At 43.3% G+C, this 144,179-nt stretch overlaps 1 protein-coding gene across 4 annotated transcripts; it reads left to right on the forward strand.

Annotated features, from left to right (window-relative positions):
• Nucleotides 1-22,760: 22,760 nt before the first annotated feature.
• Nucleotides 22,761-108,659, forward strand: LOC146821434 (uncharacterized). 4 transcript variants are annotated; one of them, XM_085612376.1, is made up of 10 exons: nt 22,761-22,938; nt 23,215-23,261; nt 24,374-24,503; nt 47,807-47,935; nt 66,465-66,578; nt 72,886-72,974; nt 79,660-79,779; nt 103,685-103,748; nt 106,840-107,017; nt 107,744-108,659. In XM_085612376.1, exons 3-5 carry the CDS (start codon nt 24,378-24,380, stop codon nt 66,564-66,566), a joined length of 357 nt encoding a protein of 118 aa, XP_085468502.1. In that variant the 5' UTR covers nt 22,761-22,938; nt 23,215-23,261; nt 24,374-24,377; the 3' UTR covers nt 66,567-66,578; nt 72,886-72,974; nt 79,660-79,779; nt 103,685-103,748; nt 106,840-107,017; nt 107,744-108,659. The 4 variants fall into 4 exon arrangements, with proteins under 4 accessions (XP_085468502.1, XP_085468501.1, XP_085468504.1 ...); XM_085612375.1 differs by lacking the exon at nt 106,840-107,017 and having other exon boundaries at nt 22,789-22,938; nt 107,744-108,382; XM_085612378.1 differs by lacking the exon at nt 106,840-107,017 and having other exon boundaries at nt 22,813-22,938; nt 79,672-79,779; nt 107,744-107,879.
• Nucleotides 108,660-144,179: the final 35,520 nt, after the last annotated feature.

Raw genomic sequence — 144,179 nt, forward strand, 5'->3', positions numbered from 1 at the left:
GTGAGATGCACAATGCCTTAAATTGTATCCGTTTGCCCATTGGCAACCAATGGAGTTTGGGGAGAACCTGCACTACTGAGCAATGTTTAGGTAATGAGAACAGGATCCGAGCTGCCGCATTCTGAACCCTCTGGAGGCGCTTGATGCTCGCCCTATTAGCTAACAGGTAGAGGGAATTGCCGTAATCCAATCTAGACAAAACAGACGCCTGGACGACAGTCTGGCGCACCGTAGGAGGGAAGAACCCGAGCAAAGGTTTTAGACCCCGCAGTAGCCCGAAACAGACCCCCGCAACAACTTTCGTTTGTTTATCGAAGGTCAGCCCATGATCAAACCACACCCCAAGATTTTTTACAGTTTCCTTCGGAAGTGGGGTGGGTTTGAGGCGGTCCGGCCAGCATTGTTCGGCCCACAGCTCCCGGTCCTTCCCAAATAACAAGATCTCTGATTTGCCAGAATTGAGCTGTAGGCAGTTAGCTGCCATCCAATCAGAGATAGCTAGAAGATCTTCCTTAAATTTGTCTAAGTTGGTGGTGCATTTCTTTGAGAAGGATATCACCAATTGGGTGTCGTCAGCATACGACACCAACGACAACCCCCTACCCTTAGCCAGCTTTGCCAAGGGGCTGACATATAGATTGAACAAGAGAGGGCTCAGTATAGAGCCCTGTGGCACCCCCTGATGTAACGCAAACTCCTGTGAGGAAAAAGGGGGTGCCAGGACCTGAAAAGATCTCTCCGTTAGAAACAATTTAATCCAGGCCAGGGCTGAATCCCTAATCCCAATTTCCTGTAAGCGTTTAAGAAGTATCTTATGGGACACAGTGTCAAAAGCGGCACTTAGGTCCAATAGGACCAAGGCCACTGAGTCTACTACGTCTAAACTGCCCCTAATTGCTTCCGACACGGCCAGAAGAGCGGATTCAGTGCTATGCCTGGGCCGGAAGCCATGTTGTGAAGGATCAAATATGGCATGTTGCTCAACAAAGTTAGCCAATATGGAATTCACATGTGCCTCCACCACTTTGGCCAAGAAAGGCAACTGGGAAATTGGTCGATAATTGCCCGGTTCAGCAGCGTCCAAAGAGGGTTTTTTAACAAAGGGATGACTTTCGCGTGTTTCCACGCCCGTGGTACTGACACAGTCAGCAAAGACAGATTAGCCAGATCTAAACTCACACCCGAGATCAGAGGATAAAACTGGCGGAAGTTAGTGGGGGTCATTGGGTCAGCTGGGGAGCCCGATTTGATATTTAGGCACAACGCCTCAAACTCCAAGGGTGTTAAGAGAGGAAGTGATTCCATGTTGTTACCCCCAAAGCGTCGCCCCCTCTCGGGCCCCCCTCCTCCATCAAGAGAGCTGCCTTTGGGAGGGCCAGATAAATCCGTTCCACCTTGTTGACAAAATACTGAGCTAGTTCATCACACTGATGGTTGGAGGCAATAGGAGAAGCCCTAATGGCTCCTACGCTCTTCATGCCATCCAACAAGGAGAAGATGGTCTTGGCAGGATTAGAACTGACCAGAATTTTACTGGCCACAAACTCCGTCCGTGCTCTCCGAATGCCCTTATGATATTGCTTGAGGGCCATCCGATATTCAAGCTTTGCTGCTGCATCGCAGCAAGGCCCTGCAAGAGGCAAGAGTGGTGTGGGGAAGAGGCAACCAATACCTCACAAAAACTAGTTACTGTGGTGGTAGCGGGGTTGGGTGACTCGATGTATAGTTAACACTGTTAAAAATTGCATGACAAAAATTGATAACTCTTGTAAATGTATTTTGGATTGTTCTGTGATTAGTGTTTTTTTGCCGAATGATGTGTGTAAATAAATATGGGCAGAGATGTTTTCAATCCTTAACCAAAGGAAGTGAGTGCTCAGCCTTGGTCATTTTGGGGGAGTGCCGGGTGGGGGCATGGTGGGCTGGTGTTCATGGAAAAGGCAGGAGGAACTTGACGTGTCCTCTCACATATAGAGTGGCCTAAGATTTGTCCATACAGGCCCACTATACCACAGGAACCTATTTCAATTTTTATTGACCCCGCTTTTTAATTTTAATATCGCGTCTGTATGCTCATTTAGCGAAATATGTGACTCAGTTCAACTAAATGTAAATGAATCGAAGGAAATTGCAAATACTTAATTAAGGTAACAAGGTTCTGAAATAGAATTGTTTCTTATTGCTAAGCAGTTAGTGAATTAAATAATTCAATTAATCAACAGAATTGTATTTTTATTGGTCACTAACCTTTAAAAAAACGCTGCACAAAATGAAAATCATAACTAAAAACTTTCAAATTAATTAACGCTGATATTTTTCATTTTTGCAGACTCACACCATCAAACCCAAAACGCAGTGAGACCACAATCACTCTCTTCTATTTCTAGTACTCTCTCATATTCGCAGATGATGGTGTTGATAGTGCCATGTTAAACACAGATCATGATGATGATTGTGCCATCTTAAACACAGATCATGATGATGATTGTGATTGTGCCATCTTAAACACAGATCGTGATGATGATTGTGCCATCTTAAACACAGATCATGATGATGATTGTAAACACAGATCATGATGATGATTGTGCCATCTTAAACACAGATCATGATGATGATTGTGCCATCTTAAACACAGATCGATTGTGCCATCTTAAACACAGATCATGATGATGATTGTAAACACAGATCATGATGATGATTGTGCCATCTTAAACACAGATCATGATGATGATTGTGCCATCTTAAACACAGATCGATTGTGCCATCTTAAACACAGATCGTGATGATGATTGTGCCATCTTAAACACAGATCATGATGATAGTTCAATCGTAAACACAGATGATGATAATTGGTTAATTCCGCACGCTATACTGTCAGCTTTCTTAACCAACACACTGTCTACATGTATTTTGAAAGACAAGGAAATGTTTTGGATCCTAAGCATATTTAGAAAGATCATTTTTTCAGTACGTAGCAAATTTTCAAATCACATAAGAAAAACTATCCGTATTATAGTTGTGCACGGTACGTTAGCAGAGATCATATGTATGAGAAAGCAGGTTTTAGTGCTGGTGGCGCCCAGTGCAACAATCTTTTTTGGCACTCCCCATAATCTCCTTCTTCACGGATTCCCTCACCACCACCACCCTCCACCAGTCCCCCTCATCTGTCCTCAGCCCCCTCTCTCTCCACGAATTCTTTTGTTTTAAAGCGCTGGTTGGGGTTGTCTTTAGTGGTAAGAATGTATTTCTACATAAAATTAAACCTTTTCAGCAACATTAGGGATAGCTAATGGAAGGACTGAGGAAAAACATAGCTTCCTAACCTACACTACTCAATTTGTATGTAGCTCTTTAATGACAATTCATAAGCCACTATGCTGTATTAAGATTGTAATTTATAAACTGCAAGTAACAAAAGGATCTCTGCAACAAAACCAGTAACCTACTGAGCTATCTACATAAAATAAAGTTCTGGGATCTCCATGTGCACGTTCTTTTTCTGCTACTTTATGATGAGTCAGACTGTCACTATACAAAACTCCGATCTCTCTCCAGCAGGAACATTAATCACCAGAGTACCCGTGATATTTTTTTTTGTTGCCTGAAATCTGCTGGATACACAGAAAACTCTACAGCAGGTGCTTGTAAACCCATAACTTATTTCTAAACACAGCACCACCCCCCAAGATCAGTGTCAAGTGCTGCTGCACGGGTCGCACCGCCTCAAAGCCGACACTGCGGCAAGGATGTCCTCACACTTGGAAAACCTAGAGAACCACCTGGGTCAGTATAGAACAAACTGGTGGATGCCATGCTCATTTTATTGCTGAAATAACAATTGCAGTTCATCAGATCTTATGCGGTACCTGTTACCGAGATAAACCCAACCTCCCACAAGACACAAGCAAAATTTGGGAAAATATTTAAACACAATCTGTGCGTATCATAGCATTTATTTTGCATTTTCTAATATCAAACAAGATAAGTGTGTCTAGCGTTCAGAACTAGGGGGCTTATTTAGAGGTGGAACATCCACCAAGAAGTGGTTGACTTACTGTAATTGACATCACCGCCCTTATAATGGGGCAAAAGGGACTTCTTTCACTTTTTAGCGGATGCCCAGCATATGCCTACTCTAAATAAGGGCCTTAATATCCAATTCTATTCCTGTTATTTTTACCCAAGCTCGTTATATGGACTCAGAAATGTACCGTAGCCATTTTGTAGGAATTTACAAAAGTGAATCCTGAGTATGCCCAGCTATATACTAAAAAAAATAGACGCAGAACATTTTGAAGTTTTGATACTATCGTGTGGAATCCGATCCTCACAACTAATTGTTATTTCCGCTCCCAGGTGATGCTTCAAGTCCACGTTTTACATGTCGCACAGCCCGATAGTGAAATTCAGAAAAGTCAGGGAGAGTCCAGTTTTGGTGATTTGGGTCTGAGATAATTTCCACCTCACTGTAAGAGGGAAAGCAAAATCAAATCATAAGACAAAGATACTCCATGTAAGTATAACATATTAAAACAGTACTAATCACATATCAGATTGCCTTTCTAATTGTATGTTGTTTTATTAAGGCAAATGTGTGGTACATAAAAAATGGTTTTGTGTTTTTTGGCAACAAGGCCGGCTTTAGCGCTGGTGGGGCCCAGTGCGTCAATCACTTTTGGTGCCCCATGACCACCTCCTCGATTTCTCGGATGACCGCTGGGCAAAAATGGCCCTTATCTCTCCAATCATAAAATTGCTAAACACAGCGCCCCCCCCAGAGGTCAGCACCCCGTGTGGCCGCACCAGTCGCACTGCCCTAAATCCGGCCCTGTTTGGCAATGTTACACCACGGCTGGGAAAATAACAGTTCGCTGTTGTTATAGCACACCAGTGGAGAATAAAATAATTCTACAGCCGGGAAATATTGCAATAATGGAGACTGACTTTCAGCTTCGAGATGTCTATGTACCATAGCCTTGGCACCTTTCATACATTTACCCTCGCTGGCCGAGTAGTGCAAAGCTTTTAGTATAGTTTATTTTATTTCGGGATATAAAACACATAAAAGAGATTTAACATCAGTGCAAAAAGAAAATGACAAAAGAAGATTTTTTTAGATTAAAAGACACATAAGACCTAGCAGCAGCACCGCATTGAGGTCGACTCATCAAAATCCCAGGGGTAGCAAAAGAGATATCACATGCCCTTTGATCCCAGTGACATTATACGATCTTTGCAATGTGTCACGGGAAATGGTGTCTCATGTATTTTAATTGAAGACATCACAGGAATTAACCTCACGAAGGTTAAGAACTGAGCTGTAAATGCAAGGTTGCGAACAATGACTCAGCAGTTAGGAAAGCAGATAAACGTCTATTTAGTTACCACCAATATTTTAACTAAAGTGCTGTCAAGATATACTGGGGCACAGCTATCACCTACCCAGGTACAGCCAGCAAATGACAAAGAAGTTCATATGCAATTGCAGTCCCTCTAGTCACACTACACACCGTGTAGGATACACAATCCTACACGGCTGATGAAGGCGAGTAGCTTTGGAGGAGCACCACCCTTGGAGTTAGTGTGACTAGAGGGGGTCTCTCCTTGCCCGCCGCCAGTTCTAACTCGAAATAGGGGTAAACTCATAATTCCACTACTTGCTGGAGGAAATTCCTCGATATGGAACAATTGGTTTTTAAGACACACTTATCTCAACTGGAGGTGAGAGTATCAATACACTGGGACAGGTAGAGTCCTGAGGAAGGCGGGCGTGAGCCTACATGTGGGGCACACACACACGGCCAAAACATGTCGACCACCTGGCAGTAAAGGAGGGGTGATAGGAGCACATAGCATCTCCCAATCACCACAATCCTTCACGTTTTTAACCCTGGCTGGAGGGTCCAGGAATAAAGTCTTAGGCACAGCGACACTTCCGAGCTAGTTTTAACTCACACAACACTGCACTTTCACTACCGTCGTTCCCAGCCACTGTGAAATAATCTGTTTCTGTCTGTGTTGTATTGTCTTCCCCCACCCTATTTCTCTACCACGTGCGTGGCTACGCCGGGGTGTATTGTAAGCAGCCCTATGATGAAGCATGTCACACATTTATGTGAGTGAGGACAGTATTAGCACGGACAGGACGTTCCAACACGATATATAAACATTTTATTACTCCCTACTCCGTCTGGTGTACTGAGTATTGACAGGGGGTTCGGGATAGGTGAGTCCGTACCCTCACCCCTTCTTTTGTGTGAACACCTGTTGTATTCTCAGGCATTTATCAACATTACAGCACTGCTCGTATCAGTATTTTAATGCATTGATGGATTTCATAATATAATATCATATCAAAATGAAGTCCAATGTTGATGCTATATTGAATGTGTTGGTTTTGCATTTCACAAGACTACAATCGATTAATGAACAATTTAAATAAAGGTACTTAATACTGATATGGCACTACAACACAATGCCATTTTAAGAATCTTTGTGGCCCTGTGACAGCAGTGAGAGTGGCCCACTGTTGGTGGGAATGCATCTGACAATGTCATGGATGTCAATTTGGGGTTGCCAATTACATTTTTGAGGACCTCTGTTGGAAACAACTTTCAATGTATTCCCCAGTTTCAAGTTCTTATGGTGCCCAAGTAATACTGAAATAAAGTTAGCGTTTCAATAATGAGGGCACCAGAAAAATCCGCAAACATAGCCGCTTGGCGTCCACCAGTCAAATGGTACCAAAAGAAAGCTTGAAAATCATTGAAGAAGCCACTTCTTCTTGGCATTGAATTTAAAGATTTTGGTCTCGCAGCAGGAATATTTGCCATAGAAATCAGTGTTTAACTTACCTGTTCTTCTCATTGTTGTAAGGACACAATAAGGGTGACTTGCTGGATGTGTTATGGACTAATCCATAATATTAAAATGACATATATCCATATAGCACTTGGAGTGCAGCTTTAATTACCAGATGTTCTTAAAAACAAATAAAACCGCTTCTGAATGTGAAAATCGAAGCACTATTCCGTCAATTTTCACTATTTCTTTGAGTGAAATCTGGAAGTTGTCTTCTTAATTCTCTTCCACTGCCTTGCACTTCATCTCTTCATTCTACTGAAATACTTCTCAGGCTAAACAGTGACTTTGGACTCCCAAATGAGAGGGTGCAGAGACAGAAGGAGAACAGAGCAATAATGAGAATGGTTTATAGAGAGAGTTGAAGTTGAAGGAGAAGCGAGGTACGGACAGAGCCGAGATAAAGGGAATGGGTAAGAAACACATAAGGTAAGAGAGAAAGGTGAAGAAGCCAGAAAGATACTGTTCAAAGATGGACGTTGAGTTAACTTATAGAGTCATAACTTGGTGGTCCAAGGTATGGGCGACTACTTCCTGAAGCCACAATGTAATCACACAAGGGAAACCTGATAAACAGGTGCCCACGAGAAGCTGTCAGAGTCTCAGGTGGAAAAAGCCATGGGCATAAAAAACCTGCCTGGAGGATGAAGAAGTCCAGAAAGCAGAGTAGAGTTCTCTAGGGCACAGGGCAAGAATTTCAGAAGAGTCATCTCCTAGCTCAATAAAAAAGAGCTAACAAGAAGTGTAGCATAGAACTGCCAAAGGTACACAGCTGCTTTGCGGCACACCCTCTAACCAAACTGGGCCCCCCAAATATGAAGTAAACAGGATCAAGAATTTAGGAAACACTCCTTGTGACAATCCCCGTGATTGATTAGGAAACCTAAAAGAAACTAAAGAAGAAACTAAAATATTGGAAAGGGAAGAAAATTAAATATAAAACCCAGAACCGGACTATCTGTGGAGCCCCTTCCAAACCCACCTGCAAGCTTTTGCACTTTTTGAGTCAACCCAACAGTAGGAAGGAGTTGAGAAGCTCCAGTAAAAGTACCCACAGGTAAGTGTTTTTACCTTGACTACAGCTGCCGACTTTAGAAAGCATCCCACAGCTCCGGATACTGTGGTATTGAGGCTCCTGTGGTATTAAGACTCCCGGACACCCCAATACTGCCGCCCTGGAATCCAGGTGAAAAGCCACGCTCACAAAAGATAAAGAGCAGTAGAAAGAAGCAGTGGTAGGCAGAGAAAGAGGGATAATCATAATATAGAGATAAGTATGGTTTATGGGGCCGATTAAGATGCCATAGTAAACGGCTCTGACCCTTGGTCGGAACTGTTCCCACGGCATCTTAATCAGCTGTTCAGATTCATTTCTGACCAACCCATTTGGATGGAGTCGGTTGGAAAGGAATCCAAACTTGTTTTCCGAATGGCTTCCGATGGACTCGGAGACCCCATCTGCCATTCAGAAAGCCTCCAGTAATCCCAAGGGTTGCTCTTCCGTCCGAGAGATTACAATGTTGGATTCCGACAGCCTGTCTGTGCCGGACTTTCTGACACAGAAAGGCTGTCATAAGTCGACTTCGGGGCCCCCAGCAGGACCCCCATGGGTACACGGCCTCGGGTTGCAGTCAGCGGGGGCACCTATGGTGCCCCCCTGTTGATAACTGCACCCCATGGCAGGCATCTTGAAGTGCCTGCCACAGCGTGCAGGGATGAACTGCACCGCTTCTCTTTACAATGAGAGCATGCATTCCGGTCAGAATGCATGCTCCCATTGTAGAGAATAGGAGTACGACCGAACAGTGTTCGGTCGCATTCTAATTGCTGGATTGGAACTGCCGACAGGAGGTCGGTCGGTCCCAGTACCGAATCGATGTCGGACAGACTGAGCTCAGTCCAACATCAAAATCGGGCCAACAGAGTGAAGTAGGGAGGTAGAGATAGGAACAGATAAGGAAAAGGAAATGATAAAACCGAGAGAGGTAGGGTACACTGATGGATGTATGGGAAGGTAGAAAGGTAGGTAGGGCAGGAAAAGAGGCAAGTTACACATAAGTAGATGTAAAGGTAGACAGGCAAAGAGGTGAATCAGTGACAACAGTATTAGGAAATGCATGATAGAGAGAGAGAAAGAGGTGAGCTGGAGATATGGCTAAATGAGAAGAAGTATAGAAACATAGTTCAGGTAAAGAGAGTAGTGAGGCAAAGAGAAAGCTAGATTATGACTGAATAATAGAAAAGGAGATGAGGTGTATAGGGAAAAGAGGTGAAGTAGAGAGACAGAGTTAAGGTTAGAGAAAGAAAGGTGAGATTGATAAAGAGGTTGATAAAGAGAGAGAGGGTGAGGTAGATAGCTGTGAGGTACAGAGTGATAAGCCAGAGATGAAAGGTATATAAATATATAAAGGGACAGCTATATAGAAAGGAGTGTAGTAGAAAGGTTTTTTTATTGGGGGGAGTTATATAGCACAAACTCGACCCAAAGTTATCAGAGCACTTTATATGTGCGCCAGTTGTCTTACAGATGGACACATTTATTTTTGTTAGGCAAAGGGAGATTAATTGATTTGCCCAGAATCACAGGAAGTTGAGCATCCCTGCCGAGACTCGAACTCAGTTCCCCAGGATGAGGGCTACCGCTCTAGCCATTAGGTCACAGTCTCTCCCTAAGGTTGAGTTGAAATAGGGGAGGAGGTGCAAAGAGAGAGAGATAAGAGTGAGAGTCAGAGAAAGTAATGATAGAGAACAAGATGTAGCAAAAGCAGTAGCAAGAAAGGAATAAGGCAGAGATAGAGGCGAGGTAAAGGGAACAGAAGTAGAAAGAGCGGGGGAGATGGAGAGGTGAGGTAGCGAACAAATGGTGAAATAAACTCAGAGGTTTGGTAGCAAGAGAAAGAGAGATTGATGGGTTAGAGAGAGATGAGCTATTAAGAGATGTTAGATAGAGAGAAAAGAGTTAGTGAGGTAGAGCATGGTACGGTTGAGAGAGGGATAAAGGGAAGTGAAGTATAGAGAGAGGTGAAATAGACAGAAGAAAGATGCGGTGGTGAGATGGGTGTGGACAGGTGCAGAGGTAAGAATGAGGAAGGGAGAGAGTTGACATAGAGTGGAGAGAGCGGTGGGAATGTACTGATAGAGTGGAGGAGGACGAAGTAAGGTTGTGAGACAGAGTCGGAGGTGGAGTAGATAAAGGTATATTGGAAGAGAAGTAAGTTAATATTTCACATAAAAATATTTATTTTAATTTTCATGTTATTTTTTCCCTATAATTTCCCATGCGGAGAACACCACCTAGACTGTGGAGTGTAAGTCAAAAGTAAATATAAAAAATATTTTAATGTTAAATACTAATGTATGTTTATTTTAGATATTTACTAGAAATGTAGAACATAAGATGCTACAGCACTATTAAATGAATTTTGAATTACAACTTTAATTAATTAAATTATTTATCTTAAGTTTCAATTAAAAATATATTTTCACCTAATGAATTTTTTTTTTTAATGAGCACTAGTAATTATTGAAAGTGAAGTACAGAATTATGTAAAAATTAATATTTTTAAATCATATTTGTTACATTATTTTTCTAAGTTTTAAATAGGTTATGTTATTAAAATATGTTATAATTAAGTAATAAATATTTATTATTTTAAAATATTTTTTATATATTTATATTTTAAAATAATTGAATTTAATTTATCTTTATTTCCTATGGAATTTTATGTTCAGTATCTTTCTCGGTTATTTTCTATGGAAGGTTATAGAAATATCACTGGTTGGCTAGGTGTAGTGCCGGACTTCCTACTATGATTTTTTTAGTTGTAACTTACACTCAGAGTTTGTGAATTCCAAAAAGTAGTTTCAATAATAAATTATATTGGGATTTGAAGAGCACAGCTAATCATCCTTGAGGGCATCCAGGCGGTGTCCATAGGCACGTGGAAATAAAGTGATTTGCCTAGAATCTCACAGGATGTTTAGCTGATGCCGAGACTCAAACCTGGATTCCAGGCTCCAAAGTCTGCATCTCTGGCTGTTAAGTAAAGGCTGAGATACCTTTGTGAATCATGCCCTGCATTTTTGCAATAGGGTCTTTTTATACGGAAATAAATCAATGAAGATATTATACTGTCTGGCTTACTCTAATAGTGTGATAGTCCAAGCTTTTTTAATTGTTGATGTATATGATTGAACCAGAGTAGTCCATGTGCTTTTCCAAATCTCCACTACAGCAACTTTGTATGGCTCACATGCATCGTTGGACCACAATTTGAACCAATACAATAGTGGTCTAAATTTTGCAATGTAGTCCAAGTTCTTAATTGCCAAGAGACAGATCGGGCACTCATTGACAGCCTTAACAGAGTTTAAAAAAGCAAATTTGTATTACTGTTAGTTTGTTGAAGTTTATGATACCCCATAAGTTAGACTCATGTACGATGTTGATTGAGCTATAAAAACATCCAGTGCAGGGGAAATAACTTCAGAGCCAATTCCTATGGCAAACATAAGGGTAGCATTCTTATGATATCAAATTGAAAACCAATTTCTAATCTGGTGTCTTCTAAGCATAGGGTTCACTGGAGATTTATGTAAGTATTTAACACCATACTGTTGGAAACCGGGCAACCGGGTTAGCAGTCACCAGGTTCCCAGCACAGTGGTAGCTTGGCTCGAGCGGTTGGGGGTCAGGCACCGTGTTAAGCGTACGTCACACCCTCACAATAACCATGCGTTCATCCGTTCCAAAAACGACACTACACCGTAAAAATTATGGAAGTCAAGATGAAAATATATATGTCTTTATCTTATTTTCTCTTAGTTGCAGGCTTCACACGGCTCCGGGTATGACGTCTGCTTTCTGTCAGCGCCGCTTCTCTACCTCAGGCCCCAGGTCTCCAGGCTTCTCGACGTCAGGACTTCAGGAGGACACTGCTGAACAGGTCAGGAGCTTGCTGTTCTTCCTCTTTAAGGCCTGTTCCAAATGTTCAGATCCTTAAGATGGTTCTTCTGGTCTTGGTCCCACACAGGGCTTTAGGCTGGGCTTGGTCAGTAGGGACTAGCATCAAGGGTGGGTTTCTGGACCCCACTCCAAGCACTGGTTTCCACCCCTGCTGCCTTACTCCCACCTCCTTCTATCTCTGTCCTCTCTCCTCTCCAGTCAGATGCCAACTGCCACCCTGAGATGGCCTCCCAACATTCTAAACTGCCTCCCACTATCACAGGATTCTAGAATGTTCCAGGAGGTTCTAGAAACCTCCAGTAAGTTCTGGTTATGTCACAGGTGACACTGGGTGGCCACCATTTTGTGTCTCAGGCCCTCAGACAGAAGTTCCAGGGGTAGGGAAAATGGCTCCCTGACCCTGCATCAACACTAACAAGTCTGGTGGTTCCCAAAAAGGAAAAAATTATATCAGGGTTTGAGGCAAAAGTGGGACAAAATAAATAATGATGAGGAGGGACCACCCAAAGGGCTGACAGGTCTAACACGCGTCCCCCCCAGCTGAAAGTGGGGAGAGCTACCCAACCCCTTGGGAGTTCTCATCACTAAGGCGGAAATACCTTGAGAGACCGTCTGCATTGGCGTGGTCCACTCCAGGCCGATGTTCCACCTGAAAGTCCATTCCCTGTAGGGAGATAGACCACCTTAGCAACTTGGGATTCTCCCCCTTCATCTGCATCAGCCACCGAAGGGGTCTGTGGTCGGTCTGAACTAGGAAGTGCGAGCCAAACAGGTATGGCCGCAACTTCTTCAGAGCCCATACCACTGCAAAGGCTTCACGCTCTATTGCACTCCACTTCTGTTCCCTGGGAAGTAGTCTCCGGGATAGGAAGACCACGGGTTGATCCAGACCCTCTTCATTGAGTTGCGATAACACTGCCCCAATGCCATGTTCCGATGCATCCGTCTGGACAATGAACTCCTGAAGTCTGGGGCCCTTAAGACCGGGGCCTCGCACATGGCTTGCTTCAGTTTCACAAAGGCCCGCTGACAAGCCTCCGTCCAGACTGCCCGTCGAGGTTGCTTCTTGGACGTAAGCTCCGTGAGGGGGGCCACAATGGTACCATACCCCTTCACGAAGCGGCGGTAATATCCGGTGAGGCCCAGAAAAGCTCGGACCTCAGTCTGAGTCTTGGGGGGTTCCCAGGCCATGATGGCCTCGATTTTCACCTGGAGGGGTTGCACCGCCCCCCTACCCACCAAGTGTCCAAGGTACACTACCGACCCCTGCCCGATCTGGCATTTACTGGCCTTAATCGTTAACCCAGCTTGCTTCAGGGCCTGGAGAACAGTTTGCAGGTGACGCAAGTGATCCTCCCAGCTGTTACTGAAGACGGCAATGTCGTCCAGATAAGCAGCAGAGAAACTCTCCATTCCAGCGAGGATCTGGTTCACCAGACGCTGAAACGTGGCAGGTGCGTTCTTGAGCCCAAAGGGCATCACGCAGAACTGGTAGTGGCCCTTGGGCGTGGAGAAGGCTGACCTTTCCTTAGCTCCATCAGTCAGAGAGATCTGCCAGTACGCGGAAGTAAGGTCAAAGGTACTCAGATATTGGGCAGCTCCCAGCCGGTCAATCAGTTCATCCGCCCTTGGAATCGGATGAGCATCAGTCTTGGTTACTGAGTTCAGTCCCCGGTAGTCCACACAGAACCTCAGTTCCGGTTGGGCACCCGGTGGTACAGCTTTTGGTACTAATACCACCGGACTGGACCAGGGGCTGCTGGAAGGTTCAATCACTCCTAGCTCCAGCATCTTAGTGACTTCACTGTGAATGCTGGCCTTCACCTTGTCTGTCATCCGGTAGATCTTTGACTTCACAGGTGGGCTGTCTCCTGTGTCCACATCATGGACGCACAGGTGAGTCCTACCCGGAACAAGGGAGAACAACGAAGAGTACTGCCCAAGACCTGGCGGCAGTCCTCCTGCTGTTCAGGAGTTAGGGACGGGGAGAGAATCTCTCCCTCCACCAACCCATCCTTCTCTTGAGACGCAAATAAGTCGGGGAGAGGCTCGCTTTCCACGTCCTCTGCTCCGTCAGTCACCATCAGCAATATGACTTCGGGCCTCTCATGGTGGGGTTTGAGGCGGTTGGCATGCAGCACCCGTAGGGGCTGGCGAGGGGTCTTCAGATCCACCAAGTAGGTAGCCTTACCCTTCTTCTCCAGCACCTCAAAGGGTCCTGACCAGCGATCCTGGAGGGCGCTAAGCTCTCCTGGTTCGATCACCCACACCTTCTGGCCAGGCTCCAACTCCACCGGATGAGCATTGTGGTCATACCACGCCTTCATCACTGCTTGGCTGGCTTCCAAGTTGTCAGAAGCTTGCTTCCACAACTTAGCCATTTGGCTCCGGAAGGCCAGCATGTAGCTCACCACGTCCTGGGGAAGCTTTCTGGGAGTTCTTTCCCATCCGTCTCTCACCAGGCCGAGAGGTCCACGCACAGGGTGCCCATACAAAAGCTCGAAGGGGCTGAAGCCCACTCCCTTCTGGGGCACTTCCCTGTAAGAAAACAATAGATAGGGTAGGAGGACGTCCCATTTCCTCCGCAGGCTTTCAGGCAGACTTCTAATCATGCCTTTCAAGGTTTTATTGAACCTCTCCACCAGACCATTGGTCTGGGGATGGTAAGGGGTGGTGAACCGGTAGGTCACTCCACACTCCTTCCACATGGCCCGCATGTATGCTGACATGAAGTTGGTCCCCCTGTCAGACACAACTTCCTTGGGAAAACCCACTCGGGTAAAGATTCCCATCAGGGCCCTAGCCACAACAGGTGCAGTAATGGTCCTCAGAGGTATAGCCTCTGGGTACCATGTGGCATGATCCACCAGGATAAACCTGTGACCAGCTGTAGTAGGCGGATCTAACGGACCCACAATGTCGATGCCCACCCTTTCAAAGGGGGTGCTAACGACAGGAAGTGGTTCCAGGGGAGCTTTCAGCTTCACCCCTGTTTTCCCACTGGCTTGACAAGACACACACGTCCGGCAATAGGTGTCGGACGACACTTTCATTTGAGGCCAATAAAAGTGTGGGACAAGCCGGGCAAAGGTCTTGTCTTGCCCCAGGTGTCCTGCCAAGGGGATCTCATGAGCCAATTCCAGGAGAAAGGCTCGATAACGTTGAGGGACAACCAAGGCCCGTGACGATCCGTGCATGGGTGCCTTGGGTTCACTGTAGAGGAGGCCATCCTCCCAGTAAATGTGGTAGTTCCCCTCAACGTTCCCTGCTGCCTGGGCTTCGGCCTGTCACCTCAGTCCCTCAAGGGTAGGACACTCCCTCTGGCCCTTGCAGAATTCCTCCTTGGTCGGCCCTCCCTCCACGTGCCACTCGGCCCGGGATGGGTAGGTTCTCCAGTTCGGTAACATCCCCCTCCGCGGACTCCTGGTCCACCACCTCCGGTGGCCTATCCGTCACACGGGGCGCGGATGCCGAGGCAGGCTCCTCCTGCCCTCGGTTCTTCCCTTGGTCGGCAGCCGGCTGTGCCTTTGTTCCAGGCTTCAGCCTAAACGAACTCCCTCTCCGGGTAGTCGCAGACCCTGTGCTGACACAGGCCCAGTCAGGTGTACCCAGCATCTCAGCATGAGTCCGGTATTCCACCTCCTTCCAAGCATTATGCTCCATGTCATTCCCCAGCAGACAATCGACTGGCATGGCAGGGCTTACGGCAACTCGAAGCAACCCTGCAACCCCTTCCCATTCAAATGGAACCTCGGCCACCGGATAGTGGCCCATTCTGCCGTCAGCCATCGCGGCAGGGTGGAGTACATCGGGAATCACCTGCTCTGGAGACACCAGTTGGCTACGTACCATAGTCATACTGGCTCCTGTGTCTCTCAGAGCCTCCCCTCTTTGGCCGTTGATGGTGACCCACTGCCCATACTTTGTGGTATTTGCGGGCACCTGGATCTTAGGAACCATCTCCCGTTCTCCCAGGGACACTAAAGTGACACCCGCCCACTCCCTTCCCTTATCTAAAGGCATCTCCTCCCCGAGCACTACACTAGCTACTCCGGGGGCCTTTCCTCCGATGGGAGGGGGTGGTCTTTTCGGGCAGTTCACATCTCCCTTATAGTGTCCGACACCACAGCACTCGAAGCAATGGAGAACCCTTGGCTGCTGACTCTGGCCAGGATTAGGGTTTCTGGGTGGGTTAGCCCTAGGGGTGTATCCCGTTCCCTTCCCTTGGAAGCTATTTTGGGGGCCTTTAGAGAACTCCGTTTTCTTTTCCCCTCCCTCTTTCTTCTGGGGGCGCCCTGTCCGGTCTTTTGAGAGTCCCCTCCAGTCCCCCTTGTGGACACCCGGGTACTAGCCCAAATGTCCGCCTCCTCAGCAAGCTTCCGGGGATTGGTCAGCTTGCTATCCACCAGGTGTTGACGCAGGTCAGGGAAACATTTTTCGAGCAGGTGTTCCTTCAACATCAAATCAAACAACCCCTCGTAGTCCCTCACCTCGCTGCCCTGTATCCAACCCTCTAATGCCTTCTTTGCATAGTCCAGGAAATCCACCCAATTCTGTGTGCCCAGTTTGTGGCTACCCCGGAACTTCTGTCTGTACTTCTCGGGTGTTAGTCCAAACTTCCTCATGAGCGCCACTTTCATGGTGGGGTAGTGGGTCTGCTCATCCTGCTCCAGGGCCAATAATGTATCCCTGCCAGCTGGAGGCATGTATTTATACAATCCCCCCCCCAATATTTCTCTGGAACCCCATGGGCTCTTAAAGAGACCTCATAGGCCGCTAGCCACTTGGCGATATCATCTCCCGCACTATAGCTGGCTACTATGTCTTTTGGCAGATAGGGTTTGGGTTCCCTGGTGATTTCTCTCTCTTCGCTGCCACCATTAGGAACAGTGTGTGCCCCGACCCGTAGGATCTGGAGATCTATCTCCCTGAGCCTCAACTCGTGAGCCATCCTCCGTTCCTCCTTTTCTTTCTCCAGCTTCGCCAACTCCCAAGTGAGCTGTCTTTTCTCCCTCCGGTCAGTTAATTCTGCTTCTGATAAGCCGCTGCTAGAGACACTGCTGCCCTTCCTTGAAAGTGTTCTGGGCCCCGCTAATAGGTTCCCCACCTCAGGTTGGTACAAACCAGCCCCCTCGCTGTCAGTCTCTCCATCCCTGTCCTCCTTCTCAACCTTACTTTCTCGTCGTGCCTCCCCCCAAGCCCTCAAGCTGGTCTGGAGCTCACCCTTCTTTGCACCTTGGGGACAAAACACCCCCTCTCGCTGACAAAACTCTCTGAGTTGGGCCACAGTGTAAGTTTCCACATCCTCCAACACAAACTCCATTTTGCCCACTCAGGATAGAAGACAATTGCTTACAGAAGCTATGCAGGGGGGTACCTTTTGTAATACCTCCTCCCACCACCAGAAGTAAATTTGGAAAAAACAAAACTCGAAATTAGGAAGTCCGCTTGGAGAAAACTCCCGGTGTAGGCCTATGGACTACCCAAAGTTATTGTCGAGTAGACGCAAGCACAGCTCTATCCCACCACTGAACACCAATTTTATGTTGGAAACCGGGCAACCGGGTTAGCAGTCACCAGGTTCCCAGCACAGTGGTAGCTTGGCTCGAGCGGTTGGGGGTCAGGCACCGTGTTAAGCGTACGTCACACCCTCACAATAACCATGCGTTCATCCGTTCCAAAAACGACACTACACCGTAAAAATTATGGAAGTCAAGATGAAGATATATATGTCTTTATCTTATTTTCTCTTAGTTGCAGGCTTCACATTATAAATACAATACAATAGGATTTTCCTTCAAAAGAGCAGGTCAAATAAACAATGCTACTTCGGAATTTCAACAAATAGGTTCAGGTCATCATTAAGCAAAGAATAAATAGATGTGCAATAAATACAGACGGCAAATAAATACTGTCAGACAATAAATACAGTGCAAGAATAAATTAGTGGAAGACAATAAATAAAGCACCTTCAATAAATAAGGTAAAGCAATCAATGACAATTACAGATCAGATCACTTTCATGAGGACACTTGGTCTTACTTTGCCCATACACAGCTTGTGGTCATTTGGATGACATGGGGGTGTCCCACCTAGATGGGTCAAGGCTGGGGCTTAAGCTGAGGCAGAATGAGGATAACCTAATGATCTGGCCCTCCAAACTACCCAGCCCCTCACAGATGTCACTGCACCAGTCTCCGTTCACCCCTGGCACTCCCAGGCTGGTTCTAACACCCCTCTAGCCCCTAAAATGGTCTTTTAGGGCTCCACGGGGCCTTAGACGCCCCCTCTACCACTTACTGTCCCTTCCTCGACGATCCGCTCCGCTCGGCGCCGTGTCGACGCCGTGAGGCGGCTCCGGATCGATGTCGCTGGGCGGCCTCGACTTGATGTCGCTGGGCGGTCTCGACTCGATGTCGCTGGGCGGTCTCGACTCGATGTCGCTGGGCGGTCTCGACTCGATGTCGCTGGGTGGTCTCGACTCGATGTCGCTGGGCGGTCTCGACTCGATGTCGCTGGGCGGTCTTGACTCGATGTCGCCTTCCGGCGTCGCAGGGACACGGTCTCCCCGCTTCCGGGTGTCTCCGGAGTGCGATCTCCACTCCCGACCTCCGGCGCGCTTCACCTCAGTTTCCGGTGACTCCGGTGGGAGGACTTCACTCCCCCGTCGACGCCTCACCTCGACCTCAGGTGACTCCCTACTCGACCTCCGGCGCCTCTCCACGACCTCCGTCGGCGCCCTCACTCGACCTCCGGTGACTCCCTACTCGACCTCCGGTGCCTCTCCACGACCTCCGTCGGCGCCCTCACTCGACCTCTGACGGCTCCGGGTACGACGTCTGCTTTCTGTCAGCGCCGCTTCTCTACCTCAGGCCCCAGGTCTCCAGGCTTCTCGACGTCAGGACTTCAGGAGGACACTGCTGAACAGGTCAGGAGCTTGCTGTTCTTCCTCTTTAAGGCCTGTTCCAAATGTTCAGATCCTTAAGATGGTTCTTCTGGTCTTGGTCCCACACAGGGCTTTAGGCTGGGCTTGGTCAGTAGGGACTAGCATCAAGGGTGGGTTTCTGGACCCCACTCCAAGCACTGGTTTCCACCCCTGCTGCCTTACTCCGACCTCCTTCTATCTCTGTCCTCTCTCCTCTCCAGTCAGATGCCAACTGACACCCTGAGATGGCCTCCCAACATTCTAAACTGCCTCCCACTATCACAGGATTCTAGAATGTTCCAGGAGGTTCTAGAAACCTCCAGTAAGTTCTGGTTATGTCACAGGTGACACTGGGTGGCCACCATTTTGTGTCTCAGGCCCTCAGACAGAAGTTCCAGGGGTAGGGAAAATGGCTCCCTGACCCTGCATCAACACTAACAAGTCTGGTGGTTCCCAAAAAGGAAAAAATTATAACAGGGTTTGAGGCAAAAGTGGGACAAAATAAATAATGATGAGGAGGGACCACCCAAAGGGCTGACAGGTCTAACACATACATTTTGTTTTTGAGGCATTAGTTAAAACATCCCATCTTCTGCAAAAATCAGCAAATGTGTTCAACTTGTACCGTACCTAAAATGTTGTTTTAAAAATGAAATAGGATATCATCAGCAAATAGAAATTAAAAGATTCTCATCAGCGAATAGTAGTACAAAGTTCCTTTCTCCGCTGTGTCAGTCGAACAAAACCCCTAAAGTAATGGAGTGTGAGTATTGTTTGGCTTCCTTGTCATCACAGAACCAAGAATAGGGTTGGGTGTCCAACAAGGACCAGGATTTTTTTTTGTTTTTGATAATCTTCTAATTGAGTTTCCCAACAACACACAACAATAAAGCAGTTACAATACGGCACGTAACAATGTCACCATTTGGTAAGTCTCATATCCCTGCATTCACCGCATCTTTGTATGAAAAAGTTCTTATTCAATTCCTGACACTCCCCTTCCCTCCTTCCCATCCTGTTGGGTGCATTATCACTGTCTCTACCCACTTTCTCCCCTCTGTTGTTTCTTCATGGTCTGTGTCATCCTCTGACCCATTCCATGGGCCTAATATGTTTTTGAACTTATGTGGACACCCTCTAGCTCAGTGATCCACCTCCTCTGCTCTCATGCACCAGTTCATTTTTCAGGCTCATTCAGACACAGTGGGTATCTTTAGCCCTCTTCTTGCCACCATTAATGCCATATTGCAAAAAAGTAGTGTATACCTGCCCAGTGCCTGCTACCCCCAGATTCCCACAGTCACCAGTTGTGAAGTGAGGGTTGGAGAGCAGTCCATAAAGGTGTAGTTCCTGCCTCTCCCCTTCTCCTAGTAACCCTGTATTTTCTGTCACTCCCACAATACTAAAAGGTGTAGATCAGGGATCCCTGTTGTCCACATCACCTGAGGCAATGGTCGCTAACTATCTTCCCCAGCCTGTAGAAGCGGGTTCTCATGTGCTATATCCTGTAGGAAATTCTCAGGTGGATAGCCACCTCCTGGGTGTACCTGCAGGCCTCCCCCTGCCATCATCTTCCAGTGTCCCAAAGTCATTCTTCCATTTACTTCATAGGGAGTTCAGGGGTGGCAAGCTTTTTGTGAGCAAAGATGTGTAGAATTGCGAGACTGGGTGCTTACATAGCAGGTCCCCCAGTACACAACACTCTACAGACATTTCTTCCTCAATGTTACAGAGGAGATCCCTGTACCCTAAAAAAGGGCAGAATTTGTGATTAAGGCTACCATTCCTTCTTCTGATATTGTGTATAAGGAGAGGCCTTTTCACTGCCATCATCTTTGCTTTCCTATGCACAAACATTGTCCATGGTAAAGGATCTATAGAGGTGCTCCACTGGTAAAGAAGGAAATTAGAGGGAGCAAATAAAATATAACTTCAGATTTCTAGCATTTCTGAACTGGGGACATTAAACAAAAATTAAAGTTTTCTCTTCTTCTCTATAGCTTTTATACAATCTATATTTCAACACACATTGAAAGATGGCCCTTTGGCATATTGGATGTTGGTCAAAGATTACTGGCATTGGCTCCAGCTGAGACTATGGTATTAGAACCTGGGGCTTTCCCTGACTCTCAACAGGGCGGGGGAACCACAAGTTGATTGAACGAAGTATCCAATGCTTTTTGGAGGATGCCCTGCATATGCACCTCTTAATAAGCCAATAACTTTGAAGCACCTTTGATCACCGTGTCTACCTATCAACAGTATTCTACCACATGCAATGGTCCATATGCCTGATTTGGGCCAACACCTTCAGTAAACTCCACACACTTGGTCATTTTCATATTGATACCTTATTGTCATTGAGTTTCATAATTTATTATACGATCTCATGTTAATGCTTGCTTCTATGTACTTTCACTGGAGTGAATTCGTTTTACTCCTTTCCCATTATAGTTTGTCTTTGAAGTCAGGCCACAGAAATTTTTATTGGAATAACATTGTATGAAAGTAAGGATGAAATAAAGTTCTGAAGCCTTTGCCAGTATATTTTGCTGTACATATTGCAAGCTTTTACAGAAACGCTGGCCATGATGCCTGTGCATCATCACCATCATCATCACCTCCATCAATATTCAAATGTTCATAGCGCTATACACCTTTAGGCATGAAGCGCTAAGAAGAAAAAGACCATGAAACGAAAAAGAAGAAGCTTGGTTTTTCTTTTTACTTCACGGAGGTTTTATTTAGAATTCATATGCTCATCAAGAATCAAACTTGTTTCCATAAATGCCACAGGACATCTAGCACGAAGTAAACCTTTTATTGAGGATATGAATGCTAAACGTCCTAAAGGAACCTTTAGCATTATTATCTGCTTCAAATGCTGCTTGTTGACATATCCGATGGATGTGAATAGCATTTCTGCAATTTAGTGTTATTGCTCTGGGTTTTCCTTCGGCCTGTTTATGGGGTCGTGTATTGTGCCCATGTTCTAACACACAGGGGAAACGGTGGTCCCAGGCCATCATTCAAATGGCACATCAAAATGGCAATTACACTATGAAGTTTGACGTACGGCAGTATGCAAATGAAGGCCAGGCAATTTGGCACAAATAAAATGGCTGACCTTTGAAATGTTCCTTCTGTTTCATGTGTCCGAGGGAATCAATTTCCAGGTCATTTGTGATTTTACACCACTCCTGTTAATGCCAAGAGTGGCACAACTTCTTCATGCAGTGGCAGGGCGACTCAAACCTCTACTCAGTTCTGCATAACGGCATGGGCTGGTCTTTTCTTCTCTGCTAGTGCCAAGAGGCGATGGCTGGTGTATGTGGGCGCTACTACTGCAGCATTCAGCTTAGATCACTGTACTTGACTTGGAATAAGTCAGCAGGGATTCAAGACCATATTCGCAACGTGAAAAGACTTCAGGGACAAAACTGGTAAGATTTTCCATTGCTTTGGTTTTTATTTTCCCATTTTAGTTGACTTTTGATTGTTCAGCAGCGTAGCCAAGGGAAATATTCAGAGATGCTCATTTAAAGCGTGCAGAATCATATTAAACAAATATTTTGAAGTCAATTTGCGGGTCTGATGGACTCATACACATTGAATTGCTTATACGCCAGGAAATAAAACTAATAAAAGACCCCAGAGAAAAGGAACTATGTTGTTTCATTTTTTTTATTTTATACTATTAATTCTTCACAAGTATCATCAATTCTAGTAAAATAGCTTTAGATTTGTAAACTGAAACCTCTGAGTGCTTTTTCTAAGAATATTCTGCTGGGACTATTTCACGTTTCTTTGTGCTGTTAGAGACTTCCAAGTGGAACAACCCTATTTTCTTGCTTTTTTAAAATTTCATTCGCGTTTCACAAAATACTTTTTTTTTAAATTCATTTTGCAAGAATCTGGGAATGCTGTGGGGTTGTGTAACCGGCCCTCAGACAGTCCTAATCATTAATGAATTATACACAAAGGCAATCTGATTTTGGCATCCGCAGCAGTGGCTGTGTTAACCACCGCGGCTACTGCTGTGAAGTGAACATCTGCACATTAGTTAAGCAACTGCCACGCTCCCAGCTTTTCGTGTTCCATTACAAGGCACCAGCGGCTCTCAGGGGGGCCAATTGGCAGGAGCGGGGAGCAGCCAATAACAGCAGGAACAAGGAAGGAACAGGTGCTCCTCTAGTCAGCTCTGCGTGTAAAGATAAGTGCTGTGGATGGGTAGTTTTCTTCGCGAAACACTCAAAAATAGACGCGCTTTGGTGCATGCACAATTGGCTTGCACTGTAAGTCTAAGAATTAAGTGTTTGCTTCAAGAGAACGAGTTTTAATTGAAAAGCTGTGACACCCCCGACTCCCCCACTCCATTTTCAAGTCGAACTATTTAGAAATACCGCTGACAAGATTATGAAAACGCAGAATATTTCAACTTGTTTCGTTTTCCTTGCAGGTACATTGAAGCAGTGGCGGCCATTTTGATGACCACTTGTGACGAGGGTAAGTTGTGGGAGAATTGACATAGTTTGGAATGAGATGCTATCTGTGTTTCTAAATTGATTAAAAAAAATAGCAGAATTCTGATTTGATATGCGCACTAAGTCCTGAAATGCAAGGCTCGTGGTAAATAAGATAGATGTCTGAGTGTTTCTTGTTCAGAGTCTAGTTAGTACGAAATTACTCATGACTACACGCGGTACCCACCCCTTGGCAGAGACGCAACTAGAGCCAAATTTCGGGGGGCGCTGAATCTTTTAAACCATAGGCAGAGTGGAAGCTGCAGGGGCTCTTAGAAGGGGTGAAACAACAGCGAGGCCTCATTAACATGCAAATGGTCTTTTAAAGACCTGTGAAGTGCTCGGATGCGGCTGTGTGTGCGCCGGGAATCTGTCTCATCCCGGGCGCCACACGACGAGGGGGGCTGAAGCCCTGTGAGTCCAATGGGTGTTGCGCGCCTGCCCCTTGGTACTAAGTGATAGTTTTTCGAGCACACTTCAGTGGCTTAGTTAATATGTATCGGTACGGTACTTCAGTGGTACTGATGTGAAAGAACATAATCTTGAGAATGTTGTCAACTTTTAGGAAACTTTTTCATAGATAAAATTACTTTCTGGATTAGATTTTTAAGCAAGTCTTATTTTCTCCCTATAATTGCAAATATTTGTGACCTGCCACATTTTTGGTCTCGAATAAATATGGTGCACTGAAAACTCACTCATTCGGTACAGGCGGGAATGAATGTGTGAGAGTTTGATATGTTGTTACACAGTCCGTGTACAGTTTTCTAAAAACGTCTTACCCGCGTTCTATCTCCATGTCAATACAGGGCACAATTAGTCCCTAATTGTTCAAAGGCCCTGTCTGCTGCTGGCTGGGGCCAGCAGACAGTTTCATTCAAGGCCTCTCCCAGCAGCTTGCAGTAAAGGTGTGGCGACAAACGCACAGCCCTGGCAGATGGCGCTCTGCTTTTGACTCCAGCTGAGCTCAGCGGGGTTGGTGCTCAGAAGGTTAGGGCTTGTCAAAAAGACTCCTGTCTGCTAAATGAATAACAAAGTGAAAGCTGACAGTTTGCCTCGTGGAGAAACTTGGATTTTTTTTGTTTCCAATTTCAGTTATATGGTCGGCGGCCGCGAACACCAAGCAGTCGGATGTTCACGCTCAGCAGAAGCGCTAAGTAATGACACGGTCGGAAGCAACTGGGAGATGAGAAGAAGCCAGCACGCCACCCCAACTGGATATTCGGTAAGCCTACAGGGAGTGCCTGCTATTTTCAAAGTGTGTAGTGCACTGTAGGAAAATCTCTTATTTTGTAATTATATAAATTACTTTTTTTGTATTCGTGTATTTTATTGTATTGGATAAAAAAAGTACAATTTTAAAATCAGCAGCGATACATAAATATCAGAAATTGATGCATAAAAGTAAGCCATGAAAAAGTTAAAAAGAGATACATGACAAACAGTACCTGAACTGGGATGAAACATTTAAAAAGTTATCATATAAAAAATGACCATATATATCATGACAATTAGCAGGTATTTGAAATTCATCGAGTAATAAATGTGATCCCAAAGAAGATGGGTCAAATAAAAGACCACCACATGGCGCAGTAATGTCATGTGTGACAGAATGTGTATCGCTTGGTAAATATGATTTAAAAACGTTTTTGCCATTAACAGCGTTCGACAGCAAAGAGAACAGTGAGAAAAGATGTCAAAACATTACATACAAATAGTAAACTTTTTATGAATAAGTATATGTCTAAGCTCTCTTGATGTGGATACAAAACAACTAAATGGGGTTGAACAGAACTGATAAAAGTCAAATACGTACAGCATATGTGTGCAAATGTAAAGGACTCTGAAAAACGAGCCCTTATGGAACTTTCCTATACATCATTGCAAAGTGTTATGCGTTTGCGAACGTGTTTTTAATTTCCATGTGCCACAGGGTTTTTTTGTCTTTTGTTGTATCCCAGTCCACACAGCTCACACAGAGCTTTTTGTATGAGCAGCTGAGACTCACTTCCGTCTTAGCCCAAAATTTCCCGGAGTAAGACAAAGTTATGTGGATCAGGCCCAGTAAGAATAGGACATGTGAGCTATCTCCTTGCTTGGACCGTGCTGGCTCCAGGTTTGGCATGCTGCTTGAGTGTGCTCTTTCTGCACACGTTAAGCACACCGGGATTTCAAGCCGAGAATTCCTTAGGTTCTTATACAGTTGTTTGTTCAACTTACGAACACATCTTGTTTTGCCCCTATATGTCTTCTATCTATATACCATTTGCAAGGGGGGTGGTAGTTGAATTTCTTGGGTTTAAAAGATTGCAAAGGATCTGCAACTGGTACCAATAGGATCACTGGATCAGTTTGCGTTCCTCACTTTTAGACTAAATGTGCATCGCTGTGTTGTCTTACTAGCAGTGCTTAATTTGAGTCAGTGGTTTCCGGTGCTCAGCACCCGCACTTAATTGTCAGCACCGGCTCAAGTGATAGTCCACCACATGGTGGTGCTATCCGGCACTTAATTTTCAGCACCAACTCTAATGATAGTCCACCACATGGTGGTGCTATCCGGCACTTAATTTTCAGCACCGGCTCTAGTGATAGTCCACCACATGGTGGTGCTATACGGCCAATTTTGAAATGAGCATAACAACATTGTTTAACAAGTCAATATCCATAAAAAAAGAATAATACTTGCTGCTCATGCCATTAGTATAGCTTTGGGCGGCCTGAAATAGCCTGAATTGTCACACTTCTAGGAGTGTGAAGATGAGTAGTTGCGTTTGTACTGCCATTGGCAGCACTGGCAGGGGCAATAGGTGGTGCGGGCTACAATGGCCTCCTGAGAATGGCCCTGGCACTTACTTTCTTTTAAAAATTAAGCACTGCCTACCAGGTAGTGTTGCTGTATACATATATAAACCTTTAACTAACAAATATATCTCGTGTACCAGTGGGTTAACTTACAGAGTTATGCAGAGATTCAGTATCAGTTTAGAGGACGCAAACTCCCAAAGCAGTAGTTTGACCCTGATGCACAGGACGTTTGCTTCCGGTACGGTGACCCATTCTACATTTTCCCTACCCATTTCCTCCATGCCTCTCATGCAGGGGCATGGGCATGGAAAGTTGGTGATTGTTGCCCCACCGTAGTGGCAAAGACAACTGCCACTACGACCCTTCAGTCTTTTTGCGGATGGATTGATGGTTCAGAAGTTACTTTAAGTGGAGCCAGCATCAGTGCATAATTTGTCAAATTGTAAGTGCCAGGATTCTGACCAGGACGCCACTGCAGCTTACACCGCCTACTTCCTCTGTCATCGCTGCCAAAACAACTACTACCCATCTCTCTCACCTGCAAGTGCAACAGTTCAGATTATTCCAGGTCCCCAAACCTAAAGGAATGGCTTGAAAGACAGGTATTAGTAATTTTTAATGTATATTGTATTCATTAACAACCGTTGTTCTGCTCATCTCTAAATTAGATGAGCAGCGCCACCATGTGGCAGACTGTCATAAGTGCGGTGTTGACAATTAAGTGCCAGGGCCGAGCACCCAAAACTAATTATGTGCGGGTGCCGAGCACCATAAACCACCGGCTCAAATTAAGCACTGGTCGGCAGTAACCTAGAGGTTCAACCAACTCTTACTAAATCAGGGGAATAGGCAGTTTGGTGGGATCGGGCACCGTTATAATTATAAATGAAACGCCAAGTGTTTCTACACTCAAATAGATTGAATATTCTTTGGAGCTGCTGACAGTGTAGACAGCGATGTGCAATCAATTTCTAGGGCATAGTCATTCACTTTCTTGGGTTTATAGCTTTAAACATAAACTCAAAATGTATTCACCAAATCCACATAAAAAACTTGAAAGATAGTAATCAATGGATTGTAGTTAACAGATTACTTGAGTTGTTTGACAATTTTATTTATTTATCATTGCTGATATTTATTTTGTCTTATGTTAGTCTAGTTATGTGCTTAATGGCATTATTTTGTTTTATGTTTTAGGGAATCGCATTATTGTTGATTGTTTTAATTCTGTGTACTGTTCTATGTTTGTGCAATTATATAGTTTTACTGTTTTGTATGTAAACTACGTGAAGTATCTGATCTGTTCTGGCATTGTTTGTGCAAGTGCCATGCATATGTCTTTAACACTGGGTAATAGTAACACCTGTTATTTACAGCGCTTAGAAAGAGCTATTGTGCTGCAAGAAGTGCTATATTAAAAAAAGAAGATCCTCTTAATTTCATATGATAGGTAAACTCAGAGGCCGCACAAATGAAGGCACTGTGAAGCAGAATGTGGGGTTGTGGTGGAGGTTGGGGGGGGAACGCCCACATATTGCAATGTCTTTGTCTGAACCTGCGATATTGTTTATTTGTTTCTAGTACGTGAGGTTGTGTATAGCTGTCGTGGCTATCCCATGGTCTATATGACAATTAAATGTATGGTGTGTTCCTTAACCCCTTGTATGCTCATGACGAGTCCAGCTCGTCAATAGGCACAGTGGAGCTGTGCTCATGATGAGCTGGGATCGTCATAAAGGTCGCGCCACTCCCACGCGTAATTGATTCCCCGCCTGTGCGGGAGCATCAATTAGTGGGCGGAGTCGTGACGAGCCCAGCTCGTCATGAGCACAGCTCCACTGTGCCTCATGACGAGCTGGGCTCGTCACGAGCACAGCGCCGCCGCCCCCCCCCCCCGCAACCGTGGGGGAATTACCCCTGTGGCGAAGGGGTAAAAGTTTCTCAGTTCAAAGGAGATTCCACTAAACAGTACAAAATTGCTAATTGAGCATGAGATACACTTATTACCTTCACCTGTTCAAAAGGATAATGTAGATATGCATGACACAAATGTATGTACAAGTAACAATAATACTTAGATATAATGTAGATGTGATACAATTAATGGGTACTAGTGCATTAAATAATTGGTAAGTTGTAGTACTCAGTGGCTGGCAGGTGTAGACATGTGCAAAAGGTAGCGACTACCCCTTAAATAGAGAATAGCAAATACATAACACAGCTAGGCACTGCCGTATTTGCTTACTCTAACCTTATTTCTAGTGACAGCACATGAATGATTTCTAGTCACTGCGCATAAAGGAAAATGACAAAAATGGCTGCTGTGTGGTGGCGGTGCACGGAATAACATGGCAAGCAGAGGCGTCTCCTCCATTTGAGTGGAAGAGCATCGCCCCACAAGCCCCAAACCTGAAAAATAAAACGGCGATAAAGCTTATTTATTATCGTTTTATTTTTCAGCAACTCATCCTGAACTAAGAGTCAGGATGGGGCGGGGCCAGCGTTGCCGAGTGGCAGCAACAGGGAGCTGTGTGCTTTAAAATGTGCATGTTTCTTTGGCCACCCGTCTTGTGCCGGCCAGCCAGCCAGACATGCACATTTCAGAGTTCTCTAACTTAGCTGTCCTCGACAGCCGAGTTAGAGAAAGTACAGGCCTCCAGTGCTCTTAGGATCGCTGGGAGAGCTTGCTCTTACCAATCTTGGTGCTGCTCCAGGATTGGGTTGTCCAGTTTCCTGCATCAGGAGCTTCCTGGAAGACACCCGAGGGAGGAGAACGTTGCACTGCAAGAAGGTAAGTGAAATGTTTTTTTTTTGTGCCACCCACCTCACCACCCTCGGTACTAGCCACCTGCCACTGATGGCTAGCATGATATCAACACACAACTTTTCTATTAACTATAGTAATTATGTGACGTTTTGAAATTAGGCCACGCATCACAGAGGATGCACATATTGTTCCCTTCTTGTCATAGCACAACTGGGAAAACTAGCATGTGCATTTTAATGTTGGCTTTTGTATTCCGTTCAAATAGAAAAGGCCTGTCCTCAGGCAACTGGATGCACAAGGATGGCTCCGACCTTTGTGCCATGGTATGGCCGTGACTATTTCAGACCAGTGTCGGGGGAACTAAGGGGCCTATTCTGAAAAAGGCACGCAGTGCAGGGCAGCAAGACACCATGCTGCGTTGAATAACAAGGAAAGGGCAGAAATGCTTTGTATTTAAGGCAATACAGCTCATTCCTGCTTTTCCTCTGCGCTGGTGCTCTATTGGCAGCCTAGTGCCAATGCAGGCCCCCTTGCACTATGGTGCAAGTTAGCCTGCATTGCATGCAGGATTGTTTATGTGCAGGAAAGAACACCTTCCTGCACCTAAACAACCCTGAGAGGCATACTCCTCTATGTGTGCTGCAGAATACAGCATATATTGAAAGAGGAAGTAACAAGAAGAAAAAAAGATAGTTTTCCTTGTTACGCCTCTTCTGGGAAGGCATCACTTTTTGGCACATTCCCAGGTTTACCAGTTCTGCCTCATCTGGAAATGCGTCCAATACCATGGGAGTTATGTGGGAACACCCACACAATGCCCATGGAAGGCTTTTCAAGGGCAGAGTAAGGCAATGCAGCAATTTGGGTGGTGCAAGAGCAGTGCAACCAGCTTGTAAATACCCTCCTTAGGCTCTAAAATTATTCAGCTAGGGTCAAGTGTGCACCGCAGGAGACCTGCACAGTTAGAGAGGTCATTCTTGGATATACAGCAGAACACATCTGATGCTGCTGTAAATGCACTTGATAGTGTACAGGGAGAAGAGATCGGAGTGCATCCCTCGTAATTGTGACATTTATCATTTCACAGCAGTGCACATGCACATTTTCAACCAATCTGTTCAAGAAAGGAAGGCAAGGTGAGAGACAATGGCAAGGAGAAACTCAGAAGAGAGCAAGAGTGCAAAAAAATATGAGCAGGAACAGCCATGGGCTTAGAAAAATATTCACAGGAAACATGCACGGGTAGGAGTACAGAGGGGGTACTCAATGAGTTAATAGGACATATTAATGCAAGCCCTCAGGTTTGGAGAAAGACAACAGAACCCACCAACGTCCTTGGCTTTCCTTTCATCAGAAGCTCATAAATACTGACTGATGACACGCACTTTGGGGTTAGTGGGAGGTTACAAGACCAACACCCCTCTTTGAAGTAACTTACTTCTCAGAAGAAAAGCTATTATCCGTGCTGCAGGTACAATGGCACAGGGGCTTAGGGAAGTGAGGAGCCCAGTATACCCCTATTATCTCCTGAATTACTATCCAAACTGGAGGCGGGGAGCATTTCCTTGTCTACACATGCACCTATGTCATCCTTACTACGGCATAGCTCATTTGGGACTACCAATTATCAAAGATTGACTATAGTCACACAGTTAAGACAGAAGGTCACAGGACCCAGTGCCCTCTGTGTACCCTCCTTTGGGTAATAACACAAAATCCAGACAAATGTCTGCCCACATGACTACCAACAGTGTCAAGAGGCCAACGAGTTGGTAACTGCTGCACTATACAAAAAGTGACACTCCATGTATTTTGAGACTCACTGGTGATAGGAAAGTGCTGTTTAAATACCAATGCAATACAGTACAGCAACACAAAGCAAAGATAGACCATAAAGTTGCTAATTTTATTTTATTGTTCAGTGCATATAAATGAATGGCATTCCTATTGCTTCATAATAAAATACTATTCACAGAACAAAGTGATCAATAATAAAATATGGCCATGACCTGTTTTATCATAATCATCAGGGTAATGCATACCAATAACAAAATGTGCCTTATGAATATACCATAATTCTGTTCTAAAATAAATTATGTTAAACATCAGCATCTGCAACAAAGTTTAGCAATCATTGACGACTGACTGAATATGACATCCAAATATCAGTCTGTAGGCCTGATTCATAAAGATTTTTCTGTGTAGAACTTCCAGTTAACTAGCGAGCTCCTGGAGTGAGGCAGGAGTAAGTCAGGAGTGTTCATCATTTATTTCTGGAGCTAAGTTTCAAGCCAGAAGAACTACAGGAGTAAGTCACGCATACTAATGGGAAAATATTAGTGAATCAGGCTCTTTACATTTATTCTGTATGCTAAATAACATACCCAGCACCCAGTAACAAACCCTAGTGCTCCATGTGACTCGCCTTCAAAATATTTTGTCCACTTTTAAAAGAGAGTACAAATGTAAATAAGTCTCGTCATACATGGATTGGATTATTTTTACAAATGTTTTGTAGAGATTTCTGATCAGATACCAAAATCATGTTAGATCAAATGACTGACAAATGTTTCTAGTACCGTGAGTAGAGTATGGATGTTAGAAACGCTTATGACGTTTCAGTAGATCACCAGGTCATTGGTAGTTTTTTAAGACAGGGAGACCCCTGCTAGCCTTCAGCGCTACTGTTGTGGCGTGTGAGTTATTGACCTTTGAAGATACTTACGTCCTGATTCCAAGTTTGCTCAAGGAGGCTGAATTCTGAGCAGTGTGGTATTTACTGCATCCAGTATTTACTGGGTGCATTTATAACTGACCCTTCGTCATTCTTTTGGCAGGTCAAGGTGGCCCGTGATTTGACAGGGGAGAAAAACACAGCATTTACAGCAACATGCAGTTTTGGTGCAATAGGACCCAAAATTCTGCATGTTATACTCCAAAAAACGATGAATAGGTATTGTTAATATGTCAGCCAATAAAGTCCGAACCCCATGGCGTCAGAGTTTATCAGGTATGATATATAGCTACTGCTGGAAAATGGCCCTCTCTCCAAAGGGTTACCCCAAACTTATAGCCTTTCCGCTCCTCTTTTCCTGATCTTGTTTTTGTTGGCTTTAGGACTCTGAGAACTTTACCACTGATGACCAGTGCTAAAGTACATATGCTTCTCTCCTAAATATGGTAACAATGGTGTATACACAATTGGCATATTTAGTTTAATTGCAAGTTCCTTGTAAAGTGGTATACCATATACCCAGGGCCAGTAACGTAAATGCTACTAGTGGGCCTGCAACACTGCTTGTGCCACCCATACTAGTAACCTTTCAAAGCTATCTCAGGCTTGCCATTGCAAGGGTTGTGTGTGCAGTCTACTGCCACTTCGGCTTGAAATTTAAAACCACTTGCAAAGCCTTAAACTCCCCTTCTATTACACATAAGTCACCCCTAAGGTAGGCCCTAGGTAGCCCTAAGGACAGGGTGCTAAGTAAGTAAAAGGCAAGCCTTGTACTTTTAAGCTTCACATTTCCTGCTAGTGACAAACACCCAAATTCGTTTTTTTTACTACTGAGAGGCATACCCCTTTCATTGGCTAGCTTTGGGAATTCCTTAATTTACTTTTAAGCTGCAATTCCAAATTAGAAAGGAGAAGCTGTGTTATGTTTCATATCTTTGAAATGGTAATGATAAATCCTCTTTACTGGTAAAGTTGGATTTAACATTACTTTTTTAGAAATTCCACTTTTAGAAAGGGGACATTTCTCTGATCTTACTACTCTGTATGCCTTCCAGCCTGTCTCCAGTACAAGTCTGGGGTGGGTGACAGCTACACTTTGTGTATTCCCTCTAGACAGCCACAAACACAGGAAGGGTTGGTGTGACAGAGAACTCCTCTTCACTCGTCTGCATTTTGACAGCTTGTCCTGGGCAGGAAGAGACAGCGGCTGACACAACAGAATAGGCAATGTCCTGTCTCCCACAAAAAGGGCTGATTACCCCCTACTAATAGTCTGGAGCCAGGGCTGGGAAAAAAGTGGGACATGTGCACTTCAAAGGCCTGCTTTGAAGTCACCCCCACTTCAAAGGCACAACTGGGTATAAGTACTGGGGCTTTAATGCTACTAAGACAGTACACTACTGGACTTGTGAAAAAATCTGCAAGGAGTAAACACTACTGTGCTGCAAGGATTGCCACTCTGCTTGGCTGCTTCTCTGGAAGAACTGCTTTTCTGCTTTGCTGTGCTTCCCTGCTGCCTGCTAATCTCTGCCCTGATGAAGGCAAGGACTGGACCTATCTCACTTGAACCCAGAGTGGCTCCAAGGGCTTGCTGTCCTGCACCCTGTTCAGAAGTGTCAGGGCCATCAAAGACTTCCTTCAACCCTGCAACAGCACCTGGAGTCTGGCATCTGTGAGTCCTTCCTTGCCAAGTGGTGCTAATCCAATCCTGGGCCCTTTAAAGTGAGCTTCTGCTGTGGAGAACCATAAAAATCGATGCAGTGATGACTTTGCACCTTTCGGAACCGACGCATTGCCCTCCGACACTGATGCAGAAGCTGATCAACGACATCGCTTTAATGTACTGCGCGACTCGACGATGACAGACAGTGTGGATAGATGATGACGCATCGCCTGCATCGTAAAGAGGTTTGTCGATGAAGCGTTCATCACCTGTCCGGGTCTAAACCGACACATTGAGTCTCCGACGTCAACATTTCCTCCGCCATGGTACTTTTTCAGCTTGACCTGCGTGAGTCCTGTAGCCGGCTTGCCCTCCATCACGGCTGGCCTGAACTTGGGATTTAACCCGGTCCAGGGTGATCTCAAGTAACCCCTAGGCGCTATTTTCTTCCAATCAGTACATTTTGATTTATTCTTTAAAAACTCATGACTCCGGTTCTACTTATTGGATTTTTGTTGTTTTGATCTTATTTTACTTATAAACATATGATCTATTTTTCTAACCAAATGTGGAATATTTTTGTTGTGTTTTCATTGTGTTACTGTGTGTGTTGCACAAATACTTTACATATTGCTTCTTTAGATAAGCCTGACTGCACTGTGCCAAGCTACCAGAGGGTGAGCACAGGTTATCTTTAAGTGTGTATCTAGCTTACCCTGCTTGTACAGGGTGCATACTCTGACAACCAGAAACCCCATTTCTAACAGCTACTATTCCAACAAACTCAGAATCAGGGCCCTAGTGTTAAGCACTTGTTAAGCAGAAACCTTGCTGGGCAAGGATGAAGTTGAGTGGAGGATTATTTTAGGTGTGGCAATATTAGAATGGACTCTTCACTTAATATCACATGGAGTCCACAACATGAATGAGTTTGTAGTGGTAGTGCATCCAGTGGGCTCATAATAGAAAAAGTCTTCATACTGCTATATGTTTTTCTAATTAGGTCAATTGTATCAATAGGGTGAGCAGAGATCTTGATAGTACTTTTGAAAGTATTATGTATTAGAATGGCAATGGACTTTCCGCTAATAATTAAAAAATTCTCTGAGTTATTTGTGAATTTAGGTGTGTGAGTAAAATGTGACTCTAATAAGATGTACTGCATCATTGCAAGGCCTAAAGAACTTTTAATTGCGCTGGATAAATTCTGATAATTTCCAGATTTTGCACTATGTGAATTTTTTGAAATTTATTTGAGATTTGGCACCAACCAATTTCACATACTTTTTGCATGAGAGTGTCTCATTTTGCAAAAAATGTCTTGCCAAGAGAGATTTTTTTGCTTGAACCAGTCACTTCATAGTATCTTGTGAGACATTTTTTACCTGAGTGCACTCACGTGAAAAAAAGCGTAATTTCACAATTTTAAAATAGAATTCACAATTTTTTTGCAGGAAAAAAATAAGTGATTTCACCTACCCATAACATTACAGCACAAGAAATACAGCATAGCATTTTAATGCACAACATTTCAACAATGGGAGCAAATTATTCTGATTTTTCCTGCCCTATGTTTAGATTACCAATTTAACATTCCATAACTGTGTATGGTGAGCCAATGGCTAGCTAGAGCATGTTCTGTCCACTGTATTCACCTGAAAGCACTTCTGCTTGTCTCTTCAGCCTATTGAAAGTAAGGTGCTTACTTGCAAAGAAGATGCTAGAAAAGACCTCCTGCACAAGGCATCAGGGATGAGAGTAGCTTCTGGGAAAAAAAGAGGAGCGATAACATCACAGGTCCTGACCATTCATACAACTGTGTGGATGTCTGGACCTGCAGCAGAAAGCAATAAAGCTTGACTTGACTTGGCAAAGCTTACCGCCCCCTCTACAGGCTACAAAGTCAATGCTACAGAAGTGTAGTGACAAATATATTAATTAGTGCCCTAGCAGCTGCAGGCCAGTGGGCCATGGTTAGTGCTCTATTCATTGGGAGGGAGCCAGTCAAATATGGGATTTAATCTGCATGATCATGGGACTGTCCTCTAGGGGCTGCGGTGAGCACTTAAAAGAGTATCTGTAAAGCACTTTGTTGAAATAAGTTTATTCTGATTTGTACTCTTTGCCTGATGGTGAATATGGTTGGCCAATCTCTGCCATGGCAAAGACAATGACAGATTACCAAGAAATGGCAGCCGCTGACAACAGGTCTAAAATATTCTTGTTATGTAGAACTGCTTACTGTGAGAAGTTGGCCTGATGTATGATGTCACTAGTTATAGTGTACACCTTATATCAGTCCAAATACCCTTATGGTGATTGGTTGTAAAGTCAACCTTATAGACCAGCTATCCTAGTGGTAGCATGGACAAGAGCAGTCTTAGGCTAAACTCTGAATGGCATGTGAAGCCAGCTGTGATACCATATATAATCCCTTGAATACCAAATGAAAGGACACCACAACAGATATATATATAAAATAAAGTGTATTTATTCTAAGCAAACCCTCAGCACTCTTTATGAGTTTAGAGGTAAGTACAACACAGTCTTATTAATGCATACAGTAAGTCACACAGGTAAGTAATACAGTTAGGCCCTAGGGGCCACGCAAACCATATACTAAATAAGTGGTATAAGAACCACTGTCACGGAAATAGAATAGGCCTAGGCCTAGGGAATCGCTGGGGCTACACTACACTAGCGTTAGTTAGGAAGTGGGAGGCCCACGGGATTCGTGTGCAGAGTGGAAACACTCACGCGTAATGCGTAAAAGTCAATAGCAATGTTACAGTTTAGAAATAGATAGATTTAGGACACTTCCGGAGTAGCTAGGAAGTTGAGACTTGAAAACTAGACACTAGGATAGTCACTATCCTGATGAGCACCGGAGTACCCAAGTTACCTAGCCCACAGGCTGCGGGTGCATAGGGGTGAAGATGCGTCGTTTTCGTCGTCGACTCCTATGGATGCCTGAAGAAAGATGCTGACAGGCAGTCAGGGGAGAGTGTCCGGTGGATCCCAAGGCTGGGATCAAGAAGAGAAGAAACCTGCAAGCAGAGGGGACAGAGTCAAGGTCACTAGCCAGTGACCACGTGGAACCAGGAAGGAACCAGGCGATGTCGTGAAGAGTTGCAGGTGAAGGTGAAGCTTGTCGCTGCAGCCAGGAGGACCAGGAAGCGTCGAGGACGACCAGGACCAGGAGGCGAGCTGTCCCACGAAGGCTCTTGCTGTCGGCGGCGTCGAAGTTGGACTAGGACTCACCAAGCCTTGGCAAGCGGAACCCACGAAGAACAAAGGACTTGCTTCTGGTGCAGACCAGGAAGGTCTGGGGTGCTTCTTCTTTGCAGAGAAGCGGGAGCCAGTCTGGAGGAGCCAAACCAGCGCAGAAGATTTCAGGGAGCGTCGTCACAGAGGCCACTAGCCAGCGGGCAAGCAACCGGACAGACGCGGCAAGCAGGAAAATGCTGAAGGGCCCCACGCAGGACTCGTGGAGTGTGGGGGGCTGATCTTCGGTGCAGTTGGTGCTTGGGGTTGGGGCTTCTCAATCCCCGGTGCACAACTTCGAGGGTACCTCAGAAGCTGCGCTGTAAGTTACTAGCCACTTTTCCCAGGTAGCCGGTCCCACGTTGCTCGTCGCCTCCACGGATCCCAGCTCTGCTGCAGATGTGGATGAGGGTCGGAGAAGTCTGGAAGTCAAGGCTCTGGTCGGGCTCTGCAGTCGGTTCCTCGTAGAACGTTTCACAAAGCAAAGGGTAGTCTCTTGATGGTGCCTGTTTGCACAGGGTAGCCACTCCTTGGCTACAAGGGAGATTCTTCAGTCTTCTTCTTTCGTCGAATGTCGAAGGTCCAGAGTTTCTGTTCAGTTTTGCAGGTTCAGGATAATCTAAAGTCTTGAGGCCCAACTCCCACTCTTATACTAATCTGGGGGGCTGGGATACCTGCTAGGTCACGCCTTATGGGTGGGACCTGGGAGGGGGTGGTTACACCCACTTCCCTTTGTCCAGTTTCGCGCCAGAGCTGGGGCTGGAGTGCCCCAGCGCCGGTTTGAACTGGACTATGCAAGGAACACCTTGTGTGCCCCAGGCATGTCTCATTCCTTTCAGCCCACCCTGCCCCAATACACTAAAGGCTGTCTGGGGAGGTGCTAGCACCTCCCCAAGCAGGAAACCTATTGTCCAGGCCTCCCTGGCTGGGATCACTCCCAGCTGCAGGAGGTCAGACTTGTGTCGTGGCAGCAGCATCCATTTTGTGATGCTGAGGCTTTGGTCAGAGGCTAACAGTTGAAGTATGATTTTAACATGTCTTTCCCTCTAGAAGGGGGGAATAATATTCTCATGTCCAGAAATGGCATGGGGGTATTATTCCCGAGTGTTAGACACCTTACACGACATGTTTTGATAAAGCCAAACCATAGTTACCATAACCGTCTAAGATTATAAGGCACTTTAAGAGTATATGGTAGGCTATATCATAGAACAGCTATAAGGACAAGGTTCCGAAAGCTGCAGACAGGCTCAGCTCATGCTAGAGCACCATCTCACATGTTACCAAGCACTCTGCCTCCAGGATTGTCAAGGCCTGCCATAGGAGTGACTGATAGGTACACATGTGTCTATATGTAAGTTAGGTATAGGAATACTACACCTAAGCAAGGGGTGATTACACGACCTTGCCCCAGCTGAGTGATCAGCCAGTTGTGTCAAAATGGAAGGCCAGGCCAGGGGTGGCACAATACATGCTGCAGCCCCTGGTAGGCCTAGGGTACACCTATGCCCTGGGTACCTAGGGTACACTGTACAGGGGCCAATAAGGTGATCCTATCCAAATGGGTTATGCACCTAAAGTACATAGTATTAATTTAGAGAGAGAACAGCAGGGCTGTGGGTCTGATTAGCAGGCCCACAGCCACATCTAAGTCGAAAACCAGTAAAGCAAAAGCAAAAAGTGGGGGTGAACATCGAAAGCAGACCCTACTCTCCTACACAACCCCCCCCCCCAAACTTAGGGACATTAAACTAACCTTGACCAGTTGAGTCTTCATGTTCTAAGTGGAAATATCTGGAGAGTCCATCTGCATTGGCATGGTCAGTCCCAGGTCTATGTTCCACTGTGAAGTCCATCCCCTGTAGGGAAATGGACCACCTAAGAAGTTTGGGATTTTCACCCTTCATCTGATTTAGCCACAAGAGGGGCTTATGGTCTGTCTGAATCTTGAAGTGAGTGCCAAACAAGTATGGCCTCAGCTTCTTCAGGGCCCAAACCACAGCAAAGGCCTCCCTCTCAATAGCTGACCAACGTTTCTCTCTAGGGGTCAGCCTTCTACTTATAAAAGCAATGGGCTGGTCTTGACCATCTACATTCAGTTGTGAAAGAACAGCTCCCACACCTAACTCAGAAGCATCTGTCTGGACAATGAACTCTTTGGAGTAGTCTGGACTTTTCAGAATAGGTGCACTGCACATGGCCTGCTTCAGGTCATCAAATGCTTTTTGACAGCTTACTGTCCACTGAACTTTCTTTGGCATCTTCTTGGAGGTCAAGTCATTAAGTGGTGTCACTATGGACCCATAGTTCTTAACAAACTTTCTGTAGTACCCAGACAGGCCCAAGAAAGCTCTGACCTGAGTCTGGGTAGTTGGAGGAGCCCAGTCCTTTATGGTCTGGATCTTGCTCTCCAGTGGTTGAACCTGACCCCCACCAACTAGGTGGCCCAGGTATACAACCTTGCTCTGCCCTATCTGGCACTTAGTGGCCTTGATAGTGAGGCCTGCCTTTTGCAGGGCCTCTAAAACATTCCTCAGGTGGACCAGGTGATCCTCCCAGGTGGAGCTAAAGACAGCAATATCATCAAGATAAGCTGCACAATAATCATCCAACCCAGTAAGGACTTGATTCACCAGCCTATGGAAAGTGGCAGGTGCATTCTTCAGACCAAAGGGCATTACCACAAATTGATAATGTCCTCCTGGGGTCGAGAAAGCAGTTTTGGCCTTTGCACTCTCAGCTAGTCTGATTTGCCAGTAGCCTGCTGTTAGGTCAAATGTGCTCAAAAACTTAGCAGCTGCCAGTCTGTCAATGAGCTCATCTGCCCTAGGTATTGGGTGGGCATCTGCCCTAGTGACAGCATTGAGACCTCTGTAATCCACGCAAAACCTCATCTCTCTCTTACCATCTTGGGTGTGAGGTTTTGGCACAAGGACTACAGGACTAGCCCAAGGGCTCTCTGAAGGTTCAATGACTCCCAGTTCCAACATCTTTTGTACCTCAACTTTTATGCAGTCCCTGACATGGTCAGGTTGCCTGTAGATTTTACTCTTCACAGGCAGACTGTCACCAGTGTCCACCTCATGGGTGCACCAGTTTGTCTGACTTGGGGTCAGAGAGAACATATGTCTGTAGGCCTGCAGAACTTGTCTGCAGTCCTGTTGCTGATGGACAGTGAGGCTGTCAGAAAAGACCACACCATCAACTGAGCCATCATCAGGGTTCTGAGTCAACAGGTTTGGGAGAGGGTCACTCTCTTCCTCCTGCCCCTCATCTGTAGCCATGAGTAGCCCCATGTCTGCCCTGTCAACATATGCCTTCAATCTGTTGACATGAAGCACCCTGTGGGGGCTTCTGGGAGTCCCAAGGTCCACCAAGTAGGTGACTTCTCCCTTTTTCTCAACAATAGTGTGGGGTCCAGACCATTTGTCTTGGAGTGCTGCTGGGGCCACTGGCTCCAACACCCACACTTTCTGTCCTGGCTGGTAAACAGTCAGTACAGCCTTTTGGTCATGCCAAGCTTTTTGGAGTTCTTGGCTTGCCTCAAGGTTTTTAGAAGCCTTCTTCATATACTCTGCCATCCTGGAGCGGAGACCAAGTACATAATCCACTATGTCTAGTTTGGGTTGTCTGAGAGGTCTCTCCCATCCTTCCTTCACCAAACACAGGGGTCCTCTTACAGGATGCCCAAACAAAAGCTCAAAAGGGCTGTAGCCAACCCCCTTTTGTGGGACCTCTCTGTAAGCAAGCAGAAGGCAGGGTAAAAGGATGTCCCATCTTCGCCTAAGCTTGTCTGGTAATCCTTTTATCATTCCCTTTAGGGTCTTGTTGAATCTCTCAACAAGCCCATTGCACTGTGGGTGATAGGGTGTGGTGAACTTATAGTTAACACCACACTCCTTCCACATTGCAGTCAAGTATCCTGACATAAAGTTGGCACCTCTGTCAGAAATGACCTCCTTTGGAAAGCCCACTCTGGAGAATACTCCAAGCAGGGCCCTTGCCACAACAGGAGCTGTTGTGGTCCTCAGGGGAATTGCTTCTGGGTACCTGGTGGCATGGTCCACTATCACCAGTATGAATCTGTGCCCAGATGCTGTTTGTGGGTCCATTGGTCCTACAATATCTATGCCCACTCTTTCAAAGGGGACCCCCACCACAGGTAGTGGTATGAGGGGGGCCTTTGTGGTGCCACCTGATTTGCCACTGGCTTGGCAGGTGACACAGGAGCGACAAAACTCCTTAGTATCTTCTGACATATGGGGCCAGTGAAAGTGAGGGACAAGCCTGTCCCAAGTCTTGTTCTGGCCTAAATGTCCTGCAAGGGGAATATCATGGGCCAAGGTTAGAAGGAAGCCTCTGAACTTCAGTGGTATGACCAACCTCCTGGATGCACCAGGCTTGGGGTCTCTAGCCTCTGAGTACAGTAGCCCTTCATCCCAATACACTCTATGGGTACCTTGAGCATTCCCTGCAGCCTCAGCAGCAGCCAGCTGTCTGAGGGGTTCAAGAGAGGGGCAGTCTAATTGAGCCTGCCTCAGATCTGCCCTGGAAGGTCCCCCTGTCCCAAGAAACTCAACCTGATCAGGTTCAAGTTCTTCTAGGACAGTTCCTTCAGGGCTCTCAGAATCATCCTCCTGGGAGGGCTGATCCACCACCTGAGGCAGGGGGGAAGGCACAGCCTTAACCCTACTGCTCTTTCTCTTGGATTGTGACTGGTCCATAGTTTCAGGATCCAGCACTTGTTCAGTGTTGCACTTTTTCGCCTGTGACCTGGTCACAGCAAGGACATGTGCATCTATCCCCAGCATTTCTGCATGGGTCCTATACTCCACTTCAGACCAAACTGAAGTTTCAAGATCATTGCCCAGTAAACACTCTACAGGAAGGTCTGAACTAACAACAACTTTCTTGAGGCCAGTTACCCCTCCCCAGGAGAAGTTAACAATAGCCACACTATGGGAGGTAGTGGCATTGCTAGCGTTGGTCACTAGGTAATTCTCACCTAGTATGATCTGTCCAGGGTCCACAAAAGCAGGTGTCACCATTGTGACACTAGCCCCAGTGTCCCTGTAGGCCTGAGCCATTCTTTGGTTGATAAAAGGTGTCTGTCTGTACTTGCCCAGGTTACTGGGGCCTACAGTAGAGGACAAAGCTAAGTCCCCATCACAGATCAGGACAGCCTGAGTAGGTACTCTGACTAGGCCAGAATCCTCCTCAGTTCCCAGGGTTAACCCTACTACACCCTTTTGCTGGGAACCACCACTTACAGCTGAACTAGGGGGTACAGTTGCCTTAGGGGCAATGGTGGCTGGGGGCTTATCCTTTTTGGTGCACTCACTAAACCAATGTGAGGTAGACTTACAATAGTTGCACCATGGTTTCTTTTGGCCTTCTTTCTTCTTATCCTTTTTGGAACCACCCTCCCCCTGAGCCTTTTGGGGGCCTGGTGAAGACTTCTGGTCTTTTTGTTTCTGCTCATTACCCTTCTGGTCTGCCTTTTTCTGATCACCGCCCTGGTTCTGGTTTTTCTGCTTAACTCTAGTCCTGACCCATCTATCTGCCTTCTTTCCCAATTCTTGGGGAGAAGTCAGATCAGAATCAATCAGGTGTTGATGCAATAGCTGGTTTTGACAGTTGTTAAGTATTTGTTCTCTCATGATCAAATTATACAATCCTGTATAGTCCTTAACCTTACTTCCCATTAGCCAGCCTTCCAGAGCCTTAGTGGCACAATCTACAAAGTCAGTCCAGTCCTGAGTCTGTGTCTTCTGGGTATCCCTGAACAACAACCTGTATTGTTCAGTGGTTAGGCCAAACCCATCAATCAGAGCACTCTTCAGGACAGTGTAATTATCTGCATCCTCATCACTAACTGTGAGGAGCTTGTCTCTTCCTTTCTCAGAGAAGGAGAGCCACAAGATAGCTGCCCACTGACTTTGGGGTACCTGCTGTACTTTGCAAGCTCTCTCCAAAGCAGTTATCCATTTGTGGATGTCATCCCCACACTTGTAGGGAGGGACAATCTTGCTCAGGTTTCTATTATCATAGTGCCTGTCTCTATCTCTAGGAATGTTGCTGCCACCAGTGGGTTCTAACCCACTTAACTTTTGTTCTCTAGCCAGAGCAAGCTTCTCTTTGGCAAGGGCAAGTTCTTCCCTCTGAATCCTCAGATTAGCCTCCCTCATTCTGGCTGCATGCTCCTTTCTCTCAGGTGAAGTCATTCCCCTGTGAGAGGAAGCATTAGAGATGTTAGAGACATGGGAGTGGATGGATTCCCTTGAAGGGGATCTGTCCCTCCTGCTTCTCTGTGAATGTCTACTTGTGGGTCTGTATGGGGGGATCCCATGCAAACTCCCATGTAAACTTAAGTTAGCCTGGCTAAGTCTCCTTACTTGGCTCTGGCTATCTACCTCCCCATCTGAAGCCCCATCTGACTCCTCTGTGGTGGGTAGACCCTCCTCTGCGCCTAGGGCACCTTCCTGAGATGCCCTCTGAGCATCATACTCCTCTAGGAGTTGTCTTAACTTAAGGAGGGTAGGGTTTGCACCCTGTTTTATTCCTCTGGAGGTACACAATTGTCTCATCTCCTGGAATGTTAAGGTATCATACCTAGAGGGGGTCTTCTGCAGACCTGCCCCTCCTGAGAGAGCATCTACTTGATCTCCTCCCAGAGGCATGATCTAGTGAGGGTGTGGTGTGTGCACCTACCTACACTAGTTGTTTCTACTAAACCTCTCTAGTAGTTGTAGTCAGGGTGTGTTACTCCCTTCAACCTACAACCACTAAGTCCAGTAGGACTTAAGTATTATAAACTATGTTATATGTACCTAGACAATATCTGTGTGATCTTTCAATTTAGTATCTCAAGATTACAATGGTATTACAACAGCAAGCTCAGATCCCAACCGCTGCTCACCAATGTGAGAAGTTGGCCTGATGTATGATGTCACTAGTTATAGTGTACACCTTATATCAGTCCAAATACCCTTATGGTGATTGGTTGTAAAGTCAACCTTATAGACCAGCTATCCTAGTGGTAGCATGGACAAGAGCAGTCTTAGGCTAAACTCTGAATGGCATGTGAAGCCAGCTGTGATACCATATATAATCCCTTGAATACCAAATGAAAGGACACCACAACAGATATATATATAAAATAAAGTGTATTTATTCTAAGCAAACCCTCAGCACTCTTTATGAGTTTAGAGGTAAGTACAACACAGTCTTATTAATGCATACAGTAAGTTACACAGGTAAGTAATACCGTTAGGCCCTAGGGGCCATGCAAACCATATACTAAATAAGTGGTATAAGAACCACTGTCACGGAAATAGAATAGGCCTAGGCCTAGGGAATCGCTGGGGCTACACTACACTAGCGTTAGTTAGGAAGTGGGAGGCCCACGGGATTCGTGTGCAGAGTGGACACACTCACGCGTAATGCGTAAAAGTCAATAGCAATGTTACAGTTTAGAAATAGATAGATTTAGGACACTTCCGGAGTAGCTAGGAAGTTGAGACTTGAAAACTAGACACTAGGATAGTCACTATCCTGATGAGCACCGGAGTACCCAAGTTACCTAGCCCACAGGCTGCGGGTGCATAGGGGTGAAGATGCGTCGTTTTCGTCGTCGACTCCTATGGATGCCTGAAGAAAGATGCTGACAGGCAGTCAGGGGAGAGTGTCCGGTGGATCCCAAGGCTGGGATCAAGAAGAGAAGAAACCTGCAAGCAGAGGGGACAGAGTCAAGGTCACTAGCCAGTGACCACGTGGAACCAGGAAGGAACCAGGCGATGTCGTGAAGAGTTGCAGGTGAAGGTGAAGCTTGTCGCTGCAGCCAGGAGGATCAGGAAGCGTCGAGGATGACCAGGACCAGGAGGCGAGCTGTCCCACGAAGGCTCTTGCTGTCGGCGGCGTCGAAGTTGGACTAGGACTCACCAAGCCTTGGCAAGCGGAACCCACGAAGAACAAAGGACTTGCTTCTGGTGCAGACCAGGAAGGTCTGGGGTGCTTCTTCTTTGCAGAGAAGCGGGAGCCAGTCTGGAGGAGCCAAACCAGCGCAGAAGATTTCAGGGAGCGTCGTCACAGAGGCCACTAGCCAGCGGGCAAGCAACCGGACAGACGCGACAAGCAGGAAAATGCTGAAGGGCCCCACGCAAGACTCGTGGAGTGTGGGGGGCTGATCTTCGGTGCAGTTGGTGCTTGGGGTTGGGGCTTCTCAATCCCCGGTGCACAACTTCGAGGGTACCTCAGAAGCTGCGCTGTAAGTTACTAGCCACTTTTCCCAGGTAGCCGGTCCCACGTTGCTCGTCGCCTCCACGGATCCCAGCTCTGCTGCAGATGTGGATGAGGGTCGGAGAAGTCTGGAAGTCAAGGCTCTGGTCGGGCTCTGCAGTCGGTTCCTCGTAGAACGTTTCACAAAGCAAAGGGTAGTCTCTTGATGGTGCCTGTTTGCACAGGGTAGCCACTCCTTGGCTACAAGGGAGATTCTTCAGTCTTCTTCTTTCGTCGAATGTCGAAGGTCCAGAGTTTCTGTTCAGTTTTGCAGGTTCAGGATAATCTAAAGTCTTGAGGCCCAACTCCCACTCTTATACTAATCTGGGGGGCTGGGATACCTGCTAGGTCACGCCTTATGGGTGGGACCTGGGAGGGGGTGGTTACACCCACTTCCCTTTGTCCAGTTTCGCGCCAGAGCTGGGGCTGGAGTGCCCCAGCGCCGGTTTGAACTGGACTATGCAAGGAACACCTTGTGTGCCCCAGGCATGTCTCATTCCTTTCAGCCCACCCTGCCCCAATACACTAAAGGCTGTCTGGGGAGGTGCTAGCACCTCCCCAAGCAGGAAACCTATTGTCCAGGCCTCCCTGGCTGGGATCACTCCCAGCTGCAGGAGGTCAGACTTGTGTCGTGGCAGCAGCATCCATTTTGTGATGCTGAGGCTTTGGTCAGAGGCTAACAGTTGAAGTATGATTTTAACATTTCTTTCCCTCTAGAAGGGGGGAATAATATTCTCATGTCCAGAAATGGCATGGGGGTATTATTCCCGAGTGTTAGACACCTTACACGACATGTTTTGATAAAGCCAAACCATAGTTACCATAACCGTCTAAGATTATAAGGCACTTTAAGAGTATATGGTAGGCTATATCATAGAACAGCTATAAGGACAAGGTTCCGAAAGCTGCAGACAGGCTCAGCTCATGCTAGAGCACCATCTCACATGTTACCAAGCACTCTGCCTCCAGGATTGTCAAGGCCTGCCATAGGAGTGACTGATAGGTACACATGTGTCTATATGTAAGTTAGGTATAGGAATACTACACCTAAGCAAGGGGTGATTACACGACCTTGCCCCAGCTGAGTGATCAGCCAGTTGTGTCAAAATGGAAGGCCAGGCCAGGGGTGGCACAATACATGCTGCAGCCCCTGGTAGGCCTAGGGTACACCTATGCCCTGGGTACCTAGGGTACACTGTACAGGGGCCAATAAGGTGATCCTATCCAAATGGGTTATGCACCTAAAGTACATAGTATTAATTTAGAGAGAGAACAGCAGGGCTGTGGGTCTGATTAGCAGGCCCACAGCCACATCTAAGTCGAAAACCAGTAAAGCAAAAGCAAAAAGTGGGGGTGAACATAGAAAGCAGACCCTACTCTCCTACACTTACCATGCGTGCCATATGCAGTAGAGTTTTAATCACCTCAATGCAATTATATTTTTTGGGGGGAGCATGAGTCAAGGTATGCAATCAAAGAAAGCAGTTCGGTTTCGGTAATGAACACTGGCCATACAACTTATATTATGGAGTATAATGCACACACTGAACTGCAAGTAGCTAAAATGTAAGCGTACTTTGATATCTTCATCTAGAGAATGTCAGACGTTTAAAAAGTCAAAATAGTATTAAATGTGTCACTATGTGGTTAACAAAGAATCAAAAAGGAGTGAAGCTGTGAGGCCTCAAGGGATCGTGATAAGAACCCTCAACAGCCATCTTCCGCCTTTGGTATGTCTTTGGCCATTGGTGTAGTCATGGTTGATAGCATCATCATCGGGTCTTGTTGGCCTCCACCAGGAGGTGATCCCGAGGAAATAGTTGGGATCTACTTTGTAAAAAAGTGAATTAAAATTACCTCTTTCTCATAGAATTTGATTTATTCAAAACAATGATATGGGTAAGGTTAAAACAATGGTGGATGTGAAAAATAGGACCTGTAATGTTTCCTTCAAATCACTTACGAAAGGTCAAAAAATGGTCTACATGTTTCAGCCGACATGCGCTCTTGCTGGGTCGATGGCTTTCGTCAGGACCAATTTGGGGGGAAAAAGATAATCCCCCTTGTTTTTTATATATTGCTCACGTCAGGTGGGACACAATCCCCTGGACATGATTATGCGTTCGGTTGTATTCATTCTGGCAAGCGAGATTGCATTTGCTCTCAGCTTTTTAAATCACTGAATGTTCCATGTAAGGTGGTGGGAGAGACGTAAAGGCTGTCCTCTTCAGGTGCAGCTTGTAGCCTCTGGTCTGGTCTGAATGTACATTCAGGAGGGGAACTTAATTCCCCAAATCCAAGTGGGACCCCATATGATTGCAGTGAATAGAGTTCCCAATGAAAAGGGGGGTTGGGATAAGAGAGAAAGAGAAATACTAGCTCTTCAAATGATGCTGATTCGTCACGCCAGGACTTGTTGGACTCAGGACACCTTGGTGTCTTGACTCTGGGTATGAGGACACTGAGATCAGGGATCAAGTGTAAGAAGGAAGTTTGTCCTGTAATGAAAGACACTTGTTAGCCCTACTTTGGTGAAAGCAACATAACATAGTTATACATTGGTCTGTGACATACTCATATACATTGTTTGTTCTGTGACATACAGATGTTCTCATCAGAAACTGTGCCAAGAGACTTATTGTCTTTGCTGCATTTAGGGCAAACAATGTTCAAAATGCTCAAAACATAATCTACACCCAGTCTCTCAAATCCTGAAGGTTTGGTAAAAGTCTGTGGGATTGAAAGTCTCTATTTCCTTGCCTTTCGAAGGTGCAGCTGTTAGAGGAAATACGTCTTTCCCTTGGCAATATACACCCTGGTTAGCAAGTCATTGTTTTTGGCAAAGCTTTCTAATAATATAAGAAATATGCCTAACTTTGTTCAAGCGCTGCTCAAAAATGAACTACTACATACTACATAGGACTGTTTTACCTTTCTAGTGGGCGTTCTAAATCAAGAGTGACTTAGAGGAAGGAGCGTGGCTAAGTTCACCTTTTTGTTCTTGTGCTTGTTTTAAAGGAAAAGCGCTACTGCAGACGGCGCAGGGGAAGCAGGAAAGTGACTCTGGAAAATGCATGCCGAGATGCTGTTGCTGAAGAGAGGACTGCAGGAGAGGAAGACATTGTCGCGAGAGTCAGTCGAAATCAGGTAGGCGCCTGCCGGAGAAGAGAATGCCAGGAATGAGCCAGCGGGAGACAGGAGAGTGCTTGCCAGGAGTCAAACGAGCAAAGCACTGGTTTCTGTGCAGCGTGGCTTAAATAGTCATGGGGGGGCTAAGTCATTGCATGTGTATAATTGTCGGCAGTTTGCACCTCAGTGTAATTATTCACTTATCTTTCCTGCATGTTGTGCACATGCTTGACAGTTTGGACGAGGGCATGTGGAATCAGTGTTCAACTCGTGTAAAGCAAATGCAACATGTGCTGTACAGTTGTCATGCTCATTAGCATATGCATGTTATCCACTCTTTCTTACAATGTGAATAAATAACCAATGATACCTACCACTGCCGCCAGTGTTACAATGAGTGTGCAAAGTGAATAATGCTAAGTTCCATGATAGGAATAAACAGCCAATAGTGCCTACTACTGCCACTAGGGTTACCATATTTGTGACATTACTATGACATTGTTTACTACCGCTACCCGAGTTAAGGGGTAAGTGGCTGTGATGATGTACAGTGTTATGTTAGTGTGATACTCATGACAAGGATGAAACTGCAGGGTGTAGTCAATGAGGGCTCCACGAGGCCTGATACCCCTTCTGTGAGGAGCTGTTGACCAGGATCTGAAGTTTTTAGAGAAGAACATAGCAGGACCTATCACAAAGTCAGGCTGTTCAGTGATGCACCTTGGGAGGACCGTTGAGCAGGTAGATCTTGGTCTCTTGTCAGTTCTCAAAGCATTTTTTGGCTGTACATTTTTTTAATCCCAATTTTTGGCTGTTTTGGTACCTTTAGCACCACTTCCAAGGGTACAGGACTGGGTAGGCATCATTTGAGGGTAGGATGCTCTTCAGGTAGGGTCCAGGTGCAGGGTTTAAGCTGTTGGAGCTTTTTGTGTTCCTGTAGCTCAGAACAGGAGGACTGCCGACTAGCCCTTTGGTTCACTCTGATAGTCCTTAGTTTAAGCAGCAACGTAGTTCTCTAGTGGCAGGACAGTCCTCTGAGAGTTCATGGCTGGCTTCAAGAAGCAAATCAGTCAGCAGGTCAGGCCTCTGAAGTACAAGGCAGGCCTTCTGAGTATCCTCCGCAGATCCACAGGTCAACCGAAGAGTGGTCTGAGGGTCCTATGTTTATACCTGGTGCTAGCTTTGAAGTAGAAGAAACATCTATAATATTCCTCCCACAGATGTTTCAGGAATGTCCTTCCTCACAAGAAAATGCCAACTTTCTAAAAAATGACAATTTCAGAATCGTGACATGAGATCTGAATTTCCCATTAAAGAGGGTGTTAAATTGCAATTCTTTTGAGACCAAACATGACTTTTTGACCTGTTCCTAATCAAAAGTTATCTTTTGTTAAATGTAATGAGGTAACCCAATGTTATCCTGTGGGAGAGATAGGCCTCACAATAAAAAAAAATATATATTGGAGTTTTTCACTACCAGGACATGTAAAACTAAAAAGCTCATATTAAACTTTGTAATTTACAATGCACCCTGCCCTACGGGCTGCTTAGGGTCTACAGTAGGGGTGATTTCTATGTATTAAAAAGGGAGGTTTAGGCCTGGCAAAATGTTTATTCTGCTAGATCGAATTCGCAGTTTAACACAGCACACATGCTGCAATGTTTTAAAGGTATGCTCAAGTAGGTGGCAAAAACGGTCCAATAGTAGCGGTTAATTTAGAATCTCTGGGTACATGTTATACCACTTTACAAGGACTTATAAGTAAATTAAATATGCCAATTGGTGAAAGCCAATTTTATCATGTTTATAGCAGATAGCATAAACATTTTAGCACTGTTTAGCAGTGATAAAGTGCACAGAATCCAAAGGCTATCAAAAACAAATGTCAGCAAACAAGTGGGAGGTAGGCAAAAAATGGTTTGGGGGAGGACAACCCTAAGGCTGCCAGATTTAACAAGCATGCAGTAACACTGTTTCCGTATGCAATCCCCAAAATTAAGGCACATTTGTGGTAATATCATGATTACCGATAGCACTAATATTAGAATCATGGTTGTTTCTTGAAGAACCAGAAACTCATTAAATGAAGGGCTGGATGAGTAGTGAGCATCATTAAACGAACCTCTGGAAAATGAGTTTTTTCCTTGCATAAAAAAGCAAGCATTCTGAATACTATATGTGCTGCATATATTGTTTAAGCATGGATTATGACACAAGGAATCAGTCCTAACTGATCACTGACTGTGGATTTGTGCCAAACCTGTACTTTTACCCCAAATATTATTGCAACCAGCTTAGACACTTTCCATTCAAATATTCTAACAAAAACATTCTATATGCAACTATATATGATATAAAGTAATCCCTCCCATACAATATAAGGATAGTGCAAGTCACAGAGGAGTTCTGTGACACTATAAAGGAACAAGGCAGCAGTCTGAGTTCCTTTATAAGGTAATGAATCTCGGAGGTGTCTAGCAATATCCTTTTCACGTATGGCACACTGTATTTTATTTCATATATTACATGATTGCACCATCACACATCCTGCAAACCACTTACATTTTCATGGTCTTCCTCTTTCACCTGAAAGACATAATGTGTTTGCAGACATGAAGAATGACTAAAAGTAGAATTTGTACCGTGAAATTAAACACACCAAAAAGCAGTTAGTAATCTGTTGCAAAAAGATAATTAAAATCAGTTTACGGTAATTCTCATTAAAATAATATTATAGCTCAGAATTTGTGGAAACATGATGAGTTTCTATCTTTCATGTAAATGGCATGTAGCATGACAAAGTATAAACATTGTGTTATAGGTACCTTCTTTCTGTTTATTTGAAAAACAAAAACAAATCAGAAGACCAAAAGGCCAGTTCTCCTTTTTTGGTTGGTTAAACTGCAGCTGTAGCAGCTGTGCTCTGTAACCAGCCTTTCACAGTAGCTGGGGGTTCGGACAGGAGGCATTATGATTTAACAGCTCAATTGAAATATTGCAATAACGTATTAAAGTTGAATTATTACCCCATTTTGTTATAACAGTTGACTAGAAACATCGCAGCGTGAATATAAAATGAAGTTAGATGAAGGGATTGCAGGCTTCCATAAGTTATAAAATTAGACAGCAAATATATGCATTAAGACATGCATGGAGTGAGATAGAATTTATTTAATCATGGGGTAGCAATGTGGACACACTCCGCCTTACCTTTATAAATTAGCAGTAGTTGTTTTGCAGTGCTTTATATTCAACCACCAACTGCTGTGCTACAATATGTAGACTGAGCCACATGCAAGAGGTGCCAAGTTGAATGTCGCATGCTGTTACTAGGTGTCAATGTGAATACTCTGAAATCTAGTGATATTGTGGAGTGAAGCAAGCTCATTATAAGTGCTTATGTGCAGTGCCACAGGCCATGATGTCATTGTGGACTCAGGTTCTTTCACTACATACTCCAGGATGCAGCACCTCAGCTCTTTAATAGATGGCATTATGGAGTGAGGCACAAGCGCTCACTTCTAAGGTCAAGTTTGCGCTATATAAAACTCTATAAATAAATAAAATCACTATAATGCAGTTCCACGGGCCCTTCTAAAAGTCTCTTTGAAGTCAGATACCACTTCGCAGTGATATAGTCTGTTACTAGATGTCACTGTGGCATCAAGAACTAGCACTAGGTGCACGTTGGGGATTATCCCACCAGACTGTGGTAAATACCCCATTCTTCTTGTGGTAGTGCCTTTATATTTAACAGTATTCCAGAGGAAGTCCCCTTTTATAACATTTTGTACAGATAGTTTTGTGACACATTTCATCTGGACAAATATAAGAAGATGGCCTTTCACCATATGTCCTGTGTGTCTGATTACCCTGATTTCAAGCACCTTTCAGGATACTGCTCTGTATCTCTGCTTAAACTCCTTGAGAGCCTCTTCTTTTGTATTGTTGGCTATAGGCCACACTTTTATGACTTCTGTAAAGAGCCTAGCATGGTCTATAATGTGCAATGGGTTGGTGGCCTCACTACCAGCAATAACAGATGTGGTTCCTGGAAGGCGGCATATCAATCTGGGATAATCAATGTTGCTTTGCTGCTTTGCTGTTATGGTTTGGATTCTTGAATCACTCCCCAAAAATGTTTTATCTTGTGGTGAGAAACCAAAAACACTGCTTTGGAAGTCTACTGTACACCACAGCATATGACACACAAAATTGTCCATCAGATCTAATGAATATGAGTATGAAATATAGACAGATTATGCAGTGTGTCTAAATTAGTGGGAAGAGCTGCGAACATTTGCCCCCAGATGGCAGGGTGCCTAGTCAGTTTTTTTTAGCATAAATGTCTGTGGACTCTGGCATGTGGAGGCAAATGTGCTTTTCATGATTATCTGGGTACCTCCTTGACATATGTGTGTTTTTAGTAGTTAACCATTCTGCATGCCTTAATTCTCTAGCTATGCAGACTGCGTTACTTGCTTTTTAGGTAATCCTACTCTCTTTTGGATGCTGAACATTCCAGCCTAAACCAAGAAACCATTGTGTGTTTTATCACTTTAACTTAAATTTATTAGCATTATGACAGACTCTTAGAGTTATTTTACAAATGGCTGAAACATGTCAACATTTTAATTGGCTTTGGCCTTGCTGCTTGATGCTGCAGGGGCCCATTGTATGTAATTTGTCCTTCTACCTTCAGTTCTTTGTATTTTCATGTGCTACTTATGCTCCTGCCACACACTTTGCCCCCTGTACACTTTGTGATTTCGATGATGGTTAATAATTTTCTTTGGCTATGGCATACATTAATATTAATATGATTATTGACTCATGCACAAAGTACTGTGTATTCAGGTTATACATCAGTGTGAATATGAATTACTTAAATGTGTCTAACATAAACCTCTAGTCATGATTAATTCCCTCATTAAATGAATCTACTTAACCGCAAAACTCCTTGGGAATCTAGGGACACATGTTTATTAGGTCTGGCTTTAACCAAGACCTTTTTTATTTTACTTAAATATGTATAATATACTAACATATAGGGTCTTTCAGTCACCTCTCTTCAACCACTGGTGTGTTGTGTCATTAACATTTTGCTTCCGCCCACTACAGCATATAACATGATTTGATTTGATTTGAAATTTTAAAGTGCGCGAATGCGAAGGGCGTCTTGGTGCTAGCATTATCCTAAGTCCAACTTAATACTATAAATGGGGGGACATTAAGAGCTATAGGGAAAGTGAGAACAGCCAAGATTTTAAGAGCTTACAAAAGCTGAGAAAGTTAGTCTGACTTTTGAGAGGCATGGGCAGTATGTTCCAGAGTTTACAGGTGGAATAGACAAAACTGTGGCTGCCCATGAAGCTTTCTTGATTCTAGGAATGATCACTGAACTTGAGGCAGCAGATCGTAGCAGTGTTTTGGGGGAGTACCACCTGAATTTACTTTTGAGATACTCTGGTCCAATTCCATGCAAGGCTTTGTGTGCCAAACACAGAGCCTTAAAGGCAATTCTTTTCCTGACTGGGAGCCAATGAAGCTCCGCCAGAGCACCCGATACAGGCTTAAACTTGAGTATTTTCTTGAGTAAGCAGCAGGCTGCTTTCTGCAGAATCTAGAGCTTGTTTAACAGCCTCTGTTTAATGCCCAAATAAAGGGCATTACAATAGTGATTTCTAGCTAGAACTAGATAGAGGAAAACTGATTTTTGCAGATCAGAGGGAATAAATGGCAACACCCTCCTCAACATTCTCAACATGTAAAAACAAGACAAGTTCAGTTTGTTGCTCTGACCCATGAATGACAAATCGGCATCAAAGGTGATCCCTAGGTTTTTTACTTTAGAAACTGGTGGGGTGGGGGGGAAGAGCACAGGGACTGAGGCCACTGTGATCCGTTGCTGAAAGCTATCTCTTTTTCCAAAAAGGAGGACCTCTGTTTTTTGTGAGTTCAGCTTTAATCAGTTGCCACTCATCCAGCTGACAAAGGCACCTATTGAACAGTTCAGCAACCTCCTCCACATTACTTGAGATCAACACAGCAATCTGAGTATCATCAGCATACACTGTGCTACACATGGGGCAGTGGGGCAGCCTACTTAAGTCACTGTTTAACTTCACTTTGACATTCTGAGTGACTGCATTTTGCATTCTCACAATGAGCACATTGGCACACAAGCTAGTTACCTTCAGCGCCAGTGTTTTTGTTTTTATTTGAAAAGTGTGGTGTGGCGTTTGTGTTTAGAGCCTGATGAGATAGCAGGACGCTTCTGAGGCACATTCCATCTTTATCAGATCCCATCTCCTGTCAACGCTGTTGTAAATTCCTTTTGGAGTGTTTGCTTTTCTGGCTGCTACTATTTCATACCAGACTGTGTTCATTTAAAACTGTCCTGTAATAAGGTATTTGTTGTTTAGTCGTTTTCTTTCTTTCTTTCTTTCTTTCTTTCTTTCTTTCTTTCTTTCTTTCTTTCTTTCTTTCTTTCTTTCTTTCTTTCTTTCTTTCTCTTCCCTTTCCTTCCTTCTTTCTTTCTTTCCCAAAGGCAAGAGGCTGGCAGCCAATGCCACATTGATTTATAAATTTTTAGCTCTGTGCTTGCCAACACCTATTGATTTTATTAAAATTATGTGTATAACATAGTTACTTTTAGGGTTTGAGACAGAATTCATTAATTAGTCTGTGGTTGGTGTCATGTAATGTTTTTTCCACCCACCGTAGCATGCATTAGGGGCCTATATATCAGCCCACTTCAGCCATTGGCCAACTTCACTTTGAATTACTGCATGCTGCCTTTTTACAAGGAACACATCCATACACAAATTAATTCTCTTCAGCGCCATGGAGTTCTATGGTAATGTGTGCTTTTTTTGCACCACAATTTTTTAGATTGATGAGAGCCTGGCATATTCCCAAACAATAACGTTTTGCAAAAACCATAACAAACTAATAATTTCCAGAAGGCTTTGTCAATGCCTGTTTTTCATTAGTGTATTTCTTCTGTCCTTCATGCTGCTAACCATCTGCTTTACTGGTGAAGGGATACATGTGTGACTGGCTATACATTTGTTTGTACATGTGTGCATTTTCGGGTTTGCAATAAGCACTTTTTCCACTGGAAATTATTCCTAGGTATTCTTATAGGCAGCCACGGCCCGTGGAGGGAGTTCCGTGGGGCAGAGAGGCGGGGCGGGGGAGGGACAGGGTGGGGGGGTACTAAAAACCGGAATATGGATAATTGGAGGTAAGTGAACAATTAAATAAATAAAACGAATTTAGTAGCACGCGCTGCATTGCATTTTGCGATGCAGCGCGCGCTACGAAATTCGTTTTATTTATTTAATTGTTTACTTACCTCCAATTATCCATATTCCGGTTTATAGTACCCCCGCCCCGCCTCTCTGCCCCACGGAACTCCCTCCACGGGCCGCGGCTGTTTATAGGCAATGGAAGTAGGGGTGCCGGGGGTGCTGCAGCACTCCTAAACCAACCATGCTGGAGTGCGGAAGCTGAATGAAGTATTAAAGATGCCTTTAAAGTTTGTTTTTATCTTGTCCCATTTGCTGTGTATTCAAAGACAGAGGACAAATTTCAGGCTTTGTTTTCTGACATATTGTTGATCATCTTTTAATATAGAAACCAGTGTTTACTTTTATTTTTCTGATTGCAAAGTTATAGAAATTTGCAAGGTGAATATTGTCAATCAATCAATCATGGAATTTTTACCGTGCGCTACTCACCCGGAAGGGTCTCAAGGCGCCTGGGGGAGGGGGTCTGCTACTGCTCGAACAGCCAGGTCTTGAGCTGTTTCCTGAAGGCCAGGTGGTCCTGGGTCAGCCGCAGGTGGACGGGCAGGGAGTTCCACGTTTTGGCTGCCAGGTAGGAGAAGGATCTTCCTCCGGCGGTGGCTCTCTGGATGCGAGGAACGGCGGCGAGGGCGAGGTTCGCGGATCGTAGCTGGCGGGTCGGGGTGTAGAAGGTCAGGCGGTCGTTGAGGTACCTTGGGTCCAGGTCGTGGAGGGATTTGTGTGCGTGGGTGTGGAGTCTGAACGTGATCCTCTTGTTGACAGGGAGCCAGTGCAGGTCTTTCAGGTGGTTCGAGATGTGGCTGCATCGGGGGACGTCCAGGATGAGTCGGGCGGAGGCGTTCTGGATGCGCTGAAGTCTTTTCTTAAGCTTGGCTGTGGTTCCAGCGTAGAGGGTGTTTCCGTAGTCCAGTTTGCTGGTGACGAGGGCCTGGGTGACCGTCTTCCTGGTTACGGTCGGGATCCATCGGAAGATCTTGCGGAGCATGCGGAGGGTGTGGAAGCATGATGAGGAGACGCATTGACTTGTCTGGTCATCGAAAGGGAGGAGTCCAGGATGAAGCCCAAGTTGCGTGCGTGGTCCGTTGGTTTGGGTGCGGTGCCGAGGGCCGGGGGCCACCAGGAGTCGTTCCATGCGGAGGGCGATGATCCGAGGATGAGCACTTCTGTCTTGTCCATGTTCAATTTCAGGCGGCTGATGTTCATCCATTCGGCGACGTCTTTCATCCCTTCGTGTAGGCTGGCTTTGGCGGTGTCGGGGTCTCTGGTGAGGGAGAGGATCAGCTGGGTGTCATCGGCGTAGGAGATGATGTTGAGGTTGTGTTGGCGTGCGATGGCCGCGAGGGGTTTCATGTAGACGTAGAAGAGGGTGGGGCTGGGAGATGATCCTTGCGGGACGCTGCAGATGACTTCGGTGGCTTCCGAATGGAATGGAGGGAGGCGTACTCTCTGTATTCTGCCGGCGAGGTATGAGGTGATCCATTCCAGAGCCTTCCCTTGGATGCCGGTGTCGTTGAGGCATTGGACTAGGGTGCGGTGGCAGACAGTGTCAAATGCTGCGGAGAGGTCTAGGAGGATTAGTGCCGCTGTTTCACCGTTGTCGAGCAGGGCTCGGATGTCGTCGGTGGCCGCGATGAGGGCGGTCTCGGTGCTGTGGTTGGCTCGGAATCCGGACTGCGAAGGGTCGAGGGATCCGTTCGTCTCGAGGAAGGCGGCCAGTTGCTTGTTGACGACCTTCTCGATGACTTTGGCGGGGAAAGGAAGGAGCGAGATGGGGCGGAAGTTCTTGAGGTCGGTAGGGTCTGCTGTTGGTTTCTTCAGCAGTGCACTGAGCTCGGCATGCTTCCAGCTCTCTGGAAAGGTGGCTGTGTCGAAGGAGGCGTTGATGACGTCTCGGAGTTGGGGTGCGATGGTGGAGGCTGCTTTGTTGAAGACATGGTGGGGGCAAGGGTCGGTCGGAGATCCGGAGTGGATGGTGTTCATCATGCGGGTCGTGTCTTCGGGGGTCACCTTGGTCCATGTCTGGAGGGTGCTGGCGGGGTGCATAGGTTCGACCGATGGGTGCGGGGGTGGAGCGCCGAAACTGTTGTGGATGTCGGCAATCTTTCGGTGGAAGTACGAGGCGAGGGAGTCGCAGAGGTCCTGAGAGGGAGTGATGTCGTTGTTGCTGGTGCTGAGGTTGGAGAACTCCTTGACGATGTTGAAGAGCTCCTTGCTGTCATGGGCGTTGTTGTCCAGTCTTTCCTTCAGAGATTTCTTCTTGGTGGTGCGGATGAGCTGGTGATGTCTGCGGGTGGCGAGTTTGAGGGCGGTCATGTTGTCGGCGGTCTTGTCGAGGAGCCAGGCCTTCTTGAGGGTGCGGCAGGCCTTCTTGGAGCCCTTGAGTTCGTCGGTGAACCAGGTGGCCTTCTTGCTTCTGGGCTTGGTGAGCGGGTTCTTCAGTGGGGCGAGGTCGTCGGCACAGGAGGTCAGCCACTGCGTGAGGTTGCGGGCTGCTGTGTTGGGGTCCGTTGTTCTGACAGGTAGGCTCTGGCTGAGGGAGGTGGCGAGCTGGTCGGCGGTGATCTTGCTCCAGTTTCTGTGGGGAATCTGCTTCGGGTGATGGTGGACCGTGTTCTTTCTGAAGCTGAAGTGGACGCAGCTGTGGTCAGTCCAGTGAAGTCCAGTGGAGTGGCTAAAGGTGATGTGCTTGCTGGACGAGAAGACGGGATCGAGCGTGTGGCCGGCGTAGTGGGTGGGGGTGTTGACCAGTTGCTTGAGTCCGAGGTTGGCGAGGTTGTCCAGCAGGGCGGTGGTGTTGCGGTCGTTGTTGTTCTCCAGGTGGAAGTTGAGGTCCCCGAGGAGGATGTAGTCGGTGGAGGGGAGGGCGTGTGGGCTGATGAAGTCCGTGATGTCTTCGCAGAACTGTGTGCGCGGTCCCGGGGGTCTGTAGATGAGGGTGCCTCTGAGGGTGGTCTTGGGGTCGGTGTGGATCTGGAAGTGCAGGTGCTCGGCGGCGTTGAATGCGTCGATGGAGTCAGTCGAGATGCGAATGGTGTCTTTGTGTACTATGGCGATCCCTCCTCCGGTCTGGTTGACGCGGTCCCTCCTAACGATCTTGTAGCCGTCCGGGATGGCTATGGCGATGTCGGGGGCTGAGGAGGCGTTCATCCAGGTTTCCGTGAGGAAGGCGACGTCTGGAGATGCGGTGTCGAGGAGGTTCCAGAGTTCCACAGCGTGCCTGTGGACGGAGCAGGTGTTGATCAGGATGCACTTGAGGTGGTTGCTGTTGTCCGTTTTGGTGGCATTCTTGCTGGTGTGAAAGCAAAGGCTGAAGGATGCCTTTTTTTCTAACATCCAACAAAACTTAAATAGCTATAAATAAACTGTACAAATATTTCAAAATTCATCAGCACCTTGGCAAGCACAAATTAAGTGCTTTTTTCGGTCCTAAACTGGGATGGAAACAAAGATATATAGGATCGAACCAATGCAAGACACTTTACTTTGTGATGCCCAAATGACAAATAATCTCTGAAATCAGATTTCCACACATTATTGTCTGTGGCTACATAGTTTTAACAGTAACACTATGGGCCCGATTCACCGAACAAACTTAAGACAAAATCCTAAACTTAGTACCATTTTGGTATTCACAGAATGCACTTACTACTTCTGGTATTCACAGAATGAACTTACTACTTTTGCGATTCACAGAATAAACTTACTACTTTTGCTATTCACAGAATGGATTTACGACTACTAACTTTACGTCCGCACTCGGGCTGGAAATTCCGGCCCGGAGGCGGGGCTTCTGGCCCAGAGGCGGAGCTTCCGGGCCAGAGGTGGAGATTTTGGCCATGGCTAAATCTCCGCCACTGGCCGGAATCCCCACCTCCGGGCTGGAAGCTCCGCCTCCGGCCCGGAAGCCCCGCCTCCGGGCCGGAAGCTCCGCCTCCGGGCCGGAAGCTCTGCCTCCGGGCCGGTATTTCCGGCCCGAGTGCGGACGTAAAGTTAGTAGTCGTAAATCCATTCTGTGAATACCAAAAGTAGTAAGTGCATTCTGTGAATACCAAAAGTAGTAAGTGCATTCTGTGAATACCAAAAGTAGTAAGTTTAGGATTTTGTCTTAAGTTAATTCTGTGAATCGGGCCCTATGTCTGTGCAAAATTAGTGGCCATGCCAATGAAAAGTATGTTATCGGTAAATGACAATGAGCTACCATGCCATGCTTTAGTGATATATTTGTGACAGTTTATTCCAAAATTCACCGTCACCTACTTACTACAACCTTACCTCTCTCTTGCTGAATGGGTGTGCCTCATTTGCTACACTTGTTCTTTGTGCAAAACCTGGACTTTTCACAGTCCCTTTGAGTTCAGGGATGTAATATTTATTGCAGCACCCCCACTCTGAAAATTGTTTCAGCACCACTTGATATTCTTGTGTACCATTGTTTGTGCTGCTTTGAAATGAAATGAAAAGGACACTTGTATAGCTCATGGCTACCCAGAGGTCTCCCAGCGCTGAGCAAGACAAGTAATTAGAGACGGGGTTTTAGGGAAACAAAAGAGTTTTCAGTTGCTTTCGGAAAACAAGGTGGTTGGGTTCCCTGCGGAGTTGAAGAGGCAGTGCATTCCAGAGTTTGGCTGCATTGAGGGAAAAGAGACGACCGCCGCTTCTGGACTTCGACTAAGTGGAGTTCGTCCAAGCAGAGTTTCCTACTCGCTTTGTAGGGGCGGATCATGGCCGAAATTAAAGGTGGCCCGTTCCCCTGCAGGGACCTGTGGACGACACAGAGGGCCTTAAAGCTAACTCTTTCTTTCACTGGCAACCAGTGAAGGGAGCGAAGGGCAGTTTTGGCTGAGACGCGGTTTTGTATTCCCAACAGTAGTCTAGCCGCACCATTCTGGACCTTTTTCAGTTTAGTGATTACTGCAATCGTGGCCCCCAACTAAAGTGCATTTCCAAAGTCTATCCTTGAGAGTATCAATGATTGGTCTAGGACTTTCTTAGCTTGGGGAGGAAGGGGAGGAAGCACTTTACTGGCCATTCTAAGTAGGCCTAAGTAGGCTTTGGGGTAGCATGCCTGCGTTCTCTTGTTCTTTTGCTGTCATGTGTTTTGTATTCTAATGTTGTGATAAACTTACAGCTTCATTGCATAGTTGTTTTGACTCCATGATTCCAGTTGGTGAATTGGAGACGGGTATTGTCTAGTCCATAATCTCATAAGTGAAGTTACCTCACAGTTGGCATCGAACATTCATGACTACAATATGTTGGTGCTTGGGACTTAACAGGAAGCCTGGAATTTGTCTTATGGTTGTGCTACTTTCTCTTTTAATTGATTTCTGTTTAGAAGGCCATTGGCAGTTCTAGCTTTTCAAACCCATATGGTGGAGGACCTCTTCTTAGGTGGACCTGATTCTCATGCACACCAGTGACGGCAAACATATTCTCTAGACTTTTTTTCCACAGCTGGCCATGCTGCAGAAGTTATATTTTCTGAGCTGTGGGTTTAACTTGCGTGTGACCAACTTGGAGCTTTGTTCGTATGCCATGATGAGGTGTCATGGTGACATCCTGTTGCTTTTGATGTTTTGCAAACGTCATGCAGCATGTGTTTTTATACTGTGTCTGTTTCTCCCAGTGTATTATTGTTTCCAATTCAGTGTGTGCCATTTTATGAACTTTAGATGAATGCATTATTGAATTATGAAGCAGATGAGCAAACATAACAAATTATTTTTATAAAATAGTATAATTTCAACAGAGGTGCGAGAAGGGTCTTGAGAAACCTGTGATTCTTTACATGGCATTTTATATTTTATTAATTATTTACTTTATAAATGTTTTCTTAAAGTTGTATTTATTTTAAAGACAATTTTTTGGAAGCTAAAAAATTTAAGTGTATGTAAATTTATGGGTGTATATATTTCTTTAAAATATATTAGTTTGATAAAAAAAGCAATTTACCTTGTATTTCAAATTATAGTAATATAAATTATAAAGAAAAAGACAAAATTACGACTAAAATGTTATTTTCTACCACAAAATCATAGTTTTGTGTATTATATTATAAGTATGTGCAGTCAATATATTTGTATTGTATGTCTTTACCATGATATGTGTGTGTCATGATATTTTATTGTTGGCATTTTGCATGACAATGCTGTGTCAATTTCAGTGGGTTCCAGATACTGCAACTCTTGGAGGCCAGATGACTCAGGTCTCCTAGAGTAGTTTGTATTCCTACAGTTGTTGATGTCAACATTCTGGTGCTGTCTCTCCTTGTGACCTGGAGCCATGTGGAGTAAATCTGCTTTTCTGCATCGCCATACCATTTCTTTTACCTTTTTCTGGATCTTGTTTTTTCTTGTATTAGGACTTGTACCCTGTCACACAGCTATTCAGTGCCACAGTGATTGTGCTCTGGCACTAAAATGGCACTGTTAAAACATGTTTCAAACAATTGGCCTATTAAACATTCCTGGAAGGCCATGGTAGACGTGGATGTTAAATGTTATATGTGAGCTGCAGTGTGCATTTACATCACCCACATATACGACAAAAATACATGTCCTCCAGGATCACCACTGTGCTTAGCATGATCTGCAGTTTGAAAGCACTGCAGTGTCACACGAAGAGGAAAGGTTACTTTGCCATGTAAACAAATTATTTTTTATATTTATCAGTCATCCCTAAAATGTGTCTTGTACGCTCACTGTACAGAGTGCTGCATATATAAAAATTAATTACCCACTACATATTTGAAAAGTGTGCCTCACAGTGAATGAATGCTTAAATGTTTTTTCTCTGTGTATGTACAGCTGCATTCTCCAGGAGCAGGCCTATGTGTGACTAAAACCTTTATATCACATCTCCACTTAAGGAATGCCATAAAAATAGCATAGAATTGCTTTCCGCTCGGTTTTCAAAATCTAATTTAATAGAGAAAACAGATTTTTGATCACTTTTGTGTAAAGGTAATAATATAAAAGTGTACTTTGTGCAGCCTGAGCCAAAACTGGCTTAGGATCTGTTCTGCACTAATTTCATCTCCAGATGCTGATTGCACATTCCTACATGGAGACCAGCCCTCAAGTTCTCGATAGCTTGGTGTCTGTACCCAGGAAGGCAAGGGTTTTGTCAACAACTGATAACATAGCAGGAATTAGCCATCTGGGAGTGGACAGGAACATTTGGAAGAAAAAAGGGCAACCTTAGCACTACCAATTTTGATTTGGGGATGCTAAGTTGGGCCACTCCCATTAATTCTGAGCACCCTCCTAGACCCCTTTGACACAAACCTCAGCAGGTTGTAGAAACAGTTTGAACCCTGACAGAGGGTCCGGTACCTCATATAAATAGAAGATTATCAAAAGAACCTGAGGCCCTTCTGGTGGAAGAATATTTCAGCCATCTTAGATTTAGAGCTTCTGGTAACTTCCACAGTAAAATGAAGAGCAAGTTCTTCAGAAGCGGGTGTGCATAGGGCGAGAAAGTAGTCAGGTTTGGGTGGCTAGTGCATAGTCACACATTACCTCTGTATCTTCAGAACATTCCTGCACTTGAGGAAACTACTTCTGAAAAATAATCCCCAGCTTGAATAAAGAAGACTCCTAACATGTGACTTCTGCCTGGCATCCAAAGACTGGCAATATGCTCCAAGGGTCAGGTGGCTGATCTCTTGTTTTTCTGCTCCAGTGCCAAAATACTGAATGGCTCCTGATTCCAACACCATGTTTGTGGTAGAGTAACGTGTCGCCTAAATTGTAATTCTGACTCTAAGTCTGAAGGTAAAACCTTGGACCAGGATGAGGCATCAAACTGTCAGATTTGCAGTAACCTGGTAAGCCAAATCCAAAAGGAATGACGCCCCTATCCTCGCTTCCTCCAACCAACTGATAACCATGCAGAGAATACAATGCTATACAGCAGTGGATTTGGGTAAAGGAAAGTGGTACAAGACATAGAAAATCAGACACACGAGCTATGTTACAGCGGGGCACAACATGCTCTCTAGAGGTGCAGATGTCTAAAACGAGAACAAACTCTTTTAGCTTTTCACCTTTTAATTTCCAGTACATTAGACCTAATATGGTACACTACCCCTACTATGACAAAGATACACCATGTGCCATTCTCTGTACTCCCATCTCTTTACGGATTGGTGAAACTCTAGGTACAGCTGAAATACAAATGCAACATCTATATTGTATATAAGGAAATAACCAAGCTAGATTACTTATTTTGAGGTCAGTAACTGCCTTCAGTGATTCATCAGTGAAATATGTGCTCTGAATACTTAGTAATCTAACAAGTACATAAACTGTAAGATAAGGAAACACATGAATTCCTTCCAGGCGACAAGCAATCACTTACCCACAACTGTCAATAACTTAATAAGATATTGGTTACTCGAAAGAATATAAACAAAGTTTGTACAGGTGAGGTTTCTTCCTGTTTCTCTTGTTGAGCAAATAGTGCACCTTAATTGCTATGACATCTAGCCCTGTCCTTTACAAAGCTTTAGGCACCAAAACCAATGTCTTCAGTGTAAGCTTGTCAACAATGTATCCAACTTTGAGGTTTCCTCGTCGGCTTCAGCTTTCATCCTTACCGCACTGAAGGACTTTAGCTTTTATAAAAAGACTAAGGGCCTAATTACGAGTTTGGTGGCCCATTGGACCGACAAACCTGCAGTGGCGGTCAGGGACCCCCGTACTAACGGTCTGACTCCCGTATTACGACAACAGTAGTTGGACCTCCATAGGACCACCGCAACCACCAGGGATCGGGATGGTCTGAGGCTACAATATGCTTGGCGGTGCCGCTACGGCACGGCCAAGCATATTACAAGTTTCCTCACCGCCAGCAGTCTCATGGTGGTGCTCACGCCATGAAAATGCTGGCGGTGGGGAAACTAAGGGAGCCCTACAAGGCCCCCTGTTGCCTCAGGGCCTGGGGGTACATGCAGGGGGGGAACATGGTGTGCCCCCTTATGTGCATGCACCTCAATTCCTGCAAGGCATGGACTGAAAAGTCTATGCCGTGCAGGAACTTGCTTCGGCACTGCAGTTCAAAGGCTCACATATGAGCCTCTGAACCAGTGCTTAATTTGTAAAATATTAGGTGCCGGGGCTCTGACCAGGAGACCACTGCAGCTTGCACCACCCATCACCCTTGTCATTGCTGCCAAAACAACTACATACCATCTCTCTCGCATGTAAATGCGACAGTTCGCATTATCCCAGGTCCCCACAGCTAAAGGAATGGCTGGGAAGGCAGATATTACCAATCTTTTAATGTATATTGTTTCCTTAAACAACTGTTATACTGCTCATCTCTAAATTACATGAGCAGCGCCACCTTGTGGCAGACTGCCCTAAATTTGGTGTTGACAATTAGGTGCCGGTGCCGAGCACCGGAAACCAATTAAGTGCCGGTGCTCAGCACCGGAAAGCACCGGCTCAAATTAAGCACTGCTCTGCTCTGAACTGCCGCGCCACCCGCCAGACCATGAAATGGCTCGTAATCTGGTGGGCGGGCGGCTGGCGGCTTTGGCATTGTGGGAGCGGCGTACTGGCGCGACGGCCCACTATCACACCGCCAAAGTCGTAATCAGGCCCTGAGTCAGAAGGTAAAGCTTTGGCCAGAGCGACCTGCCTTGTTTATCCGACCTCTTCTCCATCACAGTCAGAATAAAATTGCACCTAGTTCCTGGCCCAATTCTGCTTGTGGATCTGATCTGGCCATGACATCAGATGCCTGAAGAATTGTCGTGCAGCCACTCAAGAATGGATTTTCAAGACCTCTCTCACTCTGAACTTGGTCTCAGTTTTATTTGTTTCTCACCTCCGAGGCAAGCAATCTTCATCAAGTTCATAAACAATATGATGAAAGAATTCAAAATGACTTTACACCAGATTTCAAGGACAGCAAAATATTCTTGGGTTTCTATATTATTAAGATCCTTGGCTTCAGATTGTTTGACGTCAACTGACATGGTGACATGCCATTCCTATGGTGGCAGTGCTTTCATGGCTGGCATCGGTGAGAATCATCTGTGCCCCCATTGTCTTGCAGTGAACTTCTGCATTCAAATTTCTTAGAAAATGTAAGAGTATAGCTCCAACTCTTAGAGAACTACACTGGTTCCCTTTGCCCGCCCAAGACCTGTGGGACCCCACCACACATAGAAAACAAAATCAACATGTCCAGAGGCCTCCACAAGACGTGTGGGCAGCATAGGAGGATTGGAATCCAAGAAGTACAGGAAGGAAAGGGAAATATATCAGTCCTACTCTGCTTTGCGTTGAGTGTGTGAAATTTCACCCCGGTGGAAATCCAGAAATGGCCACCTCTACCCTTCAGAAAAAGAAAATAGCTCAGACACTACTATTGAAGCAATACCTTATTTCAGTGTAATCACTCGAGACACAGGTGCAAAAGAATAATGCCTACTCCTATCGACCTCACTTGCTACCATGCCCACTCCCCAAAGCCACACTCCAACTATCCCTTCAGCTTCTGCTCCTCTGCCACTTTCGCTGTTCTACCCCCAGCCCATCCTTCCCTCCTCCACCAACCCCTGGTGACTTTTAACCCGCTTCAGGGCACACTTAATCTGTAGCTAGGCTTTCACTGTGTAAACACAGATACATATGACATAAAGTACCCTCTAATGCATGAATTGCTATAAAATGGCACATCAGTATTGTAGGATTTTCGACCATGTACTTATCTGGCTCGTGCTTTCTATGGCCTACACCCCCTAACTTTAACAAATTAATTGAAATAGGATTAGCTTTGAGGATGTCTGGGGTATTTTTAAGGTGTTGGCGATCACAAGCCATTCAGGAAGACAACTGCAGAGTCGTGAATTCGAAATCCAGCATGTGCATTTTGCAATAACTATAACATACATCACAATTATACTCATGCACCTGAAATTCATGAAACAAGCCATAAGAGGGAGCCAAGAGCACAGGAAAATATTTGTTTATAGTGAGCACTTTCATATGTAATACTGTTCAACCTAGTGCGTACACTTAGCTCTCGCCTCAAAAACAATCACTTCTCTAATATCTTTATGAAAAATTTCGTTTGAAGTTAAATTAATGTTTTAATACAATAAATACTGCTACCGAATGTGAATCATGCTGTGGAAAATATAAAAATGCTGTTGTTTTCTTGGAAATATTAATGAAAGTAACTCTGGCCATTTACCATTTTCTTTTTTCTCCCCCACTAGCCAGCCAATAGACCTTTGACCCGAAGCAGAACCTTCGACCTGCGGTGTGGTCTCACGAGACACACGTTTACCTCCTCGGGCTGCTTTCAAATTGAGCTGTGACTAGGGTCAGAGGTCAGTGGGACAGAAGTGAAAGGAATTGAGCTCATCTAAATTGCAAATATGAACATAAAAAATGATTTTCTGGAACAGTATGAAGTGGTTGTCCTTCGTTTACACTGTTTTTTTCTACCTACGCCTAGCCAAATGGGAAATGACACAGCAGATGCTATTACACACACTAGGCACGGTACACAAATATGACCGAAAGGTCAGGTCCTTGTTAGGTCAAGTAATAGTTTTGCGCCCCTGATAATATTCGTTTGTATAATGTTTTGAGTTGTCAATTTTTCTGGGCATAATGCCGTGTGCCAAAAAAGGCATCGCAAAATTACAACCAGATTAGCAAACACGGGATGACGTGGATTAGTTCTTAAACTCGACGAGTAATGGAAAAGTGCTGATTTTCTTATCCGAAGAAAACATACTATAGAAGAACCAACACAATGAATTATTTGCATGATTTGTGACACAACTATTTTTTTCGTTACACTCTTAATAAAGCATCAGCTGTGTAGATTCAACATACAGTATCGGTTTAAACTTGTAAATATTGATTTCTGAACAGCAGATATTTTGTAGATGTAAATTGCATTGTGAGTATTCAAAAAACGCTTCGTTAAAACCTTGACGAAATGGTCGATTTGTCTCAATACTTTGCAGAAAACAAACAGAAAAAATAACTGGTGTTAGCGTGTTATGTGTGTAAAATCAATACAAGAATAATGTATGAAACATTTGCCTTGAAATGTTGTTTTGTGCAATTCTTGAATCCGTTTTAATATAAGAAAAAATAGTGTTGGCCCTTAATTTGTTGCAACATCTGAAAGTTCATTGGGTCGTGACCCCCTCTTTAGGATAGTTTTTCTGGGCACCTGCAAAGTCACTAGGCACGCGGTCTGAAACAAAGAGGCACGCGCCGAACTCCAGTTGCCAAGGGAACCGTTCTGGTTGACCAATGAATGGAAGGTTCTTGCCCCCACATTGGCTATGCTATGTCAGGAGCAGGCAGGCGCGTGCCAGCTGCTACTGAAAGAGCATTGTGTGAGACCAGTAGGCGGAAAGCACAACGGACAGGCAAGCTAGCACCGGAATAAGTTCATGTTGTGCTGCCACTAGTCAGTCACTTCCAGGGCTCAGCACTGTTAATGCTGTGCATGGAATATTAACGTGGGTCAATAAAACATGTTATTTGTAACAAGTGTACAAATAAACATAGATTCAGTCATTTAAAACAAATTCCAAGTGACCACAATAAAACAGCCCAATTAATGTGCCAAGACACTGCGTGCTGCCCCACTCACAGATTGCATATTACAATAAATTTAAGAACAATTCTACTAATACCCACAAAGCTTAGTCAATCAACTTCACAACGCTGCATGGATTTAATGCCTCGTGTCAAAGGTTTGGTTAAAAAACTACTACAGTTGAAATACAGCTTAGAATAGACCTTTTATAAAGATGCATAGAAAATAACATTGTATTTATTACCATTGTTGAGGAAGGGCAGTGGTATTATACCCCCCCATTCAGCACTGGCAATTAATATCATATTGCGCGATGCAAATAAGCAGGTATAGTATCTCACACATCACTTAACATCCTGAAGTTGAGGCTTAAAAATATAATAAAATCAATGTATGACAAGAAAGTTCACCATGCAAATTGTATGTTCCTTTCCAAGAACACTACATTAGAGTTAAGTTCCTACATGTTGACTATATGTGAATATTTCGAAATGCTTTGCGGCTGCCAGATTGTCTTTACTAAATCATAATATGCAGCAAATAATTCTACCAGCACCCCCCTTCTGCTGGTCTAAAGTAGCATATGACCATGTAGGGCCCAATTTAGGAAAACAGAGATAAACTATACCACAATAAGCTTTCTTCTTGTCTGGATGTAAGTAACGTTTTGAATTATTCATACAATATTCCTACCAGTAGAGGCTCGTATAGGCCGTGCTGCGGGGCGGTGGGGCGGGGCGGGACGGGGTGGGGGTTGCAAACACAGACATAGGAAGGAACGGTGGAAAGTAATTATTACGTTCCTCCGTTCCGTCGTATATCCATGTTTGCTACCCCTCCACCCTGCCCCTCCCCCGCCCCGCCTCACCGTTACGCAGCATGCCCTATATGAGCCGCTACTTATTCCTACTTGAACAGGGTGCAAGGATTGTATCTGCTTCTGGCAAAGAGGCATCTTTTGGAGTGCTCCTTATCACTAGTACAAGATTTGGGTTCCGGAAGGTCTTGTAGGAAAAATTACTTGGTCTAAAGCCAGAACTTCGTGATATTACCTCCCCTACAATGAGTCCCCCCTTTCCTCTCCCCTTCCTGGATTCTCCAGGTTTCAAACTTTTCCTTTTCCTTTTCTCGTTAGTCCATTAGAGGTGCATTTTGCGAGCAGGGCAGCATCACTGTATGTGGTGTGTATTGCACCGCCCACAGAGTGCCAAGAGCAATGTTCATCTATCTGACTTGGCAAATGGTGTGCACCCAGCAACTATGGTGCTGGCGCCGCATAGTAGGTGAGTGGAAGAGGTGTCACCACTGCTCAATGAGGCTGTGGTGAAGTCATCAGATCTTGCAGCTCAGATTCCTCCTTGGTACCAGATGCAAAATCTACCACTCAAACAAGTGGGGTGCTGATTCTTCTTTCCAGTGGTGAGTACTTGGGTACTTAGGTAATGTGTTTCTCTTGGAGCACTCTTTCCCTTTCTGTGGGACCATGGGCCATGGTTTGGTCTCTTAGCATTGAAAGACTTCATGTAACTTGGTCTTGCAAAGGAACTTCGGTGGAACACAAGTTCCTCTGTACATTCCGTCCGGGGGGGGGGAGGAGGAGGTGGGGTGTACAATGTACAATCTCGCTCCTAATGCAGCATCACTTTTGGATCCCAAGGCCTCACCCTCCTAGACTGGTGCGGTCCTTCTCTTGTGTAGCAGTGTTCCTCAGATCCTACAAGGGCTCTCTTCTTCTGAGCAGTGTTTTCCTCCTGCAGGGGCACTTCCAATGTCCCTAATGATCAGTTGGTCATCTCCCTCCCTTTAGAGAGGGACCAGTCAACAGCCTTTCTGTCAGTCTTTGTTGAAGTTCACAGGTTTCTTGTCCTGGAAAGGGGACTTAGCAGTAAGTGTCCTAACTCTCGAGTACAGAGTTTCTTGGTCACCACTGGCATGAAGAGGCCAGATTCCTGATAGGGACATCCTGGCACTGTGGTTTGATATTTCTGCTCTTTCTGTATAGTGCACTTGCAGACAGGAGTTGTTTTTTAAGATAGTCAGCTTGAAGACCATCTGGGTAGTTCTGATATTTATTCTCCGCTAACAGATTCAGCCAGGGGCTTGGTCGCAAGGTGCTAGATGGAAATTGTGGTGTAACTTGGAGTCTCCTATAAGGAGAGATCCCAAACAGGGTACAAAAGAAGTGGAGGTTGTCCCACTTATCTACTTACAAGCTGTGGGAGGTTGGCCTCGCAGTGAACTATGGCCAGAAGAGGGCAGGGGAAACTCCCTTAGCTTCAAAGGGGACCTCTGTCTCCTGTTCTAGTCTTCTCCACACCCAAGCGTCTCTTCCTCTACAAACAATAAACAATCCCTATATGTCCTGGAAGGGTCGAACAAGCCACATCTTCTGTTGAACCCTCCCAAACTCTCCAGATTAGGTACCGCTTGGATGTTGCAAATAAAAATTGATTCCAGTGTGGCTGTACTCATTTGTCACACACACTCCACACAGGCATCCTATTTACCCAGAGAAAGATATATGCATGGGTCATCCACACTCCACAGTTTGCACATGAGTGGACAACGGACCCATTTGCAGTGGATTTGCAAACCAATTTAAAATGGTTGAAGATGCCAGCAGGTGACTCTCCCTGGTATGTACAGTGAAAAAGGACTGCCTTGCCGCAAGAAACAGTGTTGCTGCCACCACTGTCCGTACTCAACATTCCGGCGACCTGACCGTAGTCATACTCTGTAAAGAGGATTGACATGGTGTGCCCCTTCAGACCACAGAGCCCCCCTCAGTGTCACAAAAATGCTTCCATTTGTCATGTGTGCTGAAGTGGGGGTAAACAATTCACGGCGTGCTATGATGAACTCGAGGCAGGGGTGCACACTTTCCAGAGCTATATAGGGGATCTTTTTCTTTCCCCAGAACATCCACCTAAGTCTTTAAGAAGTAACTTGGTCATGCTGTTAAGTGTGTGATAAGGAATTACATTTGTGAATGCTCACTAAGTTACACCCCAGTTAGTTTTCATCACATCTGTGTGCTATTTCCCTGACCCACCTCTGGGAATGTCAGAAGTGTAAATTAGGTTCCAAGCTATGGTTAACATTTTGAGTTTGTGACTAACCACATACTCATCATTTTGGGAGCATTCATAAACCACTCTGTGATTCTTTCCCACCCTGGTAATTATCGAAGATTTGCTCCTGCAGTGAATCCCTTATCAGGGGATAGGGAAAGTGTTTCTCCTTTGGAAAAATATTTTTTCGATAGCAAAAAAAAATAGCAAACTTGCCGTTTTATATCTGTACTGGTTTTTCCCAATTCGGAATTGCACTTCGTGAACAGTTCTGTATCGGGAAAGTGCCTTCACCTAAACATTTACATGTATTTTCCTGGAGTAAACACTGAAAACTATGATTGACACCTGTATACACCAGGAAAGGATTAGACATTTCCAAAAAGTGTAAATGTACATTTAAAGAAATCTCTGTGCGTACTATTACACTTGTTTGTGGATTAGTCCCTATATCTGTACTTTATGCACACATGACTACTTTAGGCACAAAGCAGTGCTTGCACCTACCCCTTTTTTGCAATAAACTTGCATAACGTTTATGACTTTTTATAGTAGTAACAGTGATTTACACCTGGAAAAATCCTTGATGTATTGTTTCCTTAAGATTGCACCACCTTACTGACGTAGCGTAGGCGTAGGTAACAGTGACACTGGTGCACAATCTTTCATAGTAAATCAAGCTTCAGGTACGAGAGCATACAGGATCTGTAGTTATCAGGAGAAAATGTCAATACAACGAAGTGAGCAGCTTTTTACCCACCAGACCTACTATGGGTAGAAGTGTTTAATACAATTAAGCACATAACCAGGTGTGCATCTTGTGACATTGACATTTGCTTTGCCTGTAAAGATTGCAGGGCATATTTACAATAACTGGTGCATCCCTGCATATCAGCAGGGATGCGCCAGTTATTGTGCGCCACGGCTCCGCCACCATGGATGCGCCGCCTTTGCAATGCGGCGCACCATGGGACAAAAACGGCACAGATGCGTGACGCATCTGTGCCGTAAGAGTGGCGCATTGCTGGAGTTGCGTCGCAAGCGTGACGCAGCTCAAGCAATGCTCTGGGGGGGCCTATCTTGTTAATGCTGCATCAATCCTTACGCCTGCTTCAGGCAGGCGCAGGGTTTTGACGCAGCATGGGCCTAAAAGTGACTGAGTGAAATCTTGTAGATTTCACTCAGCCACTTTTAGGAGACGTTCCTGCGCTGGAACGCCCCCCCTGCGCAGGAACGCCTACATGTGGCGCAGGGCTTTACAACGTGACGCATCTCCCAGATGCGTCACGTTGTAAGTACCCCGCACCATGGCGCAGGATTTGCGCCGCCGCTGCATCACAAAAGTGACGCAATGGCGGCGTAAATGAGGCACAAGGGGCTTGTAAATCTGCCCCTGTGTATGCACACCAACTTAAAGACTTTTTACAGAGGATTTACTTACATCATTTTGCTGTGCATTTTTATGATTTCACTATTCAAAACTTAAAGCTTGTTTCTTTTTAAAACCAAGGTTCAGCTCACTGCCAGCAAATACAGCTACAAGAATAATTACATCTCTGACAGGGAAATCTCTGCAGGCAACTGTGATGGCATCAAAGCAATCTCACAATTGCTTGGAGAGTTTCAGCAGTCTGAGATCTTCAAACACAAATGCCATCCAAACAGCTTTTCGACAAATGTATCTTTACCGATAGCTCCTGTTCACCAGCACCTCTTCTAATGCAATATTTCCGTTATGAAGAATGGTTAATGTTTGTTGCAATCTTAATCTGAAAGAATCATTGCTTTGCCACTGACTAGGAGTTTACAGGCTTGCATGCTAAATTCTGATACAAAGCAGTGCATGAATTTGAATGCTGACATGTGAAAGCCAATCACATTCTTTGGAATGCAATCAATCTGCTATTGTTATTTGATGCCTGACAAAATCTTGATTGATAACACTGACACCTGTTTTCTCTCCCTTACTACTTGGTCGTTTTCACCATCTCCCTACTGAAGAAGAACATTGCGCAATCATAAAAGTTGCCCTGTTATTGGAGAGAGAAGGAGCCAAGCAGTTCGGAGGATGGAGGGAAAGAAGGCGAAGAGTAAGCGCGTTTTCAAATTAATGAATGTTTGTTTCTACATATGTATGTGACATTTCTGTAGCCCAAACCTAGCACAAAGGCAATGAAGTGCTGTACAAGGGCAAAGACAAGCATCATTTCAACAAGTGATAAGAGAGGTAGCTGGTTTGTGGATGGTTCATGTATTGTGATGTAGCGTGCCAGGGCAATTCTGATGGATAAGGGTATAATGTTCCAGAACCAGGATGCATATATGGTAACGGTCTGCTGACATGTATTCTTTGCCTTTTTCACACTTCTTAGTATGCAATCTCTTGGCGCCCTGGCTGCTGGTGTGCCGAGAATCACCATATATGGGAAGCTAGTCTGCAAGATAAGCGGGAATGTTGATCGTGATGGCTTTGCAAATGATGCAGCTGGTTATGAAGATGTTGCAGGTTGGTCAAGGGCAGCTACTGGAGTTCCATCGGGTTGGGGGTAATTAAATCATATTCCTTCAGGCCCTGGAAGAGACATGCTGCAGGATGAAGGATGACTTTAAAGGGAGCCAGTGCAGAGTCTGAGAGGTCATGCAGCAGCATGAAGTTGCTTTCTGGTAGAAGCGGATTCCCTTTCTTCAGAAGAGAGAGCTGGTACCAGACCAACTTTGTGTATTTTTGGAAATGTGTTCCTTGAGGGTGAGGGGCATGTCCAGGATAAATCCGAGTGACTTGGCATTTAGTGAAAGTTGGGGGTTGAAACAGTCAAGTTTCATGCCATTGAGCCAACAGTTTCTTGTTTATTCTTCCTGGCAAATACCAGTAATTTTGTCTTGTTTGGGTTGAGCTTCAGGTGGGCATCCAGGTCTGGATGATGTGCAGGCAAAGTTTGGAGCATTGGCTGTCTGAAGCAGACGAGACTTTAAAGAAGTGTTGTTTATCATAGCTGTATAGGTGAATGTTGATGCTGTTATCTGTGAGTAGAGCACCAAGTAACCCATGTAGTGGTTGAAGGTGACAGAGGACAGTAGGAGTCTGCAGGTAATCGGGATCTTTTAGGACCTGTGAACAAACTTGTTGTCAGGTGGAAAGGAACTGAATGAAGTTCGCTAGTGAATCCCATTCGAGACTCCAGCATCCATATGAGGGTAGGATGGTCGACTGTTTTGAAGGAAGCAGCAATTACAAGAGACAAAACTCATCTTCATCTGTGGTCAGGATGATCATGCTGATAAATGATAGGTGAGTGATTGGCCTGTAGTTGGTGAAGTTGGCAGGTGCAGGTTTCCTTAAGAGTGGAAGGATCTGGGCTAACTTGAGATCTTCTGGGAAGATTCCTTGAGTGATAGTGGCATTAACAATGGTAAGTAGAGGTGGGAGAACACGCCCAGAGAGAGCTTTGAGGAAGAATGAGGGTAAAACACCCTCTTCATAAGTGGCTTTGAGGGAGCTGAGTATGTTGGAGAGATCTGAAAAAGCTAGTTTTGTGAAGGATGACCATTGTGGGCTTCTATGGGAAGGAGTGGGCATAAGAGATTAAGCAGGCTTGGTGTTGTGTATCTGCCAATGGGAAATAGCGTAGGAAAGTAGAACTGCCTATACTTCCACCTTCCTACCCTCACCTTCTCCAACGTATTCTTCTTTTCTACCCCCTTTTAATCCCTTTTCTCCCCCCAAAGGGTGGTCTCATTTAACTCCTGCCCTGTCTCCAACTTGAGGTGGGAGAGGAGGGTTTCAAACACTGCAGTAATCCACCTGACAATTGTCTTACTGACCATGGTACCGATAACGTTTTTAGCCTCAAGTGGATAATTTCAGCAAAGGCCCTCACCTCCACCTTACTCGCATAGGAGCGCCCATTGTATTGTTAGTCAATGATGTTTCAAAAGGGTTTGTAACAAAGCTGGATGCTAAAGAGATATTCTGGACACTTTAGTGTTGGTGGTTGCTGATGAAGTAAGACTGGATATGAAAATACATTTTTTACTTTTCAATAGATAGCCTATTTAAAGATCCACAGTGGATAGCCTATTTGAAGGTCACACCTTACTGGCAGACATCATTCTGATGAAAGTGAATCTACCTTTGTGGTGGATGCATTTTTGTCAAAATTGAATGCCGAGTAGGCCATTATGTTCTTTCAACCCACTAATACTCTTTTGTTCTGAAGAAATAAACCCCCAAAGCTTAGTATTTGAGCAGTCTCAGTAGTCTGCTCTTCTATGGACCAACTCAGCTGGCTGTCCCCATATCAGTACTGTAATTCCATGAGTAACAAGTACTACAAATCAGAAATGAGGAGTTTCCACTAGTACTTCTCCTTATAGGGGGCAACAGCTAAGCTTATCTGCCTACTTGTTCCAAAGACTCGTTGTAAGTCCCCTGCCTCCTTCATCAAATTCAAATAATGTCATGATTCCCATGGCATGGGTGTCCGCATTTGTGGGAGTAACTTGGTCAATGCTGATACTTCTGAAGCCTATTAAATTACGTCAGATGCTCAGCTATTGCCCTGTTTTGCTCAAAAAGACAAAAGGTCTCTAGAGAGACCTAAATAATTGGACTCTGGTCTCTGAAATGTGAAAGGGAATGCCAGCTCATCCTGACTATTTTTAGGAGACCAAAGACCCTGGTACACCCTCACGTCACAAAGTTTCCTTTCAAGGCTGAAGAAAGGCCACATATCATGCTTGCTGTATTAGCCATTGGCTGCCTTAGCAACCAAGATACACCCCATCCCTGTGTCAGCAATCTTTCACCTTAATGGAAATCATATTTGAGACATGATTACTGCAAATCTACATTCACCAATAAATTACATTTGCCATATGTAGGTACATGTGGCAAAGATGGAGTTTTCAGGGTGTTCCCAAATCATTATTTTGAAACAAGTTCTTATGGTGAAAGCAACCTTTTATAAATAAGAGCGGCTATTTTAGCCTGCACAATAAGAAAGCACTTTTGATTTCTGCTACTTGGGCCTACATGTGGCATCTGACTTGTCTGCCACTAGAGCTGCTTTCTGTGCAGCACTACTTCAGCCTTACCTAAAGGTCATAGAAAAAGCCAATTATCCCCTTATTTAGGGGTCAGTCCACATGCACTGGAAGTTGTTTAGAAGCCTTCCAGAGCTTTGAGTCAAAATAGGTCAGCAATCTAAGACCTTCAATATCAAGAAAACATTGGGGAGATCATGCTCAAAAGTGGAAAAGAGTCAACTATTAAAACAACAAAATTATGGGAATTTCCTACATAAAAACAAAACAAGCTGAGAACATTTTATGTCATGATTCAGCTTGGCTTAATCTCCTTGGTTGGCAGAACAAATTGGATGGAATAAGGGTGATTTTCTTCAAAAAGACTCGCTATTGCTAGGAATACCTAGTCAGATGTTCTTCCATTGTCCGATTGTCTCTCATTGGTTAAAAATGCCTATTGGCAATTTTAAGCAGCCTCACATTAAACCCTCAGATGATGCTATAAAACTCTGCACTATGTCAACCTTTCCATGGGTTCAATTGTGTATTGCTAATTATCTGTCGGCAGCAAGAAGGTAAGGAATTGTAACTTTGCTAACACATGCTATTACTATTCTTTATAATCTATTCATCTTATGGAATAGGTATCCAATGCATCTTTTGGAATAGCTATTCGATGCTTCATATTATATTATGGTTTGACCTAATTTTGTTCTCTTCAATACTAATAATGTTGTGCCGCTACTATACTCTGTTAAGCAATGGTGAACGTTATGCTACTTTTAATTGTGACCTCTTAGGATATTTTATTGGTTAACTGTCACGTAATTAAATATTTATATCTTGATGGGAAAAGACCATATTTGAAATTGTTTTGCTCATGAACTAACCTTATCCTCATGTGTAGAAGCAGGACCAGAAAGGTAAAAATAATTCCAGACATAATTGAGGATAAGTCATACTTTTGATCAGCCGCAGCCCTTGCAGGTAAGAGCGGTGGGGCCAGGTGGAGGGGATTTCGATGGATGATGACGAGTGAAAATTAATGAATTATTTATTTTTCCCTCAACATCATCCGCCGACATCTCCCCCCCACCCGGCCTCACCGCTCTTACCTGCCCGAGCCGCAGCTGCTTTTGATGCATGGGTTTACACAACTCTCAAAACTGCAGTCTCAAATACTACATGCCACTTCTCAGCAGCTTCCTATCCTTCAAGAGTTCTGCGTTGTTCCACAGCTCTACACATTCTTATTTATTAAGTTGGCTCCTATTTGTCAAGGAAGACCCTCTACTACTTATCTGCTGTCTATCTGCCTCGCTCTCCTAGATTCTTTCTAATGCACTCCTTAGCCCAGTACACATCTAAAAGATCCACACCTACATACTTAGTTTCAAACATCACACCCACTCACCTCACTAGGTCAGCAAATCGTTAATATAAAAAATCCATACTGTTTTTGTCTGTCCTAATTGACACTGCATTAATCTATGGCTCATCAGTCTCTAAAACACTACTTGCCACTGCTAGGTTTTGTAACCTTATCCTCTCTATTTCCCGATAGTAGCAAACATCCCAACTCCGGGCCAGCTTTAGGGCAGTGCAGCCTGTGCCGCCGCACTTGGCACTAACCTGTAGAGGGGGGTGATGACCTCAGGGGGGGGCACTGTGTTTACTAATAACTTAAGATTGGAGAGATGAGGAACACTTTTGCCCGGTGGTAGTGAGAGAATCCGAGAAGGAGGTCATGGGGTGTGGGAGAACCAAAAATAATTGTCACACCGGGGGCCACCAGCGCTAAAGCCGGCCCTGTACCAGCGGATACACCATGTAGCTCACTCATAGCCTAGCTTTACAAAATCAGAAAGCAACTGCTGCCATGCTGTAGGTTTTTTGTACTTTGGCAGCTATGATATCTCTATGTGGTCAGGTTGGCATTGCGTTGCTTCTGATGTCTCTTGTGTCAGTATCTTATCAAACCCTTGCACTGCACATTTCCCACTTTGTGAGCCATGAGCAAGCCTATGCACCTTCACTCTCCAAACTCTAAAGGTTTTTGGTTTACCTACTTATCTCAATATGTTCTCCTGGCAGTCACAACTTTCTACATGTTAAAGTGGTCCTCCAGTCTTCATATGACCATCAGGTTTGGACTTTGGAATTGTGATTTTGTTTGTGATGTTATCAGTAATGATGTTTAGGGTGTAGTTAGAGATACTATTTGTGATGGTGACATTGGAGTTATTAACTACGTATTTATGTTATCTGTGATATAATGTTTGAGGTCATGAGCAGTACTTTGAAACATTAATCTTATGTAGGGAACTGTGCTCCCACCCAACTAAACCATTGTGAAAGAATTTGTTAGATAGAATTTGTAGTGATGTTCCAACACAGTCCAAGTCTATAAATAATGCTTATTGATAAACAGAAGCAGTCGGAACAGCGTCAACCTCTGTTTGTCTTGCTCACCACCTCCAACATATTTCCCAGTACAAATTAGCACATCCCAATCAACGTATGTGCAATGGAATCACCATGTAAGGTTGAACCACACTAGGCACCACCACCAAACATGGTACACGCTACAGTATTAATAATATGCTCCAACACTTCTGCTAAGCCTGTAACCAAAATATCCAGTCAGCCAGTGCCTTTAAGTGAATTTCTTTAATTTTCAGATGATATGCTCTCACAATACATACATATGCCCTTTCCAATGTTCTGCATTTGTGTGAGTGGTCTACCAAATAGTGACAGTGATAAAAAAAATCCCAGACATGGATGCAGCAACAAGGCAGCCTCTTGTTTCAAAAGCAGCACGGTTCCCCAGATTACCAACAAAAGCTGCAAACTCTGCAAGATTGCAATACAAGAGGTCAATAAAATGTCACAACACAAGCGGCCGCATCTGTATATGCTGAGTCATTGACTCTACAGTCCTTGGAGTGATGCATAAGGTTAGCCTACCAATCATCTTCATTAAGATTACGGCAGACATGGCCGCAGTACAGACTAATTGGTCAGAGTAATCAAAAATTAACTGATTCCCATTGTTCAATCTATGGGTTTTTGGCTTCCCATGTTTTAAATCCCAATGTCTCTAAACACTTAAATTATTTATGGACTTTTCAAGATGTCCATGAACTTTTAAACGAGAAAATGTGCATTTATACAATTTCTTCCTTTGCCCTTGGTTTAGTGTGAAATATCCCTTGATATGGTTGGGGGTGGATCGCTGCTTGTCATTACCAATGCATTTTGTCTACCGCACATTTTTACAGTGGAGGTGTTTTTTTCCACTTTTTGTCAAAATATATCTTAGGGCGCATGATAATACCTGCAATTCAAATTTTATCACAGTCAAAGCATCTCAACTACATCAAGCTGACAGCCAAATAAGGGTCATATGTGCATGTAATTGTTCCATCTTTAACAGCTTCTTGCCTGGCAGAATCCTTTATGAAGGTACACTGTCTACAGGTTATGCCCTAATGCCACATCTTTGGCTACAGTCACTCGCCTGAAAATGTAGAAGGTCCAGAGTTAAAATTTGTGTGTTCATTCTTGGGCAAAATATTACAAAAATAACCACAAAGCGGTTGGTTCTTCTATTGATTGTCACTGGGAAGCGGGCATAACTACAGCACGCAGCTGTGGAGGGTTAGCATGTGACCTACCATTGAGATTAGTAGCTGGTGCACAGTTGCACAGTAAGATTAATGTCATTGCTTTGCTTTGTGTTTTGAGCATCTTCAATAGAAAAGTCAACCTTCTCCAACAGAACTGCAACCCACTTGATCCGAGCCAGGAACGGAACAAACATCCAAATATCTCCTATAGTAAGGATCCCGCTTAAGATCGGCAAAGGTATGTTCAAACATGAGTATTGCAGATACGTGCTGTCATGCTTTTGTTCACAGCATAGAATGTGTGCATTGTTCATAAAAGTTAAGAAGACTTTTTCAGAGTACAATATTGAATGGCAAGCCACTCGTGAACATGGAGGAGATTGCCACATTCACCCCTTTAATATTCACAGGCACTGCTGCACCACAAGATCCATTGCCCATGCACTGAGTGGTGAGAGGCTAGCTGGGCTCTGTCCCACGCGGCATTAAATCCAAGATCATTAGGATGAGCTGTGCAGGGCCCATCCTCAGATCTTCATTCATGCCATCTGAGGCTTAGGGAATATTCACTTTTACTCTTCTTGAAGAAGCATAAAGAAAAATCTTAGAGCCATGCTTAGTTGAAAAATGACTCTAATTCCTATGGCAGCACATCTGTGTGGTGTATACATTTACTTAGACCAATCAGATGCACAACAAAAATAGTCAGTGGCAGTGCTCAGTAGCAGCCCATCTCTAATGCTGGACAGTGATCTCCCTCCATCCCTTCATACCCCCATACTTCCTAACACTTACCAGAACCCCATGGTGCAAGCGAAACAAGGTTGGCTAATGGACATTTCCTGCCTTCTCTGGCACTGAATATCTGTGGTTCAGAGTAAAGTATTAGGCATCAGTCCTGATCATAGCATTTAGTCTGATGTAGAGTGAACTCCGCACACAAAAGAATGTGCTACTATAGTTCTTACACTTTCTAAATTATAGTTGTCTGTTATATAATACATTAATTTATTTTTAAATGACAGAGAATATTCATTGCCAAAAAGGCTGAAGCCAAAATGGGATACAATAATAAGCACTGAGCAAAGAAAACAAATAAGGCCTGTTCCACAAAGGCAACTTACACTTTTGAGTAAGTCTCCAACTTTTCAGTAACTTACACTTTTGTAGTAACTTACACTTCTACGGTAAATCCAGGGGTACACAAGGCCAACCAATGGTACTGCAACACCCTCCCACAGAAATTAATGGAGTTGATGACTTACTTCAAAAGTGTAAGTTACTACAAAACAAGTGCAGTTTGTGAAGATTGAAAAGTAGTAAACATACTCAAAAGTGTAAGTTACTATAAAAGTGAAGTTTGTGAATAGCAGTTTTAGCAAGTATCATAGTTCTATTGTAGTACTGCAAAATGTACTACAAAGTGCAGTTTGTAATCAGGCCGATAGTACTTTATCTTATCCTAAATTACTACACAACATAGCAATAATAAGGAAGGAAAAGACATTTATAACAAATTCCTACATCCCTTTATACCTTCTTACAGAGAGCAGAAGGGATCTTGTTTAAAAATGCAGCATGTCAGGTTCAGAGCTTCTGTGGGTTCTTTGCTCTCTATCACCTAAAAAATCAGTCCCCCACAGAGATACAGGATGCTTATATAGGTGCACTGCTCCAGATGTTATGGTTATACCTTTTTGGTTACCGCAAATGTTTGTGTAAATGTCTAAAATGCCAACAACGTTTGCATAGAAGTCTACTGTTGTAGTATCCTGCGTTTGTAAGGTTTAGTATTATTCTCCTCCTGCTCAGCCCAGTGCCTGTGCTCTGTGCCCAATAGAATGTTGTAGTCTTGATGTGCCTCGGAATGTTGGGACACAGAGAGGTGATGCAACAGTTGGACATGGGCTGAGCAGCATACAGGCTGATCCTGGTGGGGTTCTGATTCACAACAATGCCAACAACGTTTGCATAGAAGTCTACTATCTTTCAGAGAACCCCGTTGGTTAAAACTTTTGCGTAAACTTCTTAAATGAAATTGCAGAGAAAACTTGAAAATGATATTCCATCAATGTATACATGATGGCACAGAAAACGTGGAAAACAATTGTTTTAATTTGACACATTCCCAGACTTGCCATTACTCATAGACCTGAGAATGTGCCAAAATGCTATGCCTTCCAAGGTGAGGCGTAACAATGAGAAACATCTTTTTTCTGCATTCTGCAGCACACATAGAAAAAGGAAAATGCCTCAGGGGATTGCTTTTGTACAGGAAGGTGCAGCGCAGGCACTTTTGCATCATAGAGCAAGGGTGCCTGCATTGGTGCAAGACTGCCCATTGGTCGCCAGCGATGTTTAAAGACAGTAAAGCGCCGTATTGTGATATATACGGTGCATTCCTGCCCTTTCCCTGTAAAGCAGCGCACAAGAGCAGGAATGCACTGTATTTATCACAATATGGCGCTTTACTGCCTTTAACCATCGCTGGCGCCCAATGGGCTGTCTTGCACCAATGCAGGCACCCTTGCTCTATGATGCAAACGTGCCTGTGCTGCACCTTCCCATACAAAAGCAATCCCCTGAGGCATTTTCCTTTTTCTATGTGTGCTGCAGAATGCAGAAAAAATATTTTTTCTCATTGTTACGCCTCACCTTGGAAGGCATAGCCTTTTGGCACATTCTCGGGTCTATGAGTAATGGCCAGTCTGGGAATGTGGCAAAATCCATGGGTGTTGCAAGGGAACACCCATGCAATGCCCATGGAACGCCTCCTTGGGGCAGTGTAACTCAACGCAGTGATTTGTGCTACACTGCATTACTTTTTGTTAAATATGGCCCATAGTATCAATGGGAAGAGAGTGCCTGCCCGAAGAGATGCTGGAGCCTTCCCCACTATGGCAGTATGTTAAGCTTGAGGATATACTCCCTGGATCCAAGTATTCAGGATTGGTAGCCAGTGGAAAGCGCATGGACACACTCGGTGTACAAGTATTCTGCTAAGGGCAGCCCATGGACAAGTGACAACAGGAAGTTCCTCTGCACTAATGGAACCACTATCCTCTTGCTAGGCCACAAAAATGAGTGCAGGTGTCCCCTCTGGCCACTACCAGCTCACATTAAGCGCCGGCAATATGACTTAAACCTTCGGTTTTTACAAAGTAACACCTTTGATGTTAAAGGATATTGTCAGGTGTAGTCAGACTTATACTTAGGTAAAGGGGACTCCTATGCATGTGTAAGTTTCACCTGATTTACAATGTGTTAGTACATGTGGCAATCTTTGAAAATAAGAGTGTATGTGTGTCTGACTTACACACTCGTAAATGTAGCCGAAGATGTACTCTCGGGCGTTTTCATGTGTGGGTAAGAGGAGTTGTCAATTTACCTCAATGGGTATTCAACTCTCACGTTCAATTGCATTTCTGACGGTGTAAGAACCCCAAAGCTTCACTTGTATGATAATGTCAATGGACATGCTGCTAAAAAATGTTCAAAATGCTCCTTATACCCCATTTTTACAGAGAAAAACATGTAAGGGAAACATATTTTCAACCAAAAGAAAAATATTTCAAAAGTTAAAATATTTTTTTTTACATGAGGAAAAATACCCTTTATCAAATTGACTGCGGTTTCTTACAGCAGGCATACACTTGAACTGTTCCAGTGGTGGATTTTGTGAATTATGCAAACAGGCCGAGCTTCCACCCACACATACATTTAATTGTAGATTGCTAATGTTTTTGTGAACCAGATTCATGATTTATACACTTTTAGATTTTATTCATAATTATGCGGTCTCTTTAATGGATATTTCAAGACCTGACTGGCCCCATTCCGTGAACTAAACAATTTCAAACGCAGACAGCTTGGTGTAGTCTTATCTGATTGTATTTGGAGTATCTCGAGGAGTTGATATGCATTGCAGATTACATATTTGCAAAATGAATTCCACATCAGGTACCTTCCCAATAGATAAGAACATACCATCCTTAATTAAATTGTTTGACATCCGCGCAGACATTCGAGTCAAACTTTACCTGATCTAAATATTTTAAATTCCTCCAAATGTTTTTTCCTTGTGGCATGCATTTCTTGCTATTGGAAGGAAACAAGTCCGCTTCAGAGCGGCGATAGTTACCAGCAAAATGGAAATTAGATTTTTTTCGTTCGTTAAATTGGTTGTTCTTTTCACATATGTGCTTAGATAAATGTGCAAAGCAAGATAGATACATTTCAGCTTTAATGCAGAGTTAACTATCTAGAGATAAAAAAAAAGAACGTTTAAAAATAAATAATATGTGAGATGGAGGTGCAATGAGACTAAGAAAGGACTGATCCATTGAAGGATTCTATTTTCTAAGTTGCCTATGTCTCGGTGTACTTGGAAATGCTGAAACCCCTCCCCCTTATCATATAAAACACACATTATCGATCTGCATGGCAGTGGACTTTTAATTAGGTGTCCCTGGTGCAGAGCGGTTTTGTGTGCCTGATAAGAAAACATTTGCTATTCTCAGAGCAGGGGCAAACTCATGCCTACCCTGGCAACAGTGGCTTAGTCAAAGGCAGAGTGGCTGTCTTACGGTGTCTGCCTTTCACTGTGGGCATCAGGTCTGGCCTCAAGTGCAAGGGAGAGCAAAGATCTTTCCACAGAAATGTACAGAGTGTGACTGCACCTGCCTTTGGAGTATGCCAGGAGGGGCTTTAGGATGTCTGTACCCTCCTCCAAAGGGACGCGCCCAGAGGATGCAATAATAGTGTGCCACGACATATGCAGCGTCCATTCCTCCTAACTACCTCTTTGCCTTTAGTATGTACAGGGCAAAGGGCCAGATGTATGACGCTTTTTTCGTCTCGCAAATGGCCCGATTCGTAGAATTGGGCCGTTTGTGACCTGAAAAGAGCATTTTGAAATGTACAAAGCCTTATTTGTGATTCAGTAATCTTAAAAAATGAAAAGGAAACTTTTCATTTTTCTTTTTTAAATGTCTTCCATTTTCCTTTAAAGAAAACGGGCTGAATTTCAAAATGGAAAACTGCTTTATTGTAAAAGAAGTCACAGACATGGTGTCTGCTGACCCTATCAGCCACCATCCCTGTGAGTGCAGGCCATTCCTAGTTGGTCCCAAATTGCGACCTCCCTCATGAATATTAATGAGGCAGGTCCCTTGCGACCAATTGGGTGTTGCAAACAGGGTCAAACAACTGTTGTACATAGTTGTTTGCGATTTCCTAATAGCGGATCGCAAACATTCGCTATTAGGAAATCGCAAACGGAAGTCTATGTACATCTGGCCCAGAGTCTTTCCTCATTTGCATGTGGTCATGCAGCCATGCAAATGAGGGACCGGACTCTTGGGATCACTCCGGCACAGTCCATATTACAGAAGGGGTTGCTCGAGCAACTGTGGCCCATTCTGTAATACCAAAGTGCCCCAGAGAGCAAAAAGTGGGCAATAATGACTTGTGCAAGAACAAATAGCGCAAACTTCGTAATATCAGGTTATTGTTTTTAAAAATTGTGTGAGTAAGAAGTACAAAGATATCTGTGGATAAGACTTTTGTGCTGCTTATGTGTTTTTACAGTTTTCATAAATTTACAGCTTTCATGGAATTTCTAGAAATCCCCTACAGTATGCATAGAAAGCACACAGACTGTAAATTCTCGTGTAGTTCTTCTTAATGGCATTGTTCAGACATCCGTGTGACAGATACATGCATTGGCACATTTCTGTGGGATTTTTTTACCGCACCTGAAAAATATGTTTCCATTCAGAGAAATCTGTTTTGTGTACTGCCAGGAAGTATGGGGTGTTCTAAGACATTCTACACTCAAAAAAACAGGGCTGGGGTTAGGGCAGTGCGACGGTGCGGCTGAACTGGGTGCTGACCTTTGGAGGGGGTGCTGACCTGGGGTGGGGGGGGGCTGTGTTTGGTAATAGCTTATGACTGGAGAGATGAAGGGCACTTTTGCCCGGTGGTAGTGAGGGAATCCGAAGGGGCGGTCATGGTGTATGAAGGCGCCATAAATTATTGCTGCTCTAACATAACCCATTGCTACCTTTAATGTGAGCCAGTTTCACTTTTCGTGTGTGCCTGAGTGAGCGTAACCATCCACAATGCTTTTTAAACATGTATAATATTCTAATTTTTCAAGAATTTCAAGCATTGTGCATGTTCTTTCCCCCAACCTCTTGTTATCCTTGCCCTCCTCATCACCTGCCTGTACACCATTATCTCCTAACATTCTCCTTTCCCTGCACCTATCCCTAAACCTACTGAATTTCTGCCGTCCTAGCAGCTTTTCCTCAGCAGTCGGTGGAATCACTGGTCTGAAACGCTCCCAATTCCTGAATATGTTTATCAAGATTTTCGATTTGGCATGGCATATTCAACTATGTGCGCTCCGAAATTAAGTTTTTGTAAGTGAAAGGGAATCGGTTAGATTTGCAAAGCTTTCCTTCATGACTAGTTTCGAATTACTCGTCAATATGACGGTTCTGAGTCACAAACCTTTACTACAAGATTAGATATGACTTACACCTGGGCTAATGCACAAAACGTTTCTTGTGAGTAGTGGTCTTTTACTCCAGGCTTAGGTGTGACTTACTCAGTGAATTTCTAGGCGTAAGACTTAACTTGTAGGTCCCTTAAGTAAATATGTCTTACTCCTAGAACATTTCACAAAAAAATGCACTTATGTCTCAAGTCTGAATATTCATGTACACCTATCATCCGAGGCAGGAGTAAGACACAATAACTCATCGAAAACTTTTTTTTTTATAGTCATGAGCAAGTCACAAGCAAATCCAATCTAATCAAATCTTTGTGATTCGAGCCCTCTGTTAATGAGGCCCTGGGTAGCTAAAATAAGGAATGCATTTAGAAATAGGGCCTGCATGGTACAATTCTTATTTTTACTTTACTCTAGTTCGAACATATTTTCATCCTTAAACATCAACCAGTCTCAGTTCATTATTAGCTATTTACTATACATATGCGACGAAGGAACATGCAGGCTTTATTGGAAAATAGAATCGCGAAGCAAATTAATTAATGGTGAAATTATGCTGGGCATGTCTCAGGTTTAGAAAAAACAACTGTTGGTTTTGTAGCTGAGTCATCAGGATACTTGTTTTGACAAGCAGTCAGCTTGTCTTACATCAATTAATTTCCCAAGGAATTCAAAGCATGAGCATTTTTTATCCGAGCTGTACTGCCAGCATTATTAGACATCTAGAAATAACAGGGCATGTTTGTCAAGGGCTTATGCCATGGATGCAAACTGAGCAAAACACTGATAAATCAATCTTGTTCTACTTTATTACTAGGGCACACCTGCGTTCCATCAGACTGCATAGCTTAATAAATCTATGTTCTTTGGTCTGTCGTATTGCAATGTGGTTTTCAAGCTAAAAAAGTGTGTTAGAACTTTTTCGGGGGTCAGAAGTGCGAAGTTCCAAAGTTTCTTGGAGGAATGCCCAAGGCATAAGACACGCCCGCTGTCCAATTTGTCATACTGAGAAGTGACCTGGAAGTGATATCACCAGAAATGACACCACCAATGATACCATCAATTGTGACATCACTTCAATGGATTCGACATTGAGAAGGTACATTTTCGATAGAAAATAGGTTAGTTCCATTCCAGAGTTCCCACAACACCAAAACTCAACTGCTTATAGATAATGAAAGACTATAGGCTGTACACACACAGGGGCAGATTTACAAGCCCCTTGCGACATGTTTACGACACCGTTGCGTCCCTTCTGTGACGCAGCGGCGTCGTAAACAATGCGCTACCATGCGACAGATTTACAACGTGACGCATCTAGTGAGATGCGTCACGTTGTAAAGCCCTGCGCTACATTATACCTGCGTCAGGTATAATGTATGCAGGGTGGGCGTTCCGTCGCAAGGAAGCCTCGTAAAATTGACGCAGTGAAATTTACAAGATTTCACTGAGTCACTTTTATGTCCATGCTGCATCAAAACCCTGCACCTGCTTGAAGCAGGCGTAAGGAGTGACACAGCATGTTAGGCATAGGGCGCCCCTGAGCATTGCCGGAGTTGTGTCGCGCTTGCGACACGACTCCAGCAATGCGCCGCCCTTACGACAAAAGATGCGACATGCATCTGACTATCCTTGCGCCAGGGTCGTCGCATTCTAAATGCGACGCATCTGTGGTGGCACAAGGGTATTCCTGCGTGTCGCATCTTTACTGGCGCATCCCTGCTGATATGCAGGGATGCGCCAGTCCTTGTAAATCTGCCCCACAGATTTTACTGTGACTTATTCTGGTAGTGTTCCTGACTTACTCCTAAAATGCATGAGAAACACAGAATTATTGGAGAATTGGGCCCAATGGTCTGTGCTGACCTAATTGCTTGATTTGCAAAACGTAATAAGAAATGTGGAAAACAAGCAAAATGGAAGCTTGTTAAGCTATAAAGAGTGTGAGATCCAGACAAAGCCATTGATAATAGGCATACTGAGGTTGCCAAGGAAGGATCACACCATCTGGCCAGGACTGGAAGCAGGGATTTGAGTACAGTGTCCCAGCTACACAGCCGGTAATGCACCAACAAGACCATCACACCCCTTTGTAGTTTCACACTAAAGGCTAGTTCTTTATGTGTAGTTGTCTTTAAAGAGCTACAATAGAACTCGGGGTTCAACCATGTGCAAGTATGGATGAAATAAGTGAGGGGACTAATTAGCCTTTAAAATACTCAATGACGTTTCTGGAAGTGATGTCATTAGAAGTGGCATCACAATCTGTGACTAATGGGAGTGGGTCTACTATTTTGCTGCCCATGACATTTTAGTATTCTATTTATTCGCCTATGAAGCATTCTGCCTAATCACCTTGAAAGTGTTAATCATTAGGTTCTTCTATCCAGCTACCTTTTGAAATGTATTAAGTCAGGTCTTTGAATAGCTAGAGAGAGCATAAGCTAATAGTACTGGATTGTTGCCCTCCTGTGAAGTCTAAATAAGCTCTTGTAATGTTGCCCTAACCTAAGGGTGAAGCCACTACTAATAATAGTAGGAGGCTAGGAAGGAACAAACAGACCCAATAAGTATACCAGTCTAGCCAAAACTAGGGTGTAGTGGTAATACTCGAAAAGCCAGGTCTGCAGCTTCTTGCAGAATTCTAAAAGTGAGGAGGAGACTTTTATGTGTACCCTCAGATCGTTCCATGCTTAAGGAGTGATGTAAGAGAAGGCTCCACTGCCGAATCTCGCTGGCTGCATGCATGCGATGTGTGCAAGTAAGAGTCCAGTTGAGCAGAGGTGTCTTGAACATTTGTAAAAGCATATGCAATTTTTAGGTATGCTGGGCCAGTGTTTTGCAGTGCTTTGAAAGTGTGGGTGAGGAGTTTGATCTCTGCTTGTTTGTTTATGGGTTATGGTGGAACTTCTTCAGGTGTGGTGTGATGTGGTAGGGGAGGTTAAGAATGTTTGAAGGTGATTCTGGCAGGCTAGTTATGAATGGTCTGCTGAGTTTTTTTTGATCCCGATATAGGGGGTATTCTGGCAGTCCAGCTTGCCGGTGACAAGGGCGAGCATGACAGTTTTCTTGGTGCTGATTGGGAGTCATTTGATAATCTTCCTCAGCATCTTCAGAGAATGGAAGCATGAGGCAGTGATGGCATTGATTTTGGCAGTCATGTTGAGATGCCGATCCTGAGGTTCTTGGTGTGGGTGGTGGGTGTGACTGTTGGGCCTAGCTCTGTTGGCCTTGAGGTGGAGCCCCACAGTGAAGTGTTCTTCCTGAAGATCACGATTTATGTCTTGTGGGTGTTCAACTTCAGACAGTTGGTCATCCTCCAGTGGGTGATTTCAGTAATGTAGCCATTGAAATTAATCTAGGTACTGGGTGTCTTGTCTGTGAGGGAGAGAATGATTTGCATCAGCATAAGTGAGGAAGTTGAGGTAGTCATAACGGATGATGCTGGCTAAAGGGATCATATATGTGTTGAAGAGGGCCAGAGTTAGGAAGGATCCTTGCTAAACTCCACAGATGAGGTTGCAGGCATCTAATATGTACAGTGCCAGTCTGACTGACTAGGTCCTTCCAGTTAGGATGGAGTAGATCCATCGCAGTGTGTGTTTTCGGATTCTGATGGCATGTAGGTGTTGGATGAGGATGGGGTGAGAGTCCATGTTAAACACTGTGGAGAGGTCAGGGAGAATGAGAGCCTCTGAGTTTCCTCCATTCAGACTCATGCGGATGTTATCCATGGCAACAATGAGGGCAGTTTCCATGCTGTGATTGGGTCTGAAATAAGACTGTTGAGAAATTGATGGTCATTCTTGATTTTCTCAAAGACCTTGCGCCCAGGAGTGGTAACAGGGAAATCGGCCTGTAGAGCATGGAAGAGTCCGTGGTGGATTTCTACAACAATGGTAGGATGGTTGCATGTTTCAAAGCATCTAAGAAGGTCACAGAAGAGGTGCAGGCATTCAGAATGGGTGTCAGCATGGCACTGATGGGTTGCAGAATTCAGGAGTAGGTTTAGTGCGGGCAGGAGTCCGAAAAGCCCCTGAGTGAATGGACTTCATGGTGGAGGCGGTTTCTTCTGGGGTAATGACAAGCCATCTGGTTAGCTTTGGTTCTTTGGATAAGATCAAGAGACATTTGGTGAGGACTGCAAGTGCCGGTTGCAGGTTGAAATTGTTGTAAATGGCAGTTATTTTGTTGTTGAAGAATTGAGAGAGATAGTTGCAGAGGCCCTACGCAGGGGTGGTTGAGTTTGAGGCAGCCGCTGGTGAAGTGAAATACTTCACGGTGATGAAGATTTCTCTGATTCTTTTGGTGCTGACCTTGATGCAGTCCAGCAGAGCAGCACATTTGGTAAATTAGATCATTTGGTGGTAGCATGTCAGGGCAGATTCGAACACGCTCCTGTTTGCATTATCTTGACTCATCCTGCCTCTGCACTCCTGTTTTTTGCATTGGCGTTTCATTGGTCTGAGTTTCTCCATGTACCAACTGGCCTGGGGTATCGATCTTGTTGTATTGCTATGCTTGAGAGGGGCCAGGGAGTCGGGGCGAGAATTGTTTAAACTCTTGATGACTTTGGGGAGGCTGTTGCTGTGATCAGAATGGTGAATGTTGAGAGACGTGTTCCAGTTCTTGTCAGTGATGCTGTTCCATATTTCAGCAGACTGGGGTCAGGGGCGGTGTATGTGCATTGGACTGGGATGGGGATTCTTCAACGGTCTTCACTGAGTGCTTTTGAGTCTGATTTGGCATGGCCTTCCAGGTTGAAGTTCAGGTCTCCGAATAGAATATAATTGATAGTGTCGAGGGAAAGTGCTGCAACGAAGTCCGTGATGTTGTCGGTTAAGTTGGTGTGAGGTCCAGGTTGTCTGTAGATAAAACTTCAGCTTAGGGGGAAGTTAGCTGTGAAGTGGAGCTTAAACGACAGGTATTCTATGTTGCAGGATGACATGTCTGGGGAGTTGGTGCAGCAGATGGCATTCTTGTGGATGATGGTGATTCCACTTCTGGGCTTGTGAAGTCTGTCTTGCCTAGCAATCTTATAGGGGTGGCTGTAGTGACGTCAGCTGCTGATGGGGTGTTCAGCCAGGTTTCTCTGCAGCTAGTCTCTGATCTCTGTGGTGTGTTTAGTGAGTACAGGGATTGTAGGACAAGCATTCATGTGAGTGGGGAATGTTGTGTGAGTGGTTGAAGGCCTGTGTGAGTGAGAGAGAGTGGTGTGGTAGGTGTTGTCAGTGTGGGGCGGTACGGGGCCATTGAGTGTTGGGATTGGGTAAGTGCATGAAAACTTGCAGAAAGCTCAGGAGAGCGCTCCCTCTATGTTTTGTGGCATGGCAAGGAAACAAGATCAGGAGTGGCAAGGGAGAATGAGGACGCAGAGGGTGCAGCAGGATAGTGGCACGAGAGGGCAGAACCAGGGTTTCTGGCAGTGGGCGCAGTCCAGGCAAGAACAAACACAGACTTGCTTGTCTTTGGCATGCCTTTGATGTACCAGCTATGTGCCTGCTGTGTTTGTCCACTGCACACCCCGAGCTGCAACTACCAATAAGCAGGTCCTGGGAGGGGGGTGATGTTACTTCCTGTGCAGATGAATTATGGGTAATCCAGTGATGTTACTTCCTGTGCAGATGGATGATGGAGAATGGATTGCTAACAGATTTAAAACCAAGGAGGAGGCCAGTCTTCATAAGAAGCAGGACACCTGGTTTAGTTCAAGCTGTAGGAAAACCAGAAGGGAACTATTGCACTCTATTAAAATGATACTAAGGGAGTCTGATCTTACTCCATCAAAGCTAGATATGGGACTAAGGCTAAATTGGCAAAAGAAAAGAACAATGAAGGGATGAGCTAGCTGAAGCATGTGGTGCAAGAGTATATTCTGGACGAATGTGGCAGGGAGAGACAGGGTCACACAACAGCTAATGTTATGCCCAAATTTAAATGGAAAATACATTTTAATTTGTATGGTAAAAGGATGCAGGGAAACCCATTATCCTAGATTTCACTGAGCCTCTAAATATATATATATATATATATATATATATATATATATTACCTACTGGCGGTCGCCAGTAGGTAGTTATAGTTAGGACCCCTTTTCCATAGGAAAACCTCAACATTCTATTTTGAATAACTTTGGCGCCGGTCGATGAATCCTCGCGAATTTCTCAAAATAGGTGGGGCGCTACGCTCCGCTCCTACCCTGAAAGTCTCGGGGGGATTCGTCAAGCGGGGGCTGAGATAAAAGGGGGGTCCCAAAACGCGTTTTTCCCATGCATTTTTCCATAGGACCTTTAGAACGAGCTACAGCCCGAACGGCTGAACAGAATTTCTAGAAATTTGGCAGAGAGGTAGTCCCTAGGTCAAGGAAGTGCCTTTTGTAGGTTTGGTGTAAATATGTTCAGTAGATTCTGAGAAAATAGCCTTTAAATCAATATATATATCTGAGCCAGCTTACGGTACGCTTACCGTACGCTTACCGTAAGCGTACGGTGGCGTGCGCGAGCGCGATTCTGATTGGCTCTTAGATCTTAGTAAACATTCGAATCGGCCGAAACCAGGAAGCGGCGTCCGCCATTTTGTCTCTCGCACTGAGTGTTGTTTATTAAAGTTGATAAAAACCGTGCACGGAACGAACTGCGTTAAGTGGGCGCGCACGCCTCGAATGGCGTAAAGTAACTTAGCATTTAAAAAACCGTACAAATTCACTGAAAAAACCATAGGTTTCACACACGTTATAGTTAGGAATTAGCATTTAAAAAACCTTGCAAATTCACTGAAAAAACCATAGGTTTCACACATGTTATAGTTAGCGGAAATTTTACTGATAAAAAACCTGTGAAATTGCCCCGTTATAGTTAGTGCTGGCAACTATAACTCACGCGACCGCAATCTTCTGCTGATGACATATGTGTCTTTATGAAAAAAAAATATTTGTAATATATGTATAGCTAAAAATGTATGGAAGAAGACATGGGCAAATAAGTGTCTAAGTACAGTATTAGCATCAGCAGAGGATTGCGGTCGCGTGAGTTATAGTTGCCAGCACTAACTATAACGGGGCAATTTCACAGGTTTTTTATCAGTAAAATTTCCGCTAACTATAACATGTGTGAAACCTATGGTTTTTTCAGTGAATTTGCAAGGTTTTTTAAATGCTAATTCCTAACTATAACGTGTGTGAAACCTATGGTTTTTTCAGTGAATATATATATATATATATATATATATATATATATATATATATATGTATATATATATATATATATATATATATATATATTCACAGAAAAAAAACATTGGTTTCAGGGGTGTTATAGTTCGCTGGCCATTTCACTCGTACAAAACCATAGAAATTCCTCCGTTATAGTTAGTTCTGCTAACTATAACTCGCACGTCCACAATGCACTGCTGACAATGTCACATATTGCATCATTCATGACAAGGTCAGTGACATCACTGATGACATTACTGATGACATCTCAAATGACATCACTGATGACATCATCCAGTGAATGTGGTTTAGTTTGAAATTTAAATATGTATTATATATATACCAATCTGTATTGAAGATTGAGTGGATATATAACCGTATGGATGGAGGATTTAGTAGCTGTCTGACTGTCTGTTTACGTGACTAATTAAAAGTGTCTCACTTAATACATGGATTAGTAACTAAACTATGTGAATGTGTACATCTCTGTCTCTGTTGTTGTATAAAATGCTGCATCAGTTGGTCACTAACTACATGAGTGTGTATATTAGTTATTGATTAGTTGGGTGAGTATTTGTATGGGACACTGAGTTTGTGTGTGGTTGGATGGGGTGTGTGCAACTCTATGCATAGATATGTGAATGGTTGATTGACTAAGTGTATAGGTTTAAGAGTGCATGTGGAAACAGTTGTTTGGGTGACTGAGTGTATTTATTTGTGTGTTGGTGAGCGAATATATGATTTAGGTGTACATCTTCAACAAAGTAAAAAAATAAAAGGCATTGTATGTGAGAGTTGGTGTATATAAATAAGTATGTGTAAGAGTCAGTGATTGTGAGAGTAACTATATGAATGAGTGTATAAGTGTAGGTGATTTTTTAACATATTAACTATGAGTTACTATGTGTTTGAATAAATGAGGTGTTGTTGGATAATTGTATGAGTAAATGGAAGTGTGATTAATTGTTTTCATGAGTGAGTAGGATGACTGCATAACCGACTAAGATGACGGCTGATGTGTCAATGTCTATATATGTGTAAAAGTGCATTTGATGGTGTTCTATTAATTAGTGACTGCAGGTATAAATGATTCTGTTGTTGAATGGGGAGTTGTGTGTGTAGACTTAGGAATCAGTGAGTGGGTATTTAGTAACTGGTATTGGTGTGTCAATGGTTTCAAATATGGTACTCTGTATTTTACAGTGAGTGATGAAAGGTTATACTAGTGTAAGATGAGGTGTATCAGATTGTCACATGGATGAAGTCATCAGTGATGTCATCAGTGATGTCATTTGAGATGTCATCAGTGATGTCACTGACCATGTCATGAATGATGCAATATGTGACATCATCAGCAGTGCATTGTGGGCGCTCGAGTTATAGTTAGCAGAACTTACTATAACTGAGGAATTTCTATGGTTTTGTACGAGTGAAATGGCCAGCTAACTATATCACCCCTGAAACCTATGGTTTTTTTCTGTGAATTTCTAAGGTTTTTTAAATGCTAATTTCTAACTATAACATCTCTGAAACATATGTTTTTTTCAGTGAATTTCAAAGCTTTTTTTAATGCTAATTTCTAACTATAACGTCTCTGAAACCTATGGTTTTTAAAGGTTTTTTAAATGCTAATTTTTAAGTGTGATAGTAGTTATACCTATTTTTTTGTACTGATTTTCTACAGTTTGTTGACTGTTTATTTATAAATATTTTATTCATTAAATAACATTATATATTTTTCTGAAAATTGCACAAAAAGAAATTAAAAAACATTCAAACTGAAATATTGATTATTTTTTTTGTTTTCATTTTTTATTTTAATATATTTATATTATTTCCTTTAAAAAAAAAATTCCAATATTTTTTCGGAGTCGTGCACTCAAAGCGTGCACATCACGGTGGGTGCGCGGATTCTAGCCGCCATTTTAGAAAAGTTGTGAAGGATCCGCATACGGTGTGCGATGGCAGCGTGTTTTTCAGTTACATCATATACATTTAATATTACGTGATGTGTGTTATTGGTATGCGACCAGTCCGCAACTCCTGCTCCCGCGCATTCGCGACACATGCGCATTACGGTACGAGATGCTTGCGTGGTGGCGGGTCCCGCGTAACGTCATATACATGCTGGGGCACGCTGGGTGCGCGACTCCCGCAAAAAATGTTATGTTCCAAAATGATATGTATGTGTCTTTAATATGCATATTAGGGCAAGAGATTATCTAAGATATTAATAAAAATAATATATTTGTACTTATAATAAACGTAAATTATTTTTAAATATATTTTTATGAAGTCAGGTGCGTGCATTGTGAGCGCAGAGAACCAGGTCATCAGAGCTGCTGTAGAGCCAGAGAAACCAGGTCAGCAGAGCCGTTGTAGAGCCAGAGAACCAGGTCAGCAGAGCTCCTCTAGAGCCAGAGAACCAAGTCAGCAGAGCTGCTTTAGAGCCAGAGAACCAGATCAGCAGAGCTGCTCTAGAGCCTAAGAACCAGGTCAGCAGAGCTGCTCTAGAGCCAGAGAACCAGGTCAGCAGAGCTGCTGTAGAGCCAGAGAAACCAGGCCAGTAGAGCTGCTTTAGAGGGAGAGAACCAGGTCAGAAGAGCTGCTCTAGAGGGAGAGAACCAGGTCAGCAGAGCTGCTCTAGAGCCAGAGAACCATGTCAGCAGAACTGCTTTAGAGCCATAGAACCGGGTCAGCGGAGCTGTTTTAGAGTCAGAGAACCAGGTCAGCAGAGCTGTTGTAGAGCCAGAGAACCAGATCAGCAGAGCTGCTCTGTAGCCTAAGAACTAGGTCAGCAGCTCTAGAGCCAGAGAACCAGGTCAGCAGACCTGCTGTTGAGCCAGAGAAACCAGGTCAGCAGAGCTGCTTTAGAGGGAGAGAACCAGGTCAGCCGAGCTGCTTTAGAGCCAGAGAACCAGGTCTGCAGAGCTGCTCTAGCTGACACTGACTGACTGACTCTGACTGATTGACACTGACTGACACTGATACACTGACACTGACTGACACTGACACTGACTGACACTGATTGACTGACACTGACTGACTGACACTGACTGACTGACACTGACTGACACTGATTGACTGACACTGACTGACTGACACTGACTGACACTGATTAACTGACACTGACTGACTGACACTGACTGACTGACACTGACTGACTGACACTGACTGACACTGACTGACTGACTGACACAGACTGACACTGACTGACTACTCTCTACTACTCGACTACTCACTCTCTACTACTCTCTCTCTACTACTCACTCTCTACTACTCACTCTCTACTACGCTCGACTAACTCTCTACTACTCTCTACTACTCACTCTCTACTACTCACTCTCTACTACTCTCTACTACTCACTCTCTACTACTCACTCTCTTCTACTCTCTACTTCTCACTCTTTACTACTCACTCTCTACTACTCTCTACTACTCACTCTCTACTACTCACTCTCTACTACTCTTTACTGCTCACTCTACTATGCTCTACTACTCTCTACCACTCACTCTCTACTACTCTACTACTCACTCTCTACTACTCTCTACTACTCTCTCTCTACTGCTCACTCTACTACTCTCTACTACTCACTCTCTACTACTCTCTCTTTACTACTCACTCTCTTCTACTCACTCTCTACTACTCACTATCTACTACTCTCTACTACTCACTCTCCACTACTCACTCTCTACTACTCGCTCTCTACTACTCACTCTCTACTACTCTACTACTCTCTACACTACTCACTCTCTACACTCACTCTCTAATACTCTACTACTCTCTCTACTACTCACTCTCTACTACTCTCTACTACTCACTCTACTACTCTCTACTTCTCTCTACCACTCACTCCCTACTACTCTACTACTCACTCTCTACTACTCTCTCTCTACTACCCCCTCTCTACTACCCACTACTACTCACTCTCTACTACTCTCTCTCTACTACTCTCTACTACACACTCTCTACTACTCACTCTCTACTACTCACTCTCTACTACTCTCTACTACTCACTCTCCACCTCTCTATACCTCTACCTCTCTACACCTCTACCTCTTTACCTCTACCTCTCTACCCCTACACCTCTACCTCTACCTCTCTACCCCTCTCTACCTCTCTCTACACGGACACATATGCACATATATATGCATATATATGCATATGCATTTATATATATGTATGTGTATACATATAGATACATACACATATATATAATCTGCATATCTATAGAAATACAAATAGAAATGCATGCATACATATACATATACATATACATATATGCATACATATGCATGTTATGTACATGAAAGTTTGAAAAACACTAATACAAGCAAAGCTAAAAAGCCACCTAGTCACAAACAGAATTGCTTTAACTTAAACAAGGGTGATACCTATTGCATTTTCAATGCTTGTTTACTTTGGTTCCATCAAGAAGGCATTCAGATGTGTCACACATTTGCCATAAATTCTGAATGTTAGCACTCTAGTTGCTCATTAGATCACTGTAGTAAAGCTACTGCTCACCAGGGAAGTCTGCTGCTGGTATTCAAAGTGCATGTTTCAGTCTGCATGTCAGAATGTTTTAATGAAATAGAAGAGGATTTGAGGAGTCAAAATGTGCCCTAATGTTTCTTTCTGCAGCACTAATCATAATCTCTATGGCAAAATGAACCCCCTCATTTTGTTCCTTTGCAAATTAAATGTTTTAAGTGTTACCACTTTATTCCAATCAAGATGGCTTCAGGTGTGCCATACTTTTGTTATAAGTAAGACTGTTAGCGCTCTAGTTGTTCTTTAGAACACTCTGGGACATTCTGTCATTGGGCTATACTTGGGCTACATCTGGGTGATATTTGTGCTACATTTGGGCTCTTTTGTCTCTGGTGGCCATCTTGGGAGACTTATTTGTTATGAAGTTTCCTAATTTCCCCATTTACTACAGTCTCCTCAGTAGGAAATACTTTCAGTTTTTTACTTTGATTCCATCAAGAAGGCATTCAGATGTGTCACACATTTGTCATAAATTCAGAATGTTAGCACTCTAGTTGTTCATTAGACCACTGGCAAAATGAACCCCCTCATTTTGTTCCTTTTTAAATTAAATGTTTTAAGAGTTACCACTTTATTCCAATCAAGATGGCTTCAGGTGTGCCATACCTTTGTCATAAGTAGGACTGTTAGCGCTCTAGTTTTTCTTTAGAACACTCTGGGAAGCTGCAGTAGAACACAAAGGAATCAACTGACAGTCTCTGGCCTTGTTTTACTGAGAATGTCAGACTTCATTCTCACGTGACTGAGAAAGATAATGTGAATTTCCAGAAAATATGCTCTCAGTTTAGCTTATAGATCACCTTCCAAACCTCTGCGGGAAAAGCATGAGAAAATAGTTTTCTCTCTAACATGATTCATGATATCCCAGCAGAAGGCTTTTTCACATGGTAAAATTAGCTTAGAACACACCACAATTCCTAAAATGAGTATGGTACCATCAACAAATGATCTATAATGTAACTAAAGTCTTAAAACCTTCTATTAACTGCAATGCTTTTTAATAAGGTGCTATCATGTATATTGGTCCCAAGATGGCTGCCAACACTTCTTGGATGAAGTGCTGACAGTTAATCAGATCTCACGATGTGATGTGTGGTTAGGCTCCACCCAGATATATCTATGATTTTACTTTTGATTTTCTCAGCAACTACTAAACGGATTTACACCATTTAACCAAAAGGCACGAGTGTGAACCAAGGGCTACCTCTTTGCCAGATTTCGTGTAATTCCGTTCAGCAGTTCGGGCTGCAGCTGCGATTAACGGTTCCTATAGGAAAATTGCATGGGGAAAACACATTTTGGGACCCCCTTTTTTCTCAGCCCCCGCTTGGCGAATCACCCTGAGACTTTGAGGATAGGAGCGGACCGGAGCGCCCCACCAATTTTGAAAATTTCACGAAGATTCGTCAACCGGCGCCAAAGTTATTTCAAATAGAATGTTGCAGATTTCCCATGGATAATAGGTCCTAACTATAACTAATAAATAGATATTAATGCACTGATCTGGTTCTCAAACAATCCCAGAAAGGCGCTGCATCTTGAACACTAATGCTGCATTTTCTTCGGCTGACTTTTATATCTCCAATCTGTCCAGATATGTAACATATGTCCAATCTGTCCATATATGGACAGATTGGAGATATAAAAGTCAGTCAAAGAAAATGCAGCAGAGTGCACCAGTAAAGAGTCCTGGACCTGATTGGGTTCTGTTTGATATTATTACGAATAATCCATCAATTTAGGCTGTTTTGAACACAGTTTGTAAGTCACAGAAGTTGCCAGAATCTTGGGGACTATTGATGATTGTCCCCATACTTAGAAAAAGTGGGATCAGGCTAACCTCATCTGCTATCATCCTATTTCCCTGCTGGAATTTTCTGTTTGGGGCAGAATACTGTTAAGTAGACTACAGGCGTGTGCAGAAAATGGAGCAGCAGTGTTCATCTTTTCCCAGCAGTGGTAGTTGCACTCACCAAACTATATTAACTGCCATAAATGCACCTAGATCTAAACACACACTCGAAAACATCACATTAACCACACACCTATACAGTGCTCATTATACAACTCATCACCCAAAAACCAGATTCCTGCTGTGGATGATGGAATCCTCTAGAACAAGGTGTGATAGCAATTGAACACCGAGATAACATGTTAAACTTGACAATACCATTTTCAACTAATAATACAACCATGAAAGCCGTAATAAAATAAATGTGAACTAACGAAAACGAATATTAAAACACCATTACAGAATCTGAAAACACAACTCTTGCGGTTGGAGGCATAACTCCGACTTAAATATTCAAAATTAGGGCCAATGAATCTTCAAGGTATGAAATCCAAAGTTAAGCAAGTAACCCTTATGACACGTGGGTCTGATTTGCAAAAAGTGATGCAACATGTGTAAGTTACACCCTCATCCTGGTGGACGTTACCCCCTGGTTAGGGTATTCATGAAAATTTACTTTGCATGTGGACAGAAGCAGGTGGAATTGTATTGCATGGATAAATAAAGTAGAAGTGCACCTGTTTTCACAACACTGTCAATGGTTTACTTCTTTGCTTAAAATATGTATTTTTAGAAGATCTAAGAAACAATGTGCTTTACATTTTGAACCTTCAGTTTAACCCCTTGTGTGCGCACGATGGCTCCCGGCCGTCGTGCATTACGGTGGGCGAGTGCGCACCACGGCCGGGAGCTGTCGTGATCGCGAACGCCGTTTATTTCTCCCGCACAGCGGGAGAAATAAACCCGCACGCAAGGGGTTAAAACATTTTCCCTAGCACTTCTCTCCATCAAAAACCCTATGCACCCTGAGAAAACAAAGGCACTTCTCTCACATTCACGATCACTCACACGGGGATCTTTTGAGTGTAACTTAATATTTGTTGTAACACGTGAGAAATGTGTTTGCACTTGCTTCTTAGTATCCATTACGTTGCACCTTACTTAATGTTCGAAACAGTACTCAATATTTTTGCACTCCAATAAGTTCACACACTCCTGGGAAGACACATATGTTCAAAGGAGGCCAGAAAAGGATGCATGCCTAGCTACTCACATGAGTAGATTATGCACACTTATTTCACGTGTGCACACTTATAGTTACAGCTTTGTGAATCATTAGTAGGTTGTGCATGTGTAAGTTGCACATTTTTCCAGTCATGAGTCTGAGTTACACCTGGAAAAATCCTTCCTCAATTGTGCATTTTATCAGTTTGATACTCCATCTTATGGAGTTCTGCAGAACAGGAAATTACTTCAATGCACGCCAGAAGACTTACAAAGAAAAGCAAGGAAGTAGTGTGATGGGTAGGCGCAAAGGGATTACCTAACAAACATGGCAAGATACATTTAGTACTCAATGAGCCAGAGTCATAGACAGAGGTTGAGTTGTTACTGGAAGGATATCAATGTGTCTTTTGTACTTGTGAGACAGGTTCAATCCAGTCTGTCATCACATTGGCAACATAGATATGGAGGGTTTATATTCTGTTTTGAACTTTAGCTGATGACCCCAAAAAAACAGCTGAAACGGTCAATACAGGCATCAATAATCATCCAAACACTAATGGCCCTAACTTGTTGGTCTAGACAGTGGTGGAGTTTGATCAACAATAAAGGTATTAACTGCACTGTTTGGTGAACACATTATTCTGTTGTTTAAATGTCAGGGAGGGATCATGTAAAAATGACCAAGTGTTTACAGTTGGTTGTGAAAATTTCAGTTCTGAAGATCAACAAGGAAGAGGAAGAGCAAGAGTTGACCCATTTCGGTAATAGCATGAGGAGCTAACTGTATTGTTTTAGCATTTAGGGCTATACAGTTGGCTTCCATTCAAGACGAAATCATTTTGACTTGCTTACCAAGTTCATTGTATCATTTCATGATATCCTGTGCAAAGATATTGGGAACTTATTGAACAAGACGCAAATAGAATAAGTGATTGCACAACATTGACGGGGCGCTTTTTACAAACAAAACCATGGTCGAGCTTTGAGTACTACTGGGATGCAATTTGAAAGCCCCTTGATCGCAAATTGTATTTTCAATTTCAGAGTTGGCTGTTTGCCACTAAAGTCTTTTACCTCCAAATGGACCACATCAGGTTACAACAAATGTCCTATTTGCACTGACCTAGAAGAAACTTATTCGCATGGATTGTTTGTCTGCCCCGCTTATGTTGAACCACGCAAAGTTTGGTAGGCGAAGACATGCAAGAACATGGCCATCAGTTCATGTAGTATTGCCTTGCGAATCCTGTGTACTGATCCATCACACCACTATGCAATCCCAGTAGCAAAGTTTTTAAGATGGATGTGGTCTATAAGATCTCAATTACTGACTGTAAATAGGTGAACTTGGAATCATGCTACCCGTGGTTGTGAAATTACCCTTTGACTACTGAGCTGTGGTGCTTTTCAATGATCCCGATGCCGTAGTCACCAATTGATAATATTATTGTTCATGCTTCTTCTTGTAAGATTTGGCTGTATTATAAGGTATTAAGATGAATTGATTTTTAACTATTTGTGCACATTTTTATATTTTAATCCATTGTCTTATCGTTTTACCTGTGTTTTATGCTCAATACTTTTATGACATGTATTGCGAATAAAGCTTACTTTGAATTGAATTGAAACAGATATCCTGTGAGATGGAAGAACAACTGATTATCACCTGCATAAATGTGTAAAACCACAGTCTTTGGATCTTGCAACATGTTGATGCCAGAGTCATAAATTAAATCGTCTTAAATGGTTTATATGTAACACTATGTACTTGAGACTTTTATGATGTGTATGATCGTGTAATTTGTCGATTAAATAAAATAAATTAATTAATTAAAGTGAACAGTGATAGGAGGAAGCCTTGAAACTCTTCACCAGTCACCATAACTAGAGCTGCCATTTTTACTTAACCTTTTATCTGGGTTATCTTATTCTCCGGGAAATCTCCAAACACTGTTAGGCTAGTTTTGTATGTTGTGGTTGATGGTGTTGAATACTACAGACAGAGCACCAACAAGGTGGCTCTTCCATAATTAGTCATCCACAACAAGTGCGCTTGGACGTTCATTTATGCTGACTCAATAGTGCTTGCTGGATGAAAATCAAACTATGATCTGGTATTAAGTGTGTCACTAGATATTTAGTAAGCTGGGTCTTTTTTACCTCTTGCTTCCAAAAAGGGAGATTCACAATTGGGCAATGATGTGCTAGATCAAAACCATCCAATTTGAGTTTCTTTAAAAGTGTGTTAAAAGAGTGTTGAATCAAGCTCTTTTTAGGCAACACAGTATGAAGGTTTTTTTTAAGAACAGGTCCATTATTCCTAATATTGTCTCATATATTGAGTCAAGATGTTCCTTAATCATGCTAGATATGTCGGTAAGAGACCTGGTTCATCCAAACATTTTATGATGGCAATTGTTTCAATGAAAGCAGAGACCTCTTCAGATGTTACTGTTTTCAGGCTAAAATTTTGAATAGTTATACAAGGTTTCCTAAGCAAGGATGATGAGAGACTTTTTGTGTCAGTTGAAGCAGGGATGGAAATTGTATTCTCTGAGATTTTCTGATACTGGTTAATCTATCACTAACAATGGCTACTTTATATGTCTGTTACGACTGGTATATTTTTGGTGATATAGATGGCGTCTCTCAGCCCCTAGCCCAAAAGGATAAAAAAGCACTGATTTTATTTAAGATTCTGAAAATCTCTTCAGCTGTATAGAGCGTGCATCCAAACCATATTGTTAAGAATGATTATTTTGCCCATTTATGCCACCTTGTAGTTGCAACTCTTAATTTGGACTAAAAAAGGCACAAATCTTCTTTGTACCATTTTTCGTAGGGGATTCTCCTGCCTCAACCTGTACTCCATGTCCAGAAACAAACCTGTCAAGAATATAAGGAAGGTAATATATATCTAGCTTCCAGCACTTTTTGGTATGACCCAGGTGGGAATGCTTCTAGATTCACCAAATGTGTCTAAACTCTGTTCATCATGAGCTCTTTAAGATAGCCTATCTGGGACTGGTGTGTATTTGGCCTATGCAGCCCTGCTAAGTTTCCCAGATTCAAATGTGATGTGCTGCTCCAGTCTAGGTTTTTTCTTTGAATTCTAGTCTTGTTTATTTCATTATGTAACAGGACTAAAAGTCCTAGAATTCAAAGGAAAAACAACCTGGCCTGGAGCAGTAAGTACATCTCATGTGGACCTAGAAAACGTGGCAGCTATCCCTATAACTGTCACACAAATCTGACCTATCTTACCATTAAGATTGTGGTCTTTTCATGGAAGAGACCCTCAAATAGACTGTTATTCAGAAGATTACTTGAGGCCAGCATCCAGTGAAGGGTATGCCCCTTTTCATGGTCTACCTTATGTGCTACCATCCCCCCACCCCCTTTTCTTAAGCCCTAGCTCCAACATGAAGCCCAACAAAGAATAAATCCCAGAATCTTCTATGTCTCCACAGCTATGAAAGTGTTCAAGGATTATAAAATGACTGTTGTGCTTGCATAGATGATAGAATACATTTTTCTGATTGTCTTCTAAGTCATTCTTTCTACCAGGGGGTCTGTACAACAGAGCAGTGGGCCTGGAAACTTGCTTACTTGTACATATGTTATAGATCATAATAACCTCAACTAAATGAAACAACAGTGAGAGACCTGAGTGTGGCACAGGCTCACTGCTCGTGCAATTTTACCCCCTTGACTTGAGAGCCAATTGATGTATATCATAATTCATTGCCATCATAATATTTTTTTTAATCTCTGAATGATGTTTAAACCACTAACAGAGTTAACTTTATTTCTTTCAACACAGCATATAGATCTGCTGCATCAGCTATTGCTGAGAGGGTGCTTATTATGCGTAGAGTCACACCGTTGGCAGTGGTTGTATAGCCATATTTTGTATGTGACTTTAAGCCTCAGGCAGCTAACCCTTAATCAAAATTTTAAAAAATGCATTCATAAAATTAAATTGTTGCTACAGATGACAAACTTTAAAGAGCATCATGCCAGCTCTTGCAGACTGCCAACAGAGAACAACTAAGTTCCTTTTCAGCAAACAAGGCCAGCTCTCAATTATAAGAATGAGAGATCTGCCACAAATGGAGAACCTTAGCACTATCACCAGCATATATTCCTGGCAATTGTCTCATTATCAGGTGGGGAGGTTCTGCAGAACTGCTGTCACTGTGATTGATGCATAGATGAAACATGGGACACTTCAGTGAGCACATTTGGAGGAATGTTGTAAATAAAGTGAATATCCAAACCTGGCTCTAAAATAGTAATGTATTCATATCAATTTACTGATTTTGGGGGGTTTCAAATGATTTGCTCTATCCTACTCCTCTAACACACAAAAAATACATACATTTTGCTCAAAACCACTGTTTTACAAAATGTCCATAATGTTAAAACTAATGAACCCATTGAGCAACTTAAATGACTTAGAAGTTGTTAAATCATACATGAACCTAAAGAGAAATAAGGTGTCTGCAATAACCGTCTACTTTCAATGAATAGACATCTCTGTCCCCTAAAGCTCTGTGATAGAACTACCCACAAAATTGGGAGAGCTAGGTGTCAACCCTTGCATTTTTGTATTACGTTTGTAGTCTTATGGTCTGCAAGCTTCTCCTTTGCAATTGATAATTGCACAGTTTGAGCTGTGTTTGTGTTTGTATATTACTTCTAAACTGTAGCCATGTTTGGCAAGCCACAGTCAAATGTAGCTACCTGACAGAACAAGAAAATGAATCCTGTGGGGCGGTCTGATCCACTTTTGGGGTGCCCTGAATAGAAAACCAGCTAACTTCCAGTCAAAATGTGTCTACCCCTGTAGTTGGCTCACTTCAGTAAGTCAAGTCATCATAGCTGCATACTGGGTTGAGCAAAGTATATGGCATGAATAACATTATTACAATTAGGCGTACCAATAAATTATTACTTTACTCACAATAAATAGAAAGTGATTTCTGATTTCCAGTAAGTGTTCCCATAATAGCTAGACCAAGATTATTGTTCTATGACTGGATGATGGTGCTTGACTAATTGGGTCTGATTCACAATACATTCTCCCATGTGAAGTGTGACTTATTCTTGCACAACCTGAAGGAAAAAAGAACTCGGCAGTCAGGACCATGGTGTTCAGAATTTCAACAACCTACTGCTATTTATCTACTACATTTAAAATTATAAGGTACATTCAGTAAGTCAAAAGGGAGTTCTTGGAAAATGCTGGGTGCCTTAACAGATGTACTTTGTATACAATAAGGACAGTGCAATATTCATGTAGAAGAGTTCCATAACTACCACTGAAAACATTATTGGGTTTCATAGGGGATTCAGTTTCTTGGTACTGTAAATTATGTTGCAGGTTTGTTAGTTTTGTGGATAAACTCCGCATAAAATTGTCTACCTTTATATCCGTACACCCTTTATGTACCGGTCTACCTTTCAAACTAATGGGGCAAAGCCTCTAGGTTCCTAACCCTTAGCTAGAAAAAGACTTCATAAACAGAAGACTGGAGTGGGGCTTCAGCTTCTTTGTATTTTGAACGTTTCTTCAATGTCTTGGTTTAACTAGGCTTTGGCTTCTGGATCCTAATTGTTCAAGATTGGAGTTATTACTAAGTTAAAAGCAGTTGTCTATTTATGTAGTCATCATTTGATCCAATAGAAATGCTACATGGTTTTCATGAACCATATTATAAAGAACCCTACAAACCTCATTCATCATAAATTAGAGAACATTTTAGCATAGGATTAATGATCTAGGAATGAAAGAGGCTGACTTGACAGGACCGTTTTTACTTTTTAAGAAAACAAAGATTGTCATTTTCCCCTAGGATTGTGTTGACTGTAAAACAGTCAAAACACTGTCAACATTTGCCAGAACGTCCGCTCTAGAATGCCTTTTACAAGTCAGCAAGGTAACCATCATGGATGGCCATTTGCTTTACCAAGACTGTTTTTACCTCTTTACAGAACAAATTAACTTTGGCTGCCAACAAAACAAGTACATCCTTACCTGAAGGGCCGTGGCTAAATTAGAACTGAGTGTGCCATAAAACCTTTAATGTTCACAGTGGTGAACTGGTTATGGTCAGAATGAAAGGGTTATGTGTTCAATGCAGTAACAAATGCTTCGGTATCCCACTATAAGGTGAGTGTGTGTGATCATACATATTAGTAGGTCTTGTTAAAGGACACAATGGACTAACAAAATATTAAAAATTGTTATTTACTGACCTCTCTGAATATTAACCCAAGTACTGGATAACATTACTATTGATAGCACTTCTACAGGAGCCATTGTGATACTTGAAACACACAGTCTGGCTGCTCGCATATCATAATAATTTGTATTAGAATATTGGGACATTGAGTGTGCCATTAGATACAATGGAGTAGCTCCAGGCTTCTAATGGCTAGTATAAGCCCGTAGCTCCAACATTCCAATGTTTGTCTTCATGTTTCTCCCTTTTTATTTTAGAATGTTCTACCCTTAGTGGGTGTAATGTTCTAACAGCCTTATAATCCTTCTGCCTCGGGCTATACCGGTTGTTAAAGGCCCTCTCCCTTGTTATAGACCATAGCCTGTGGCTCAGGCCTATAACTCTGGTTCAGGGCATTTAACAACCAGTATGTTCCTCGGAAGCAGGCTATAATAGTATGTAGAAATGTCTACCAGTGCCTTTAGAATGATATGCTATGTCAGGTTTTACTGAGATTAGTACAACATTAAGGCAGTAGCTGAGTCACTTGCTAAAAGTAAGCATTACCTGAACCATGAATCACCCGGAATAATGAAGTTGTAATAGTATTTGGATTGACAGTTATAAAAATTATAAATGAACTCAATAATGATTGTCATTTTCTTTCTGTGTAGGGTTCACAGTTGTAGTTGATGCTGGATTCATGCTACCTGGGAGCCACCAAAGAAGGATTCTTTGCCAACTGGCCACTGCTACGCAAATTCACCAATATTATATTTTATACTGTACTGTATAAAAAATCAATGCCGTAGAGTAAGAAGAATCTACCCTTTCATATTGCTGTGCTTTCAGATATTCATACTCAATAGCTCCATAAGATCAGGCACTGTAACAACAATATAATGAACAAAATAGGTGTGCAGTCAGTATTATGCTTAAAGTCTACAGATAGATCTCTAAATCACAATAAGGCTAAATGAATTGGCTTTGATAGCATATGTGTTATTGATTATCAATTTTTAAAAAGTTTATCTTGAGCTATGGGTGACAGTCTTTCAAATCCTGCTAGTATTTTGGTCTCAGATTGCTAATTGTGTGCTAATGGAGTGTTATAGGCTACTCAGGAGCATAAAGTAGACGTCTTTTCCTCACCTACTTTCCACAATTTAAATATGCCTCAAGAGTATCAATAGGAAAATTTTATCATGTGATATAAGACAGAACATGTGTATTTGTTAGGCACTTTCTGGCATTACATTCCAAATGTATGTGAATAATTTACCTCTGCTACATCACAGATGTTTATCTGAGTCACATCACTCTAATTTGTAGGTTTTTTCCAGAGTGTGTTTGTTTTTGGGAGAAAACACATTATTCTAAAACAGGTGTCTATCCTGAACAGGTGAAGCAGGTGGATATAAGTTACTACTAGCTCTATATTTCTATAATAGCAATGCTATCTACACTTACATCAGCAGCGGCATAATGTAGGCTTTGAAAGCACTATTGCTGGGATACCACCCCTTCGTGCCCAAGGCTTTATAGATCTGTGAGCCTGTCTGCTAACTAAGTAAAATTCTACAGAATCCTCACCTAATTTTGCAGGAGGGACATACTATATTTGGTTGATTTAATGTATTCAAGAGCTACACTTTCTTTTTTGTTTTAGTAGTTTCTCCATTTTTAAACGTGAAAAATATTTGCATAAAGTGGATCATTCAATGTTTTTCTTCTACAGAACTCTGTGATGACAATCGAAAACCAAGAGAATGAAGAAAACACACATATAGGAAACAAAGGCCTCAGAATTTTTAAATTATGTGAATTTGTGCTTTTTAGAGACACAAACCGTGTTCCACAGGCATTTAATGTTATCCCAACTCAGGAGTGATTAGCCTATCCAGGCTTGTTTTAAATTATAACTCTTGCCGATCTAGCAGTTACAATGAGAAAAACAATAAATGAAACATCAGACTGCAAAGAATAGCCATAAGTGGGTTATCTACCAGTGGCGGCTGGTATTTACCAGCGATTGGGAGGCAGTCGTGGGAAGGGGGGACAGAGGGGGATGGCGTGAAAATAAAATAAAATACACTTACATCCCTGCCGTTGTTGCTGCCGCCGCCTTCTCCTCCTCTCGGTCCTCTTCGCCTGAAGGGCAGGAAGCAGGAGCACCCGGCTCCTAGCCTCCCAATAGCCAATCGCAGCGCTGTGATTGTTCTGAGTGCCGTGCTGGGCATGATTTCTATGCAGGCTGTAATGCAGCCTGCATGGAAAACATACAAAGTGTGCATGATGGTTTGACCGGCCCGAGAGGGCCAGCAAATTGTCATGCACACTTGGAGTGAGACAACCACTCCTACCTTGCCCTGCTCTGTGGGCAGAGCACCCCCCCCCCACCCCAGCTGAGCAAGGACGTTAAAATAAAATGATAATGACAATGAGTTAATATTTTATTTTTACCTTTTTGACCTTCTCAGTGGGTTGATGCTTCTCCACGACCCCAGATGCCCCAATTCAATTCCTAGAGGCTGAATAAGTTCATATCTTGTTTTGTACCCCCATGAACTATTTATTAACTCTGTATTTATTTAAATTCAGTAATACTTTTTTTATTACCACTTAACAGCAGTCATGGAGCTTGGCAACAACTGACTACATGTTATGCACCATCATAATGAATGATCAGGTTTTCTCACTATTCTCTCAACATATTCAATGAGTGCTAGGAACACATGCACATTCTCTAAAGACTATGTTGATACTAAGTGGATGTGCAAAATGTTTGATAAATGTTTTTGATAGAAAATATAGGAAATCTAATTCCATTTGAAAGGGATGCTTGTGGAACAATACTTTTTTATGTCCATAATAGACATCGTTTTATTACAAACGCTCTCTACTAGATAAGTATTTAAATTCTGTAACACTCCTTTCATTTTAAACGAAAGAACATTCATGTGGTTTTATCATGAGATGAACCCATGACCCCATTTCCTCCTAATGGTTATTTTTAAGAAGTGCTTCCAGGCAGCCCTGGAAAGTCTGTAACCAAGGGATATCACTCATCAGTGCCAGCATGTGACAGCAAGCATCATCACAGAAAAGTTGCTGACACTAAGGTTTTTTTCAAATGATGCACGCATATTAAATACTCAATACAATCTACGTCAATAAAATATTACGCCTTATTACAAAGGAAATTGTGCACCGAATTTCAAATTTGGTGCCCAGGTAAGGGAATTTGAAAATGTAAATTCCCAGCCCTGATTCATAGAAACAAGAGTGGTGGAAAGTTTCATTCAGAAATGTGACCTGGGAAAATATTTCACTGAGGAGCAGCAAAATAGTTATGTATACAAATATACTTTAAGATCAATATTGTACATGTAGAATATTTCACTTGTTAGAAATTCTGTATGTGTACATTTTAATCAAGCATGTCTTCCTGGCAAACTAAAATTACCAAAGTTTACCAAGAGTACCCCCAATGATTTCTTGTAAAGTTAATAACATTACGACATTTGCCTAATTTATCCTTCGGATTCAAATATTCTTAAACTTTATGAATCTGATCATACATTCTTACAAGTGTTGCATGTTTCCACTATCAGTGGGACAATGTACCACACTCTGATTAATAATGTCCATGGTTAAACATTTTTTTCATTTAAAACTTCCTCAGTTTTAGGCCAAAATATGTTATTACTTCAATAATATATATAAATCACCTGAATACACTACATTCACAATACCAAGTTTGCCATATTATTAGTGTGATAACGTCCCTACTCTATTTATTTTCTTGCTTTTCCCTAGCCATCTAGCCACAAGTGCTTCCATATGACTGCTAATGTGACATCTCCCACCGCTTAAACAATCTATAGTTATGTCTTTGCATACAGACTGCCTACAATAAACAAGAGTACTTTTGTTCACGATATTTGTAATTTTCTTAAAACCTGGCATTGGAATTACTGCATCTCACTGAAAAGGTACACACTGTCATAAAACAACATATTTAAAAGGCTTATATAGTTTGAAGATATAATCTTGGATTGATCTGTTTACTGTTCTAAACCTTGCTTTATTCGCATGTCTACTGAACATTTATTCCCATTACTTCTTTGCTGCTAAATCTTACAGCAATGAATGACAGATTTTAAACCTCAATACCTTCCTTAAAACTATTAATGGTTTGCACAGACATCTTCAGAGAAAATATTTTGAGCAGAACTTTAGGCAACTGAGAGCAAAATGTTCAGTTTACTGAGAATGTGGATCTGCTGTCCATTAGGAACTGGACTTTTCTATTTTCAATACACCTAATACTCTACACATTAAGCAGGGCCAAAGAACAGTTCTTTGGTAATATCTAAATCGTCAATACTTTTTCTCAAAAAATAGCAAAACATGTGTAAACATAATCACTAATACGTGCACACATAGTACAGAGCAAGTTAAACCTTCTAGTATTAAAAGTAAGCCAATCACTGTCACTTCTGCCATTGTGTGTATGACACTGTGTCCTACATGTTTATGTTTGGGCCATATGGATCCAAATTTATTTTCAGTGATTACTTAAGAAAAAGTATGCAGTAAATCAGGGATCCCACACAACAAAAGTGTTTGTTCATTGACTGCCCCCTATGTGTGTAGGATTGAGGGCTATGTGCGCTAAATTGTCGTATTTGGCCTAAACGAGTGTCTGTTCAGATTGAGGGTTCCTCCGTTTTTCTGGCAGTAAAGTTACTGCCTAGCTCAAAGTACGAGCCAGCACTGCTGCTACACTCGTACAGTTCCTTTAAGAAGCCGTATCGCATGCTGCATTGCCCGTTGTCGAGGTAACAGGGACACGGGCGGCAGAGCAGCGTTGATTGGTTTCCCTATAGTGAGCTTCCTGATTGGCCACTTTCTGCAGACACTGACTGCTTTTATTTCACATGCTACCAGTCCCGCGGGACCTCCGGCCACAGGCTCATTCAAGCCTCGGTTCCCCGACGGACAGGTAAGCGCGTGGAGTAGCCCTTTGGGCATGTTTTGTTATACTGTTTAGTTACTATCTATTTTAGAAAGGTTCGATATGATTATATAGAAGGCGGTTTAGTGCCTTTTTTTAGTTTCCTGGCTACTCGCTATAAAGCTAGTGCGCCTTTGTGATTAACTTCTACTATTTCGAGTGCCAGGTTTATTGGTTTTTCATTATTGTGAGCTGTTCCTAAAACAGAGGTTTTCTTGGCTTGTTCTTTACTCACGTTATCGACAGCGACACATTGACAAGCATATCCTTTTGTAACAGATACACTTTGGAGTGCGTTGCATTTCTGAGTTCGTTTTTAAATGCAGAACTCATGCCTTTTCCTTGTAAAGTTAGCAAAAATATCAGTCTCCCTTGTCTTGAGTTGATTAGTTCACACAGATAGTATTTCACTCAAACACTCGCTCATGAGATGTAAGCACCAAATCTTGAGTTGTCCTACATCCCTTTTTCAGAGCGGTGTTCCCTTCCTGAGCGGTTGCCAGGTGGAGGTTATGGTCCCACCCAGTATTTACGGGTGAGTGGTTAACGCAATAAGTTACTGGATTTCATTTCCTGTATTTCAAGTACTTTGCATTAAGAACCAACGTGTTTTCATACCCAGTTTTCTTTGTTTAGGTGAAGTTGAGATGACAAGCTGGCGTACACCCTTCAAGCAGTCTCTGGGTGTTCACAGTATCCTTTTTTCTGTGTAGAATTCACACAGTTTTTTTCATGTTGCAGTAGCTTTTGTGGTCCTGATGAAAGCAGAGCCTCTTTAGGCGTGTTGGCTGAAACATGTTGACCATTCTTTGTTGTTTATCACCATAGTCTACATCGTTGACTAGTGGTGTTCACTATTTTAATCTAGCTTCGGCACGGCTGTGATAAGAGTACTTCCCTTAGCTGTCCCGTGACTAGTTTTAATACACTTTTCCCACTGCACAATCAGTTTGTCAGCACTGCACCCCTCACTCATACGAATTAGCTCATCATATGTGGATTTAGTCCATCCTTTAGTGTACCATCAAAACATCCCTGAGCTCCTCCCTCTCATAGAGGGGGTTGTAGCCCCCAGAGAAACTAGGATATTTCTCTGGGAGGAGAATCCCATATGATGAAGCAAGTCACCCAGAGTGAGTGAGGGATTACGTCCTTAAAAGGGATTGCCCTTTTACTTAGTTAATTGGACTTTTGTTTGTTATTCATACTTCACCTTTTCGTTTCTTTTCTTAGCTAGTTTAGACCTCAGGGTTCTTGTTGTTTCAGGATTGAGGGCTCCCTGCTATCCTTCAGTTCCCACAAGGATAAACTACATTTCTATATGTTCATTAAAGGTGTACTTTAAGCACATTCCGGTAGTACATGTTTGACTCTTCGTGTGACCTTACTTGAAACAACATGCAGTGGGAATCGAGTAAAGGTACTTAGTCCCTCTTTCCCATAGGGGTGTCTGCATATATTGATGAAGGTATGCCAATGATTAAATCTGCTGTTCCAGCGACTATGGATTCAGTTTCACTAAACGTGCCATAGAGCCCCTTCTGTAACACAATAAAGGATCAATAGGAAAGGGCAAAGGTTTCACATGGAGGACATGTGCAAACACAATAGGCTAGTTGCAAAAACTCTTACATTCTTTAGCTGCTCAAAGTGTATGTTTGTTTTAAATGAATATAATGTTGCTTTAACTTTACTCCTGCATGCTGAGTACATCCTTTTTACCACCACAATTTGGACAAAGATCACATCAAAGATCCAATGAGAAGTAAACAAGCATTTCTCAGAATTTGAAAATCTTTTATATAACCCTAACATAGTTTGACTAATGTACCAGTAAGTGGTCTACAGACAGTTTATTAAAATGTGTTTAATGCGAAAGGACACAGAGGCCCAAAGGTTTCACAAGTATGAGTTCTCAACGTGCCAGAAGCTGTCTGTGGAATGGTGCCATTCATTCTATAAAGGCATCCGGGGAACGCACCTGGCATGACTACACTTGTAGGTCCAACCAGGATGGCTGTCTTTTGGCTTAATCTCAGCTGGCAACTGTGAGTGCTTACTATGCTTCTCTCACAGTGGTTTCTGAGATTCTGTTAAGCACAGCAATTTCCTTGATGTGCCAAGCCAGCAGGGATGCATTTTCATCTAAACTAAGGCACCTCGGGCTTCTTCTAAATTTTAAAATTCTCAGGTAAATTTACTATGTTTTGAAATTCTGTCATTTTGCATGCTCTTTGTAAAACACATACTCTGTATTGTTTTCCTTCTAAAGCCTACCCTAAGTAAAAGCTCCCAATCTTTCTTCTCTTTTAAATTTAGATTAATATGATATGAAACATGAAGTTGACACATTCTAATTATATAAATCATGGGGTGCCGCCACATACAAGCGCAACTTTTTTGATGTCACAGATACTGCATCAGGAACTGATTGGATCATTTTTAATTACCATCAGTTCCTAATGCATTGCCTTCAGCATCTAAACAAACCATTCCATTTTTCAATATCCTGCATCATTCACTAGTCTGATTCGTAATTATGCTTTATTTTATATCTGGGAGATGGGAACAGCAGGTTAATTGTGCTAATTTAAAATAACTAATTGATAGTGCTCTTTAATTTCATCATACAGTTATGGCGTTACAACACTATAAAACCATTTATAGATTCTACTTCACTTTACAGATTGAGAATCAAAGCATATCTTGGGTCAAATGTGAAGAACCAAGGATTTTGGAAAAGCACAAAGATGTATGTCTAAGACTGATACTAAGCATATACCAATATATAGGTCCTGATTCAAAATAATTAGGCCACTCACTTGCAAGGAGTATACAAAAACAGTGATTGAATTAATCTCAACCACTGGCAATCACTCAGGCCATATCCCATCCATCATTATTTTGCACACCACACCACCTCATTATTAAACCAGCTATATGCAAATCAGTATTGAGCCCGCTCTAATAGGAACTGCCGAGCCAGGTCCTCCCTGAAAGGGAACACAGGCAACCCAGGGCCTGTTGTGCCCTAGTTATGGGCTCATCTACCAGATACGTTACGGTTCCAGTGACGGAGTGTGCACGGGACCCACGTCTGGGCATACCCATCCCACTTAGGGCAACACAATAAGTATATAAAACAGTAATGGGTGGCATGCTTGAATTAATCTCAATCACTGGTAATCACTTGGGACTGAGGTGGCATGGTGTGCAAAATAACAATGGATTGGCATGGGAGAGATTACCAGTGGCTAAGATTAATTCAAGCATTTCATCCGTCACTGTTTTGTATAGTTATTGTGTCGCTAAATTGCAAGGAGCATAAATCTCTTTGTAAATGTGTCCATCTTTTCTTTGGCCGAGGGTTGCAGTTCACAAACAGAACCTGCAGCCAGTGAGAATGTTGAAGAGCAAGTGCAGATTCTGTGCTTGCATTTCGCCCATGCACCCATATGTGGGTCCCGCACACACTGTGTCACTGGAACCTAGCTATATCCGGCTGATGGGCACATAACAAGGGCAGAACCACTCCTGGATTGCTTGTGTTCCGGTTCAGGGATGACCTGCCTTGGCAGTTCGACTTGAATTGTTCCTATTGAAGCGGGGTCATGACTGATTTGCATACAGCTGGGTCCAAACTGAGGTAGCATGGTGTTCAAAATAACAATGAAATGAGATGCAGCCCGAGTAATTACCGGTGGCTGAGATTAACTCAAGCATTTCATTCATCACTGTTTTGTGTGTGGATATACATACATACATACATATATACATGTATGTATGTGTGTGTGTGTGTGTGTGTGTGTGTATATATATATATATATATATATATATATATATATATATATATATATATATATATATATATATATTGCATTCCTTGCATGGTGCTCTGTGTATCAAAAAGCACCTGGTACGAGCCCTCTGTTATGTTTTGGTATGCATTAGTTCCCATGAGCCATGTGGGTAAAGTGACAGGACCTGTTGATATTAGCAGACTCTCACCCCCATGGTCATATTAGACATGACAGCAGAGTTCAGAGTTGAGAGGACACCTCTTAGAGGGCATGTTACTGTCAATGCTTAGATTTACATTTCCACCTCTAAGTTAATGGTGGAAATGTAAATTAATTTTCCTAAATATGATATTCACCCTGGGGACATTTTTGCCTCCTGTCTTTATTGCACCATCTCCTTTCACAGCCCTGAGCCAGGCCTGGTTAGCCACAGGGGATACCAGGGTGCACCAGCCTCAGTGTAGTCTGCAGATGATAACCATTGCTCTTATAATTTGCACCATTCTCTCAAATTATTTACGATTTTGAAGTACTAAACCCCATAAATGTATATATGTTTTTTAATTCTAAAGATCTACATGGACTATTCTGTATCCTCTCCAGAATTCTGCCTTTATTTTTGAACATCTTAGACACTTCCTCACCAAATAAAATCCATCAACAGCTATGATAAAGTAACAAACTAACAGTCCAACTCCACTGTCAGAACTCAGTTTCCACTCCAACCATTCATTGATCCTATTGTTACCTTTGGCCTTGTACAGCACTCCACAGTAATTTTGCTAGGTATGTGCTACTCAAATACCACATACATGCACACAAACATTGTGAAACTACTGCAGATTAATTGTTCCACTTACACTGTATTTGAACACAGCTTAAGTTATTCTTTACTCATGTGGGTAATTGGATAGCAGTGGCCCTGCACTAACAACAACCTACGTGGTCAGTAACCCAACCGACCAATACATTCTCTATAAACCACTTCAAAATTGAAGGGAGCTTGTTATACATAAAACTGTAAACAATCTCTGTATCTCATTACTTCAATTCAAATTGTATTAGAAGAATATAAATCCATGGTAAACATCATCTTTACAGTCTAAAAACTCATGCTCATTTATAAAAGCTGTGACGTCCATTAGTGCATAACCGAATGGTCAAGGACTGTTATGGTACATCATGTTCTGGAATCAAAATAAAGATTGGAGCAACATATCTATGGTATCCTCATTGAGAAACTCGTGTCCAATACAGCCTCAGACAATTGGGGCATCAACAGCCATTTCTTCAGGGCTGAAAAGAAAATCAAAAACTACAATCAACATTTGGATAGGATGTTATCTCCTCGATGCTCCATTTGTGTATAATAAATTATTAGTGTAACATGTAACTAGCATAGAGTGCATAGCATATTCAGATTTTTCTCACATACAATATCAACCAATTCACATTTAAGATGTATGATTAAATCATTTTATTAATTTATATTATAAATGTACCCTGTCCGTCTCATAAAGTGATCATCCTAACTGTATAGTTCATCAACACTCCATTACAACAATTGGTATATTGCAGAGCTTTTCATGTGTATAACAACTGCCTGTATGCCCAAATATATTTCACATTACAAAGAAAGGAACAAGCTTTACTCAGATCCATAATCTATTTTCATATATTTAGCATCGTCAATGAACAACGTAATAAAGAAATTCGAAATCTCTATGCCTCTCATTTGTACTCCCATACTCTTATTGAAAGTTAAATACAAGCTCATTGCATGATGCTTTTATTGTTTCAATAGCTTTTCATTTCATCACAATTATCTGGGACACCAGATGTCGCTAATTACCTGTCTCTTAAGAATATTGATATACGTGTGTACAGTACCCATTTATCCTCTGCCACCTCGTGTATTTAAAGAGATATTTAAAGTTATTTCTCACCTCATTTGGGACATCATTCTTTGCCTATTCTGATACTTGCTCCAGATGTAGCTATATTAGAGCCCTTCTTCAGACTTGCTGAGAGATTTTGAGTATGTAATAAATCCCAAGTGATGTAAGTAAAATTCAAATCCACATGGCGTCCCTACCTCTGGGTTAAAGACAGGACCACAGCCAATTTATTGGTGGATCCGCATATACATCCTTTTCATATCATATATTTAACATTGCCACCTATCTTACCTTATTTCCTTTATAAGGCTCACTGTTTCCTTTATTCACTCCTGTTCATTCTCCGTTCGTCTTTTGCACTTGCTTTAAGGGACAAAGTCCCCATCATGCATCAAACTCTGTCATAGAAGCTCAAGATAGAGTGATATTACAAATACCAAAGGTAATTCCCAAAAGACAAAAGATAGTTAGTCAAGACTACTCATTTACACTTGTACCGTTGAATCCTATACTTGAATTGTATCACAAGTATAATCATAAATCAAATCTATGTTGTCCTCAGGTCGTTATAAGAGGTGCTATCAGGCCCACCTAAATGACCAAACTGCCTCATCCACTTCACTTTCAAATCGCTAAATCGATGGAGCCATTTGCATTGCTCATATTATTTTATCATCCAATTCTAGCATCCATGCCAAAAGGGGTTCCACAGATATTAATTGTAAATCTCTCCACACACTTGCCAAAGCTTCCAGCCCCCATTCGGATTGGTAATCTTGTAAAAGGATTTGATTGCCAAAGGACACACATAAATACACTCAAACTAAATCTGGCATGTCATCATTTCCCACTGGGTTTGGCACCCCAAAAATGTTAGGATGACCTCCACCACAGTCTAATCACAGATCCGAAATGGATAGTTGTGGCAGATTTTGCACGTCAACCATTCCCTCACACTTAAATCAATAACTACATCTTTAGTTAGTAAAAAAGATTTATTGATCTTAGAGAGTAAACTTATGGTCATACAATATTTCCAAGATTTCAATAAGATTAGTTGGTACCTATACCTCAGTGTCATACAGGTCTTAAACCACTATCTGTTGCAGCTCACAGTCCCCTCTTTCCTCCAAAAGTACCTATTGCACTATAGAAAAGGACTGGAATGACTCTTTAAACAAGTTGTGGCAAATTCTGAGACTCAACCATTCACTCACACTTACCTCAATAAATACCTCTTTAATCAGCAAAAAGGTTTCTCGACCTTATAAAGTAAACCTTGGTCATATAGTATTGCCATTATTTCAATAAAATCAGTTGGTACCTATAGCTCAGTGCCACAAAGATCGCAAACCCCTATTTCTTGTAATTCACAGATCCCTCTGCTCTACAAAATTACCAATTGCACTAGATAAGGACTGGTATGGCTACTGCCTTGCTCAGATAAAATCTTCATCTATTGGTCATAAAAAATACAAGGGCCCGTCTGAGAAATCCTAAGCTTATTGAACATTGACTATGTATGTCATTGGTTTTCTCTAATCGCCACAAAAGCACAAATATTTGCACACCTTAATAGGAAATTCCAGGTTCTTTATATATTTCCAATAAACAACTTCGATAAAGAAAACTCCAACCCCAATCGGTACTAACTCTCAAACCCCTTCTTCTACCATAACATTCATTTCTCTTCAACTGCCCAATTTAGTGAATATAAACTAGCAGATTTTGTGCCAACCTTTATAACCTCATCATTTACTGAATCTTCATGATCACATAAACATCTATCTTTAAATTCAGGCAGGAGGTTTGTATGTAGGACATTATCAAACAATTAGCTATACTTCATGTCATCCAGTGTTGAGTGATCTTAAAATCAACAGTCTTACACATTATCATAAATATTATCAATATGGTCCAGACTTATTACACAGTAGTATGAGATTCTCTATCCGCATTCAGGTCCCAAAGCACAATACACAAGGTTTCTATCCACCATGTTTCCATTATATGTAGTACAATGGGTCCTACCCCCCTCTGTGGTTGACCTTAACATGATCAATTCCCATTACAATAATCATGAATATAGTATTACATTTGTGTTTGTCCTAAAAATGTTTACTTAGCGGATATTTATTTTCAGCCCTTTTAATTGGATTGATATGTTCTTTAATTCTGTCCTTTACAGCAGAAAGAGTTGATCTCAAATATTATTTTTCACATGGGTAAGTGATCATATATATATGTAATTACAAAAAACCTTTTGGTGAATTCTAGAAAATTATGACAAGAGCAAGACCTTTAGGCTCAAATCATGTATAAATTGTAATTCCACTATATATATATATATATATATATCTATATATATCTCTCTCTATATATATATATATATATATATATATATATATATATATATAGATATATATAGATATATATATACCAAGAGAAATACGGGTCCTTCCGGGATCAGTCCCTTCGCCAGGTGATGCGTCGACCGGCAGAAACCCAAGCCGGTAAATAAATATCAAAAAGTTTCTTCAAATGACGATGCACACTCAGGAGTCCATTGCATCCACAGGTATTTATTTCAAACAATCTCTATGCGTTTCGACACACAGAGTGTCTTGATCAAGACACTCTGTGTGTCGAAACGCGTAGCGATTGTTTGAAATAAATACCTGTGGATGCAATGGACTCCTGAGTGTGCATCGTCATTTGAAGAAACTTTTTGATATATATATATATATATATATATATATATATTATATATATATATATATATGAAATAATCCTAAAGCTCTGCACTTCCATCCACCTGGCGAACAGAGACACGAACCCAGCGATGTGAGGCCAGATGTTATTTATTTAAAGAACCTCGAACCTGACGCGTTTCGGGTACCTAATACCCTTGCTCACAAGTCAAGTAAGAAACGTCATTCGCCATTTTTAAATACATTGCTGTGTTGAAGTGCTGTCACTACCTGATAAAAAAGACATAGAAAAAACACTGGCAACCTTATGCGAAAGCACTAGCGAGTCGGTTTTCCAAACATTTCGAGTTCCAGCCACCAATGAGTCCCCATTGTAGACATGAGTCATAATATTCCTGCATAAATGCGCAAATAGTAATATAACGATATTGCATTTGAATTCAAGGTAATAACTCTACATTATAAATAAATAAATAATTAGAATTCATAAAGAACGTTAGCCATAGAAAACGTTACAAATTCACATTCTATGCATGAAGAACTACATATTAAATTCATGTGACATATATTCAATATGTTGATAAAAACATGAAAATCGTAAAAATAGTAAAAACTATGGCTGTGCAAATTGCAATAATTCTTTGTAAACAATATACATTTGTGGCTCATGTCAGTATCTTTCACAGTACCAATCTGTTTTCAACTTTCTGCTTAAATGCTGGAAAGTACCCATTCTGATTCCAAGGCTGAGATGTGCAAAAATATATATATATGTATATCTCGAGGACAGTCCTTATCCGCAAAGTAAGGAGGCGGCACACCAATAGCATCCACAGGAATTTAATGCAGCAGAGAACAACGCGTTTCGGCCTGATGGCCTTCGTCAAATGTTGGTGTGTCGCCTCCTTACTTTGTGGATAAGGACTGTTCTTGATAGTGTTGTGGATTGTTTGCCACCAAAGTGAGAAAGTGGAATTACAATTTATACATAATTTGAGCTTAAAGGTCTTGCTCTTGTCATAATTTGCAAATACCTTAGCTTTCACAGCCATATAATAACATCATTTACAGTTATTACATTTGAAACATCCATTAGGTTTGTCATTCAACCAATTCCAAGAGTGAGTTCTTGCATATCTAGTTGTATCACTTTGGCTGAGGATATTCCTCAAAGTATCTGCTTTTCTAAAATTCACCAACTTTTTTTCTGTAATTACGCCATTCAGTGCCTTATCAATTTTAATAATATCTCAATGTTTTTTCAACATGTTGTATATTTTCCATTTTCAGCACAGAATTTGGCCATGCATCTAACTTTTTATTGTCTAGCAGCATGTTTCCTCCTATTGTCCTCAGTTAGTGATGTGTGTCTTTGTATTGTCTGGACCTTCTTAACTGAGTCCATCAGGATTCTTTGCAGATAACCCCATTCATTTAATCTCAGCTCTCCTAAGTTCTTCCTCCTTGTAATCGTATGGAGTTAAACAGTTCCTCCTGTTTCTAATGAGTTCACCATATGGTAAGTTCTTTTTTTGATTATAGGGATGCCCTGAGCTAAAGTGTAAGATACTTTTACTTGCTGTTATCTTTCTATAGGATCTAGTATTAAGTTTTTGTTTTTCACAAATAATTCCAAATCGAAAAATGTGATTGAAGTTCTGTGAAATTATAAAGTTTATTACACGTTCTCATCATTTATATTAAGATACTGATGGAAATCTTCAAGGCAATCCTCTGATCCATCCCAAATAATCAATATATCATCAATAAGACAAACCCAAATGGCCACATGATTATATCCGTCATGTTTCTCTTCATTCCAGGCATGCTCCCTCTCATACCAACCCATAAAATGGTTAGCATAAGAGGGAGAAAACCTGGCTCCAATTGAGGTACCACAAACATGATTATATAATCTGTCCTTATATAAGGAGTAGTTGTTTTTAAGCAAACATTTTGCACATTCTAGGATTATTTTCACAAGCCGGTAGTAACTCGCTGATTTTGCTTCATAAAAATGTCTTACTTCTTTTAGCCCATCAGTGTGTTTGATGATAGTGTATAATTTCTTCTTTACTGCAGCTGGAGGGTCCACCCAGGGCATGCACCTTAGAAAAGAAGAAACTAATGGTATCTAATTTATGACCCTTAAAAGAAGTTCCACAGTAGAAAAGACATGTATTAGCAATAGGGGTTTGAGCTGTTACTGGAGCTGTTGTATTAAAGAAAAAGTAGGAAGAGTTTGTGAGAAGTCTGGCTGGTCTTAGAAACGCATCTCCAGGGTCTCCAATTTTGAGTTAACAGAAACCTTTGGTAGCATCATGGTGGAGAATCTGCTTAGGGATTCAGAGAAACATAATGATTTCCTCTGAAGCAAAGAAGTAAATGAGCCATACTAGATTTGGGGGACAATCACTGACTATGTAGAGGATTTAATGTATGTAGATTTATCTCATGTATTTTGAAAATCCTGATCCAGCCCTGTGGGCCAACACCCCACTACCTTGGTCCAGGTATCTCATTTCCTCTGATCTACATTTAGTTAGAGCAAACCCCTCATTTCCTCCAGGGAAATAATTGAGACATTCCTATTTCCCAAAACATACTTTAAATGTCCCAGAGGCCCCTTCTAACATTTTCTCAACCTTCATAATAAGGTTCATAGCTAAGCTAAATAAAATATAGACTTCAGCGCTACGTAGAAGAACACATTATTGGAACTTTAAATGTTGTGGCTATGGACTTCCTCAAAGCACCGACTGGCAAACAATCAATAAAAATGTAGCACTTCAATTGTTCTCATTTTTGTGTGCAATTTTGTATCGTATCGGTGGTACATTACTTTCGGCCACCATATTTATGTAGCAATCTTTTAAATGTGTATTTTTTTAGTAGGTAAATAGAATATTGTTCGGTACAAGGAAAGAGCAAGCAAGGCAAATGTGAAACAGTTTTAAGAACAAAATGATGGATGATGACTTTTTCATTTTTTACCTTAACTATTCCGTTACTTTACTTTTTTGTTTCTTCACCCTCCCATCAACTTAATTATGTAGTCTGCATGAATCTGTAAAATGTGCCACATATGAGCTGGATTAAATTTAAGGGTCCAGATAACACCTAGAGCATGGGTCCTCGCGAGGACCTAAATTACAAAAACTGCATAGGTAAGTATTTTTTCCAGAGTGGGACAGGGAATGGAAGACCCCCAAAATGTGTGGGGGTATCAGGGAGAAAGCTTCTCCATGAGAAACTTATTTACCCGGTGGAGAAAAATAAATAAATGTACTTTTGCACTAAAAGCAAAACCTGTCACTAAAGTAAAATTATGCATTGGAGAAATTACTTTGCAAAAACATACACATGAATAAACAAAATAATTCCTGAAGTTGGTCAGGGAACCTGTGACCTCTGTGCTTTTATTGGGCCATACAAGATTCAACAATGAAGAAAATGCAATGGTAGGTCCTAAAACTCAGAAATATGGACAAATGTACTAAACATGTGGTCGTAAAAAGTAGTCACAGATTGCATACCAAATTTTTACAATCACTAAATCATTTTGTAAACTGACCGATTTGCAAATAGGTCAGTATACAAAATAAGGACTCGGAGTAGGAAACAATTTAACCTACCTCATTATTAGTCATTAGGTAGGTGACACATTTCCACTCGGTATGCTTGGTGGCCATCCCAACTTTAAATAAAGAAAACTGTGTTTTTAAAATGCATCCCAGTTTCCCTACAGTTTTTGTAAAAAAGTTGTCTTTTTTAAGAAAAAGTTTGCTTGAGAGTTTTCAGTGGTCCTGTGGACCACTGTCTAGTCCTAAACAAACTTTCTCTACAGTAACAAATCGAAAACGCTTTCGTTTTTCAAATGGTTTTCCACCCCTATTCATGAGTTAGCAATGTTTCATTGTTTTTTACTGGATTATGGCCATAAACCGTTATACAAAGAATACTGAAATATGTTTTTGAAAGGGACACCCAAAATACACCCCATCCAAATGCCAATTTGGTATCCATTTCTACATTTATTTAGTGTTTTAGAAAAAGCTTTCTGATTCACTGTGCAAGTTTATTACATAGGAAAAAGATTTCAGCATTCACAAACCCTCTGATTTACAGATTTGGAGGATTTGCGAAAGATAAAATCCTCTCCCTCCTCGATGTTCTTCTGGAATCTTCGAATCTAATCAAGCTGTCATTTGGATCTGAATCTTCCCAGTCTGCTCACTCTTATTATTCTTCTAGCAGCTCTCGCCTCTCTCTCCCTCTTTCTCTCTCTCTCTCTCTCTCTCTCTCTCTCTCTCTCTCTCTCTCTCTCTCTCTCTCTCTCTCTCTCTCTCTCTCTCTTTCTCTCAGCATCGATGTGTGTTTCACTAACTTAAGTCACTCTAGTTATAGTCTTTATTTCTACATGTCCCACCCTCAAAAGTTGCAAATATTGATGAAACACTGAATATGATTGGATGGGGTCAGGGGAGTTATTATCACACCACGCTGACATATTCATTTTTATTAAAGTTCTTTTTGTCTTGGAAATCCTTCCCCTTTAGCTCATTCACAACTTTTAAATTGTCATACATGTATTGTTGCAATATTAAATAAGATTCAATAAAGGCTCCATGGACGAGGGATACACATCTCCTTTTTCTCACGTCTTCTGTCCTTGTTCTTTGGCAGCCATTCAGCTTGGCGGTCATTAGGTCACATTGCGAATCCACTGAGCATGCGCAGTCTCTGTCATCCGTCGCCCTTTTTCTTTCAGTCATGTGCGATCGCAGGGCCAAATGCACACTATTAATAAAGGAATCATAAACAGACGTTCATTTCTCAAATATATAGTTCTCACTGTATGCCACCCACTTCTACTCTATCTCATGTTATTATTATTCTCTTGAGCAAAAGCATCAACAATAGCAGCTTTCTTTTGAGTTCAAGCAAGCAGATGCCGGGCATGCGGTGCCTCAAGTCTGCATGTTAGTCCTTCTTGCGCATGCATGAGAGTTTTTCCTTCTCAAAGCGAGTTAGTCACGTTACTTCTACGCAAAGCATTTTTTCAATCAATCAATCAATCAGTGACATTTATAGAGCGCACTACATACCCGTAGGGTCTCAAGGCGCTGGGGGTGGGGGGGTGCCGCTACTGCTCGAACAGCCATGTCTTCAGCTTCTTCCTGAAGGAGAGGTGGTCTTGGGTCAGGCGCAGGTCGGTCGAGAGGGAGTTCCAGGTCTTGGCGGCCAGGTAGGAGAAGGACCTTCCTCCTGTGGTCGCTCTTCGGATGCGGGGGACGGCGGCGAGGGCGAGGTTGGCTGATCGGAGGTGGCGTTTGGGAGCGTAGAAGTTGACTCGGCTGTTGAGGTAGCTCGGGCCTTGGTCGTGTAGGGCTTTGTGTGCGTGGGTGAGGAGGCGGAAGGTGATTCTTTTGTTGACGGGGAGCCAGTGAAGGTCTCTCAGATGTCCGGAGATGTGGCTGGTTCGTGGGATGTCGAGGATGAGTCTGGCTGAGGCGTTCTGGATCTGCTGGAGTCTCTTCTGGAGCTTGGCGGTGGTACCGGCGTAGAGGGCGTTGCCGTAGTCCAGTCGGCTGGTGACGAGGGCCTGGGTGACGGACCTCCTGGTCTCGGTGGGGATCCACCAGAAGATCTTCCGTAGCATGCGTAGGATGTTGAAGCACGCCGAGGAGACGGCGTTGACTTGCCTGGTCATGGAGAGGGAGGAGTCCAGGATGAAGCCCAGGTTGCGTGCATGGTCTGTCGGTTTGAGTGCGGTGCCCAGGGCGGGATGCCACCAGGAGTCGTCCCAGGTGGAGGGTGAGGAGCCCAGGATGAGGACCTCCGTCTTGTCCGAGTTCAGCTTCAGGCGGCTGGTCGTCATCCACTCGGCTACGTCCTTCATCCCTTCGTGTAGGTTGGCTCTGGCGGCGGCGGGGTCGTTGGTCAGGGAGAGGATCAGCTGGGTGTCGTCGGCGTAGGAGATTATGTTGAGGTTGTGTTGCCGTGCGATGGCCGCGAGGGGGCTCATGTAGACGTTGAAGAGGGTGGGGCTCAGCGAGGATCCTTGAGGGACGCCGCAGATGACATCGGTGGCCTCTGACTTGTACGGTGGTAGACGGACTCTCTGTGTTCTTCCGTCGAGGAAGGAGATGATCCATTCCATCGCCTTGTCCTGGATTCCGACGTTGCTGAGGCGCTGTACTAGGGTGCGGTGGCAGACAGTGTCGAATGCTGCGGAGAGGTCTAGGAGGATGAGGGCCGCTGTTTCTCCGTTGTCCATCAGGGCTCGAATGTCATCGGTGGCGGCGATGAGGGCGGTCTCGGTGCTGTGATTGGCTCGGAAGCCGGACTGTGAGGGGTCGAGGGATCCATTCGTTTCGAGGAAGGCGGCCATCTGCTTGTTGACGGTCTTCTCGATGACTTTGGCTGGAAACGGGAGGAGCGAGATGGGGCGGTAGTTCTTGAGTTCGGTGGGGTCCGCTGTGGGTTTCTTGAGTAGCGCGCTGAGTTCGGCGTGCTTCCAGCTCTCAGGGAAGGTGGCGGTGTCGAAGGATGTGTTGATGATGTCTCGCAGGTGGGGTGCGATGACAGCGTCAGCCTTGTTGAAGACGTGATGAGGGCAGGGGTCGGTCGGTGATCCGGAGTGGATGGAGTTCATCGTGCGGATGGTGTCTTCGGTGCTGATCGGAGTCCAGGCTTGGAGGGTGGTGGTGAGGGGTGGTTGTTCGGTCTTGGTGTGCGTTGGTTGGTTGCTGAAGCTGTTGTGTATGTCCGCGATCTTGTTGTGGAAGTATGAGGCGAGGGAGTTGCAGAGGTCTTGCGATGGGGTGATGTCGTTGTTTTCTGCGCTGGGGTTGGAGAGCTCTTTCACGATGTTGAAGAGTTCCTTGCAGTTGTGTGCGTTGTTGTCCAGCCTGTCCTTGAAAGCAGTTTTCTTGGCGGCGCGGATCAGCTGGTGGTGTTTCCGGGTGGCCAGCTTGAAGGTGTTCCTGTTGTCCGGTGTGGGATCCCTTCTCCAGACTTTCTCGAGGGCTCGGCAGTTCTTCTTGGAGCTCTTGAGTTCGTCGGTGAACCACGGGGCTTTCTTGCTGCCGGGTCTGCTGGGCGGGGTCCTCAGCGGGGCGAGTTCGTCCGCGCAGTTGCTGATCCACTGTGTGAGGTTGTTGGCGGCCTGGCTGGGGTTCGCTGAGCTGGCAGGGGGGTGCTGGCTCAGGGAGGTGGCGAGCTGGTCTGCTGTGATCTTGTTCCAGCTTCTGCGGGCGGCCTGTTGCTGGTGGTGGTGGGTCGTCGTTCTCTTGAAGGTGAAGTGGACGCAGCTGTGGTCCGTCCATTGAAGCTCTGTGGCGTGGCTGAAGACGATGTCTTTGCAGGATGAGAAGACGGCGTCAAGTGTGTGTCCGGCGAGGTGGGTGGGGGTGGATACCAGCTGCTTGAGTCCAAGATTGGCGAGGTTGTCGAGCAGGGTGCTGGTGTTGCGGTCGTTGTTGTTCTCCAGGTGGAAGTTTTTCAAGTTAAAGCGAGTTTTAGTCGCGTTGCATTTATTCCACGTTAATTAAACATGCGTAAAGCTTTTCTCCTGCGTGTCAGTGTCTGGTGTATATTAGTTTTGTCTTATTCCACAGTTTTTAAACGGTTAGTAAAAGTTAATGAGGGATTGCTCAGAGCAAGTTTTGTTTTCTGGAATCCTTTCTCCATCACCACAAATGGAACTTATTGTTCAGTGTCTTCCCTGAATATTGTTGCATTATAAACCCATATTACAAATGATCTACCACTACATCAGCAGAAGTCAGAAAACACTTAGCTCTGCCTCTATTGCAAATTAGTCACTAATTCAAAATCTTCAAAAGTTTGCTTTTGAAAGGTAAATAGCCTTTACAATGCCACATTTACCACACAATGCCTCTATCATGTATCCTTTACCACGCAGTGATTTTACCATGCATTGCCTTTACCACATAGGTCTTTAACACGCAAATGCGTTTACCACGCATGCCTTTACATTGAAATGAAATGGTAACAATATATGAGGTAAGTGTATATATATATGTGTGTGTGTGTATATATGGGTGTGTATGTATATATATATATATTCACTGAAAAAACCATAGGTTTCACACATGTTATAGTTAGCGGAAACTTTACTGATAAAAAACCAATGAAATTCCCCCGTTATAGTTAGTGCAGGCAACTATAACTCACGCGACCGCAATCCTCTGCTGATGCTAATACTGTATTTAGACACTTATTTGCCCATGTCTTCTTCCATAAATTTTTAGCTATAAATATATTACAAATATTTGTTTTTCATAAAGACACATATGTCATCAGCAGAAGATTGCGGTCGCGTGAGTTATAGTTGCCTGCACTAACTATAACGGGGGAATTTCATTGGTTTTTTATCAGTAAAATTTCCGCTAACTATAACATGTGTGAAACCTATGGTTTTTTCAGTGAATTTGCAAGGTTTTTTAAATGCTAATTCCTAACTATAACGTGTGTGAAACCTATGGTTTTTTCAGTGAATTTGTACGTTTTTTTAAATGCTAAGTTACTTTACGCCATTCGTGGCATGCGCGCCCACTTAACGCAGTTCGTTCCGTGCGCGCACCGTGCGCGCACAGTGAGCACGCGGTGCGCTTCGCGCACCGCGCGCCCACTTTACGCAGTTAGTGCCGTGCACGCACGGTGGGCACGCGGTGCGCTACGCGCACCGCGTGCCCACGTTACGCTAGATGGGCCATGTACTATCTAAGAGCCAATCAGAATCGCGCTCGCGCACGTCACCGTACGCGTACGGTAAGCGCACCGTAAGCGCACCGTAAGCTGGCTCAGATATATATATTGATTTAAAGGCTATTTTCTCAGAATCTACTGAACAGATTTACACCAAACCTACAAAAGGCACTTCCTTGACCCGAGGACTACCTCTCTGCCAAATTTCAAGTAATTCTGTTCAGCCGTTCGGGCTGTAGCTGTGTCTAAAGGTCCTATGGAAAAATGCATGGGAAAAACGCGTTTTGGGACCCCCCTTTTATCTCAGCCCCCGCTTGACGAATCCCCCCGAGACTTTCAGGGTAGGAGCGGAGCGTAGCGCCCCACCTATTTTGAAAAATTCGCGAGGATTCGTCGACCGGCGCAAAAGTTATTCAAAATAGAATGTTGCGGATTTCCTATGGAAACGTGGTCCTAACTATAACTACCTACTGGCGACCGCCAGTAGGTAATATATATATATATATATATATATATATATATATATATATATATAGATAGATATATATATATATAGATATATATATATATATATTCACTGAAAAAACCATAGGTTTCACACATGTTATAGTTAGCTGGACATTTCACTCGTACAAAACCATTGAAATTCCCCCGTTATAGTTAGTTCAGCTAACTATAACTCGCGCGCCCGCAATCCACTGCTGATGATGTCACATATTACATCACTCATGACATGGTCAGTGACATCACTCATGACATCACTGATGACATCTCAAATGACATCACTGATGACATCACTGATGACATCATCCTTGTGTAAGAGTGGCAGACCTCCTCTTATCCTAATATAAACTTTGATACACACATTGAAAAATACAAACTAAAGTTTTGAAAACTATAGAGATACCAATACCAGTTAGAACAACCTATTGAGTAATTCCAAAATCTACATACGCATCCACTCATTCATCAACACTTCTATATAGTCACTCATACATGTACTCAGTCATCATATGTACTCATACACCTATACATCCTGTTACACACCTACACTCATACATAGAGTTACTCACACACATACTCACACATGCAAATAAACATCCATTTACTTGCATATACAGCTATACACACACCACTACATTTACTTCTACAGAAACGTACACATACTTACTCTCTTAAACAGTCACTTATAGAAACACATACTTATTTATACAGGAACTCTTCCAATCTCTCACTCTCATATATCCTCACTTATATACATCAATACTCACATATACTAGTTTAAAACATATGGACTTACTCATAAAGACACTATTGAGACAGTCATTCACCCTCTTACTCACCCATACACACACTCATCCACCCATACTGTCCTGCTCACATACTGTCTTCAAAACAAATACAAACAGTGAGTCACTCATTCATGCATCTATACGCTAAGTAACATCCCCCACTGAACCATACAGACACTCATACTGATACTCTAAAAACGAACTAATAACCCATATACACACTGATACAGATATTTAAATATTTAAAAATTACTCACTAATACTTGTATTCACTAAGATACTGTTAATAAGTCAGTTATACAATTAATTTTACAAAAAAAAACATCCATTTAGACACTTATTTACCCATTTATTCTTCCATTAACCTTTAGATATACATATATAAAAAATATTTATTTTTCAGAAAGACATATATTCACTGGATGATGTCATCAAAGATGTCATCAGTGATGCAATTTGAGATGTCATCAGTGATGTCATGAGTGATGTCACTGACCATGTCATGAGTGATGTAATATGTGACGTCATTAGCAGTGGATTGCGGTCGCGCGAGCTATAGTTAGCTGAACTAACTATAACGGGGGAATTTCAATGATTTTGTACGAGTGAAATGTCCAGCTAACTATAACATGTGTTAAACCTATGGTTTTTTCAGTGAATTTGCAAGGTTTTGTAAATGCTAATTCCTAACTATAACGTGTGTGAAACCTATGGTTTTTTAAGTGAATTTGCAAGGTTTTTTAAGTGCTAATTTCCAACTATAACGTGTGTGAAACCTATGGTTTTTTTAGTGAATTTGTAAGGTTTTTTAAATGCTAATTTATGTATGTATTATTATATTTTTTATATATTTATTTTACAATAAACTACCTATGTATATAGTTATAGATTGACTGTATCCTGTAATATGGAATGGCTCAGCTCTTTTTTTTTTATTTGGATAAAGTTGAACAGCATAGTTAATATCTTCTATAAACTTATAAACAGTTTAAAATGTTTTTTTTTTCGGTGCGCGCACCGCGCAATATTTATAAAATGTGTTTTTTTTTTTTTGGGACCTTAGGGGTCTTTCATGGTCCCCCTGAGAAGGCCTAGGGGGTCAGGGACTCTCTACCCTGCCCCCTTTTCACGTTCTCCACTTGTGTTTTTAGCTCTCTTCTGCCTCTAAAACTCAAAATGGCGGCTGGGGGGTGCGCGCACCGTACGCGCACCCCGCGATGTTTTGAAAAAAAATAAAATGTTTTTTTCACCCTTCGGGGTCCTTCAGGGACCCCCTGACAAAGGCTAGGGGGTCAGGAACTCTCTACCCTGCCCCCTTTTCACAATCTCCACCTTTCTTTTTCACTGTCACACACAAAAAGGCATCCGACACTTCCTGATTTCGACCGATTGGAATGTTGACTGACATCTAACCACCAATCAGAATTACGCTCGCGGACATTTGGTGCGCGCACCGTGCGAGAACGGTGCGCGCCTATAGATATTTATGTACTTTTAACTGCAATTTTCTCAGGAACTACTGAACAGATTGACACCATATATGCAAAAGGCACATGCCTGACCTGAGGACTACCTCTTTGCCAAATTTCAAGTAATTCTGTTCAGCCGTTCGGGCTGTACCTTCGACTAAAGGTCCTATGGGAAAATGCATGGGGAAAACGCGTTTTGGGACCCCCTTTTTTCTCAGCCCACGCTTGACGAATCACCCCGAGACTTTCAGGGTAGGAGCTGAGCGGAGCGCCCCATTAGTTTCGAAAATTTCACGAAGATAAGTCAACCGGCGCCAAAGATATTCAAAATAGAATTTTCAGATTTCCTATGGGAACTCGGTCCTAACAATAACTATCTACTGGCGACCGCCAGTAGATTATATATATATATATATATATATATTTATATGTTCAAAAACAAAGATTAAAGGGATGTTACAGTTAGAATTTCACTCGTACAAAGCCAGTGAAATTCAGCTGTTAAAGTTACATGAGATAACTATACCCTAAGCCCCTGCAATGCACTGCTTATGACATGGTCAATTACATCAATGATGACATCTCAAATTACATCACTGGTGAAGAAAAGTGCCTCTATTTACAATGTTAGCCCCCACTTTTTACCTGATATCTGATTCAATTTTGAACTGTAAGTGCACTGGGTACCTGCTAAACAGGTTCCTAGTGCCAGAGTCTTTCCCAAAAACTGTACCAAGATTGGCACAACTTCAGTTACCCATGTAAGTCCCTAGTAAGTGGTACCCCTGGTACCTATGGCATGGGTACTGACAAGAGTCCTCTGGGGATGCAGCACTGGTTGTGCCGCCCCAGGACCCATCACCAAGGCTATGCTGGGGCAGAGAATTCCGAAGAGCCGACATGGCACAAAGCATTAGAAGCAAGCCCCCGTTGAGGGACATCAAGACACTCGAGACCAAGCTATCCCGAGTTCACCTTTCCAAGTTGCTTGCTCCTGACCACAAGGACCTCAAGATGCATGACACCCTTCTGAGCTATTCACTCTGCACCCAGCCTCACCAGCCCCAGCACAGATTAACCATCCCTGCTCCCATGGAACCCAAGCCCTTGCAATCTCCTTGCTTTAAGAAGGCCCACCGGACTTACCTGTAAGTTTCTCTGTGCAGTGCAAGCGACCCCTTCGTCTTAGAGCACCAGCTTTCAAGACCTAAGCACCTCTGCTCTCGACCGATCTGGGACACTCCCAAACTTCTTCTGTTGGAACTTTGGACCTGGTCCCAACATCAACCTAAAACGTGAAGGTCAACTTCATGAAAGCATTGCCTAAATTTCTATGCATTTTTATGCTTTTCCCCCATTGTTTCTTATGGTGCTTAATTCCGCATTGAAGTGATATATTTTCCCAACTTTAAAAAATCGTAACTCCAAAAGTACTTTCCTTAGGATTTTTTTTAGGCTCCTAAAAATGATATAAACATCAATGTTATTTTTACAAATTGGTCTCAGACTTATGTTTGAGTATGTGTCTCTTTTATTGCCTCTCTGAGTGCAACAAATGCTTAATGTTACCCTCTAGTAAGCTTAACTAGTTGCCCACGCTACCACAAATAGAAAGCTAGTATTCCTACTTTTACGTCTACTTGCCTTTTGGGTATTTCTCGCACCCTCTACATAGTGTACTTCATTTTAGTACACTGTACAGAGAAGCGGTTTCCTACATTGGTGGGTCAGTGGTGGGGTACATGACTTTGCATTTGCTGGACCACTTTGACAATAAGTGACCACAATAGTAAATCCAAAAGTTGTCTCTAAATAGTCAAATTTTTTGGCCTATTTTTCCTAAATTTCTAAAATTAACTGCTAGGGTCTTGGTTAAGTCCCTGAAACTAACTGGTTATAAATTTAAAACAATCTGTGCTTTAGTTAGGACAAAAGTATTTAGTGATACTTATTTTTTTAACTTCCTAAAAAGGTCCCAACTTTAGTAAAATAAGGCCTGATTCCGATCGTTAGGCTCAGGAGCTCAACCAGACCCCTTACATGGACCTGAACCATACCCAATCAAGGGTCCTCTGGAAGGGCTATGGAATTTAAACAAGCAAAAGTCCCAAAAAGGATTTTCTCAGACAACTGATAGCTCAGTTTGAGAAAGATCACCCAGAACTGGCAGCCCAATCTGAGGATGAAATTAATGCCAATAAAGATGATGCTGAGGATGGACATGAGTCAGACCCCTCAAGCACAGCTGAGACCTCCTCAGATGAGGACCTTATGCTGGAAAGATTGACCAGAACTTAGAGGCTCAGCTCCTGGATCTAGAAAGACAAAGGAAAGAGATGGGCCTAGGACCTATCTCTGGTGCCAGCATACAAGTAATTAGGTAGACTAGAAGTTCCTATGACTCAAAACTCCCCTAACGGATTGTCCCTCACTATTCAGAAGGTGATGACATCACCAAATAGTTTATTACATTTGAGAGAGCCTGTTTAGGGAGAAAAGTATCTAGACCAAATTGGGCTGCTCTCTTGTGGGAACTGTTCTCAGGGAAATGCAGGGATAGACTCCTGACATTACCTGAAAAATATGCTGAGGCTTATGACTTCATGAAGGTTACCCTAATTGAGGGCTTTTGACTCACCATTAAAAAGTATAGAATGAGATTCAGGGAGACTCGAAAAACCCAGAGTCAATTCTGGGTGGAATACATTGACTTTTCAGTAAAAACACTAGATGGTTGGTTAACAGGTAACAGTATGAATGACTATGAAAGGCTTTATATTTTAATCATGAAAGAGCATCTATAAGTAATGTTTACATCAGCATCTAGTAGACCTAGGTCTACTTTCTCCTCTAGAGTGCGGGAAGAAGGCAGACCACTCAGTTAAAATAAGGGTGAATAGAACTACCACTGGTGGGGGAGACCAAAAGTAAGATGCCAAAAAGCCCCCCTAGGGAAAGATGGTGATCAGAAAGGGAAAAACTAAAATCAGTCTTCTTCAAGCCCCTAAAAACCTGCTGGCCCCAGAAACTCATCACAGCCCAAGGGAGGGTACCAGTTTAAGAACAGGATCCCCAAAAAACTTGGTGCCATAACTGTAGAGCACCAGGACACCGAACCGAAGACCCTGGCTCTAAAAACAAAACAAATGCCTCTAGTCCACCTGCAGTAAATGCAGTGGTCAATCTCCAGGAGGGATCTCAAGTAAGCACTGATCATGTCAGAGAGCTCACTGAGGTGCCTCTTGTAAGGGATGTGGACTTAGCCACCTTAGCTGTCTAGCCCACTAATATGCAAAAATACAGACAGCATCCAATTATTAATGGAGTTAGGGTTGAAGCCCTGTAAGACACTGGTGCCAGCATCACCATGGTGACTCAGAACAGTATCTGCCTGGAAGGACCTATCCAGTCACCAATGCTGATAATGTCACAAAAACCCATCCCATGCCAATGGCGTCCTTCGACTGGGGAGGAGTTGCTGAAAAAAGGAAGTAGCAGTCTCTTCATCAATACAAGTTGATTATTTGCTTGCCAATGATTTGGAGTTCTCAGCCTGGGCTGAGGCAGAACTGAGAATCCATGCAGAAATGCTTGGAATCCCATACTGGGTGTGTGTAAAAAGCACAGATCAGAGCCCCGAGTGAAAAAGCGGTGCTGGAGTCTGGAAGAATGGCCCAGCCCTCCAAGAGAAAAGGCAAGCAGACTGGAGAACCAGCTGAGAATCAGACACCAGACCCTTCTCCTCAAGGGGAAGAAGAGTCAGCCCCAGGGGGAACTGAGCTTCAGCAGCTGGAGCTTTTGTTCACAGGGGGGGTATCTAGGGTAGAGCTGTCCCAGGGGCAGGAGTCCTGCCCCACTCTTGAAAGCCTGCAACATCAATCTGCTGCAAGGAATGTGGTGATGTCAGTGGTTCCCACAGGACCTATTGAGAGGAGGGAATCCTTTACACTGAGAGAGTAGTAGTACGTCAGGCATTTAGAAAATTCCTACTCACTTTGGCCCATGATATCACACTAACTGAACACCATGGCCAGATGAAACCTTGGAGCAGACTTATACTGGCCAGGGATGCGCCAGAATGTGAAAGAACTCCTGCCCTACGTGTCAAACCAGTGGCAAGACAGGTGGGCACCCAAAAGCCCCCTCAATTCAACTTCCAGTAGTTAGGGTTCCCTTTGAGAGGGTAAGGATTGACATACAGCCTCAGGGAACAGGTATATTCTAGTGGTAGTGTATCATGCCACCAGGTATCCAGAAGCTATTGCCCTTAGGACTACCACTGCCCCTGCAGTGACTGGTGCCCTCATTAGTATCTTTACCATAGTGGGTGTCTCTAAAGAGGTGGTATCAGATAGAGGTACAAACTTCATGTCTAGTTACCTAAAACACGTGGAAGGAGTGTGGAGCTACCTACAGGTTCACTACCCCCTACAATTTGCAGTGTAAGGGCCTTATTGAAAGATTCAATAAGAACATGAAAGGTATGATTGGTGGACTCCCAGAAAAACTCAAAAAAGAGACAGGATGTCTTACTGCCATGTCTGCTTTTTGCCTACAAGGAAGTGCCACAGAAGGGAGTGGGGTTCTCCCCATTTGAACTTTTGTTTGGTCATCCTTTTAGAGGACAATTGTGCCTTGTGAAGGAGGGATAGAAGATACCTCTAGTTGAACTTAAACAGGACATAGTGGACTATGCACTTGGTCTCTGCTCCAGAATGGCTGACTACACGGAGAAAGCAAACCAAAACCTTGAGGTCAGCCAAGAGCTCCAGATGCCATGGTGGAGTTCCAACCAGGGCACAATATGTGGATCTTGGAGCCTGTGGCCCCTAGGGCCCTCCAAGATAAGTGGAATGGCCTTACCCTATCCTAGAAAGAAAAGGGGAGGTCACCTACCTGGTGGGCCTTGGCTCTTGCAGAACCCCAAGTAGGTCATCCATGTAAACCGCCTTAAACCCTATTATGGCAGGGTTGATGTTACCATCCTCATGGTTACAGATGAGGATCAGGAAGCAAAGAGTGAACTTCATTCTGACCTTCCGTCCAACAACGCAAAAGATGGGTCAAGACACCCTCACTACCCAGAAGCAGACTGTTTGCATGCAAGTCCCAAATCAGTTTGCTGAGCTCTTCTCTTTGACCCCTTGTTAGACTAGCTGGTGGGCCCATGAGGTGGACACTGGTGAAAGCCTACCCATCAAAAACAAAATCTACAGGCAGTCTGATCATGTGAAAGGGAGCATCAAGCTGAAGTAATCAAGATGCTGTAATTGGGAGTCATAGAGCCACCTGAGAGCACCTGGGCCAGTCCAGTGGTGTCAGTCACCAAACCTCATACCCAGGGTGATGAGAAAGAGATGAGGTTCTGGTTGGACTATAGGGACCAAAATGCAGTGATCAAAACTGATGCACACCCAATTCCAAGGACAGATGAATTGACAAGTTGGGAGCCACCAAATATCTGAGTACCTTTGATCTCGCATCTTGGTACTGGCAGATAGGTCTGACTCCAGGATCAATAGAGAGATCTGCATTTTCAACCCCAGATGGGCATTATCAGTTTACTGTGATGCCTTTCAGACAGAAAAATCCACCTGACACTTAACAAAGGTTGGGGAACAAAGTCCTTGCTGGCGTGGAATCCTACAGTGCAGCTTTCTAGATGATATTGCTGTCTTTAGCTGTACCTGGCAGGGTATCCTGACACACCTTGGGAAAGTAGTGGAGCCTCTGAGAAGTGCTGGCCTCACTATCTGGCAAGCAAGAACCAGATAGGGCAGATGAAGGTTGCATACTTTGGCCACCTTGTTGGTGGAGGCCAGGTTCAACCACTACAACCCGAGATCCAGACCATTCTGGACTGGGTGTCTCCAACAACCCAGACTCAATTCAGGGCCTTCCTTGGCTTGACTGGGTACTACAGGAGGTTTGTGAAAGATTATGGCACCATTGTGACACCCCTCACAGAACTGACCTTTAAAAGAATGCCCAAAAAGGTGAACTGGACAGTGAGCTATCAAAAGAGTTTTGACAATCTGAAGAAAGCAATGTGCTCTGCACTTGCTCTGAAGGCTCAAGAGTATTGCAAATAATTAATTGTACAAATGGATGACACTGAACATGGGATAGGAGCCGTCCTATCCCAAATAAATGACCAATGTCAAGACCAGCCTGCAGCTTTCATCAGTGGAAGGCTACTCCCCAGGGAACAACGTTGGAGTGGCATTGAGAGGGAAGCCTTTGATGTGCTCTGGTCCCTGAAGAAGCTGAGGTCATGCCTCTTTGACTCTGACTTCATTGTTCAAACCAAACAGAGGCCTCTCAGATGGTTAATGCATATGAAAGGTAAGTATTTAAAATGGCTACTGTGGTCTCTATTGCTACAGGGAATGGACTTTAATGTGGAAAACATACCTGGGACTGCCCATGCCAATGCAGATGAACGTTCCAGGTTCTTGCACTTAGACGATAAAGACTCACTAGTGGAATGTTAGTCTCATCCTCTTTCGTTTGGGGGGTCATGTAGGAAAGTGTCTCTTTTGACATGGTTAGCCCCCACTTTTTACCTTCTGTATGATGTAATTTCAAACTGTAAGTACACTGGGCCCCTGCTAACCAGGTTCCCAGTGCCAGATCTCATTTCCAAAAACTGTACCACAATTGGCACAACTTCAATTACCCCTGTAAGTCCCTAGTAAGTGGAACCCCTTGTACCTAGGACATGGGTACTGGAGAGGGTCCTCTAGGGGCTGCAGCACTGATTGTGCCACCCCAAGGACCCCTCACCAAGGCTATGCACTCTGCCATTCCAGACTGCGTGTCTTGGTGCAGAGAAATCTAAACGGCTTTGTGTGCCATGCCTCCCATACTCTGCATAGGATATAAATAAGTCACCTCTACTGCAGGCCTTTAGCCCTGAGGCAGGGTACACTATATCCTATGTGTGGGCATATCAGCATGAGCAGATAAGGCCAGTCCATTCTCAGATGTTGTAAGTGCATAGTGGAGCCATAAAGAGTACATGAGCTGGATATTTGTCAACATGAGTTTCCTAGCTCCATGATGGCTTCACTGATTTCAAAGGTGTTTGGTACCAAATATTGGGGCATATTTACTAGTAAAGTGGTGAAGTGTATCGTTAAGCCAAGAAGGCTAATGACACGCTCCATCACCTTAGAAACGCAGGGCTGCACCATATTTACAAGAATATGATGTAGCTCCAAGGGAGAGTGCGCGTGGCTACCTTCGCTCCCTACACTGGTTCCGGTCAAGGCGCGTGTGGTGTTTAAATCCCTCACCATCGCCCATTGGGCACTACATGGACAAGGCCCTGGCTATCTGCAGAAACGTTTCTCCTTCTATGTTCCAGGGAGGTCTTTGCGCTCCTCATCTCTTAGGTTGATGAAGATTCCTGGTTTCTAGCGGCACCGCCTGGGGGGCGCTTCCTTGGCCGTTCTTGCGGCCCGTGCTTGGAATGCGCTTCCCCTGACACTCCGCAGTGTGGAAGATATTGCGGTTTTTAAAAAATTGCTAAAAACTCACCTTTTCATCTAAAGTTTGGTTATGCTTTGTTTTCCCTTGGGTCGCGCCGGGACACTCCTTGGAGTAGCTGTGCGCGCTATAAGTTTAAATAACACTGCATTTCCCCCTGCGCTGGCACTAAATTTAGCTGCCTAGAACCAACGCAGGCACCCTTGCACCATAGTGCAAGGGTATCTGCATTGCAGGGGGAGATTGTTTATGTGCAGGAAGGCGTCCTGGCCCTCGTTGCCCATAACCCTCCCCTTTCATGCTAAGTAGAGCATGAAAGGGGGCCTTACTTACAAGGCATCGTTAAGCCACGTTAAATAAGGCGAAGCCCCTATCGCCCCCACAAAGTCCTGAAAAGTGACATTGTGGTGGCGATAGGGGCTTGTAAATATGCCCCTTTTTTTCTTAATAACTACTCACTGATGCCAGTGTTTGAATTATTAATATATTCACGCAGGAGACCCTTTTAGAGTGTCCCCTGAAAACCTACCAAGCACTAGTATGGTTCCTGACTTGTTTTTGCCAGCGGGCCACTACCAGACATGTTTCTGACCTCATTGGGTAAGAGCCAGTGCTCTCAGAGGATAGAGACAAAGCCTGCTGTGGGTGGAAGTGGATCACACGTCCTCCAGGACAGGACGGCCTTCATGGACGAGAAGCTTCAAAGACAATGCCACCTTTGAAATCCAACCCAGGAACCTCAAGATAGTAGGGCAGGCCAGGCCTCCTTTCCTGCTCCACTTTTGGCTGGAGGAAGGAGAGGAAAAACAGTTAGATTAGGAGGAGGGTCCTCACTTAGCCTACACCACCCCTAGAGGGGGGCAGGCAAGGTGAGCCCCTCTCCTGATATTCCACCATCTTGAGATGGTGAGAAAACCTCCTATCAGGGCTAGGGTAGTGCCTCTTCCCAAAGGAAGTGTTCACCTGAGGATGGAGACACCCTAAAGGTAAGCATCTCATTGGCTACTACCTGTCTCCCCTGGTAATGCCCCTAAATTCAGTATTTAGGTGGCACGCCAAGACCTGAACATCAGATTCAACGGACAAGAGAGATCAGGACAAAGAAGACATACTGCTCAAGAACTGGTGTCCTGCTGCAGAAGACAAAGGCACCAAACCCTGCTGCTCCCGGGACCTGACAATCGCTGTTGCTGTGTCATCCTGAAATGTGAAAGGAGTACCTCCAGCCTTCAAGAAATTACCACGAAGCTCCCTCGGAGTGAAGGTATCACTCCCCTGCACACTACAGGCACCAATCACATGAAGTCCGTTTGTCGACTTGCTGCTTCCCAATGACCTCGTGCAGTACCAAAGTAATAAAAGGCACAACAGCTTAGGAGAGTCAGATATGACTCTCCACCGAGTTTGGAGGCACCAGGACCTACCGGAGCCAAGTTGTACCAATACAACAAACGCAAAGAAGAAGAGTCCACACCAAACTCCCAAAGCACCAAAAGCAAGCATCCATCGAGGGACGTCAAGACACCCACGACCCACTTCCTGAGTGGCCCAGCTGTCACATGAGCACCTCTCAAGTTGCCTGCTCCTGACCACGAAGACCTCAAGATGCACAACACCCGGCTGACATATTCACTCTGCACCCGGCCCCACCAGCCCAGCTCTGACCAACCATCCCTGCTCCCATGGTCGTAAGGATCATGCGCCCTCCTCCCTCTAAGGAGGCCCACCAGCCTTACCTGTAAGTCCCTCTCTGATGTGCATTTTCAAGTGGCCCCCTTCGTCTTAGCGCACCAGCTTTCAAGACCTCAGCGCCTTCACTCTTGGCCGATATGGGATGCTCTCCAAACTTCTCCTGCTGGAACTTTGGACCTGGTTTCGACATTAACCTAAAACGAGAAGGTGAAGTTCATGTAAGCATTGCTTGAATTTCTGTGCATTTTTCTCTATTTTTCATATGGTGCAGAATTGCGGATAAAAGTGATATCTTTTCTGAACTTTGAAAAATCTTAATCCAAAAGTACTTACCTTAGAACTGTTTGTAAGGTCTTGAAAATTATATAAAAATCAATGGTATTTTTTACAAATTGGTCTCTGTGAGAATAGCAAAGGCTTAACTCTACCCTCAGATAAGCCTAACTTCTCGCCCACACTACCACAAAAAGAGAGTTAGTATTATATACTTTTATGTGTACCTGCCTTTTGGGGATTTCTCACATTCTCTACAAGATGTACTTCATTTTAGTAGACTGTACAGAGAGGCAGTTTCCTATAACTGATGGCATCACTGATGACATCATCCACAGAACCACGCACACAGCCATTCAAACTCCTATATAACCTCTCATATACCCACTCACATACTAACACAACCACTCATATACCCATTCACAGAATCATACAAGTACTCACACAACCACTCACTCATCCATAGAGCGACTCAAACATCCACTCACTCACTCAGTCACTCACACAACCACTCACTCACCCATAGCTACTCATACAACCAGTCACTGACACACCGATACAGCCACTCCCTCATCCACACACTCAGCCATACAGCTGCTCACACACCCACTTATTCACCTATACAGCCACTCACACACCTACTCATTCACCCATACAGCCTCTCAAGACAGCCACTCACTCACCTATACAGCCTCTGACACACTTACCCATACACCCACACAGCCACTTATATACCATTCACACATCCATAGAAGCACTCACACATCTGCTCACTCACCCATACAGTCATTCACACAGACACTCACTCTCCAATACAGCCACTCACACACCAATCCCCTGAACCAAACACCCACTCAAACAGCCGCTCAGTCACCTACACAGCTACTAACACACCCACTTATACACCCATACATCCATTCAGACACCCACTCACATACATGTACATGCAGTCTCACAACCACTCACAAAATATGTTAGAAGTAATATCATTCATTAGTAGTACACCTAGTATAGTAATTTAACTTTTGTAGTAGCTTAGTATATATGTTTAGTAATTATAAACTCTTAACACATACTTACACTCACCGGATGATTAAATAAGTCATGTCATCAGTGATTTCCCTTGACCATGTCATAAATTATGCAATATATGAGGTCATGAGCAGTGCATTGTGGGGGCATAAGTTATAGTTAGCTCAAGTAACTATACCTGCTGAATTTCACTGGTTTTGTACAAACTAATTCTGAGCCTAACTATAACGTCCCTGTAACCTTTGTTTTTTTCAATGGCTTTCTAAGGTTCTTTTAATGTTGTTTCCTAACTATAAGGTCCCTGTAACCTTTATCTTTTTAAGTGAATTAACTAGGCTTTTAAATGTTGTTTCCTAACTGTAACATGTAACCTTTGAAAGTAAGTGTGTGAGTGAGTGCATGAGTGTCTCAGTGGGTATGTGAGGGAGCGCGTGAGTGTCTCAATGGGTGTTTCTGTGTGAGTTTCTGTATGGGTCTGGGAGTGGCTGCATGAGCGTCTCACTGGTAGTGTGAGTAGGTGCATGAGTGTCTCAGTGGGTGTCTCAGTGGGTGCATGAGTATATGAGTGAATGTCTCAGTGGGTCTGTGAGTAGGTGTGGGAATGTCTGAGTGGGTTTGTGAGTGCCTCTGAGTGTGTAAGTCAGTCTGTGAGTGAGTGCATGAGTGTCTCAGTAGGTCTGTGAGTGGGTTCACTAGTCTCTGAGTGGGTCTGTGAAAGGGTGTGTGAGTGAATGTATGGGTCTGTGAGTGGGTGCATGAGTGTCTCAGTGGGTCTGTGAGTGGGTGTTTGTTTCTGAGTAGGTCTGTGAGTGGGTGCATAAGTGTCTGAATGGGTGTGTGAGTGGTTGTCTGAGTGTCTGAGTATGTTAGTGGGTATCTAAGTGTCTGCGTGGGCATGTCAGTAGCTGTGTGAGTGACTTGACCACCAAGGAACTGCGCCCACCCTTTTATGCAACAAGAGTCCACAGTTTTGCACAAAATATCTATCCAAGTGTAGTTCTTTTTGCTGGTATATTACTAACTGCTACCTCCTTGGGTTGATGTCCATTACTAATTCTACACTACAGTAGCGTAATGGAGCATGAGAAAATGTCACCAGTGACCTTGTATGCCTTTTGGCAATGTGATTGTTCCTGGTGCGTCTTTCTCCAGAAATATGTGATAACATGAATCCTCATTTAGAGAAGACAACAAGACTACAGAGAGGTAAATCGCCACCAAACAAGGTTCCTTCCTCTTAGTTGTATGAAGTAAGTGCTTCTTTGCTTCTTGGAGATGTCCTCATATTCCTCTGCATCAAGAACTCCTCAACAAAATCGGCGGGAAACACGCTGGGGGACGCTTGTTAAGCTGTCCATCATCCTGGCAAAAGGCAGGAAGAACTTTGTCTACTACTAATGTAGGTAGGGCAAAACGGGCAAGCATCCAAGTGATTTCCACATTTGCATACTCCTAGCAATTTAAGGGGAGAACCATGGGTTCTGCTCTCGCCAGGAGAGGACAAGAACGAACCTATTTGTCACAGTCACATACACATTGCACACCAATAGATCAATGCATTCACATCCATGAAGGATTTCAGATACGTTTTCAATGTGGAATTGGCGAGAAAACACACTTGCTTTGCCTTCGCCAAGCCCAGGAGTTAGGATCATATGTAATTTACATAAGCGGAATAAGTGTTTACTGTCGAGGT

The sequence above is a fragment of the Triturus cristatus genome, chromosome 6 (genome assembly GCF_964204655.1).
Source record: "Triturus cristatus chromosome 6, aTriCri1.1, whole genome shotgun sequence".
Classification (NCBI taxonomy): Eukaryota; Metazoa; Chordata; class Amphibia; order Caudata; family Salamandridae; genus Triturus; species Triturus cristatus.

What these genes read in the sequence shown, in the direction of transcription:
- LOC146821434 (XM_085612376.1), top strand. Translation starts at nt 24,378, where the DNA reads ATGGTCGGCGGCCGCGAACACCAAGCAGTCGGATGTTCACGCTCAGCA. An exon ending in CCACCCCAACTGGATATTCG is followed by an intron (nt 24,504 to 47,806) that starts GTAAGCCTACAG and finishes CTTGTTTTAAAG; the next exon opens with GAAAAGCGCTACTGCAGACG. An exon ending in CGAGAGTCAGTCGAAATCAG is followed by an intron (nt 47,936 to 66,464) that starts GTAGGCGCCTGC and finishes CTCCCCCACTAG; the next exon opens with CCAGCCAATAGACCTTTGAC.